General features: G+C 36.5%; 17 protein-coding genes and 1 pseudogene across 28 annotated transcripts; 10 read left to right on the top strand and 8 right to left on the bottom strand.

The window, feature by feature from the left end:
* Positions 1 to 2,034: 2,034 nt before the first annotated feature.
* LOC140013265 (subtilisin-like protease) lies at positions 2,035 to 4,434 on the bottom strand. Its single transcript, XM_072062470.1, has one exon. The coding sequence runs from the start codon at positions 4,430 to 4,432 to the stop codon at positions 2,090 to 2,092; it is 2,343 nt and encodes a 780-aa protein (XP_071918571.1). The 5' UTR covers positions 4,433 to 4,434; the 3' UTR covers positions 2,035 to 2,089.
* A 1,240-nt stretch (positions 4,435 to 5,674) lies between these two features.
* On the top strand, positions 5,675 to 9,147 carry LOC140013708 (autophagy-related protein 8f-like). 3 transcript variants are annotated; one of them, XM_072063604.1, is made up of 6 exons: positions 5,675 to 5,861; positions 6,278 to 6,349; positions 6,451 to 6,506; positions 7,455 to 7,507; positions 8,490 to 8,608; positions 8,759 to 9,147. In XM_072063604.1, the coding sequence occupies exons 2-6, from the start codon at positions 6,313 to 6,315 to the stop codon at positions 8,860 to 8,862; spliced, it is 369 nt and encodes a 122-aa protein (XP_071919705.1). In that variant the 5' UTR covers positions 5,675 to 5,861; positions 6,278 to 6,312; the 3' UTR covers positions 8,863 to 9,147. The 3 variants fall into 3 exon arrangements, with proteins under 3 accessions (XP_071919705.1, XP_071919707.1, XP_071919706.1); XM_072063606.1 differs by lacking the exon at positions 5,675 to 5,861 and adding an exon at positions 5,892 to 6,041; XM_072063605.1 differs by lacking the exon at positions 5,675 to 5,861 and adding an exon at positions 6,050 to 6,074.
* Positions 9,148 to 11,497: 2,350 nt separating this feature from the next.
* Positions 11,498 to 13,376, top strand: LOC140013861 (uncharacterized). The gene is made up of 4 exons (XM_072064060.1): positions 11,498 to 12,356; positions 12,455 to 12,608; positions 12,735 to 12,793; positions 12,961 to 13,376. Exons 1-4 carry the CDS (start codon positions 12,096 to 12,098, stop codon positions 13,114 to 13,116), a joined length of 630 nt encoding a protein of 209 aa, XP_071920161.1. The 5' UTR covers positions 11,498 to 12,095; the 3' UTR covers positions 13,117 to 13,376.
* Positions 13,377 to 14,461: 1,085 nt separating this feature from the next.
* On the bottom strand, positions 14,462 to 19,440 carry LOC140004119 (uncharacterized). Of its 2 annotated transcripts, XM_072064120.1 has the most exons (6): positions 19,071 to 19,440; positions 17,214 to 17,291; positions 17,024 to 17,108; positions 16,245 to 16,333; positions 14,648 to 14,828; positions 14,462 to 14,565 (listed from the first exon to the last, which is right to left on the bottom strand). In XM_072064120.1, the coding sequence occupies exons 1-5, from the start codon at positions 19,374 to 19,376 to the stop codon at positions 14,685 to 14,687; spliced, it is 702 nt and encodes a 233-aa protein (XP_071920221.1). In that variant the 5' UTR covers positions 19,377 to 19,440; the 3' UTR covers positions 14,462 to 14,565; positions 14,648 to 14,684. The 2 variants fall into 2 exon arrangements, with proteins under 2 accessions (XP_071920221.1, XP_071920220.1); XM_072064119.1 differs by having other exon boundaries at positions 14,462 to 14,828; positions 19,071 to 19,437.
* A 2,195-nt stretch (positions 19,441 to 21,635) lies between these two features.
* LOC113703786 (L-lactate dehydrogenase B) lies at positions 21,636 to 23,982 on the top strand. The gene is made up of 2 exons (XM_027225266.2): positions 21,636 to 22,452; positions 23,288 to 23,982. Exons 1-2 carry the CDS (start codon positions 21,844 to 21,846, stop codon positions 23,738 to 23,740), a joined length of 1,062 nt encoding a protein of 353 aa, XP_027081067.2. The 5' UTR covers positions 21,636 to 21,843; the 3' UTR covers positions 23,741 to 23,982.
* A 3,929-nt stretch (positions 23,983 to 27,911) lies between these two features.
* Positions 27,912 to 29,683, top strand: LOC140013278 (L-lactate dehydrogenase B-like). Its single transcript, XM_072062494.1, has 2 exons — positions 27,912 to 28,672; positions 28,929 to 29,683. Exons 1-2 carry the CDS (start codon positions 28,064 to 28,066, stop codon positions 29,379 to 29,381), a joined length of 1,062 nt encoding a protein of 353 aa, XP_071918595.1. The 5' UTR covers positions 27,912 to 28,063; the 3' UTR covers positions 29,382 to 29,683.
* Positions 29,684 to 32,335: 2,652 nt separating this feature from the next.
* Positions 32,336 to 35,201, top strand: LOC140013850 (NADH dehydrogenase [ubiquinone] 1 beta subcomplex subunit 8, mitochondrial). Its single transcript, XM_072064043.1, has 4 exons — positions 32,336 to 32,588; positions 32,680 to 32,766; positions 32,906 to 33,001; positions 34,985 to 35,201. Exons 1-4 carry the CDS (start codon positions 32,451 to 32,453, stop codon positions 35,039 to 35,041), a joined length of 378 nt encoding a protein of 125 aa, XP_071920144.1. The 5' UTR covers positions 32,336 to 32,450; the 3' UTR covers positions 35,042 to 35,201.
* Positions 35,202 to 37,762: 2,561 nt separating this feature from the next.
* Positions 37,763 to 41,982, bottom strand: LOC140013210 (cation/H(+) antiporter 15-like). The gene is made up of 3 exons (XM_072062355.1): positions 41,451 to 41,982; positions 39,808 to 40,803; positions 37,763 to 39,333 (listed from the first exon to the last, which is right to left on the bottom strand). The coding sequence occupies exons 1-3, from the start codon at positions 41,670 to 41,672 to the stop codon at positions 38,026 to 38,028; spliced, it is 2,526 nt and encodes an 841-aa protein (XP_071918456.1). The 5' UTR covers positions 41,673 to 41,982; the 3' UTR covers positions 37,763 to 38,025.
* A 1,622-nt stretch (positions 41,983 to 43,604) lies between these two features.
* Positions 43,605 to 45,194, top strand: LOC140013842 (uncharacterized). Its single transcript, XM_072064028.1, has one exon. It carries the CDS (start codon positions 44,134 to 44,136, stop codon positions 44,989 to 44,991), a length of 858 nt encoding a protein of 285 aa, XP_071920129.1. The 5' UTR covers positions 43,605 to 44,133; the 3' UTR covers positions 44,992 to 45,194.
* Positions 45,195 to 48,483: 3,289 nt separating this feature from the next.
* Positions 48,484 to 49,252, bottom strand: LOC113703837 (14 kDa proline-rich protein DC2.15-like). The gene has a single exon (XM_027225317.2). It carries the CDS (start codon positions 49,169 to 49,171, stop codon positions 48,728 to 48,730), a length of 444 nt encoding a protein of 147 aa, XP_027081118.2. The 5' UTR covers positions 49,172 to 49,252; the 3' UTR covers positions 48,484 to 48,727.
* A 4,149-nt stretch (positions 49,253 to 53,401) lies between these two features.
* On the bottom strand, positions 53,402 to 54,433 carry LOC113704977 (putative lipid-binding protein AIR1; annotated as a pseudogene).
* A 5,064-nt stretch (positions 54,434 to 59,497) lies between these two features.
* On the bottom strand, positions 59,498 to 60,239 carry LOC113703040 (putative lipid-binding protein AIR1). The gene has a single exon (XM_027224253.2). It carries the CDS (start codon positions 60,109 to 60,111, stop codon positions 59,722 to 59,724), a length of 390 nt encoding a protein of 129 aa, XP_027080054.2. The 5' UTR covers positions 60,112 to 60,239; the 3' UTR covers positions 59,498 to 59,721.
* Positions 60,240 to 64,236: 3,997 nt separating this feature from the next.
* LOC113702868 (pEARLI1-like lipid transfer protein 1) lies at positions 64,237 to 64,858 on the top strand. Its single transcript, XM_027224025.2, has one exon. The coding sequence runs from the start codon at positions 64,304 to 64,306 to the stop codon at positions 64,694 to 64,696; it is 393 nt and encodes a 130-aa protein (XP_027079826.2). The 5' UTR covers positions 64,237 to 64,303; the 3' UTR covers positions 64,697 to 64,858.
* Positions 64,859 to 78,491: 13,633 nt separating this feature from the next.
* Positions 78,492 to 82,846, top strand: LOC140013625 (protein NRT1/ PTR FAMILY 6.3-like). The gene is made up of 4 exons (XM_072063036.1): positions 78,492 to 78,773; positions 78,899 to 79,116; positions 79,585 to 80,150; positions 81,668 to 82,846. The coding sequence occupies exons 1-4, from the start codon at positions 78,656 to 78,658 to the stop codon at positions 82,521 to 82,523; spliced, it is 1,758 nt and encodes a 585-aa protein (XP_071919137.1). The 5' UTR covers positions 78,492 to 78,655; the 3' UTR covers positions 82,524 to 82,846.
* Positions 82,847 to 83,180: 334 nt separating this feature from the next.
* LOC140004507 (oxysterol-binding protein-related protein 2A-like) lies at positions 83,181 to 93,507 on the bottom strand. Of its 4 annotated transcripts, none has more exons than XM_072063033.1 (12): positions 93,371 to 93,507; positions 92,715 to 93,277; positions 90,741 to 91,097; positions 88,856 to 88,952; positions 87,905 to 88,344; positions 87,195 to 87,350; positions 85,915 to 86,082; positions 85,654 to 85,794; positions 85,309 to 85,530; positions 85,088 to 85,201; positions 83,864 to 84,053; positions 83,181 to 83,615 (listed from the first exon to the last, which is right to left on the bottom strand). In XM_072063033.1, exons 2-11 carry the CDS (start codon positions 93,117 to 93,119, stop codon positions 83,874 to 83,876), a joined length of 2,280 nt encoding a protein of 759 aa, XP_071919134.1. In that variant the 5' UTR covers positions 93,120 to 93,277; positions 93,371 to 93,507; the 3' UTR covers positions 83,181 to 83,615; positions 83,864 to 83,873. The 4 variants fall into 4 exon arrangements, 3 of the variants coding, with proteins under 3 accessions (XP_071919134.1, XP_071919135.1, XP_071919136.1); XM_072063034.1 differs by having other exon boundaries at positions 83,181 to 83,771; XM_072063035.1 differs by lacking the exons at positions 92,715 to 93,277; positions 93,371 to 93,507 and adding an exon at positions 91,216 to 91,434.
* Positions 93,508 to 114,888: 21,381 nt separating this feature from the next.
* LOC140013187 (probable lipid phosphate phosphatase beta) lies at positions 114,889 to 115,801 on the bottom strand. The gene has a single exon (XM_072062296.1). It carries the CDS (start codon positions 115,702 to 115,704, stop codon positions 115,057 to 115,059), a length of 648 nt encoding a protein of 215 aa, XP_071918397.1. The 5' UTR covers positions 115,705 to 115,801; the 3' UTR covers positions 114,889 to 115,056.
* A 3,421-nt stretch (positions 115,802 to 119,222) lies between these two features.
* Positions 119,223 to 123,601, top strand: LOC113719703 (uncharacterized). 6 transcript variants are annotated; one of them, XM_072064149.1, is made up of 9 exons: positions 119,230 to 119,589; positions 119,844 to 119,892; positions 120,315 to 120,742; positions 120,878 to 121,272; positions 121,357 to 122,325; positions 122,439 to 122,545; positions 122,641 to 122,932; positions 123,015 to 123,139; positions 123,246 to 123,601. In XM_072064149.1, the coding sequence occupies exons 5-9, from the start codon at positions 122,238 to 122,240 to the stop codon at positions 123,330 to 123,332; spliced, it is 699 nt and encodes a 232-aa protein (XP_071920250.1). In that variant the 5' UTR covers positions 119,230 to 119,589; positions 119,844 to 119,892; positions 120,315 to 120,742; positions 120,878 to 121,272; positions 121,357 to 122,237; the 3' UTR covers positions 123,333 to 123,601. The 6 variants fall into 6 exon arrangements, 5 of the variants coding, with proteins under 5 accessions (XP_071920250.1, XP_071920249.1, XP_071920252.1 ...); XM_072064148.1 differs by lacking the exon at positions 120,315 to 120,742; XM_072064151.1 differs by lacking the exon at positions 120,315 to 120,742 and having other exon boundaries at positions 120,909 to 121,272.
* A 7,762-nt stretch (positions 123,602 to 131,363) lies between these two features.
* LOC113703301 (uncharacterized) lies at positions 131,364 to 132,633 on the top strand. Its single transcript, XM_027224619.2, has one exon. The coding sequence runs from the start codon at positions 131,610 to 131,612 to the stop codon at positions 132,564 to 132,566; it is 957 nt and encodes a 318-aa protein (XP_027080420.2). The 5' UTR covers positions 131,364 to 131,609; the 3' UTR covers positions 132,567 to 132,633.
* Positions 132,634 to 136,336: the final 3,703 nt, after the last annotated feature.

Raw genomic sequence — 136,336 nt, forward strand, 5'->3', positions numbered from 1 at the left:
AGCTTGACCATCCCACTTAAATCCTTTTTACGGGGGTAAAAGTTGGAGTAGATCAGGTTGTGGTTCTTTACAGGTCGGATTGCTTAAAGCTTTACGTGATGGAGGCATGCATGGTATCCAATATTATACAACGATTTATTTGATTGGCCCTCCTCCAGATTGCAAATTCATCCTTCAAATGTCTGAATCTGACAAATATCATCTTGACAATAACTGCAGTACTTGACTCAAATAGTGAACTATTCAATACTCACTCATTTTGTGAACTTTATGAATGCTATCTATCTCAAGTCCCATTCACTTCGAAAATTTCCACAATGATTTTAAACCAAGCTTGTCTTTTTTTCTTTTTGTGGGCTTGAGAAAGGAGACTTTTAAGGCTAAATACATTCCTATAAGTTACACCCCTCGTGTCTTCAAGCAAGAAAGTTTTTACAACCTCAAGTGGAAATTTTTTTGGGGGGGGGGGGGGGGGAGTAATAACCAGTTGCAATTGGAAACTGATTTTAGCGAGTATTTGAATGTTTGCCTCTTCACCAAAAGTGGCTTAGTAGCTCTTTTATCATCCACATTAAATTAACTGATCTTTTCCAAAAAAAAAAAAAAAAAACTGTCTTCTTGCATTATATCAATTGTAAGATTGTATCAATTGTCTTCTTGCATTATATGGACCATTCGTGATTTTTTCGGTGTTTTTTTGGGGTAAGAGATGGGAATCCTTGATTTTTGTTGTCGCATTTGAGGATAAAAATTTGAAGTTAATTTTGCACCTAAATACAGTATTAGGATTTAGGATATATGACTGTGAGTAGTGATCTAGGGAAAATTGGCCAAGTAACAATTAATTTAATCGAACGTTCGTTTTCAATTTTTGACCAAAAAAGAAGAGAAGAAAAGGTATATATATTGGATACAACTTTCACATAGGTAGGATTTCATTCCCCCAAACAAATATCTCTGAGTAAACGGGATCATGGAGAGAGCCACTATTGGTCGGGGGTTCATTTCATGTTTCTCCAAACAAGTTTAAATTCTTTTTAAGCCCATTGAATTGAACCATTCCCGTTACATGAAACACGGCCACTTTCACATGGTTTTAGCCCATTCTTCAGAGGTGTGCTTGCTACAACAATTCGTGCGGGATTCCTTCAACTCGCCGAAGAGGGCAATTAAGGACACAAGGGACTAGGATCCAAGGAAGCAAATGCCACGAGTTGAGGATCTTGTTGCATGATTTTCATGTCCTTTTCCTTTAAAGTGATAGGCTCTTCTATCCCATCACTTCTTTGTCAGCATTGCAGTACCCCGATGCACGACCATCTTTGTTTGCTTTCTCCATCCAGAGCCAGACCACCATCAGAAGTTCCCAGCACTGCAACAACTGGTAACAGCAGCAAAATCCACCCTTGAACATAATTGACGCCATCATTGTTGCAATCAATGCGTAGATGATCCTTTGACATTCCTGGAAAATGCATAAAAAGTTTGATAATGTTTCTGATGGAGATTTCTTTAGTAGCGTGGTGGAGTTGTTTGACATAGATTATATCTATTTCCGCTTCCTTGCTTGCTTTCATGGGCCTTGTTCCTGTCATTTCTGCCGAGTAAAAACAGGACATTTTGGCTTGACAGTTTCGTGATATCTGGAGCTGAAATTGTCAAATACACACAATTCTCTTCGTTCCCTTTATCTCAGCCGAGGTGTGAGCATGAATACAGAGTAAAACACTCACATTTGGGCTTATAAATTGGCCCCCTAGCTATTCTTCTTACATCTTAGATCGATTTCTCTACTATATGATTTCCTTCAATGGAGTCAAATCACAAGATAACCTATGCATGATATTGATGTATGTTCTCGCACTGTATACTCTTACTTGTCGTCAAGCTAATTTTGGATACATGATTTGATATTCACGCTAAGTCTGTTGTTGAAAGTTGAAACTTGAGAGCGGAAAATATGATATACGCATTTTAGTTAATTACGTTATGTTAAGGAGCGGCAATTTCAGGTTCATGCATGCAAGCAATAAAGATTATTAACTTTTCAAGACAATCAATGTCATTCCAGTGATACATGGAAAACTAATTACACAGTATTGGTAACCTGCTCAGATTGTTCGAGAGCTATAAATTCTTTGTCATAACTCGTATCTGCCGCTAATAAGACAGCAATTGCGCTTCTAACCCTGTGCTCAGATATCCATGTAATTGCTCCCTGGACAAAAAAGGACTTGTTGGATGACGTGGTTGTTCTTCGAAAAGTTATTTGATAGGTCATCTGCTGATCCAACTCTGTGAAGTTAAGTACCTCAGGCTGAACAGATACTTCAACCCCTGGAATTTCCTCTATTTCAACATGATAAGAAGAAACGGCAATCCCAACATTTGTCACTATCCTTGAATACGTCTGAGTAGTATTCTGAGGAAGTTGAATCGCAAATGAAGGATAATTAAGCTGCGCTTCTGGTATACTGGAGACAGTGGAACATGTAACTGGCTTACCCACAATTGTCCTAACGTTCTGGTCTGAGTAGCCCAGGCCACATAGATAAGGAATATAATCATTAGGTTGGATGTCATATACTAGCCCAGGGTCAAGAGCTCTTGAAGCATTGACTTGGCCAGCGCCAATCATGAATATGTCAGCAGGCACCCTCCTCTCATCTATGATTGGGCTACTAGTGACATTGGTGAAGTTGGCTGTAGTCATGATAGCTGATTTAATAGCAGCTGGTGACCATCGTGGATGTGCATTTTTTATCAAGGCTGCAATGCCACTGAGATGGGGACATGCCATTGAGGTGCCAGAGATCACGTTGAAATTTGATTTTGTTGTTGTCTTGTCCTCGACAGATTCACTCCATGCCGCAAGAATGTTAACACCTGGGCCAATAATGTCAGGCTTCAAGATGCCAGGGCTTGCATGGTTAGGACCTCTTGAGGAGAATGCTGCTACTGCAGGAGCATCTTTTACTCCTATAATTGTCCCTTTGAATTGTATGGTTGCTTTAGGGGTGGATGTCGAATTTATGTAAGCTTTGATAGCTTGTCCATCAGCAAAACTCACTTGTGTTGCAGGAAGAACATGAACTTCAGCAGAAGTCGTATATCCTGAGCTTTGCTGGTTCATAAGAATCATTGCAGCGCCCCCAGCATCTCTCACTGTTTCTCCTGTTTCCACTCCAAAGCCATCACAAAGTACTATTTTCGCTTTAACATCAATATTGTCCAGTGATCCTTTTTCACATGTTGCAGCAAATTGGTCACCATTCATGCCTGGATAAACCAAGGGTAGCAATGTTGTTTGGAAATCCTTGGGTTGGAAAAAAGACTGTCCATCAAATTCCTGATTGTTCCCTAGTACGGCTGTAGCTCTTACATCCCTGTCCGTTGTGCTAGCACCAACTGTCAGGATCCAAGGTGCTCCATTTCTCAAGGACTGGTATAATGGACCATAGTTGCCTGCAGAACAGCTCACAAAAACTCTATTTCGAATTGCACCAAAAGCCCCAATAGCAATTTCGTCCTCGAATAATGAAATGGGGAAATCAAAACCAAGCGAAAGAGAGAGAACGTGAACGCCTTCCAACACAGCAGCATCAATTGCAGCTAAGACATCAGCTGAACGACATCCATGTCTGGAACAAGCACTGTAGATGGCCAAGTGAGCATGAGGGGCCATGCCAACAGCTGTACCATTGGCATTGTCATACACATTGGCATTTGCCACAAAATTTCCTGCTGCTGTGCTTGCAGTATGAGTGCCATGCCCAACCTCATCAAATGGCAGCCCAGGCCTGTCTCTAATGAAACTCCTCAGACCAATTAGCTTGTTATTACATGGCGGATTTCCATATTCGCATCGCCCTTTCCATTCAGGTGGCGGAGGTGGCATGTCCTCATCACTGAATGACGGATGGTCAGGTGTAATTCCTGTGTCTATGACACCTATAATGACACCTTTTCCCTGGTTTGCATCAGACCACCCGCCAACCTTCTTATGCAGTCCCAAGAAGTCAGGGCTGTGGGTTGTTTGGAGGGCCAAGAGCGCTTCAGGTCTGGCAGACAGAAATCCTTTTTTTTCCTCCATTTCTTTTACTTCTTCAGCTGATAATCTAGCTGCGAAACCACTAACAACTTTGCGATAGGAATAAACCATGCGCGATGCATCATTCAACCCCGTGGTAGGATTTACTGGCAAGAATGAATAGTACCAGCTTTCCAAGTCTTCTAACTTGGAAGAATAAGGATCAGCTGGCAAACTCACATGGACAATATACGTTTCTAAACTTTTCTGCCCAATTTTAGTAGCATTTATTGGTGTAGTTTGAAATGGTATGGCTTTTGTTTCCTGAAAAAAGTGTGAAAAGAAACTAAGCAGGAAAATAAAAGAGAACAGCAGAACACAAGCCATGGTTGTTTGGCTCATTACTGATGAAATAAAATGTTTATATATAGAGCGCGTTTCTCTGGGGTGGAAACTGCAGCAAGTAGCAAAGATTACAGAAGGAAGAAAGGAGGCGTAGCATAGCTGCTTCTTGCATAAGACGGCAATGTATTTTGCATATCTCGAATTGGGAATGGGAATCATCCCAAAGCAGCGTTGATAGAAATGTTACATCAGCAGTAATTGTTGAGTAAGTTAGTTAGAAGTAATCTTCTGGTTTCTTGTTTCGTCTATGAGTGGGATGGATTGGTGACAGTATCTGTCCAGGAGGCTGCCCTATTAGAGCACTCAAGTTCTCAGAGAAATTATGGTGGATGTCTAACCGAATATGAGAAACTGTTATGGCAACCGTTACTTAAATGCATCATCATGCATTTGTTTTCTTGCATTTTAACTGCAATAGTTGCACAAGTTATAAAGAGTTGTACCAGACTCTGAATATGTCCTAAATATGAGAGTTTTCTTCAAATTCAGAAGAAAGAAACAAAAAGAAGAGGGCATTTTGGGTGGATGGGACAGCAAACCAATTTCTCGATTGAAAGATTTCTTCAAGGATGAGTTGACGTGCGCATTCTCTCAAAAGATCCTACTTACCATTCATTATGGAGAGTTCACATTAGAGGTGATTATGTGAATGAAGAAACAAATTAGCACTTAGTTTAAAAGGGATGTATATCTAAACTGCTATAGATTATTGACGTACCAAAGTTAAGAATGAGGAAGACTTTAATTTGAAGCTTCAAAGGACGACAAAATTCGTTTACATCAACTATTACTTCTCTTCTGTACACACACACTACACACACTAGAGGATGTTGGTCTCTTGCTAGATGAAACCTAAAAGTCAATCCATTTACTATTTTAATTCCCTAGGCGCGAGCTTATTATTTTTATTTTCCATTGAGAATTTAGCCTCGATGAAGATTCCTCTTTTGTTTCGATTTTTTTTTGGGCTTCTGCTGGTTGTCTAATCAATTTGGTTGGAAATTGACTGGAGGCACTTAAGCTTTTTCTAATATCTTTAATCAGTTTCTATCGTCGTATTATAAATTGCAATGGCTGAGATTGAAAAATTAAAGAAAAGTTGAATATTGTAATGATATATTGGGCTGTCCAGCCCATTTGAAAGTCCAAGATGGCAGCGATCGCACGCAAACTACTTGGACTAAAGAGTTGGAAAACCAATAAAAAATTTGGGCTCCTCAATAGTTTATAGTTCTACAGTAGAATACTCCAATATGCTTTTGTGGAGTTCCAATAATAAAGCAAAAGCAAGCTCATCATTCACTCAATCTTAATCAGTTTCCTTATTTTCTTCCGCCAGAATTCTATCGTCTCTTCCCTTTCTTTCTATCTGTCTTCATCATCGTTTTTTCGGTAATATATCTTCATCATCGCTGTGCACAAAAAGGTACGTTCTTTGGAGCAGTGTTGCCTTACACGTGTTTGTCAAGAATTTTTCTTTTGCTATACACGTTGACTTTTTAGTGCTCGATCGTATTCTTGCTTTCTCAGTTTTGATGGTTTTCTTTGCTTGATTCTGTTTATTGTACTGAATTCTTGGCGGGCTTTTTCAAATCCAATTATCCATGTGGGTGGTTGCTGGAGTTGAATTTTATACGTTGTATGATTCCCTAATTTGTTACTTGAAACAGAGAATAAAAAGATGATATTTTTGTTTTAGCACGAAATTATGGCAGATGATAGGAATTCATGATAATCAAGATTCAGTATATTATTCGGAGATGGATTTTTTTTAGAATTTTTCTTATTTTTTTTTATCAAGAAACTGAAATTCATGCACCTGCTCATGTATAATAATGTCAGGATACTGGTTTAAGGACTTGTAAGTTCGGGTGGAAATGGCAAAGAGTTCATTCAAGCAAGAACATGATTTTGGTTTGTTCTGGCCTTTCTATATTCCTTGAGTTTTATTGGGAAGTTTCCATCATATTGAACTCTTTGAAATTTCTGAATCTGTTTACGTCTATTGTTTTCAGAGAAGAGGCGTGCTGAGGCTGCCAGGATTAGGGAGAAATATCCAGATAGAATACCGGTGAGGTTGAAGTAATTGTGTGGGGATGAATTGTAGTGGCTGGTTAACTACTGTTTGGACTCTTGACAATTGAAAATTCAGTTAGGAATATAGCGTCTCTAGATGATTTTTAATCTGATTATTGAGCTTTTGCTTCAGAACTAATGCTATTCATGTAGACTGAGAGAGGTCTTTAGCATGCTAATTTTCTATCAGACTGCCTGTCATTGTTCATCTTGTTCTCGACGACTGCATTTTTTCAATCTTAAAATGAAAGAAACGGGTTTCTTTACTCAAGGAAAAACTAGGAGAAACTAAAGTGGCGAAGCTTTGGGAGGACAAGTAGGTTTGAGGTTATTTGTTAGTGCTTGTTTCCTAGGCATAGATACAATTCAAATTAAGTAAGGAAGTGCTTTCTGTTAAACTTAGATGAAAGAATCTGACAACTTAATGTTTCCAAAATTATTTTCTACACACGTTGCCAGTCAAGTGGCAATTTAACTGGAGAAAGGTCATTTCATATGCACTTTGGTTCTATGAAAAGTGTTATTCGCTGCTTGTGCCTCTTCCTTCTCATGCCAGGCAATTCTCATCTGATGATTTGAGTTGCGTATGTTGCTTTCCCAATTAACATATAAGTAGACATCAACAATCAGGGGATTTAGTGGAATTAGGTCAGACTTTTAAGTCTAACACATTACTTTTTGAGGCTTGTAGTTATCTGTGAGTTGAGAATAGTTAACCAATCATTACATTTACTTTACTAAGTATCACACTTAAAAGATTAATGTCTTTGCCGAAAATAGTGGCTGTACAAGTTACGGATTGATCTTATAGGTGCTTTCATCTGAGTTCCTGCATAAGCCATGCGTATGTTTGATTTCTTTTTTCCAGGATGATGCTGCTGTCACCTGCATTGGTAGTATACAAATTTATAATTCTTTGTCAAACTCTTGTCTGTTTTTATAGGTCATTGTGGAAAAGGCAGAGAAAAGTGATATTCCCGGCATCGATAAGAAAAAGTATGTTCTTTCTCTGCATCTCTGCTTTCCCCGTGCCTTTACTGCATCTGTGTTATATATAGCATATTCTACTAGTGTTGATTGTAAGCCTGCTTTGATGCTTCCAATTAGATAAACTTTTTGAAATAGTTTGATACTTGATCCAGAATGGTTAGTAATATAGATAACCTTGATATACTTCAACCAAAACGATGAATGCTTGGTCAAGGAGTGATGAAAATTCCAAATAGGAAATATTCCAGTATGTTGCCTGTATTAAGTTTGACAGGTTTTGGCTCCTATCTCTACAATCATTCATTTTGGATGAGAAGGTGAAGGAACTTCTTAATGTTTTAAGAATGAATATTGTCGTCAAATACTAGCTCTGACAGGGAGTGGTGTTTGTCTTTACCTTCATCACTGTTGTGGCAAAAAATGTTGCCAGTTGACTTCTTTTTTGTTCTTTACCTTAGTATTTTTTATGTTGCCGGTCATCTCCACACCCCAACCCACCACTCCTTAAAAAAAAAAAAAAAAAAAAAAAAAGATAAGGAAAATTTTCTTGTGTGGTTAGTTGAAGATTTATCTTGATTTAAGCAATTTCTGTGCAAAGCTGAAGTTACTAATTAATTGTTGAAAACTGAACTTCAAGTCTTTTCTAAATTTGTTTAATATTTTTGGTGATTATTTTCATTTGATGTCATATACTCTTCATTGTGGAGTTTTTAATGATAGTGCAAACATTAGTTGCAGCAAGTATATGCATGTCTGTTTAGGGTGCTAACTTGATGCAATTAAAGTCCTTTCCTTTGTGAAATTCTGCAATGGACTTGAAATTATTTTAAAAAAGGCATTAATCTCAAAATTAATCTGTTATTATACTCTGAGTCTTGATTTTCCTTGTAGTTATTTTGTAAACTTACAAATATCTGTAGGTATAGAACTTGATTACCTTATTGGGAAAGAGATCCTACATTTCAGTTTTCTGATTGGATCACTGCAGGTACCTTGTTCCAGCTGACTTGACTGTAGGGCAGTTTGTCTATGTAATCCGCAAAAGGATCAAGCTGAGTGCAGAGAAAGCGATTTTCATCTTTGTCGACAATGTCCTGCCACCAACAGGTAGCTCTTAATCTCACGTGTTTGTTTTATCTTCCCCCACTCCAAAAAAAAAAAAAAAACAAAAAACACAAAAAAATCATAACTGATGATATGGTGATTTGGACTTGAAGCTGCTTGAAACATTTGCCCTTTGTATGATGCTTGTTGCAGGGGGAATTATGTCAGCCATATATGATGAGAAGAAGGATGAAGATGGCTTCCTCTATGTTACTTACAGTGGAGAGAATACATTTGGAAGCAAGATCCTGCCTTAGCCACCAACAGACGTTCTCTCATAATTTCTTAAACCATTCGCCATCTTGCTTCCACTATAATACTATGGCAATCACTTGATTATCGTGCCCATCGTTCGTTAAAGATGCAGCAACCATGTATCAGTGTATAGCTTTCTCTGTACAGTTCTTGAATGCTTCCAACAGCATCCCTGCCTGCCGGAACATAACTTGAAATCTTCAATAATTATTTGGATCGCGCACTCAATTTGACTGTGTGAGGAACTGGGAAGTATGATCAAGCTTATAGTCCTGATTTTAGCCTTATAGCTGGTTCTTGCCTCTTGGTTATGCTTTTGGGTCCCCAGTAATCGCTCCCTTCCCTTGTCTGCAGACCTCTTCTTTCCCCATCGGGGAGCCTCCGAAGCAATAATAATAATAATAATAATAATAATAGATCAATGGCACTGGCATTCCAAAATTAGGTTGTCTATAAATTTAACTGCCAAAACTATGTCGAATTAACCTTTATTTGCATTATGGTTCATAAGAAACATGTTCTCCCAAGTATCAGGTCCTTGAACCTACACATACATCATCCAAGTGCAGAAGAAATTCAAAAGCCAAAAGGAGTATGTCTCAGATTAGTAGAGTACTATGAGAATATTATTTGCATTGACTTAAAATTGTTCAGCATATTAGGCTTTTGCAGAGGTTAACAAAGCTTGCAATGAACGAATCTCTTTTCTTTATCAACTTACTAGTTATTATTACCCTAATGCGAGAAGCACCAGAGCAGTGTGGAATAAACTGAAGTAGACAGAAGAGGGATCACAGACAAAAGCTTCATTTCTTCTCTGTTGAGAATTTCCATTGTTTGCTAACATGCAGCCGTAGCAAGCCTACCGCTCTTGCAACAGGTAAGTCTATCCAAGGCTCCAAGCCAATTCATCTTCTGTCAGTTTTAAGAGTCAAAGCCTGACTATCTCAGACATTTAAATGAATTGAGGATTGATCCAAAAGCAAAGGCTACAGAGTTTCCTTAATATAAAAGATTGGAATGCAAAATGAGAGTTAATTAGTGAAGACATCAGGTATTATAGACTGACATTAAATAAATGATGCATTCTATAATGATCAAAATAGTTCCATTCTCCACCTAGCTCCAGTGATTAAAGAAAAAAAAATGATGAGATGAGATGAGATGAGATAAAAACCAAATTCAGTGTATGAAGCAAACTTTGATGAATAAACCGTACTAACATTGATGAATTCTGGCATCATTATCCCTTCTCCTTGCGAATGGGGGGACCTAAATCTGTTCCCTTCAGCTATAATAACCCTGCCTAAACATACAAATACAAACCAAAAACAGAAGAGGAAAAGAAGACAGAAAACTCAAATGGACCTGGATCATGAGTCATGACAAAGATTTTCTCTTGAAGAATAAGATGATGGTCAGCAGCAATGGTACCCCATTTTGGTTTTTATGTGGCAACATATATATTTTCACATGGGAGTGGCACATGGATCAACTGCCACTTGGCGTGCATCCTGAATACTTTGATTTGATGCATGTACGATGGGGTTTTGCTCGGCCCCCCTCTGACCTCTGTCTTGGCCTGATGGTGCAATTGCCGGTTTGGCCATGTAAACTTGTCTCCCATTTCTTTTTCTCTCTTTCCGGGCCCTTATTCCCTATTTTCCCATACCCATAGGTCCCCGCTGTTTGAAGCCTCCACGGCCGTATTGAGCACTACTTGCTCGTATCATTATGGTGAAGTATAAATTTGAGTACCACAATATTTGATTTGACAATACCTCATTTATGATTCACATGCTACATTAATCTAGTATTCCTCTTCGATTATCATCTCATCGGGTTCTTTTCTATGATCAAAATCATACCAGTGAAATATTTCAGAAGAATTAAGCTCCGCCCTTACTAAAGTTTATGCAGAGGCAACGGAACTTTAAGAATTCAAGCAGTATCTCTACTGTCAGCTGCTATTAGGCAACTGTAAATTTTGAAACTGTTTTGCCATTAGGATGCTGCTTATTTTGAGTTCTTCATCATTGTAACAAACAGAAATAATAAATGAAGATTATCTTTTTCCAAAATTTTTTTAAAAGTAAAGTAGCTTAGGAAGAGGGAACGGTTTTTGGATAAAAGGAAGGACTGAAAATTCTTGTGTTGGGCTTGTCATAAGAATTGGTTGTGGTCTTTGTTCTTTGTCAGGGCTTATCATAAGATTATCTTTTCCTGACAAAGAACTTCCCTCGAAACATTTTCATACTTGAACAACTAGATTCTGAATTTTAGAACCTTATTTTCTTCTGGAAAATGACAGAACCCTGAAAATTCTAGCAAACCAACACATATGCTTATCTTAAGAAGCTGCCTGCTCTACATTCTACAATTCTTCCTTCTTGTCAAGATTTTCGCTTTCTGTGGGCTAACACACGGTTTCCAAATGTGTTGGCATGAGTTCTTTACCAAATTGCAGTCTTTCTTGGAGAGAGCAGGATCATCAACATCGATCAAGGACATGCTGTTATGTCATTTCTCTATCCAAGTCTTCCAATTTGCACCTAATTCATTTAATGGATTCACCCACATTTGAGAGAATGATACGAAAACTAAGCTGGAGAAGCCAGAACGAGCAAGATGCCATATATCTAAATCATGCTTTAATACAAGGACACTAGGATAGGTCAGGATATCTGCAAAGACGCATGGAGAGTCCTAGCTCTGCTCTTTTTAACTGTTTACTGTTAGTAGTTCTTGCTGTTTTTCTAGTTTCTACCGTTTTAGCATAACAAAGCTGGTGGTACGAGGAGGATTATGCAGGAAAGCATCTGAACCCTAGCTCTGATACGATAGATTATCAATTTATACTTCTCTATCAGATGAAATCAACCATTTAAAGGTGTTCCACGGTTTTACCTCGAAAATAGTCTAAAAGGAAGGGGGGAAAAAAGAAAGAAAGAAAGTTCCATAAGTTGCATTGCATGGAGGGTTGTAAAAAAGAATTACATGAAGGAAAGAAGAGGCTCTTTCTCCCTCTGTGTGACCCGTTTTTATACTCTATACGCACCATGCATTTACGTCTCTCATTTTTCGTCTGTGATTGGGCCCGCATTTTGATTAAAGAGTGGAAGAGGGGACAATGGGAGGCTGCCAATAGCTTCAATTTGTTTTCCATGTTCAGCATCTTAAACACCTGCATGTTATCCTACAACAAACCCTTCATCTTTACCAGAACCTGCATTTAATGCTCCACTTCCTTCACTATACATATATAACTTGGAGTTGCAACATGGAAATCCCATATATCAAATTAAAATTTGCATCCGATAAACCTACTCCTCCTCTGTCTGATAAACCTTCAAAATATTGCATCTCTGATAATATGTCTCTATTCCTTCTTCTTCTTCTTCTTCTTCTTTGTCTTTCTCTGCAAGCATGCGGTGCCAGACCTTTTGGAGTTGTTGATATAGAAAGAATTGTTACAGGGCTTCAGCTTCCTCACAAGGTCAGTATCAGTTTTCTACTAGCTTGGACGCTTTTTATACACAGAATACATATCTTAGCTTTTACAGTTTTTAAGGAGACTTTTTCCTTTCTCCACAGAATATTGAGCCTTCGAGAGCTGAAGGTCTAAAAGTGCAAGAACCATCGGTGGCTAGAATTGACAAAAGAATGATTCTACCCGATTGGGGTGGTGCAAACACAATCCAGGAGAAGAATTCTCAGACAGCAGGGAAAGAAAATGAAGATGATAAAGGTTGGCTTTCATCCTTCTCCCCACGAGGAATATAATCTTCTATCTCTACAGTTTTTCAGGAGAAAGTTTAGTAATCTATTTTGCCAATGATACTGTGTTACTAACATGGGCAGGCATGATTTGCAGGATATAGTGTTCTGCTGCCATCACCTCAAATGGATCTCCATGAGACATCAGAATTGGAGGTAAACCTCTTAAGGTCTTTTATTGCATGCACTAGCCACTTATTTTTACGCTTGCACTTCTATGCATGCATGAAGCACGTGCAAGAATTGTGAAAGAAAAAACACGAAATGTTCAACTGCAATAGGTGCCCCATGAAAATAACCATCACCATGGATGCTGTTTGTAGGATCAGGAGAGGAGAGCTCGATCGATAATGGAATCACCAACAGCCAAAGCAGAGGAGACTGTGGATTCTATGGAAAATGACGAGGGGGAGGACATAGTGGTCATGGATTATGCACAGCCCCATCGCAAACCACCCATTCATAACAGAAGACCCTAAAACAAAATCAATCTCTCTTCACTTAATAATTTTCTTCTGTTTTGACCTTTCTTATTTTTCTTATTCCCTCTCCTCGGGGATAAAATATGTCGGTTGCACCCGAGGAAAAGTGGAGTAACTTACACTTAGAAGCCTCTCATGGTTTGCTGTGTAACCTACGAATATGGGTATAGTAAACATCAACTCAAATCGTCCGTATTTTAGTTTATATCTATGAGTCACTACAGAAATATACCTAATAGCAGGATGCTTCTTAAATATGTGCATACGTCCTTTTTGTCTTTTACATTTATCTGTTGGTTTCCCTCTTGAATAGGGGAAACAGTTTCTAAGTGTTAGTTTGTGCACATTCTGTTGATTGTCCGTCCCAATGATAGGAGCAACAGGTCATGCACTGCAGTACTCAATTGTTTATCCCATTCACAAACAGTAGTGAGGAGAAGACCAAATAATTGAAACAGCCAAGTTGATGAACAACCTATAATACATGCGGACACCCTTAGCAAATGTTCCTTGGAATAGGTTCAAACCAGCGTGAAGGCCATGGCAAAACAGATAACCTACTAGAAGTGGATCCAAAAAGATCTGCTGTCTCTGACACTGAATTCCTACTTGAAGAGAGGTGGATTAGTTCTACCAGTAAAATATAGGAATTTCCAACTCGATGAATAATTTGAGTTTGCGAATGAAAAAATCGTGTGGCTTTTACGGTATAGCTCCGTAGCTCCATACTCTTTGCCCTACCTTGGGCTTTGAGAAGCTTAATTCATTATAACCCAAAAATTCTCAAGGATTCTGAATGTTGGCCTAAATCATTAAACCCTCTCCATTTAGGGCGTGCAATCGGCTTAGGTTTGATGCTAAAACCGTATTAACAGCAGTTCTGCCATACTTCTTTCCTTGCGGGCAATGTACTACTCACACAGAAATTAAAAGACGAGAGAAAAAGAAGTTGTAGAATTGAATTGACGCATGCACTTGGTTAAAGAGAGGAAGATCGGAGTCTTGAGGCCCCTCTTCAGAGCGTCACCGCCATTTTCTCAAGAATTTCTTCACGAAAAACCCGCCAGGTTCTACAAGAGCATTCTGCCGATTCAGGCACAAATCAGCGAGGAAACAGTGACTGAAACTGCATGTTAATAGCTTGATTTGATGCCCCAATTTCACCAGTTACATGGAACTATGGAAGAAGGTCGTGCTAATTCTAGGCGCCATTGCCAAGTTTGCTTGCGAGCCTAATTGTTATTTGACCGACAATGTGGTCTACGCAAAATTTACACCGCAACTCATGTTCTTTTGACGGACAAGAAATCAACTCCAACAAGTACAAAGAGAGAGACAATAGTGACTGGCCTGGTGCCCAAGCTTACTTCTGGTCATTATTCTTAAATAAGATGAATGAGATGCATGAAGCAAGCAAACAGGTTTCTGACATCAAGCACCTGAAAACTGAGCAAGAGCAGCAGTCCATGATGTCAGCATGGGCAAGGGTACGGATATCAACTTGAGAAATGTCCCAGCAAAAAGCTACCTTTAGCCAAGTAGAAGAATTTAGCAAGTAAAACAATTTAAGTACTGCTACAGTTCACGATAAATGGCTTCACAAACTTGATGAATTCAGTGGTTCTCGCTCCAAGTTTTAGATCAACCTCACCGCCACCCAACCAGAAGAAATCAGGATTGAGCTTTACAATTGCTTCATCCAAAATCACCTGGGAAGATATTATGTTTTACCATCAGTGTGATACTGTCATGATACATAAAATAATAACATGTCTCTCGCACATACGGCAAGCAAACGTGATCATCATTGTACTTTTGCTCTGTGACCACATATAGCTTACACAAACGTGAAAGACGAATAAGGAGGTGCTCCATATTGGGGCCTCTGGTTCCTTTTGGGGGACTTAAACTTCACTAAATAGGGATAAGAACTTTATGGTAATGGACAATGTTAATCGTGATCTCAAATTTTAAAACCTATACATCTCTAAATAAGAATCCACCTGGCACAACAAGAGGATGAAAACTAGCGCAAAATTCAAAAGTATGTTCACTTAGGATCATGCAATCTCAATTATAGTTCTAGCCAAAAAAAAAAACCCTGTTTAGCTAAAAGAACATTGTTACAGACTCAGTCCGTCTATGAATCACCATATTTCACATTGAACTGTTAATTATACATTACACATCCCTACAAGAAGTTGTGCCACTAGAGAATCACATCCATCATTGGAGGATTCTGTTCAACATCTTCACAGTTCAAATGCTCCCGAAACAAACATGCTGAATTTAGATCCTAAACAACATAGACGGCGGCCCAAGAGTTGCACATTATTAACACTTAATTCATCTAATGCAACGATCAATTGAAGATGACTAGCATAAGACAACACACGAATTGAGAACCAAAACAAAAGAGCTGCAAAATAATAGGAATGCAACTGATTTATATGTGCATATCAGATCATAAGTAGCTGTATGTTTAAAGTTCCACTGCAATTTCTCCATAGCACAGAAGCATAACTAATGATTCACAGCAGATACAATTTCAAGCTGACCTTTGGGAGATAAAATTGTGACAGGTATGATATGTTAGGACAGCAAGCAACACAACAGCTGGCATAATGAATGGCAGAACTCAATTTATGACAAGAATAAAATTCACACCTAATATCGACATTTTCCATCTATAAGCAGGAGCATGGGGGACCTTTGTGCAAGTATCTTATACAGCCAATCATAGGCTATAACAGGATAGACAGAGGAACATGACCTCAATTGTCAAAGGTTAGGGCCCAATTTGTTCACGCTGCACCAAACAGCAAGAATACCGTGGTGCTTCCTATAGATTGATAATAAGCAAGTGGATGAATAAGAGGATAGCCACAAGCTGCGAAATGTTTTGCCACATTTATGACTACAACTTATTCTAACTAAATCATTCATAATTTTGATGTAAATGTTAATTTGTATTTTTTTCATGTTCTCTCATGAAAATAAAAAATACCTGCTTCTGGATATAATTGCAATTAATATAGACCAAGAAAATTTTCATGCCAGATTCGAGATAACACACCTAGAACTCATCAATAACAAGAATTTTGATTCACAAAATTTCTGATTACCGGGATGTCTGTTTTCATGCCAATACACGTCACGGCATTGTGTTCATAACCAGTCAACTTGACTGATGTCTCCTCAGGAGCAAGTCTCACTGCACAAGATATGCCAAACATTAACATCAGGAGGACTAATTTTCCCAATCTACACAATAGTCAGCTTAAGGACCAGTCTCAGCCACTGATTCCCCGACCAAAAAAAAAAAAGAAAAAAGAAAAGGACTGGAAACTAGCATTACCATTATGCATTTGAAAGATCTTTTAAGTCGTAGCACTTTCAGGTAGAAGCAAACATAATAGTCCAATTACGCAGCCCATGACAATCAACTAAATAGCTTAAAGCAAGGATACAAACTCATAAAATAACTATCTATGAAATGAATTAACAGTGATGATTTAGAAAACAAAGTAACTAACTCAAAAGGATGATACAAAGGAAAAGAATGTCACAACTCATTGTTATGACATGCATTCCAAGCACAAATCATAAATTCAATTGTAGGTCGTGTATGAATCAATATCAGTTGAATTATGACAATGCCTACAACTACTGTAACCAGGCTTGGAGTGAAACCTGCAGCTTCTCCTCGCAGCAAAACTCCAAAAAGTTCAATGAGCTTACTATAATTCTGACCAGTAGAAAGTTTAATTGCATCTCAACTTGAGACAAGCAAAAGTGTGCAGGCAATTCCAAGAAATATCATCAAAAACAGGTCTACACAATGATTATGAAATGTCAGTAACAAATACAGGAAGCTGCTTAAACTTGTCATCTGCCAACTTACTATTAAATTTCTTTTTGGCTATCTGACCATTGTTGAGTGCATATAGAAAATTCTTCACAGCCTCAGCACTAAACCGAGCAGTATACTGCAATCAAATGTGCAAAGTCACTCTTATCCATATTCAGCTGTCTTCTGCATTTGTGTGGCACAATATGATAATGGAGAAACTAGTAATAAGTTATAAAACTACCTGCACAACAACAACATAATACTTTGAATAGTTGCGATCACTACAGTCGGTCACATTTGATGGGGCTTGAGTGTTTACCTGTGCCATGTAGAAAGACTGTGTCAGAAAGAGACTTCAGGGCCTAATATCAAAAAATGCAGGTATATACGGGGAAAAAAAAAAGTTTGATGCTCCAATGGTCAAGCACATCGTCATGGTCATTATCAATCAGCAAACCCAGGAAGTGTTCTACTTAAATTGAATGCTCAACATACAAAGTGAGGCCTGGTGGAAAACTTTGTTGCTTTGGTACATCTAAGCTCAGACTCAGTAACATAAAGTACAACATTAAATTCTTTATCAGTGTATAAATACTGGTATGGATAGGGAAGCAGTTGTTTTTGAAGGACAGTCTTGAAATGGGAGGTTGAGATGACTGTCACCACTTTTTTGGGGTGTGATATTATCAGGTTTTACGCAATTCTTGCTTCTGGAGGGACTCCACTCTGCTCTTGGCACATTATTTGGAATACAGAAGGAGATGATAATTAACTTTCTGGTTGGTGTAGCATTGAAAATGACTAAATGTGAAAAAAGAGTCAGTCAGTAAACACAAGGAGATTTGATCAATAACTTATCTAACACATCATGGAGAGAGATGAACTGTTTGGAGTGTCAGAATTAACAGTGTAAAGATAGAAGGGACTCGAAAAAACTCAATCAACTAGACACCTTTATGCTTCATAACCTATATCTATCTTGAAATTCTTTTACTTCTGAATTGTCAGGAACACAATCACATATGACTCACAGAGAAGAGAAACAAAAGGAAAAGGATGAATGGGACTGAAGCTGAAGGCAGGCATGTGGCACTGATTTTAGTCCAACAGCAAGCCATCAAAAAAAAAAAAAAAATCGACAGACAACAAGATAATTACCAAAAACTCCAGAAAAATAACATGAAGCGAGAAGCTTCAGAAGAAGCTACAGAAGTTGAGTTTTATAGGAAACTAATTAGCGATGATTCTCAAATGTGATATTCTCCTATTGGAATAATGAGTTGTGCTTAGTTATCAACTAGAATATAATTAATTAGTTTCAAAACCGTTTTCTTTAGTCACTATGATATAGCAATACTTTCACAACTTCTAAAAGGATCACAATTTCTTAAAACCTATTATGAATAGTTTGCATTTGCCCAACATTTTTACACTTTTACATTTTTATCTGGTTCTTTTTTTTTTTAATAGTTATTTCAGTTAAACTGATCCTTGGGAATAAATTTGCCTCAAAGAGACATCTATCACACTCGTGGATGCCAGTTACCAACAATTTATTTGCCATGAAATGAGAGCCACTCTGTACTGAGGCATTCTTCTGTCATTCACTTAGGGTGAAAGATGAACAAGGCTACTTGTTACTTGAATCAAGCACGATTCAAGGAGCGAGCTTTCAAGATTGGTTCGTTAGCTAACCAAACCTCATCTCATGTTTGTTAACTTTTTAAGCACGCCTCTATAAGCATAAAACCTGAAATTAACATTTAAATTATCTATTCAAAGCTCGCTTTGATATGAAAGCTCACTTGAGCTCGAGTAGAATGACAATGATCCTAGCTCGAATACAACTTTAAGCTCTTTCTGAAGCTTTTGCCTCCATTGTCCTCGTTCACAAGCCTACAATTCCCTCGCCCTACAATCATTCATTTAAAAATTGAATCTTTCGGTTATTATTACTTCACCTAGTTACTTCAGCAAGGCCAGAACAAGCATAAATAATTATTATTAGACATAAAGGCAATGCAGCTAGCACGGAAGAGTAGAACAAAATAGGAAATTTGTAATTGAAAATCGAAGATGTGAAAGAACACCGTAATACCAAGACAATGCTTTTGCAGAGATGGTGAATAGAAGCGGCGCCAAGGACGTCGCGGCGGGCGTCGAAAGTCCAATCGTAGTAATCGGAGGAAACGCGTTTGAAAATGAAGTCATTAACGCCGTTAGAGCGAAGGATGGCGGAGAGTCGGGCTTCGGTGGCGGTGGCGACGGCGGAGCTGGCGTCTTCGGAAGCAGGGGAGAGTGAAGGGGAGTTGGACAAGTGGCCGTGCAGGAGAGAGAGTTCGAGGTTTGTTACTCGTTGGAGGATCCGGGTTTGGACTTTCTCTAGATCCGCTAACGCCTCCATGGGCCCGACTCAGCTGCTGTGTCCTTTGGTTGGTTCATATATTAGAGCGAATCGGGTGAGCTGCGAATTTTGGGAATAAGAATAAAAAAAGTGCGCATTATTGGAAAAGAATTTTGGGAATAAGAACAAAAAAATTTCCTCTTGTGTGCATTATTGGAAAAGTCTTTGGTGAGTATATAGATTTCAATTGCATCTCATTTTATGTTTTTCATTTTAGGAATTTAAAAAGAATATTGAATCATTTGGTATCTTTGATTTTTACAACTTGGTTATACTAACAATTAGTAGTATAAAGCAAAAAAAAAAAAAAAAAAGAACTACTATGTTTGAAGTCTGCTCCTATCAAGAAGGTGTAGTTTCTTTTTCTTTTTCCCTTTTTTTTATGCTATCAATTGATTTCTGGCCAATAGAGATGATTACCAAGAGACTAGGAAACCTTGTGTACAAACAAAATTTAAAGTAAAATAATTTATTTCACAAATTTCAATCACCTTTTTATCTTTTTAATTATTTTTTTATTTCACTTACATTACGTCACAAAAAGCGCTACATTAATTATTTTAAATAAATCATCCAAATAAACTCTTATCCAAACAAACTTGGCCAATTTCTACTTTCCGGAGAAGAAAATGAGGCATTGATAAAGCGGTTGCTGATAGAAAAGAAATTGCTGGAGTGGTTAAAAGTCATTGGTGAGCCTTTGAGCAATAGTCTAGGTGTTTCTCCTCCCCTTTCCTCAATCCCACATCGATTGTGAGTGATGTGTGTATTATTTAAAATTCTTGATGTGGCCTGAAAGTCAGCATGCCTTTTGAATTGGGTCGTAAATTCACCTTAGATAACATGTGCGTGTGTTGTTTGCGTTTGGTGAGGGATAAAGCAGGTAATCAGATCTAGAAGCATAAGAAAGTTACCGAATCGTCAAATGTTTGAATTCTGACGAGACGCGATGCATTAGTGTTGGTGGATTGCACCGCAGCTTATCCCATCTAGAAGCATAAGAAAACTACCAAAGCACTGTGGTTCCCCCGAATCGTCAAATGTTTGCGTTCCACGCAATGATTTTGTCGAATCTAGACCAAGGGGCTAGGAATAGAATCCAGGCTTTCGGGGATCATATAATTGGTTCTCATAGATAAAACATAAAATATAGTATTCTTTTTTTTTTTTTTTTGCCCTTTTGGGTTCAAAATATAAAATCTAGAATTCACCAACCAACATTTATTTCTTTGCCTTTTCGATTAGTTACCTCTCTATTTTGTTCAATTTGTGTGGACGCGTTGTGTAATTTCGCATGCTATGAATATGTTATTTTGATTGCATTTGTCTTAAAAAATGAACTGATGGTTGGAGCACTGTTGCCATCTTTGACAATGATATTACTTTTTGATTTTTTTTTTGAAAAAATCGTCCAAAACGTCCATCATATTTTGTAAAATAATTTTTTTCGTCCCTCACTTTTAAAAGTGTAATTTTATGTCCCTTACATATTCACATCGGTCAAATTTAGTTTCTAATTAGGTTTCCGATCATTTTTTGGTCGGAATCCATCATGTGCAAGGCACGTGATCATTTTTAAGGGTAAATTTGTCAAATTATATTTTACATAATCTGATCTATAGTCCTCCACATTTTATAAAATAAATTTTTTCGTCCCTCACATTTTATAAAATAATTTTTTTCATCCCTCACATTTCACAAAATAAATTTCTCCATCCCTCACATCTCAAAAAATGAATTTTTCATTTCTCACTAATTATACGTGTGAATATATTTTTTTTTAAACATATGTATATGTCTATTTGATTTTGCATTTGTTTTAGAAAATGAACTGATGGTTGGAGCACTGTTGCCCTCTTTGATGATGAGATTACTTTTTGGTTTTTTTTTTTTTTGCTTTTTTTATCAATGAAATTTCTTTTACTTTAAAAGTTTAATAAATATAAAAAGTTGAAAAAAAAAGACACTTCACTTTAAACTGAATTGGGTGAATTATGTTAAATTTTAAAATTAATTTCAAATGCAACTCACTCAAATTTTGTTTTGTTGAGAGACTTGTTTGAGACAATGCATTGTTGAGGGACTAAAATAGTGTAATGGAAATAGTTTAGGGGTCGGAGAATAGTTTCCCCAAACGAAAATGAACGTCAATGATGGGCTTCCAGCCTGCCACTAGTCTACCGCCAGGTGGCATAAATTTGCTTGGCCCTGTACGTGATCACTCCTCCCTCCAAATGTAAAGTCTCCAGGAAACCGTTGACCGTTGAAAAAGCCAGGATGCCCAAGTTTCCACTCTCCTCTCCTTCTCCACGGCCTCATTCCCCACTTTCCCATTTGTCCTCTGTCTTTTCCCCTTCTCCAATCCAGGCCTTGCCATAAATAACTGCAAAATCCGCCATTGCCACCACTACCAACATCTCCCCTCCCATCCCAAACAACCTTTGTATTTTCAATTCATAACACACCAATGAAAAAGATCGAGTCATCTTCCACACTAGGCCCGGGTGGCCTGGACATCTCCAGAGCCTTCTTCAAACCCATTCTCAACTCTGCCCCACCTTCACCCACCAAACGCCACACCAAAATCTCTGTTATTGGGGCTGGAAACGTTGGCATGGCCATTGCACAAACCATCCTCACCCAAGATCTTGTTGATGAGCTAGCCCTTGTCGACGCCAAGCCCGAAAAACTCCGCGGAGAAATGCTTGATCTCCAACACGCAGCTGCTTTCTTGCCAAGAACCAAAATCCACGCTTCCGTGGACTACTCAATAACTGCCGGGTCGGATCTTTGCATTGTCACAGCGGGTGCGCGGCAGATCCCCGGTGAGAGTAGGCTGAATCTTATACAGAGGAATTTAGCCCTCTTCAAGCTTATTATTCCTCCGTTAGCCAGGTATTCTCCGGATTGTATACTCTTGATCGTTTCAAATCCTGTGGATGTTTTGACCTACGTGGCTTGGAAGCTTTCTGGGTTTCCGCCTAATCGCGTTATTGGATCGGGTACGAACTTGGATTCGTCTAGGTTCCGATTTCTGCTGGCGGATCATCTCGATGTCAATGCTCAGGATGTGCAGGCAAGTTTAGTTGCGCTACTATTACTATTTAGTTCATTAACATCTGACGTCTTGTAAGTTTTTTTTTTTTTGGCCCCCGCTCCCGGGGAAGGGGGGGGGGGGTGGGGAGCTATTGGGAATTTGCTCTCAGCATTTTGCTTCTTTTGGTTTTACACTTTTTCATTGTTAAAACTTTGAATGATTAGGCTCGAGAAGAATTTGAACTTTACCTGATGACAGCTATATGATGATAATTGACGGTGGGGTCCTAACAAGAGTGTCATGTTAGAGTATTACTTAGTTCTAAATCGTGCTGCATTTGGCGGGGAAAATATAAGGCCTAATTATTCTGCACAACAAGTGTTTTATGGTCCATCATCTGTGATTAAGTCAAAGGATCACTGCCTGCCCTATCTATCGGCTATCGGGTAGCTTTAGCGCCTGATGGCTTGGAGAGAAGGCTGCTCATCTCAACTTTGTCCTCCAATAGCTTTAGCCTGACTGGAGGCGCAATTTCTAAAGCGACACTTTTGGACTATTTTAGTTCTTTCTTACCATTGGTGAAAGTTTTAGTATTGAAGTGGCAACTTGCAGATGGTGATTTTCATATGCGTAGGAGAAAGAAAAGACAATTGGTTGGGTAGATTTCAGTGCAATTCTTTTCTAATTAACCCCTAACATTGCAGGTTGGATACCAGATCTTGTATAGTTTTGGTTCTATAAAATTGCCAAGTTGATTTTAACCATTGTTCTCAAATTTTGATTGCAGTCCTTTTGCGTAACTTTCCATAACACTGTCATAAATTGCTAATATAAATGTATTTGATTTATCTTGTATGAAATCTACGGTCACTAGGCATACATGGTTGGGGAGCATGGAGACAGTTCAGTGGCGCTGTGGTCTAGCATTAGCGTGGGAGGAGTGCCAGTGCTTAGCTTTCTAGAAAGGCAGAAAATTGCATACGAGAAGGAAACTCTTGAGAACATTCGGAAAGAAGTTGTGGAGAGTGCCTATGAAGTAATAAATCTCAAGGGTTACACTTCTTGGGCAATTGGCTACTCAGCGGCTAACCTGGCTCGATCCCTCCTGAGGGATCAGAGAAAGATTCATCCTGTCTCTGTTCTTGCAACAGGCCTCTATGGAATTGATGGTGGAGATGTTTTTCTGAGCTTGCCTGCTCAACTTGGTCGGAGTGGCGTCATGGGTGTGGCAAATGTGGAGTTGACGGATTGGGAAGCACAGCAACTCAGGAATGCTGCTACTACTATTTTGGAGGTGCAGAGCCAATTGGAAATCGAGGACCATTGATTCAAACGCCTTGAGTCAATTGGCATTTGGTTTCTTGAGATCAGATTCTGTATGGGGAAATTTTTGGGCTTTTCAAGTTGCTTGCTAGGTTTCGTAACCTTCCTAGCTTCTAGGTTCTCTTTGAGGTACTTTCATGAGATAGTAGTATGTTGTAATATTTCTTCTTTTTGTTCTGTTAATGAATGTCAAACAGTTCGCGAAATTTATCTGAATTATCGCTACCAGCTGCAAATTTAGCATGATTCTCAGTGTTGATTATGAAACCAATTTAAAATTAATGCTTAAAGCGGGATAAATCTATATATATATATATATATATATATATATAAGAGACATGATTATTGCAGTATAATAACAAATAACTATGATTGTTTTCTTTCAAATTGAAACTGGAGACTTCTAAGGTTGCCTGTGTTTGTTTGTTTTTGGCTGAGACCCGACCTTACATTTATCTGTTGTCATTTAAGTAGTTAATAATAAAAAAATTTCTATGGTATATCTAATACACAGAAAAGTTCCTCGTAGTTTCAAAGCATACAAAATGATATCTCATGTTTTGAATTAAATTGTAAACTAATAGAATTCATTAAACTTAACGGAATCCGATAAATTTAAAGGAAAACTTAAAGAAATTCGATAAATTTAACAGTAAATTTAACGAAATTCGATAAGTTTAACGGCCAAAACAGTCGTTCTCGTTAAGTTTAACGAATTTTGTTAGTTTACAATTTAGTTCAAAATATGAGGTGCCATTTTGTATGTTTTGAAACCATGAAGGTTTTTTTGTGTATTAGGTGTACCACAGGGGGTTTTTTTATTTTTAACCCTTTAAGTAAAACAAGAGAAATCTGAAAATTTGACCCAATTAACAACGTGAGTAAAATGTGAGAATGCTGATGGAGGGCATTATTGTAAAATGGCCAAACCTCAAGGTTGAATTTATAATTTGGTCAAACATCAAGGAAGATAAATATAACTCATTCTTATACTTTTAAATTTTTTTAACAACAAAGAGATGGTAAGTTCCCAAATTCTAAACCAAATCAAAACAAGATTATTGCAACTTACCCAAAAAAAAAAGGGCACCATTATGAATTCGGAACTTTTTATACCCCATAAAATGACAAATTGAAAGGGAAAATACAATTTATTTTGGAAGAAGACATAGAATAATAACTTTTTAAGACTTGTAAAAAAATAAAATAGAAAAATGTAAATAATAAATTCAATAATAAAAAAAAAAGCAAATCATATATGATGTTCTAGTTATCTTAATTAAATGAATTGTATGTGCTTGGTTTACTAGGTTTATTTTTAGAAAAAAAAGGTTGTATATGTCATTTAGCATGTGATTCCCCTTAAACATAGCTTTTCAAAATATGAAATAATTAATGCATTTATTAAATAAGTTGTTTTTTGTCCATATTAATGGGTGCCCCAAAAATCCCTTTTATTATATATATGATTTATTTGAGGTCTAATGATTTCTTTTTATATATTTTCTTCATTTTATCACCTTTTGCATGCATATATTATTCGATTGTATTTTCTTTTTAGATATAATAAAAGAAAAATGAATCACTTGATGTCGTTGATTTTTAAGGTTTGATTATACCTCAATTTAATATAAAGCTGTACATTTCTATCCTGGAGGCTTAAACTTCATATGAATTAATAGAGTAGCACGTTACTTTGGATCGATTAATGCATTAATTTTTTTTAAAAAAATAATTTTTAGATTAAATTGCGCAATTTGTCACTGGAGTTTCTTGTTTTGGTGCACTAATTGAGTGACTACAAGTGTAAGTTTTTTAATAGTGATGTGACGTATATCTACTGTTTTGTTCGTAGAATGATCATTTTAGATGAATTAAAATTTCAAAGGGATTAAAGTGGAGAATTCTAAATAATATAATGACTATTTGTCATTTACTTTATTTTTTTTAATGAATATTACAATCATTTCCATCATTAAACTAGAATGCAAAATGAAATCTAAATTGACAAAGCAGAAAAGAGCAAGAACAGAGTTTCAAATGACATTATTATAACCTGATAACCCAGTTAAGATCCATCGACTTATAGCCTTTTTTGCATTCAACCACGTATACTTTACAATATTGTAGTGTTCGACTTTGAAAAGTTGACTTATCCCAAAAAAAAAAAAAAAAAAGACTTTGAAAAGTTGATATTGAGAAGCAACAAAAAAAACTTTAGACTTGGAAAGAAAACGGAAGCTACGTTCAAATCTTTCTGGTTCTGCGTTCAAATCTTTTACTTTTCACGAGAACGTCGAGAAGACGATGGGAAACCCAAGAGGTGGAAATTTTAAGTCCTTAAAACGAGGGCAATAGCTTACCGCGGCTGCTGTAACAATGGGCTGTCTTGACTCTGGAGTCTCCTAAGAAACAGCTGGAGTTTTTTATTCAATGCTTAATTAGCTCATGAAGAATGTTACCAAAATCTTTTTTTTTTTTAGGGAAAGTATGCTACCCAATTCGAGACATTCTGACTCAAAAGTTGCACGGGGAAAAAAAAATTGTTTCGTGGCCAACAGAAATGCTTACCAAGAAAAAGAAACTAGGGAAACTTCTTTGGTTTATGGTTTGCTTTTCGTGCATTGTACTTTCTAGACAAGAAAATTAGGGGGGGGGGGGGGGGCTAATAAAGCAAATTATCACATCCAGAAGCAGAAGAAAATATTAGAAATAGCCACAACGCGGTGGGAAATGGGGCAGGAACGATTGTCCGTCATGATTTGGCTAAAAAATTTTGTACAGTTCAGATCACATTTTGTAACTCGATTTTCACACTATTTGTGAGATCAATAAAAATTTGTTCTAAAGTTATTTCATGTGCAATCAAAGTTATACCGCGTGTAATTAAAATTACGCATAATAAAAAATGCACACAATTGACAAAAACGATTGCACCTGTAACCGTTTGTGCCCCTTGTCGAACGCGGTGGGTTGCCGGATTTGTCAATGCACGGCTGGTTTGCGTTCCACGCAATCGTTTTCTCGGATCCACACAAGAAACATGCAATGAGTAAGTCATTTTGGGTGCATTTTCCCTTAAAGAATGAGCTAAAAGTTGGGGGCTTTTTTTTTTTTTTTTGGGGATAACCCAAAACGTGGTCAATTCAAGCCATTTTGGATCGAGTCGACACACCAAATCTGAGGAATATGCCGTGATCTCACACAAACGCACCCCAAACAAGTTACGAGGGTTCAAATTCAGGATAAATTTCAAATTTAAGATTAACTGAGTCCTAAGAGTTCGCTTATTATTGAACTATCCTGTGGGGCAAAAATGTTTGATAATACAATCTCTTTTAGTCCAAAAATATAAGAAATAAAAAGTCCATAAAACAATATACTTACAATTAAAAGACTCAATGAGATATGTACATGTTGTCATCTACTTTTCACATGCATTGTTTAATTCAAGAATAAATACAAAAAACAATGTTTAGTTGCTAAAAAAACAATAGTGGTCACCCAGTTTATTTTCATGGTGATGAAATAGGGAAAAAGGATTGCACCTCGATTATGCTAGAAAAGTAAAGTGATAAGCATTTCCCTTAAACTCATTGGGATAGTTGAGATTTTATCATATATATATATATATATACACACACACACATTTTGTCAAAATGCAAAATTAATCTCAACCGTAATTCAGAAAAGATCTCATCAAATATCGAGTCGTTTACAAATTCTTTTTGAGATCCATGGAGCAAGACTTTAGTCTGTATCCTTTCCATTTGTACCTAATGAAGGGGAAAAAGAAGGGGCTTGGGGGGAGGGAAAATAAAAAGAAATTCATCAGCTAACGTTTCGAAATCTTTCTAGCTAAAATGTGATTAAATCCTACTTAAAAATCTTGGTAAAAGAGATCAGCGGGATCTTTCATGTCAAAATTCATCATTTCCTTTATGCAAAACCACGGGAAAAGGCAAAAAAGAAAAAAACTCCCCCCTAATGATCAATACTATTGCAATTTGATACAAGCTGCAGCTTATTGATGAGTTTTTTCATGCGCCCATAGGTGATCATTCACTCCCTCCAATCTTGTTTCCACGAAACCGTTGACCGTTGAAAATGCCAAAATACCAACTACCAACTACCAACGAATGAACGAACCTTCTTCCAGTTTCCTTTCTTCTTAGTCTTCTTCTCCACTCCCTCAATTTCCAGTTTCATCAGTCTTTTCCCCTCCTCCAATCCAACGCCTTCCTATAAATAACTGCAACACTGCCACCCCACCACCATCTAAACCCTCTCCTCCCTCGCAAACAAAAAACTCTTTACTTCACACACAATGAAAAAGGCTGAATCATCTTCCACATTAGGCCCGGGTGGCCTAGACATCTCCAAAGCCTTCTTCAAACCCATTCTCAATTCCGCTCCACCTTCACCCACAAAAAGGCACACCAAAATCTCGGTCATCGGTGCTGGAAACGTCGGCATGGCCATAGCTCAAACCATCCTCACCCAAGACCTTGCCGATGAGCTAGCCCTCGTTGACGCCCAGCCCGACAAGCTCCGCGGAGAAATGCTTGACCTCCAACACGCGGCAGCTTTCTTACCAAGGACCAAAATCCATGCTTCCCTGGACTACTCAATCACGGCAGGGTCGGATCTTTGCATTGTCACAGCAGGTGCCCGGCAGATCCCGGGCGAGAGTAGGCTGAATCTTATCCAGAGGAATCTGGTCTTGTTTAAAAATATCATTCCTCCGTTGGCCAAGTATTCTCCGGATTCTATACTCCTGATCGTGTCCAATCCCGTAGATGCTTTGACCTACGTGGCCTGGAAACTTTCCGGTTTTCATCCAAATCGAGTTATTGGATCTGGAACGAACTTGGATTCTTCTAGGTTCCGGTTTTTGCTTGCTGATCATCTCGACGTCAATGCTCAGGACGTGCAGGCAAGTTTAGTTACAGTACTAGTACTAAGTTGATTAAACCTGATAGTGCAGGAATATGTTCTTTAATTGTAGTTTGCTTCTTTAACTTTTACAGTTTTGTTTATAAATTGTCAATAATCTGGCTCGAGAACGAGATCACTTTTCGGTAATGCTGTTATAAATGGCTAATATATATATATATATATATATATATATATATATTGCATACGGTATTTGATTTACTTTTCCCTGTATATATGAAAATTATGATCACCAGGCATACATTGTTGGGGAGCATGGAGATAGTTCAGTGGCGCTTTGGTCAAGCATAACCGTGGGAGGAGTGCCGGTGCTTAGCTATTTAGACAGGCAGAAAATTGCGTACGAGAAAGAAACTCTCGAAAACATTCGGAAAGAAGTTGTGGAGAGTGCATATGAAGTAATTGATCTTAAGGGTTACACTTCTTGGGCAATTGGCTACTCAGTGGCTAACTTGGCTCGATCCCTCCTGAGGGATCAGAGAAGGATTCATCCTGTCTCGGTTCTTGCCACAGGCCTATATGGAATTGATGGTGGACATGTTTTTCTGAGCTTGCCTGCTCAACTTGGTCGGACTGGAGTCATGGGTGTGGCCAATGTGGAGTTGACGGACTATGAAGCACGGCAACTCAGGAACTCTGCTACTACGATTTTGGAGGCGCAGAGCCAATTGGATATCGAGGACCTTTAATTCAAACTTCCAAGTTAACTGGCATTTGGTTTCATGAGATCAGATTCTGCATGGGGAATTTTTTGGACTTTTCAAGTTGCTTTCTAGGTTCTCATACCGCTAATCTTTATTTTCGTAATTTTTTTAGTTTCTAGTTTCTCTTTTGCGGTTTCATGAGATAGTACTATTTGCCATATTTCTTCTTTTGGTGGTGTTGTTATTGTCAACTGTTCGGAAATTCATCCGAAATATCTCTATTCTCTAGTAATTGCAAATTCAGTGTTTATTATGAAACTAAGTTAAAATTGATGCTTAAAGCTGAAGATGAGAGGGACATGATTATTATGGTGTAATAGCTAAGAAATAGTATGGTTTTTTTTAAACAAAAAATCTTTTTTAAACTTGAGACTCCTAAGTCCTAAGCTTACCCGTGTTTATTTATTTTCGGATTAATTATATTTACCTCCCTTATAGTTTTACCAGATTACAAATTAAAGCTTAAGGTTTGGCCAAATAATAATTACGTACCCTCTTGTTAGTAACGACGTTTAAACTCATGGAATAGAATCCATGAAATGACGAAAAGGCTTCTGTACAAAATACTAAACTAATGTTCAATAACAAAGGGATGAAAGAGTGCCAAGTCTGAAATAGAATATCCATACGGACTAAGATTAAGAAAAGATGATGGAAAACTATTTTCCTCAGAAATATAAAAGTTGCTGAAATTTGTGGAGCCATCCCATTGTGGCTGATCTTTAGGGGGAAGAGGAAGATGAAGAAGTCACGTTAGAGCCCGGGGGTAATTTGGGGCTTTTGAAAATGTTTTAAGCTAACATCATTAGATGTTTAACAGTCAATGATTAAAGTAGTACCAGTAGGGGTGTACTTGTTATAAACTAATCAAAACAGAAGACATTATTGTAATACGGCCAAACCTCAAGGTATAGTTTCTAATTTTATCAAACCCCAAAGAAGGTAAATGTAATTAGGATTAATCTTTACTATACCATCAGTGTATACACTCATGAGATTGGTTAATGCCACGTTATCTGAATTTGAATTTAAACATAAAATTTTGTATATGTGACGTGCATCTAGATTTACTAGTGTATACACTGTCAGTATATAAAAGATTTATTCAATTAATTAATCCTTTATTTTTTGCCTAGACCCCACGTTGCATTAATCCTTTGTCATTTACGTAAAACGAAAGAAAGAAAATATATTTATAAACAACTCATACAATTGGTAATTTAGAAATTTAAAGACTGAAAAAGCTTGTGCTGTATGTGACGAGAGAAACCTGAAAATTTGAAACAATTAACAACCTGAGAAAAATGTGAGAATCCTGATGGGGAAATAAAGTATCAAATGATTTAACTATTTATAAACCCAAATCAAGGTTATTTGATCATTGTACAACCTTACACCATACTATAACTTCATATTTAAATAAAAAAAAACAGTCATCATTTCAAAGATTTGAAAAATTATATTAATGGTAGCACATTTATTCATCAGATACAACAAATGAAACATATCTACTTCCAAACAAAAGACCAATATAAGAAGGGATAATTCAGAAACCTCCCTTGAGGTTTTCAACTATATTGTAATATCTCGGTCCAACCAACAATTAAAAAGCAATATTAAGAGAGAGAAGATAATATGATTCCACTATGGCCCTTAATTTACTAAATTGTTTAATTAATTTAATACCCAACCAAACAGTAAAGAAAACACTATAATTTGCTGTTTATTATCAGGAATTAAATTGCATAGGGTATCAAAAATAGTATATTATTTTATATATTTTATTTAATGTAAGATCTAAATTACTCTTTTCAATTAGAAACCTATTATCAAACATGATCAATAACAAAAAATTAAAAATATGTGACCAAAACATTATAATGAGTGGATTTTAATACCATAAAAATCTCAACAACTAATCTTAATATGTTGACAAGAATATTTATGATATTAGAGCTTGTTCTCTGTAATATTTTGATTGCAAATTTTTGAATTATTTATTGTTGATCATGTTTAACATTAACTATGTAATTGAAAAGAGTAATTTAAATATTGTATTAAGTGAAAAATATATAATAATATATTATATTTTGGTGCTATATGTGATTTGATCCCCAATGATAAATAGCAAATTTTAGTGTTTTTCTTTAATGTGTGGATTTGTATTAAATTAATTAAATAATGTAGATTAGGAGAAATGATGGAATCATGTTATTTCCTCTCTCATAATATCACATTTTAATTATCAATTGGGTCTAAATGTTATAAGATAATTAACTTCAAGAGACGTTAGTGCAATTTTTAATACTTGAAGGGAGGTCAGTGAAATAGTTAGAAACTTCAGGGAAGGTTTTTTGAAATTATCCCATATAAGAAACCCTTAAAGCTTCAAAAATTTCTCTACTTTTTCATAAACTTAATTCAATATAATTGCCGAGTTCACAACTTTTTCACCTTTACTATTATTGGAAAATGTAAAAGGTAAAGGTGCAAAAGGTGCAAACTCAACAATTCTAGCATCAAAGTTTACTAAAAATCATTCTTTTCAATAATAAATGACGTAATGACTTCTTTTTCTTTTTTTTTTTCCTCCCAATAAAACATAATCAATTTAAAAGGTTGTACAAAAGAAATTTCGCAAATGTTCTACCTCGGAGGAAACTTTACTAGAGATCAACTCCTAGACTTCGGGGAGGGTTGGGCTGGGTTCAATGGTAAAATAGAAGGAATTGCAAATAACAGATTCTGCTTTCAACCTTCGACTTAAAAAAAAAAAAAAACCTTTAAAAAGAGAACTCCCATTACTCCCATGCATTTTTCATAATTCTGGGAAAAATTTGTGAACAATACCACACCTTTTTCATTTGTCCTTGACCAAACGACATCGTTTAGCGGTGTTGTCTTTGGCTTCACTGGCAAAAGTAGCAGCTCTAGCCTCGTTGCTCGACAGTCAACACTTCCAGTAATTTTCTCAAAATCCAAAAGCCTTTTTTTTTTGGGAGTTAATAATAGACTAGTGAAACTAGCAGTCGGAAAGACACCGATCCGGCGAAAATGGCTGGCAGACTGAGTCACATGGCATCCCGCATCATGGGCGGCAATGGCGTCGTAGCCCGCTCCGTTGGCTCATCCCTTCGCCTCCGCTCTGGCATGGGTCTCCCTGTTGGCAAACATATCGTCCCAGACAAACCTGTAATTAGCTTTCCCTTCTCAACTCTTCCTGATAGACCCTATCTTCCATTTTCCAATTGCTTAATTTTTACATTTCCGTTTCTTTTCTCAGCTTCCGGTGAATGATGAGCTGGTATGGGACAACGGAACTCCATTTCCGGAACCTTGTATTGATCGAATTGCTGAAACAGTTGGAAAGGTTAGATCGTTTCATTATTTTCTGTGGAAGTGTATGAGTCATATTTTGGGTTTTCTATTTTGGGAATTAAAGTTGGAAATTCTAGGGTTTTGAGATTTGTTGGTTATTCAATTGGGTGATCATAATTATTTTGTTTCAGTATGAAGCATTGGCTTGGATGTGTGGAGGATTAGGGTTTTTCGCGAGCCTTGGACTGTTAGCTGTTTGGAATGACAAAGCTTCAAAAATCCCATATGTAAGTCCACAACTTATGACCCCTCTTTAGCCGTTTTCGATTCTTATAAGCTGTGTTGCAATGTAAAATGCTGTGATGCTCCATTGCTGTTAGCCATTATACCGGTAGTTCAATATATCTATTCCATTCATTCAATATGTTTGTCCATTAGTTGAATTTAACTATGCAATTGGTTTAATAATGTTTATCTAACTGGTTAATACATTGAAGTAACAATGTGGTACCAGGTGGCACTGTAGAGTCTCCGATAATATAGTGTGCTGAAATGTTTCTCACGAAAGATACACTTTAATGTGCATCGTTTCCTCTTTCTTTTCTTTGACCGTGCATGTGTGGAATTGGATCTAATGATGACTGAGTTGAGTGTGATTTTCTTTTCGAAGAAGTTTTGAAGTCGGAATAGTTTTGGGTATTACATTATTCCTGTTTTTTTACTAACTTAAAGCGTGAGATTTTTGCAATTGGAAGCTGAGAATTTATTTTTTAAAATTCTTTTTCGGTGATAAGGTACTGGATGGGAGTCCAGGCATATGTGAGATATAATGTATGACATGGATGGATTGACAATATAAGTCAGGGTGATCTTCTAGAAAAGAGTGTGAGAGTTTTCAACTTGGAAAACCATCTTGGATTATAGTTTAGCACAAAGCAGGGTGTCCTGATTGCTAAAGGTGCCTGTACTAGGCTGTCTGCACTATCTTATGGTAGAAAAGCCTTGCATGACTGTCATTTTTTTGTATCTACATGGTATGAAATCACCTATTCAAGAAATGCTGAAAAACGCTACCTGTGGCAAAAGATGAATATGTCAAGGTGTCTAACTATTTAGATAACTTGTTAGATGAAGGACTGAAGGCTTCTGGCCTTCACTATTATAAGATTTCTTTTTTGGGGGCATGTTCTTCCTTTTATGCACATGGTTGTTACTATTATTATATGGAAGCCACCAACTCTGCACTTTCTGATGAATTAAATTTGTCGCATTTATACAAATGCCAGACTTTAGTTAATATTAATTGTTTGTAAGCTTAATCGTGGGATGGATCTTCACGTTCCTTTAACAAAATATTACTGTTTCACTCGCCCTCGTTTTCATGAAAGTAAAAACCCTGGTACCTGCAGTAATTTCTGGGTGACTTCTGTTGAATTGTTAGAAAATAAAAGTGGTTTACAATGGGGAAACTCACTTGTGAAAAGAATACTTTCTTTCAGTTCCCTCTCTTGATCTCTCTCTAATAGGGGAGGCGTCATTATTTTGTTCATCATTCCAGCAGTTGAAAGAACAAGTAAATCTTTGAATGAGACCTCGCTCTTTTCTCACTCAAAATGATGCCAGGATGTTCACATTCTTGGTGGGTGGTAAGCATGAGAATGTGACTTTTGGTGAGAAGCAAATTGTCAAGTAGATGAACATTGTTTTCTCTGAACTTGATGACCAAAAAAACTTTTCATTAGGTGTAAAATTTCTGATGGGTTCTGTCTGTCTAAAAGGGTGGGCGCTTAAAGAGGCCCAGTGTAACCTGTAACCTTTGTACAGATATTGTTAATGTGCTTAACCGCTCTAGATGACCATTCTTGATGTGTGGTAAGCACGAGAATGTCACTTTTGGTGAGATGCAAATCGTCAAGTAGATGACCATCTTTTTCTCTAAACTGATGAAGGGCGGTTGACAACCAAAAAATCTTTCGTTATGTGTAAAAATTATGATGGATCCGTCTGTCTAAGACAGGCAGCCACTTAAAGAGGCCCAGTGTAACCTGTAACCTTCAATATGGACATTGTTAAGTGCTTAATCTGTATTGCTTTACTTATTTATTTATTTATGTGTGTTTAAAGTGTGTAGAGAGGGTTGAGGGGGGAACTGTACCTTGATTGTATATGGTTTACACAAAGTTACTGAAGTGCAATTAATCCAATTGCACTCTTGACTAATCTGCGATTGGGCAATATTACTCATTTGGTGTTGTTTTTGTTTTGACCAGACGCCAAAGGTCTATCCATATGACAATCTCAGAGCGGAGCTTGGTGAAGAACCCTAGATAGCTTGTTGAACCTAAATGTGCAAATGCATTTCATGGGTGTTTTGTTTAATTGTCCCTTTTTAAGTCAATAGTATGAAATAATCCTGCTGTATCTAACGTTTTCTGGCAAACAGTTGAATACTGATTCTGTTTTAATCCATTTGTGGCTCCTTTCATATGTTCTGTGTCGTCTGGCTTGTGTGGACGATTTACTCCTTTCATATTTCTAATCTTTTACACAATGCTGCGTCATACTCCGAGATTCCGTCCAAACGAAACTTTTAAAGTGATGCTTTATCCCTTGAAGGCACATGTAAGATAATGCTCCTTCCACTCTACTTCTTATGCCAAGATTAATGAAGGCGTGAAAGGAGGCACTATAAACTTTACGCCTTTGGGTAGTATGAATTTGACGATAAACACATTGAACAGGACCAGATTTATGACGTCTTCGATATTGATACAAGTAAAGAAACCCTTCCTCGTATGTTTAGAACTTAGAAATGCTTTGCACTTCCAAAACGCGCATACCCTGGAATGGATAGTATAGAATCCCAAAATGCATACATACATTAAGAAGAAACTTCTGCTGTGATTAGAATCACTCTTGTATGTATGAAATATTAATTATTTGATCTTCTGGAGTTTTTGAATTATCATCATCATCATCATCATCATTTGTCAAAACCTTCCCCAAATAAATAAGTTTAGCTGTTGGACCTGCATGTATGCCCAAGCCCAGACCACGATTTTGCACGTATATTTTTTTTTGGTAATAATCTACACACACACACACACACACACACACATTTCATATATATATATATATATATATATATATATATATATATATATATATATATATATATATATATGTATGTAGCATGTGCGAGGAAGTCAAACAATTAGCCTTAAGATCCGCCGAATCGCAGACCGCGATACATATACACTATGCATAACTCTGAGAGCCCGTGCGTGTACATCTGAGTGAGCGAGTCTGCAAGAATTTTCAGCTCTGATTTGCTTACTGGCAAATAATAACCCACCGATTGAATGTACAATTCTTTACACTGTTCTTGAAGCTCAGCATCAAAAGGGCAAGATGTTGATCCATAAAATAGATATTATTATTGTTGACTCAACATGGTAAAACCTTTGCACGTTCATCTCAGATAGATCCTTGAGAAAAATCCGTTATCGCCCACTTGAGAAAAAGACGAATCAGTTTATGAAACATTAATTTTTGTTTGACAGAAAATAGGCAAGTAACGCAGATATCCAAAAACTCTAGAACAACTGGGCTATTAATGTTTAATTTGTAAACCCAACTTGTTCAAAATCCTATACGATTTCGTTTTGATCTTCCCACATGGAACTTGTTGTGCAGAAAGAAAAAAAAAATTTTGGAAAATGATGTAAGTTTCATCTATAATTCTTTGCCATTTTCCATCGGCATTCACCAATCTTCTCCAAAACTTGAGAATTTCCAAGTGTCTCCAATATGGCTTCAAAAACTCATGCAACGACTGCAATTGCTCTGATCACAATCAACCTCCTTTTCATCACTTTTGTAAGCTCTAATAACCTCCCATGCCCAACACCCCCACTCCCACCCCTTCCCCCTCCCCCACCAAAAGACTCTAGCTACACTAGTACCCCTCCGAAGCCTTATTATCCAGAAACTCCCCCACCTCCAAAAGACTATAGCTATAACCGTCCTCCCCCCAAGACTGATCACCCCAAATCGCCTCCACCACCAAAAGAATACAGCTACACTAGTCCTCCCAAGCCTTACAGCCCCATATCTCCTTCACCGCCAAAGGATTATAGCTACACTACCAGTCCTCCAAAGACTTACAACCCCCCTCAGGCTCCACCCCCAGAAGACTACAGATACACCAGTCCTCCCAAGCCTTACTACCCAAAACCATCTCCACCACCTCATTACTATTATCCCAAGGAAACTTGCTCGATTGACATTCTCCAGTTTGGAACATGTGCCAACCCGTTGGACTTTTTGGTAACCAATGGTAAAGTTGGAACACCACCAGAAGCTCCAACTTGCTGCAGCCTGGTTGAGGGTCTTGATGATTTTGAAGCCGCTCTATGCCTGTGCACTGCCCTCAAAGGAAATATCTTGGGATTTATATACGACATTTCTCTTAAGTTTAGCTTGCTCTGCAAGCACTGCCAAAGAGAGGTCCCATTTGGGTTCCAATGCGGATATTAAAACAAGCTCAATTACTTTTCTGCTGCTTCCTGTTTTCCAATTCTTTTAAGTTCTTCCCTTTATTTATTTCTGTTACCATTTTTTGGGGAAGACTATTGCTTCTTGCTTGTTGATTATTTGATTTGGAGGAAACATCTAAGTTCTAACCTTCCTTCTCATGATTTTTTTCTTTTGTTTTTCCATCTTAAAGGATGTTATGCTATTTTTGTCTTCCGCTATTGTTCTTGCTTTTGATTTATCCTTTTTTTAAATCCTCGAATAAACTAACTTAACATATCGAAAAATTGCGCTTGTCTTCAAAGTTATTCCCCTTTTTTAACCACGCCTCTCCCCAAGAGAATGGGTTTCTTTGGAGACGTGACTGTACTGCCTTTCTGGTCTCACGTCATTGAGAAAGGGCGAAGCAATAGTTTAATACTCTACTTTAGTTGGATGCGACACTTTCTCATCTTTCTTATGGGCCAGTATCCCAATTGTCAGACAAGTAAATACACTACTGCTTTTCCATCTTCAGATGAATAATTTGTGTTCCACAAAAAGTTATTTGAATTTCTGCTCCACATTCTTTAATCAGAATTATCATGTTCTGGTTTCTACCTTAGAGGAATTAGATTCCTGTCTTACAACATGGAATTAGCAGGAATCCCTGGACAAAATTTTGATCTACGTCACATACACTTTACGGGGGAAAAAGAAAAAAAAAACAAAAGAGAGGAATGTGCTGGTATGACATTATAAAGAATTGACATATGCACATCGCTTCTTATGGTCTTCAAGGTTGTGAATGGAACAACTCCGGCCCTCTTGGCAGTGGCGGCCGTCGACTGGTATGATTGTATATAAAATGCTCAGGCTGCTCATTTGGGCTATCTTGAACTCCAAGCATATCCCCATGTACACCCATCCCTACATATTGTTGCACCACCAGCACCGAAACCGTGGTAGCAAAATCTGATGACGCTAATAAATCCCCTATGGCACCAAGTTCGGGGCACTCACTCCAATCAGTAAGCCCCGCCGTTAATGGTGATACCGTGCCTTGTCCTCGTCCAACGATGAATAAATCATGAATGCTGTCTATAGATCTAATTGCTGCTACCGTTTCTTCACCATTTCTCACCACTCTTTCCGTGTAAACTATAGAATCATCATGCATTGTTCTGCTCCTGAACTGATTTATGTAATCCTCATCTAGTTGTTTTTCTCTATCATCATCTGTTACCACCGTTAATATTCCAGGAGCACTGGCTTCCGCTCTCCGCCCTGATGAGGATGACGGTTCAGCTGCTGCTTCCCCTGGAATAAACCGCATCACAGTTAGATTAATCCCTGGATGCTCACTCATCCTCCATGCATATGCCAAGGCTTCTCGATCATCCGGACCACCGAAGAATAGTATGGCAACATGGTGAGAAACCTGGCCTGCTGCTAACCTTGTGGAGCTGCTAAGGCCTCTGTCAACAAGAATACCAACTGAGCAAGGTGCATTGACTAAAACATTCTGATTGATAGTTCTAAAAGCTGGATTGGTTGATTCCATCCCTCCATCAACTGTTTGTTGCTTGTGAAAAGGGATTATAATGAATGCAGCCCTTTTATCCTCCGCTAAATTGCAGATGTCTTCATGCATCGTGGAGTAAGGAGAGATTGCTGTCAGAGGTTGGACTGAAACACAGCCAGCATGCTGCTCAAAATTTTCGAATGCGTTGATAATATGATCTGATTGTGCTTGAGCTCGATTGAGGGCTGGTCTGCCCGATTTTCGGCTGTTGTGGACAATTAGCATTGCTGATGCACGGCCTGAAAGTTCAACCAGGTGCAGGACATATATGCATATTGGAGATTTTTTGGTTGGGTGAGATGCCTCAAGGAGGTTGATTATTGTTGGGACATTTCTAGGAGTATGGACGCATACAAGTACTCGGAACTCACTGTCTGGTTTTGATCTCTGAACTGTTCTCTTCTTGTAGGGTGCAAACTTTCTTGCTGGCTTGTAAATTAGTGTAACAATTGGTATGATGATTGATGTCTTAACCACTGATATAATTACCATGATTGCAAAAGACTGGTCATCTAAGACCTGCACTCAGGTGTATGTAACCAGTTTAAGAAGCAATTTGCTACAAAAACATCGCAAATGACAGAAACAAGAAATTTTTTAATTTGGCTATTGAACTTTATCTTTTCTCATCCCTTGAATCCTAGATAAGTTTAAAATTACAGATATAAACTCTGGCGTCTTGGTCCAAGAACCTAATTGAACCGTTAAAAAAGGATAGAATGACTAACGCGATTGCTTCCGTGCTATAATTTCTCAGTTGTAGAAAGTGGCGACCATTTACTTTGCTTCTGCCAAGCAACGTGTTATGTTTTTCGCATCAGCTCATGAAGGAATAAGAACAGTTAACATTACTTCATTGGTACTTATATTAGAGGGGTTCCACGTGTTGATTCGCTAAGTTATGAAAGGCTTGAAACAATCAAGATGTAGGGATACGTATGCATGTAGATGCAAATTCAATCGATGTAGGTGGTAATCAGCTAGAGAGAGTACCTTTTGGTCTTTGCCAACATTGAGGATGATTATTTCCACGAGGCCCTTAGTGTTCATGAGAAAGCCAAGAGTTAGACCCTCATAAAATGGCATCTTGTAGTAGAGAGCGACGAGAAGTGTGCCAGCAATTTTCCCAGCACAAGAAAGAACTATGACCAGAAAGAGAATACTCCATGTTCCCACTCCTTTGATTGTACTAATTTCTGTCTTGAGCCCGCTAATAGCAAAGAAAAGAGGAAGCAGAAGTCCTGAAACGAAGTCCTCTAGCCTTTCTATAAGCGTTAAACCGATAGGTCCATTTGGGATAATTAGGCCAAACACAAATGCTCCAAAAACAGAATGTGTCCCAAGGGCATCAGTAATAAAACCACATATCATCACTCCAGTAAGAATTAGGCATATGTAGAAATCACTGATGGTTTCACCTTCTGGGGTTCGTCGTATCATCCATGAAATAAGAGGCCTAACTGCAAATATGCAGAAAAGCACAAAAGCAGAACTTGACAGGATCACCCAAACGGAAGCTAAGGACACGGATGCATTCTCTGCCAGGGCAATTGCAAAAGCTAATAAAATCCATGCACACATGTCGTTCACCAGGGCGGACGACATGGCGATTCTACCTATCTCCGTGTTAAGAAGTTTAAGCTCAGCAAGGACTCTCGCAAGCACTGGAAATGCAGTAACAGAAAGAGCAACTCCAAGAAATAGTATGAAAGTGCCCTGCTTCATGTACTGTGATTTCTGGTGCAACATAAGGGAGAATGAAGTACCAATAAGAAAAGGTATTATCATGCCAGCGACAGCAATTGCGAAGGCCTTTTTCCCAGTACGACGGATCACGGCAAGGTCCATTTCTACTCCAACTAGGAAAAGGAAATAAAGAAGACCTATATTTGCCATTGTCTCGAGCACCATCACACTTCTGAGGGGGAAAACTGCATTTGCGAATTTAGTGCTTTGTCCTAATACCGATGGACCCAATATTATTCCACCCTGAAAATTAATGAGCAAAAGATTACTAAGTAATCGAATTAATCAGTGTTAAATGGACGCAGCTGCTTAGTTGCCTATAGAAAATAGAGAAAGAGGTAGCTACTTGGGATTGCATGACTGTAAAGCTCTGTCTTATGATATTTACACATGAACAAAGTTGTAGTGGAAGCAGTCGATGGAAGTAGGACTAAGATTACGACAATAACGCAGTTGAACTGCGGAACAGCTGTTCAGTAGATTATAATCCTTTTCCTTACTTTGGCAGAAAGTGAAACATGTTAGAAAATTGGATTTATAAGTATCTTACTTTCAGTTCCATAAAAGTTTAACAGGTGGAAAGTGATGCATACGTTACAACTCTTTCGAATTTGCTATTGCTATGAGATATTATCTGATTGACGCATACGTTCAAATGGTACCCTTGATGGACCGAATACTTAGGTCTATGCAAACAGGTTTGGCTCGTTTTTGTTCGTTATCCAACAAGCTAATCAATCAACTGCCAATTCAGTAATTGATCAAATTTCAGATCCATGTCAATCATCTAGAGTATACTGCATTTCTAAGTTGATCCAAAATTTCATTAGAAACAAAATGATTTTGACCCAAAAAAAAATAAATTAAACAAATTAAAGAAGCTTACTTACAAGAATTTCAGAGATCACACGGGGCTGGCGAAGGGGTTTCAAGATGTAAACAAGAATACGAGTGACAACCACAACCAACGTTAATTGCAGTATAAAGAGTGGTAGGGAATAGTCCAGTGGATTGTCACCCTGCCAGATACCGTTTGTTGTTATCATGGTTGGTGCATAACAAACAATTGTCTCATCAGTTGAGTTTGCCGTTGTTGCTGCTTCGTCCGCCATTGTTCCCTTTGTTGTATCAAAACTATCAACCTATCCTTCTGAACAATCACAATTTCTTAAAAGGCAACTTTGTTGATTTGCATGGCTGCTACTACTTTCGTGGTTATGGATGTTACAACACCAAAAACATGTTGTTATTCAATTCAAATGATGAAAACATGCTCAGACACAAAAAATTTACATGAAAGAGAGTGATATAGAAGAGAAAATAATTAGTTTTTTTGGATGTTCTTTTGGTACTGGGGAGAGAAAGAGGGAGAGAGACAAAAAATTAGGTGTTTTCTTGTGGATACCCGGTCCATATGGCCGCTCTATCTTCTGCGGTCAAAACTTAATACTGTACTTCACTAAGAATGTAATGTGCCTATATTTAGAAAATTTGCTTTCTTGCAATTTCATGCTTTCTTCTTTGTCAGAAGAAGTAACCACATGATGCAAGTAGATAACACTCAAATTGACTAATCTCCACCACATTTTCAGGACATAGTTCCACGTATTTCAGGTCATTCTTCGTTTGAGAAAGAAGAAAACGCTGGGAAAGTCATTCATGTTTACAGTCCAAGACAATACATGGTCAAATAAAACGGTTGTTGCCCAGTCCTGAAAACATGATACATTTATCATCTTATGCGCACTAACCAGTAAACAGTAACTTTCACAAATATCCATATTGGCCCTATTTTTTTCCATTTCAATGTGAGCCCATTTCTATTTTGGAGTTCCACTACATTTTTTTAATATGTTTTTGCTAGCCATTCTATTTTGCTTGAGATAGTATTTTACGCACAATTTAGAATAAAAATTTCTCCTATATGTATCAGATAATTATTTAGAAAATTTGGTTTTCACCTGTTCAATGGTAAATTTAGTTGCGGATGCAGAATTTTTCTTCCTCTCTATTTGGGTGAGCAAAACACCGTTGGATTAAAGTGAGTCAGTGGAGCAACAAAGGATTTCTTAACGAACCTTAATTTTTAAATGAAACTTAAAAGTGACCTCCAAAGCCATACCAATATTCCTCTAAGGAAGAATAAGCATTTAATTTGTATGAAAAACTATTGTTCAATGTTAAGGGTGTGAACTATTTTAGTCATGGGGGGAAGAAAACACTTGCACTGCCAGTAGACTGCTATTTCATCAAATGGATCAAATTTCTCCCCCTAATGTTTCTGTTTCATGTAGAGACGAGCATAAGCGCATGATGAAGTAATGCATGAATCCGCAAACTAAGTTTTTGGTGATGTTTGTTTAATTGCTCGATCGATCTTTCTCTAAGATCAAAGAACCCTATTTTCTCTTCCTCTTATATTTTTCCTCATGTTCTTTAATAGAAGATCAATCATCACGCATGATGCCAATCCAACTGAAACACGACCGATTCAGCGGAAATCCTGTATACAGACGGTAGATATATAGATCATACATTGCATGATCCCTTTAAAATAGAAAGACATTTCATCTTTAAGGCAAATCATGGATTATAGAACTTAATCAATAATGTAATGCACAATTTTTGGTCAACAATATTATCAGAGACGCTATCAGTATCCCCCTTGCGCCTGACTTCAAAATTGAGATGATTTTTTTATATAGCTTTATTACCTTTTTTTTACATATGAGCAGCAGGCAGCGACCATGCAATTGAAACTCCATTTTCTGGTCGCAAGGGGACTAGAATCCTCAATTCTGCACTTAACGCCAACTGGCCAACTTGGTCTATTATAATGGAATGGAAATACAGGAGAACTCATGCTCTGATGTATACAAATTTCAGAAAGATAGCTCATACCCTCAATAATAATTTTCAAGGACACGATTTTTACCCAAAAAAAAAAAGAGGAATAGACCACGATCCCAGATAAATCCAACAATAGTCCTAAAAGCAGAACTTTGGTGAGAGGGGTCTATGATTTACTGAATTGGCCTCCACCATGAGAAATATGGTAAAGCAAATATAGTAGTAGCAGCAGTAGAGGGTAGAGGATGAAATGAAGCAAGAAACAAGAAAAGCAGAGTCAGGATAGGAGAGCATCCAGCCAGCCAGCGGGGCTGTCCTGAAAATCCGTGCAAAAACTGACTTATTCTGAAATAAGAGACTCCTCCACCTTCACGGATTCAATTCAGCCAGTCACGGATTAGCTATTGAAATTCGCGAACGCCCAGCAACCCTCCAAATTCTCTATTTCTATCATCAGAGTTCAGTCCATCTCTTTGGAATCCTCCATCATATAGTACTAGTACAACCCTTTCCAACCGTGGCTATGTGTTGTACGTACAAAAAAGCTGGAATGCACTCTCCTCCTCATCATTTCTGAGTCCACAGAACTATTCATGCATTCACGGGTTCGACAAAAATTTGCGCTATAAAATCTTAGGATCATCACAACTTATCCCAAGACAAAACGTTCAGCAAGGAAAGAAAGAAAGAAAGAATAAGGCGATCCTTTAGGAACCCGAAGCCATGGCTACGCCAAAGGTTTCAGCTATGTTCTTCATCTGCATGTTTTTCATGCTGATTGCATTGCCACCTGCTTATGCCTGGGAAGACTGCGACTGTCCACCTTCTCACCCGCCTTACACCCGCCCTAGTCCGCCTAAAACTCCGAGGCAGCCACACCCTCCCAAAAGGCCTCATCCTCCATCAACTCCGCGGCCACACCCTCCCAGAGCTCCTCCGCTCCGTCCACCACCTACCAGACCACCTCCAAAAGTTTTACCGCCCATAATTAACCCTCCAGTTGTTGTTCCACCTATCATTAGGCCTCCACCGATAATCTCACCGCCGATCAACAACCCTCCCGGTATTATTCCACCTATCATTAAGCCACCACCGATAATCTCACCGCCGATCACGCACCCTCCGGGTATCACTCCTCCTATTATAAGTCCTCCTATAATAAACCCTCCGGTGACTGTGCCACCGCCTCCCTCGGGAGGCGGCTACCCACCTTACACGCCTGCACCTCCTGGAGGAGGAGGTGGCGGTGGCGGAGGCGGAGGTGGAGGCGGAGGAAGAGGTGGTGGACCTCCAGGTGTGTCCCCACCAGGCAATGCTACTTGCCCTATTAATGCGCTGAAGCTAGGGCTTTGTTTGGATGTGCTTGGTGGATTAATCCATGTTGGGATTGGGAATCCCGTGGAGAACGTATGTTGTCCGGTGCTTCAAGGGTTGCTTGAGCTAGAAGCAGCTATTTGTCTGTGTACTACTATCAGACTTAAGCTCCTTAACCTCAACATTTTCCTTCCTCTGGCTCTTCAAGTCCTAATAACTTGTGGGCTGACCCCAACCCCCGGTTTTGTATGTCCTCCACTTCCTTAACTGATTGTTGTGTTTTCTTGCTAATAAGTCCTCTATTTCCTAATTAGTCTTTGTGTCTCTCTTTCTTTCTCTCTTTACTTCTCTTTTAATATTGGGCAAAAAGATTTTGTGTTGTTTCTATTTCTATTATCATTCTATGTAACTTGCTCGAGGAACCTCATTGTTTGTTTTGGTTTTTTAAGATTTCCTTCTGCATTATACTACTTTCCCTTTCCTGCACAATATTGTACTTGGAAGTTGATTGGAAAGGTAGCCTTAACATCAGAGCATACAATTGGGCTACAAAATATAGTTTGTTGTGAATCGGACATTCACTCAAGTCATGGTTCATATCAAAAACTGGGTTTAGTTCCAACATTCAGCATGTAGATAATGAAAGTAATGTAAGCGGGTAGTGTTTGATGATTGAACTTCCTTAACGTAATTTTCTCATGCATGCATAGACTGAGCTGCCACTGCAAATTTTCACTGATACTTCTCCCTAGCTAGATAATGTAGCTTTCCAATATGTCCATGCACCAAGTATAGTTTCCATAACATATCTCCGCACACACTTGTAAAATTCGTTCCCATTCATGTAGGAGCACAATTTTGATTCAGAAAGTAGCCAGACCCCCAAAAAAAAGAGAAAAAGACAAAGATCTGAGGTTATAATCAACCAACGATGAGTTGAAAATAACAGCTACAGAAGTTATTGAGAGAGTGACGCACGATCGGAATTAATGTGAATGGATTGAGCCAAAGATGGCTCACGGGATTTTTTTTGGTGATTATAATGGTAGCAATTACTATATTGGAATTACAGCAAGAGGGGACCGCAGATACTAGCGAAATCAGGAGACATCCAAGCCACAACTGTGTGGTATTTTGAAATCCGGTGGGTGGCTATAGTGATATTCCTGGGTGCTATGGTACACGAAAGTTAGTACGATGAGATTAGTTAAGGGCAATTAGTTTAGAATTGTCTTGACAAATGGAAAAGGAAAAAAGGATCAAGAAAAAGACAATCACCAAAGTAGTTTAATACTAGTGGGTTACAGGATCCCTATTGATTTGATTACTATGGAATGGCTATCAAGAGAGAAAATGACACCTAGCTAGCTTTTCTTCACTCATCATTAATTTAACTTCACTGCATGGCAAACATGACTATGGGATTAGTTTTGTCATTATGGGATTAGTCTTAATGAAATTAGAGTTTCGTGTCAGGTCTTCCTAATATTAAACATTAAAACAATAACAAAGCCTTTCCATATCAATCAAACTTATGTAATAGTAACAAAAACTTGCTCAATATACCGACTAGATATTTTCAAAGCCTTTCGATGTCAAGGAGACTGGAAAAGTAGTCAACGGATTCTGGACCTACATGATGATCAACTTTCTGAAGTTTTTATTCCCAAATACTGGGGCAGTCGATATCAAACAAACAAGGAGCTAAAGAATCTTGGCTTTTAAACAAACCAACCATACATACGTGAGATAGGCATTTTTCTTTGTCTGGCTATGAAGAGTTATGGATTTTTACCAACCCAGCCAGCATCACGGGCATTGCTAGCATCTACTGTTCAACAGGTCTCCAGATAACGTTCTTCTAAACTATGTCCTGCTCCGTGAACGCAATCATGTCATGTGGAACTAACTAATTCATACCTCTCTAAAGAATCTCAGTCCACATTTTATTTTATCTGGCCTGGAAATATTTCTATCTTCATTTTGCTTTCAGTCTACTGGTCACAGGTCAACATTATTAGTTTAGGCTGAGTCGTATTTCAGTGATTAGGAGGATAACTTTTCCGGTGATTGGGATCGGGGGACTAATAATATTTGATCAAGTTGCATGGAAAGGAAATACGTACATGATCAGGGGCAGTCTCACGGCCATCATCAAATTAAGGATAATAAACGTCAGGCACACAATCTTGTCAAAAAGGGATAAAAAAAAAAATGATGTCGGCACACACACACAAAAGAATGTAATATTGTATGCAGGATGGTTAACTGATAATGACTCGCATGTATGCGTCGGAGCTGATTATTGTGTTCCATTCCTGTCAAATTCACCTTCGAAAAGATCATTAGACTGCTTTGTCGAACTGTTTGTTTGGGCATGTTTAATTTGGAAATTTGCCTGATTTTGGGTCATTATATATGGAAAATCGCTGTTATGTTTTAACCTCACTCACCAGAGATAGTGTCAAATATTCGAAGGTTTAGACTGACAATACGTAAATATATGTTGGTTGGTTATTTTTAACGTACTTTCTGGCTTTATGCGGCTTTGCTCCAATCTTTAACGCAGAAAAAAGTCCTAGGGTTGCAATTACAATTATTTTTGGGATGAATGATTTTTTTTTTTTAAAAAAAACATTTCGAGGTAAACAAACTTTTGCAAAAGTAAATCAACAAAAATTATCAGTGGTTGCAAATAATTGGACAGTTGAGGAAAGAAGAACATGCAAAAGAACTAGTTAAGTACATGGATGAATTAGCTGCATGCACTACAAGCGTAATTTTTTTTTTTTTTTTTTGGTTATCTCCTAAGTAGAAAGAATATATTCTGCCTCTACAACGATAGTCCTGTGGATAGTCCTGTGGAAACTCCAACTCTACAAGGATGTGCTTAAAAGATATCCATCCATAAAACTCTACTTCCTGCTTTCTGGACTCATTCTAGGATTCATCCTCCTTGTATATACCATTTTGTCCCTCCTTATTTTAACATTTTAAAAGTTAATACTACTGTGACGAATTTCTCCAGCTATTGGCAATGGATAAAAGGATCAATTATTACTTTCAATAAATAAAATTTATCCCAAAACCGAAATAGCATCAGAGCAGCTTAATCACCACATATTTATCTTTTATGTATTCTCTTTCTCAGTCCCACCAACACAAAAAATAAAGGACGGATTAAAGATGTATTCTCTCTTTCTCACTCCCACCAACACAAAAAATAAAGGACAGATTTTTTTAGGACGTCGATATTTCACAGCCTAGGTAAAGCATTATGGACCCGACTTCTCTCGTCCATTTTCCATCATCAGGAGGACAGGGAAGTGCTGCGAAGCGTAGTTGGTACACGGAAGAGTGTACGTATCAACAGATATCAACATCGTATTGGGTACTGATGCGTAATTCCGTCCGCATCCCAAGTCCCATTAGATAAGAAAGAATCCCAACGCAGGTTCTTAGCTAATGGAATTGATTGATCGATGGAAAGTTGCAGACGCCATTTACCAAACATAAACGTACGAATTTGTAGATCAAGAAAGCAGTATATTAGACATCCATTTTTGTAAACATGTCTCCAATGCATGCTAGTAATAATTATCCAAGAATCGATTGATTGCTGCAGGTTGCAGATATCGTACTGCAGTAGAATCTTGGCTTTAGACCAACAACGAGAATATCCATGCATTAATCCAAAATTTATGCTTATAAAATTTGTAATCTTCCTTTACAGAATCAGAAAATGGCATATCATGAATGTAATAAAAAAGGCTTATTAACTTTTCATTGATCACGACATAGAAAGATACAAGCTTAGACCTGACAACTTACTTGTACACGAAAACCTTATGAGAAATCACAAACATCAAATCTGAGAAAACATTTAGACAAAAGTAACAAGAAGTTACCCTTACCACTGTCTAGGGGGAGGACTCTTTAGAAGTAAATTCATGGTTGAGCTACAAATGAAAAGCACATTAGAACAATAAACAAGCAAGTCTGTTTAGGCACATTGGAACCCGTTTGGAACCTTCTTGCCACAATCATTCAGAATCACGCTCAGGGAAACTGGGACATTAAGGTTGATGCCCAAAATATTGGCTTTGATGGCTGTGCAGAGGCAAAGAGCTGCCTCCAGGTCAGCAAGGCCTTGAAGGAGAGAGCAACATGGTTCTGTTGGAGGAGATCCGATGGAGATCCCAATTATATTCAGCAAATTAGCACATACACCCAGTTTGAGGGCATCTCTTGGGCAAGATTTTTGAGGAGGATTGGGAGTAGGAGAATATGGAGGAGGAGGGCACGGAACAGTAGGTGGTGGTGATGGCTTTGGTTTTGGCTTTGGTGGCTTTGGTTTTGGGCAATCACCACAAGCACTGACCAGAGTGAAAAAGATAAGGTTAAAGGCAAGAAAGAGAGCTAGGGTTGTAGTGGCCTTGGAACCCATATTCTCAAACCCCAATAGTAGCTAAGTATTGTTGGTATAGTAAAGAAAGAAGGGTTTTTGCCGTGCAATGTTTTGGAAGAAGTTGAGGGTTTTTATAGTGAGCAAGGAGTGAATTTTCTGATTTATGTTGAAGGTATATTATTAAAGAATTGCGTTGGACCCATGTGCCCTGGAGATTTTAGCTGGCAACACAAACATAGATTTGGCAAACCCATTGGATGCGTGCATGTGAGGTGGGGAAAATGCAAATTGCCATGTTCCTCGATAACTCAAGATCAAGTCTGGACAGGAATTAGAGTTTATCCCCACCCTAATATATGGTTGTTTCAGATTACAAACTATGCATATTCCACATGAAGTACATTTTTTCACCAAATCCTAGCTATGCTGTAAACTTTCTACTTTCTAGTGGGTTTATTTATTTCGTGTTTAATGTGTTTATTCCTTACAAGATAGCTTGGATGGAATGGCAAAAGTTTTTTGTTATTTATGCAGCTCTCTTGTTTCTACCGGGTCAAAAAAAGAAGGCTTGAGTGGCATAGAGATTCAAAAGCAACTTTATTAGCCTTTCTCGTAAAACTTAATTTATGCCTGACTCGTGTGCTCAATCATCATCCTAATAGCATCATTTCACAATAACAGGCAAAAAAAGCCACAAGTTGGGGCTAAACCTAGCAAATGAGAATAAAAGACAGTTGGTTTTTTTTTTTTTAGTAATAAAAACTTAAATTATAGATACAAAACAAAGGAAGCAAATTCTCTTAATATCTGCCTCTACAGTTCGTTAGCAGTGATGGAATTCAACCATCAGTACCTCCTAGTACATACATGGAGATTTCGAAGTTCACCCATCAATCTTTGTTGGCAGAATAAGAAATGGCAGCCATTTCGTTGCGAGACATGCTGGAATTTTTCGAACCTTAACCCTTCAATCCCTGTATCCGCGATGCGCGAAGGAACAAAAATCCCAAGTCATTCAAGGTCCCAATAGCCTAACAAGCCAAGTTATGAGGTCGAGGTCATTGCCGGGCCTAAAATTTTCCTGGCCATTCAATTTTATACCCCATGTAGAACGTAGGTTACGCGCAGCTATCTAGACAAGGTCGTGCCGCGTGTAGACTTCATGGCATCAACTTGACTTGAGTGATAATTTTCATCCCTGAAGTAAACGAGGGGAAAACCCGACTCGGTAAAAGCAACGTTCTTTTCCAGAAGTAGTCAAATGCATGACCAGTACATTTGATGTTAACCATACTTCTACCATATCATCCACTAATTGGCGCTGGGATTTGATTTAACTCCGATACAATTTGTGCTAGTCAATAGGAGCTTCATTTGTCCAGCCGACTCACCTAGAAATTTGTTCGCATATTAGACAAGAAAAGACTAAACTGGTGCGCATCTTGGAATTATGCGGTAGCAAGTTTCTTCATTGGCGTTTCTTGGCCACCGTTATGGAATGTACTACGGGCTCCACAGCCCCGACTACGTACAGAATGTTAACTAGCTTCCAGCCAAAATCAGATGTCCAACACCGTCATTAACAAATCTTTTATTCCATTCTCACCAACTAATCCCAGTTATTTATTGTTAATTATCGTGCCTGTGGATCACTTGAGAGTAGATTTGGACGTAATTAACGAAGAACGAATCCCTTATATGATGCAAAACCTGTGACACTTCGTCTAAGATTTCATATTCTGCGTGCAAAGAATCGCACAAAAGGTCGTTAGACAATAAAATGATTGAATCTTTTTCTTTCCTTGGAACTTACAATAAGAAATGAAATAATAATTTTGCAATTTTCGTTTCTTATTCTCGAGATATATATACTTGAAACTAATCGGGTCATATCAACATCCGTTTACTTAAATTTATTCTTGTATACCCATGCAGGAAGACTTGGTCTTATTTATATTTGTATCAATATTCAAACCCAATTGGTTCGCAAAGAGCCAAAAACCTATAAAGTATCCAGTTAAGCTAAGGCATTGTGGGCGATTAATTATCAGCTGATTCCCTTTCCTCTATTACTGTCTGGTTTCGTGTAGAAACTCTCGATTTTGATCTATTTTTTGTATTGTTTTGTTCGTGTAGGGATGAGCATGACCTGTCAGAATTATAACACGCGCTTTTGCACTGATGACCTGGTAGAAGGCAATTTGTGTTCGATCCATCGTTGTTAAGCGTAGGAGACGGGCCACCATGTATATCAATCAACTCTCTTCAAGTTACATCAGGCTACTCGAACAGGAGACCATGCGGCCCTCTTGGCCTTGAGCCCTTCAAAGAGAACCCGAGAAACGGAAATAAGGCTTTTTCTTTTCTTAAAGAATTAATTCGAAGTAACTAAAATAATTTGCCAAAGGTTACTTTGGAAGGAAATTAGACAATTGGATCACATATAAATATTGTGTGGAGTTAAAATGCTTTCAACAACTTGAAGCTAAGTTAAGTCAAAAGAAGGAATTAGGACTGTGTCCTTTAATTTTAAAGTTGACTTGGAGAAAAACTGTTAGGCAAAAAATGTATCATGCTAATCTGTGTAGCATGGTAAGTGTATTAAGGAAAAAATGTACATAACCATTAAATATTAGGGAGAAAATGTATATCACCATTAAATATAAGTTATCTACTGAGAGTATGTCTTACAATTAAAAAAAATATTATTTACACTTCATATTTTTTATTATATGCGCTCCCACTATTTATTATATCATGTAGTCTAATAAATGGAAACTATATAATAAAAATAATAGTAAGAGTGCAAATAACAAAAAGGAGAGGTGCAAATAACATTTCCCTTACAAAATACGAAGGTAGTGGCACAAGTTCCTGTGTTACGTGCATCTGTTTGAATTTTGTTGTATTTTAGTATAGCGTATTCAAATAAGCTTCATAAAAGACAAAGAAAATATTAGGTTGTACATGTTTAATTGAGCTATTATCATCTGGAAAAGGCTGAACATCACAAAGTGAAACTTTATCTGTGCTGGCTTGCATGTCATTCTTCTTAGCTTTTCCTTCTTATTTCTTAAACAAACATGAAGAAGTTATTGATGGTAGTGTAGTTGCATAGTATTTTCTTAGCAAACTATAACTATATGCTTCTCGCGTATACCTCTAATTTTTGAGTTTCTTACTTTTTCTCGCACCCTGAGCTATAAAAATGAGCACCTAAAAGTTGAGTTGGAGATTGGATAAAGATGAGCAAGAATTAAGCTTTTTCTCCATTTTATATCGAATTAAATAGAATTCTGACACATTCATCGGTGGTTCTACAAAAACTAGATTTTTTTTTTTAAATCTTTTTAAAGGAGGCTCTAAAACTTTATAAGAGAGAAAGAGAGAGACTTGAGAGTCTACAAAAACTAGGACTTTAAGCATCTAAAGTTGAAACTTTGCACTAGCTAGATTCTTTATATGTCATGGTTATCATAGACAATCCGTGGATAGTAAATGCTAATAATAAGGCCGATTGGCATAGCATAGTCCAAATTGTTTTTTTTTTTTTTCCTTTTTTCAAATTATGATTGCTTGAATGAGAAAACGAATTTTTGAGATCAATCAATATGTCCGTTTACTGAAAATTTACATATGACATTTTTTATGTCGAATTTATCGGTGGAAACTTACTTACAATAACTGCAACCGAATTGCATAGTTCTGAGTAAGGAAGTTGGAGATGGATCTTAGCCATTATTTCATATTGACTTTCTTTTTTTTTTTTAAGCTGTTGAAGATGTGCCGTCTGTCAATTTGTTTGTCCTTAGTTGTCAGTTACATGGTTTAGTAATTTACATGACAAAGTACTAAGTGAGAAAAAAAAAGATAAAAATGTTAAGGTCGTGACTCTATGGCACGAAAATGATATGTAGATTTTTCAATATTTGTATTTGGATTGCAATTTTCTGAGATTTTGTAGAAAAATGTACTATCGTAATTTGATATATTTAAAATAAAAATAAAATTAAAAAATATATTCACGAAAAGTATAAAAGCTTTTTGAAAAAAAATGGCTATCCAAACAAGAGTTCGAACACTTGCAGGTACATACACAGCATTTTGTAGATGTGACGAGACTCATCATGTGATTTTACAGTTGAAAATTTATTTAATGTCAAACAATCAAACTCACAAACACAAGTAAAAATGGAAACGAGAAGTTATCAAGTAAATACACATGCCAAACTATTTTCTGGTTCATCACACACAACAAGAATTTCAAAACTAAGAGAGGAAAAAACAAAACAGAAGGAAAGAAAAGTTCAATGAGGAAGTCCTCTTAGCTCTCTGGGCACATATGAAGTCCTTTGGGACCTTCTCGCTACAGACGTAAGTAGCAAGCTTAGGGAAAGTGGGACGTTAAGGTCTATGTTTTCAGAACCGGACCGGATAGTGACTCGGCCGAGGTCAGGGGTCAATGGGTTCGACCGGGGGGTCGATAGGGGTCGAATCGGATGACGTCATAAATAAAAATTATTTAAAAATTAAAATATTATATATATAATATCTAATAATATATTGATATTAATAAAGGTATATTCATATATATTTGATGTTTCAAATATATTTAACAAGAAAATACAAAGAAATTAGAACAATCAAGTAGCAATTTATATTATTTAATAAATATTAACAAGTTTAGAATTAAAATTATGAATTTAATTGAAAAATAACATCAAATTTTAGGACAATATTTATAAAGTATCAAATATTTGAGGTATATCAATAAGTTTTAACAATTTAGGGGGTCAAAACATAATATTAAAAAGTTTGAATTTTTTAAAAAAAAATTACTGTTGAACCGGAAAAATCGATTTTTTCCCGGTTAAACTTGATTTTTGACCGGCTTTGACCGGGTTTTAAATTTCTGATTTTTTAATATGACTTGGACCAGCTACCTGGCCGGTTCCCGGTTCGACCGGCCGGTCCCGTCCGAGTTTTAAAACAGAGGTTAAGGTTGATACCCAGAATGTTTGCTTTAATCGCGGTGCAAAGACAAACAGCAGCCTCGAGGTCAGCAAGACCTTGAATCCATGTGCAGCACGGTTTCTTTGGAGGGTTACCAATAGTAACATTAAGCAATCGGCTAAGGACATTTGCACATAGACCTAATTTTAGTGCATCCTTAGGGCATTTGCCTGGCTTTGGCTTTGGTTTTGGAGGACAACAGCCTCCGCAAGCACTAGCAAAAGTGAAAACGAGAACTTTGAAACAAAGAAAGAGAGCAATAGCCCTAGTAGTGTTCATGGAGGCCATATCCAAAACTTGAAACAATTACAAAGGAAATAGGTAAAAGATAGTAGGGTTTTATAAATTGACGTTGGAGAAGTTTTAGGTGAGTGGGGCTTCTTATAGCTTGCATGGACGACTATGTATATGTATATTGATCCTCCTGAATATGAGTTAAAATTGAAGCACATAAAGAAAATTGTGGTGGCCATGTGTCTCGTAGGTAGTTTAGCTGGCATGCCCGACCATATTGGCGCAAAAACTTGGGTAGGTTGAGGTGACTATTATTGCCGCGTCACCAGAACTCTTTCTAATTTCTTGTCTATATTTTGTAAATTTTGTGCCATTTCTTCATCTTCTAAAATTAATACCAGTATAAACCAAAATCCTGTTGTATCATGTTCCAGGTTAGTGTTTCATTTTTTTTTCTTCCCCAAAACTCCATCTTACCCTCCTTGAAAGATATTCAAATCCCCCCCTCCTCCATCCAGCGGCAATCTCCACTTTTTTGTTTTGGTTGAATCTTTGCTCAGATTTGGTTTGTGGGTTTTCTTCAATTAAAATTGATCAATGTAACAAAAAAAATGGTTAAAACCTTAGTTCCTATGCTGTGTGAGAAAGAGTGGAAGTAGGCATAAAAGGCATAGAGATGGAGAACATACACGGTAGCGAGACAGGGTTTGGTGAAAATCTGACCCACCGCCACTTGCACAAGAACACATCTATCTCAGTAGGAGGGAAAGGGAGGGAGGAATGAAGATTTTGGGGGGAGAGGGGAAGAGGGAGGAGACATGAGAGGAGTGTTGATAATGGTGGTGGCGAGGAGTGGCTTGTGGCAGAGGGTCGAAATGATCTACCGGAATTGAGGGCTGGGGCATCTGAAAAGCTCGAACGGTAAAATGATTTGCTAGAGAAGAGAACAAGCGTGGACTTTAGGAGCTTAGAGCAATTTGAATTGAAAGCAGCACCGACCGACGTGGCATAGTTTACATCAGTGGGCTCGTAGGTAAATCGGATCTACCTAAATTTTTGCGTTAGACAAATATTTGAGAGCTTGCATGTGAACCGAGGATACGAAAAGTCATAATTGCCTTTTTCACTTTAATCCAGATGCATGCTAAACTACAAATTTGTTGAATTATTTCATAGTGTACGAAACTGTTGAAATCCTTTTTGGGTTTGAGGATGCAAGTTCTATTGTATCTTATTCATAATTAATTGTACATTTTAGGCAACTTGTCTTCTTTTGGCTTTAGATTGAGGGATTTGACAAAGATTTGAAATTCTCTCAAATTCTTCTAGTTGTTTAAATTACTTAGAAGGTATTTGGAATTGAAATTATCAATTATTCTAATATTTAAAATGCATTTATATAATTAGAAAATTACAAATCTAAATACCTCTTAAGATATCTAAACAATTAGAGCAATTGGAATGGATTTCAAATCCTTAATTAAAATTTTCAATCCAAACGAATCCTACCAGTATTTTTCCCCTTAGTCCAAAAAGAGATCTTGAGTCAACCATAAAAAAAATAGATCTTGAATCAACCTTAGAAAGGTTGACGTGGAAAAGTTTAAGACAAAGAATATCTATTTTCGTTGTATTATTTATTCACCATTGAGAAATTGCAATGTGGAATATTAATAACTAAGTTCAAAAGTTCGTTAATGTATCAAGTGGAAGCCTTAATGTTTTGGATTTTAAATTTATTATATATTAAAGTTACAAAAATTAAAACAAGGTGTAATATTTAGATTTATTAATTTGAAACACGCATGTGTGATTAAATATGTAATAGCTAGAGTCGACTCAAGCCATGTTTTTTTTGAAAGATTATACGATTTAGGGTACGTTTGATAAAACTGAAATATGAAAACTGAAGTTTGAAATCTAAAATTTGAAATCTGAATTCATTAAATTATTAAATTGTTAAGTACTAAATTTGATACATTTGAGTGTATATTGTATTAAATGATAAGTAAATAGCTTATCACTTATTTTTTTAGAGCAAATTTTGCCTAAAAAATTTAATGTCACTTAATTAATTTAGATGTTCAAGTTTTTATCATTAAACGCATATTAATATATTAAAATCTGAATATATTAAATTCAAGTGCTGAATTGGGTAATCAAACAAAGCCTTAGTCAATCAAACCGCAGTTTATGTGAAACTATACAATCTTTTTACACTGCCAATCCAATTAAAGCAGTCTGGATTTTCTTGTCTAATTGATATATCATTTGGCATGCAATCTTACCAAAAAAGTATTTATAATTACGAGGTCTTCCCTCAACATCAAGGCACCTAGCGAAAAGTCATTGAACAGACAGATAACAAAAACCAGAATACTTAAAAATGTAACCTCTGTGCAATATCCCGCCAATTCAAGTATTAATTTCCCACATCTTATCTGCAAAGTCACCATAAAAGTTTGAATGATGTGGTTGCAAGTTTCTTGATTAGAGTTTTGCGGGCACCGTTATGGAATGTGCTGCGGGCTCCACAGCCCTCGACTACAGATTGATTAGTAGCTCCTACCCAAAATCACATGTCAAATGTCATCATTAACAAATCTTTTATTCCGTTCTCACTACCTAATCCCAGTTGTTTATTGTTAATCGTACTTGTGGGTCACTTGAGATTAGAGTTGAACGTAATTAACGAAGAACAAAGCCCCCGCATATTACGCAGAACCTGTGAAATTTGGAGTAAGATTTCATATATATATTCCGCATATATTCTACATGCAAAGAATAATTCTATGTCAATATTTTAGTACGTTCCCGCAGACAGTCATTGAAGGTCGTGAGACAATAAAATAGCTGAAATCTTTTTTTTTTTTCTTGGAATTATAGCGGTGAATGAAAAAATAATTTTTCAATTTTTGTTTCCTATTTTCATGGTACTTGAAACTAATCGGGTCAAATCAGCATCCCTTTACTTAAATTTATTCTTGCACATCCACACCTGATTTGCCCCATCAATGAGGTGAATGAATTTGGGTCATATTTGTATTTGCACCTATATTCATCAAATTCAATTGGTTCACAAAGCCAAAAAAAAAAGCCTATTGAATCCAGTTAACCTAAGCCATTGGGGTCAATTAATTATCCGACATTTCCCTTTATTATTGTTAGGCTTCGTGTAGACAATCTCGATTTTAATCTTCTTTTTTTTTTGTATATTTTGTTCGTATGCGGAAAATTACAATACACGATTTTGCGTTCATTACCCATTAGAAGGCAATTTGTGTTCGATCCGTCGCTGTTAAGCCTCGGAGATGGGCCGTTAAATCAATCAGCTCTCATCATGCCGCCTTGAGCCCTTCGAGAGAACCCAATAAACGGAAATTACCAAGGCACCGTCTTGTTCAGGTTACATACAAGGGAACAAAAAAGAAAACATTGAAAATATTATTTGGATTAGAGAAGGAAACGTAAGGAAAGAAAAACTATCATGAGTTATTTATTTTTTTATTCATTATTTAAAATTTTAATTTGTAAACACATGGACTTTTTAGAAAATTTTCATAATTTTGATTCCCTTACCCCCTGTTTCTACCCACTTTTAGATAGAAAATAGACTAATAAAAAATAACTATATCTCATCCCTCTCTATCCTTTCTTTTCCCTTCTTAAAAATCAATTCAAACATCAAAACTCTTATCCCTCCATTTTCTTTCTTTTCCTTTCCTTTCTATTCCCTCTAAACAAACACTGTCTAAAAGTTCTAAAAGATGAGCCTTCCCCCCCCCCCCCCCCCCCCACACCCCCACAAACAAAGTTTTTGCCTTTTCCAAAGTAGTAACTAAAGTAATTTACTAAAGGCTACTTTGGAGGGAGAGTAGCTAGACAATTGGATTACATAGAACATATTGCGAAAAGGTTAAAATGCTTTCAATAACTTGAAACTGAGCTATGTCCTTTATTTATGAAGCAGACTTTAAGAAAGACTGCTTAGGCAAGGATAGAAAAGATTTTAATGAAAAAAAAATTGTTATTTTAATCTGTATAGCGTAGTAAAAGTATCAAGGAGTAAATGCATATCACCATTAAATATAAGTTTACTGAAAATATGTGTTATACGTATAAAAAAACATATAGATATAGTGTTTGCTTCTCCATTTCATGGGACGTAACCACGCTTGTGTCATCAATATTCGGTTTGAATTTGGTTGTGTTATAGTAGAACCTATTCAAATAAACTTCTTAAAGACAAAGAAAATATTAGGTTGTATGTTTTTTATTGTGTTTTTTTTAAAAAAAAAAAATTCAGTTATTGTCATCTGAAACAGGCTGTACATTGGTAAGTGACACTTTGTCTTTGCAGGATTTCATGTCACTCCTCTTATCTTTTCCTTCTTATGTTCTTAAGAAAAGGTAAGGAAGTTGGAGACAGTAGTGTAGTTGCATAATCTTTTCTTGGCAAACTGTATAATTATATGCTTGTTGCATAATCCTCTATGTTTTGAGCTTATTAGTTTTCGTGCATCCTGAGATATGAAAGATCAGCACCTAAAACTTGGCATGAAGATTTGTAATTGTAAGTATGAGAAACATTCAAGCTTTTTCTCCATTTTATATTGAATTAAATAGAACTCTGACGTATAGTCGTCTATGTGCACGATTCTACTAAAACTTTACATATGACAATCTTATCTCAAAATTTGTCGGTAGAAACTTATCTACAGTAACTCCAACCAAATTGCATAACTTTTGCGCAAGCAAGTTGGACTTCGATCTTCTCCATTATTTCGTATTCCACTTTCTTTTTCCAACCCAAAAAAAAAAAAAAAAAAAAAAACTGTTGGACAAATGACATATTCATCAGTTTTTTTTAAAAAAAAAAGGAAAAAAAAATTTGAATATGCCATTTGTCCTTAATTGTCTCTTAAATGGTTTAACAATTTACACGACAAAGTACTAAGTGAGAAAAAGAATAAAAATGTTAAGATGGTGATTCTATGGCAACGTTTAACTTATAGCTCTTGTCCTTTTGAAGAAACCACATAAGAAAAGGAAAACAAAAGTGTAGAGTTTTTGTCAGGTACATACGAAGCATTTTGCACACCCAAGTGACAAGACTCATCATGTGAATTCACAGTAGAAAATTTATTTAATGTCAAGCCATCAAACAACACAACCATTAGTACAAATGGAAACAAGAAGTTACCAAGCAAATATACACACCAGATTGCTTTTCTGGTATCACACATAACAAGAATTTCGAAATCAAGAGAAAAAAAAAAAAAAGAACAGAAGTAAACAAAAGTTCAAAAGTACTTCAGTCTTCAGGAAGCCCTCTTCGCACTCTAGGCACATACGAAGCCCTTCGGGACATTCTTGCTGCAGACGTTAAGGAGCAGGCTTAGGGAAAGTGGGATGTTAAGGTTGATACCTAGAATGTTTGCTTTAATCGCGGTGCAAAGGCAAACAGCAGCCTCGAGGTCAGCAAGACCTTGAATCAATGTGCAGCATGGTTTCTTTGGAGGGTTACCAATAGTAATATTAAGCAATCCGCTAAGGACATTTGCACATACACCTAATTTTAGTGCATCCTTAGGGCATTTGCCTGGCTTTGGCTTTGGCTTTGGCTTTGGTTTTGGAGGACAACCGCCCCCACATGCACTAGCAAAAGTGAAAAAGAGAACGTTGAAACAAAGAAAGAGAGCAATAGCCCTAGTAGTGTTCATGGAGGCCATATCCAGAACTTGAAGCAATTACTAAGAAAATGGGTAAAAGAAAGAAGGGTTTCGTAATTTGATGGTGGAGAACTTTTAGGTGAGGTGGGCTTTTTATAGCTTGCATGGATATTGATCCCCAGGAATATGAGTTAAAATTGAAGCACATAAAGAAAATTGTGATGGCCATGTGTCTTATAGGTACTTTAGCTGGCATGCCCGACAACATTCGGCATTTGGAAGCTTGCATGTGAACCGAGAATCTGAGCGGTTATTGCCTTTCTTTTTGTTTTTGGGCATTAGTTCACCTATGTGCTAAACTACAAGTTTGATAGAATTATTTGATAGTGTACGTACCATTGAAATCTTTTTTCTGGTTTGAGAATGTACGTAAGTTCTGCTGTATTTGACTGTACATTTTGGCAACTTGTCTTCTTTATAGTTTCTTCTTTGGAGGTCCAAAAAGAGATCTTGAATCAACGATGGTTGATGTGGAAAATTTTACGACAAATTTTACGATGGTTTGACTGTACCATTTATTCACCATCATCGAGAAATTGCAAAGTGTAACATTACCTAATTAAGTTAAAAGTGTTTAGTTGATGTATCCAGGGCAAACTTCAATATTTTGGATTTTACAACTATTATCAGTGCTAAAAAGATGTAGTGTTTAGATACATTTGAAGACATGCATCTGTGATCAAATATGTGTTAGAATCGACTCAAGCCAAGTTTCTTTGAAACGGCCAGGTCGATCAAACCATGGATTATGTGAACCGACCGTATATATGTCCAGTGTTGTTACACTGCCAATTTATGTATAAAAAAAAAAAATCCTGGTTTTCTTGTATAATTGATACATCATTTGGTAATCGGTATACGAAAATCAACAATGCTGGCGAAACTGGAAGTCGAAAAAATTAGAGAAATACTCTAAAAACTGATAAAGGTAGTTCAGAACTCGTGAAATAGTTATACTAACAGACCTCCAAACATTCCAGCAATGTTGTGATCTTTTAATTGAATTTTGTTGTGTGTATTAGATTTCAACAATTGAATGATTACAGATTTGTTGTGTGTTTTAGATTTCAACAATTGAATGATTCTATGCGACATGTTCCCCATTAATATTTGTGGCTAGCATTCTTGCCATCCGTTGAGAATCAAGTAATATTATTCTCCATCGAAACATTTTCCTTTTCTTGTCTTTTGTCAAATTCAGTATATACATTTTTTTTTGGTAAATAAAGATGCATTAAAATAAAGTCAAGTCAACAGAATATGTTTCTCATGAACTTTCGCCTATTATTCTTGATTGCAGGGAGCTATTGACTACATTCCAGAAAGTATATTTTCACCATAATTATAGAGAAGCAAACAAATGTGCAGACATCCTTGCCAACCGGGGAAGAAGCAACACTCAAAACTCCACTTTTTTTGAATTATGTCCTAATTTTGTACATCCCTTACTTTTGCAAGATTTAAAGGGGGTTACCATCCCACAGATGACTGTACCTTAATTTGTACTCTGTTGACTTGAATTCAGTATATACATACCACACCTTATCTGCAAAGTCACCATCAAAGTTTGGATTACGCGTCGGTTTACCTTGACTTCAAATTAGTGCTGCTATAAACCTTCATAGCATCTTTCTGCAATAGGAGGAGATGCCATGAATCTCAAGTCTGGTTTGGATCACCATACAAAATTTGTTTTTGAAGCACCAAAAATAAAATGATGCTTTTCAATACACGTATACATATTTATACACACCCAAAAAAGAAAAACAAAAGAAACTAGTTAATATAGGTAAAATGTTCAATATTCTGGCAGCTTCCAGCCCTCAATGCAAATCCAATATTTGTTGCTTGGCGTCTTCACTCGTTAGTTCCTAGCTAGCGTCCTGGAGTGTCACGGGCTGTATAGGAAACTAACAAGGGCTCCACCAAAATTGCATGTCGACGAGAATTTTACATCATTTGATGCTGATCAATGAAGATTTGTCGTTTAACTGCATTGTTTTTCTTCGTTTCACACTAACATGGTGCATTAAGTAGGTTTCAAAAAATCTGATATGGGAGCCATGCCCGATTAGTCTATTGAAGAGTAAGCAAATTGGTAGGCCAATTTGATGATTGTTTGCGCTAATTAAATGAAAGACCTATTTAAATAAAAACTAATCTTTTATACACTGACAGTGTACACACTTTCATCTTTGGATATATGACACATAATCTGAATTTGAATTTAAAAATCAAATTTTGTATATGTGTCGTGCATCCAATTGTGATAGTGTATACACTGTCAGTATATATAAAATTTACTCTTTAAATAATGATGATGAATCAGTCCTTAAATGGTTAAACGAATCTTAGGTAATCAATTTTTGTTCATTGTACTTCATTCTTTCTGAAACGACATCATAAGGTCCTGATCCCTAACCAGAAAAATAAGTGGTCAGAGGACCAAGCCATTGATTAAAGATCCAAATTTGATTTACTATTTTTGAATGCAGCATCAAGTCAAAATTCAGGACTAGTTGAGTGTTGATCTCCATAAATCCGCGAGTTGGATCCTACTTCCATTTGTTTTTGAGGTTGTAGACAAGTATCTCTTTTCCGTAAATTGTGATTCTTGCTGCTTTTAGAGGAAAAGTCTACTCTAAATTAGGTTTCATGAAGCTTCTTTTATCCCGGCTAAACTTCGTTGCCGCGAAAATGGTAGCCTAGGGCCGTAGCAGCACAGCCTGTCGACAACAAAGAAAATCGCATGGTAATTCTTGACTGATACTGATTTTCTTAATCTTTACCTATTGCAATTAAGTTATGGTTGCTGTGCATGAACAGTGAACAGAAGAAATGGAATTATTTTTGACCGCCCAGACGCAGCCAATCGAAGTGGAGATGCTATCATTAAGTATTTAGCAGGCCCAAGAAAAGTTTTGGAGCTGGGCTGACATGGGTTTTATTCAAGAAATCTTACTAGCATCGGGCTCTCGCGCTTATGGCCAATTAGTCGCTGTGGACGCAATTATGTTGCCAGAGAGAGATGCTCTCTTCACCGCCCACAGTTGAAGAACAGAGGTGGTGCCGCCTAATTGCCTGCACGTGTTTGGTTGGCCGCTGATTTGCCTAAACTGGAAAAACAAAAGAAAAGGCTAGTGAATGAACCCAGGTCGACAGCGAGGAATTGTCGGTGGGTAAATCTGGTAGAACCATATTTTGATTGGCTGAAATGAATAATCCATCTGCCGACACAAGTTGGCTGAACTAGCAAATATGGATCACTTCTACGTAAAAGATCAAGTGTTGCATTCCGTTGTTGATATGAGGGTTACGTCGGTGCATGATTTGTAAGAACTCTTGTAAACGATATATAGTTTAGAGGCATATTCTAATCCGTGGTGATGATTAGGAATTCAAATGAGTCGAATCGAATTGATCCAAATCTCAACTTAAATTTATGAAACTCGAACTCTCAATGTAAATCTCGAGTTAAAAAAAATAATTTTTTTATTTTAAAAAAATGAATAAAAGAATAAATTTTCTTAACAAATAATAAATTATTAAGAATATATATAATTTTACTATTAAAATAAATATATATATATATATAACTGCATCGACTCACAAGCTAACGAACTAAGTATTTTTGAATTTGATCTCGAGTTCGAATTCTAGTTTGACTTGATCAACTTAAACTCGGCCCGAACTTGGACTCAAGTTGCTCGCGTACGTGCAGTTCGATTCGTTTGTAACCCTAGTGGTGATTGAATATAAATCCATCCAAGTATTTTTTTTTTTACTCAAAAGAAAATGAATAATCCATCCATTCTAAATAAGCAAAAGAATGGCACAGACTTCTATGAGAATGTTAGTCACGGGATTGCCTTGTGCATATGTGCTTAGTTGTTCTTTTTTTTTTGGGGAAAAGTTTATGGTCAGTCTTGTTTTGTGATACAAAAAAAAAAGGATGTACCTAACACAAAAAATAAAAATTGCATACATTTAGCAGATTCTCTCGCAATTAACGAAAAAGCATTACTGGGCAGCCAGCCTTGATTCACATGTCTGAGATGACTTGGAAACTTGCTGTATAAATACCAGGCTTATTAGCCAATCTTAACCATCACATCAAACACCTGGATAAGCTTAGCTTCGCAATTTAGTCACCGTATCTAGTTCCTATTATCAAAGTTTTGTGAGCAAAAAGATGGGTTCGAAAAGATCCAAATCAACTGTCATTTTCCTATCTATTAACATTTTCTTCTTTGTCCTCGTAAGTGCATGCAACACACCATCTCCACCAATGCCAAAGCCAATTCCAAACCCAACCCCTACCCCAACTAAGGGAAGTTGCCCAAGGGATGCCCTGAAGTTAGGGGTATGTGCCAAGTTGCTGAGCATTGGAACTGTTATTGGAAACCCTCCAGATACTCCATGCTGCTCCATACTTGGCGGCCTTCTTGACCTTGAAGCTGCAATTTGCCTTTGCACCGCTCTGAGAGCCAACATTCTTGGAATCAACCTTAACATCCCTATTTCACTCGGCTTGCTCGTCAACACTTGCGGGAAAAAACTCCCCTCAGACTTCATCTGTGCTTAGGCTCCGCTTAGCTGCATAACTTTTGAATTTTTCCGCTGTTTAACTTAATTACTTGATTTCCGGTTTCCCAAGTGCTCAATAACTCTTACATTGAGATTGTCATACTTCTGATCGTAATTCTCAAGTTCTCATTGTGTTATATTTATTTTCTATGTTTTTGGAGCTTGAACGCTTCATTGCTAGAGGTGTTAAGTAACGTTTATATTTCATTTTTCTTCATTTCGACTTTGCTTAGTCGATTCCTTGACTTTCTAGTGCTTAGCACTTTGGTCCTTCACTACTTTTGAATTTTTTTTCCTTTTCTTTTTTAAGCGAATTATGGGCTACTCTTTAAAAATATATACGTAAATAATATAGTATATTATTTTATAAATGATGAAAATTCTAAGATGTAGTTGGTAAGGTCGAAGCAAAACATCTTTGCATGCAAAATAAAATAGGAAAAAAAAAATCTTTGCATGCGTACTTATTTAAAACAAAACAAAAAAACTGAAGGCACGTGAATCATCTAGGCCAAGTTGGGTTCCTAGGACCATTATGCAGATTCTGCCCTGCCTAATGAAAGGACATAAGAGGCCAAGAGTTTTCTACCTGACTAGTGCATTTTCCGAACGGGCGATCTTCGACGCAAGGAAAGCGAGTACTCGAATGCGATAGCATGCGAATTCCTTGGACCAGGCCTGAAAATAACGAAAATATGAAGCATCAGTAGATTATTCTTTTCACGTACGTAGGAAGGCGGAGGAAAAAGAATCACGTACGTAGGAAGGCGGAGGAAAAAGAAAAGGGTTTTTGTATCATCAGAACTAATTTAGTACTATGAATTATGCTTTTAAGCTTGTTTTTTATCAATGCATGGAATCAGTTTGTGAGAGGGGAAGAATCAGACAGCAGCAGTAGTGCAATGCCAATAGATGTTGCAAAGATAAATTTCTCATAGACACAAACATAAGGGTTAATTACACTTTTCTCCTCTAAACTTGGCCCTTAATAACACTTTGTCCCCTGACCCCCAACACCCTCTCCTCCAGTGACAAACTCCAAATATGTACACTTTATCCCTTGTGGTTAACTTATTGATGGGATTAAAATAAAGTTATATTTTACACAACTACAACATCCCCAACTCATTCATAAACACATTTAACAATTGTAACATAATAAATATCCATTTTTTCATTGGGTGCTAAATCCATTTAAACACAATAACACAATGTATGTGCTCTTTCCGTAATAAAAAGAATTAGAAAATCTACAAAAAAGTAGTCTATATAGATCAGTATGTTTATGTCAATATTGATAGCAATGTTTATTTTAGATTAAATAAAATGAATTAGTGCATTTAGAATGAAAATTATTTGATAATTAATTTTTTAAATAGTGTAGACTCCAAATATATATATATATATATATATATATATATATATATATATATATATATATATATATAAAGGAGGGTTTGATTGTGGATCTTATTGACTCGTAAGAATGTTGTGAAAATTAAAAGGAAATCAAAAATTACGATGCCAATCCATTTATAATTTAGAGAAAAAAAAAAAAGAGAAGCAATGAAAAACTAGAGTAAAAAGTTTTGAAAATTTTAAATTCTTTTTTACTCCAAAACAAAATTTTCAATTCTTTAGTGTTTTACCATCTTTTATATATATATATATATATATATATATATACATCATGTGACTCCATATTTTTTCTAATAAGATGTTTCGTATTTCGACTAAAAGGATAGCATTATTCCACAATCATTATGCATGGATATTAACGTTATTTTGTCAAAATTTAGATTAAAAATTCATATTAACGTTTGACTAATCAATGAAGGGTGTAATGTGTATATATCTAAATTCATGGGGGTAAAGAAAGAGAGAGTGGAAGAGGAAAAGAGAAAGATGACTAGGTCTAGTCTTGCCTAAATCGGATAAGAAGTAGGAGGCAAGTAATAGGTAAGGGAAGAGAGAATAGCGAGGACAAGAAGAGAGAAAGAGGAAAAGAAAGAGAAGAATGGTGGCGAGGAAAAGGGAAAGAAGAAGGAGAAGAGGGTATGGTGGAAGTAAGAAGAAGAGTGGTGGAAAAGGTGGGGACGGCGGTGATGGGAGGATGTGAAATAGTAAGGGAGAATGGTTGTGCAAGAGGGGGAGGAACGTGTCTTTTTGAAGTATGTTTTTATAAAAAATTGAAGTGTTTTAATAAGATACCGTAACTAAGGGTGCGTTTGATTAAATTGAAGTTTAAAAACTGAAATCTGAAATCTAAATCCATTAAATTATTGAATTATTAAGTATTAAATCTAATACATTTGTATACATATCACATTCTGTGATAAGTAAATAGTTTATCACTTAATTTTGGAAGTAAGTTTTGTCTAAAAAATTCAGTATCACTTAATTAATTTAGATGTTCAAATTTGGGTTATCAAATAGTCTGAATATGTTAAGATCTGATTCCATTAAATTTAAGTATTGTATTGGATTACAAACGGGTCTAAATAAGACTTTGTCTATCAGAAATCAAATCAGATTTTCGATGCCACTTAACCGGTCGCAACTCGATGCCACTCATTTATTGGATGCCAAATGTCTAGTTAATCTAAATTTAAATTAGATATCACATGGTAATTTAAATTAATTGAATACTTGATATAATTTTAAAGGTGACACTGAATTATCACTGATAAAATAACACCGAGAAGCTATTGATCGAAAATAGGCTAAAATACACCTAACAATCGCACCCATTATTGCATGTTTGCCACAAACCCAAGTCCCAAGGAGAGAGAAAAAATATTTATTGGATGAGTCTTAGTGTAGATCCGTATTCCGTATAGACAAGACATGGCCCACTTGCTTTTCTAGGATTTTTCAGTTGGGCCTAAGTCTTAGATATTGGACATGAAAGTTGTTTCGAAATACATAAGCATCCTTCGTTCATTTTTTGAGCAGAAGAAACTAAAGGCCCGAATTGTACCTCTTTCTAAAAAAAAAAAAAAAAAAAAGAAAAAAAATGTTTTGTTTGCTTCTTGCATCCAAACTGGTCGTTAACACCAGTTGGACCATTTGGCTCACTAGGTTCTTTCTTTTTGTTTTAGGGTAAAAAACAAAAAAGTCTTGCATGGTAAATTTAATACACAGAAAAGTTTCGCATTATTTCAAAATATACAGCACGATCCCTCATGTTTTGAACTAAATTGTAAAGATAACGGAATCCGTTAAACTTAACGGAAATGAACGAAATGATCAAAATGCCCTGATATAATTAAGCAAAAGACAGCTCAAAAAAATCATTTGTTTTATTCTCTAAATAGAGAGAATTGAGGGTTAAGGGATAGAATAGGTATATTTGATAAAAATTAGGTATAAAATTTTTTTTTTAGGTTCCAATAAGTCATTTCCGTTAAGTTTAACGCATTCCGTCACCTTTACAATTTAGTCAAAGCATGAGCTATTGTATTGTATATTTTGAAACCATAGGGGACTTTTCTGTGTATTAGGCTTACCACAGGGGGCTTTATTATTTTTTACCCTTTGTTTTATTATCTTTCCCTCCTTTCTCCATTTTTTTTCCATCTTTGTTTCCCTACTTGTTTTTCCTTTTTAAGAAATTATCATTCATTTCAAACGTCAAAAAGATCTTATTTGCAATCATCATTCACTGGCGAGGACGGCAACACTAATTTGCTGATATTACTTCTAGGTAGCACCAATATCATGTTGGTATCCAAGCGCACAATACATGATTTTTGAAATGTCAAATATGCAATAATTTAATAACAAGAACACTGCAAGTATGAAAGATAAATGACATATAAAATTTAACGTGATTCGCCTCCATCATTGAGTTTACGTCTACGGAAAGAAAATTCAGTTTTTATTATGAGAAAAAAAATTCTATACAAGAATGCAACTTGAACTCAAACCTAACTCTTGTATACTGTCTCTTATTTTCCAAGAATCCTCTCTTATTTCATGTATAAGGTTACATATCACCCTTACAAACCACTTTATAGTATGCCAACTCCTACCTATTTATGAGATAGGTTACTTGGCCAGCACTCAAGTAATAATAGGAAATAATTTCTAATTTCTAAACTCATATAAATAGAAAAAAACTTGACAATTACTTCAATAACTAAACAATTAAAAAACTAGTCACTTACACACAAATTAAGAAATTCACTTAAAAGAAATAAGGCCAATTTTCTGACATATCACCTACCAGAACTTTATAAGCTTTGAGAATTCAGTTTCCTCAAGAATTGCTATTATCACACGTACGCATTTTGGGGGGTTCTAATGGTGCTAAAATCTTGATAGCTGTGGCAGATTTCATTATTGCGACCGATATGTTAAAGGTTTTAAAATTTTCAGTGATTTTTCTTGAAATTTGCGGACACAAGGAGAGTGAGTACTCCAAGGCAATACTATTTCTGTTTAGAAGTCGCTTCACCATAACCTCTTCTGAGCAATCAAAGTACAAAACAAATTCGGGTTCAGTCTTCATAATATTCTCAAATGCAATCCGGTTTTCTTCACTTGAAGGAAACCCGTCGATAAGAAACTTGCATGTTTTGTTGCGGCTTTCCTCCTCCATCGCCTGCTGTATGAGCTTAACTACCAACTCATCTGAAATGAGCTTCCTTCCGTCTTCAAAGCATAGGTATAATCATGGCTCCGTTTTCAGTTGCACATTGAACTTCCCTTTCAAGTTTCAAGTAGCTCACCGACGCTGAGATTGACAATTTTGGAGCATTGCGTACCTTTTCCAACGCCTGGTCCGCCCAGTAAAAAAACTAGTACTACTTTGTGCTCTTATCAATAATAATTGGACATAGGTTAGAGAATCGTTTTGAAAAATTGCTTCCTATTCAAAAATTTTCTCCATCAAAAAATTTTGAGGTCAATGAATCCAAAGCAGATAAAAGAACCGTGCACGAATAATGATATATGTGAACCCAAAGCCCAATTGGATTAGGAAGCATAATTGCAATTTGTGACAGCAGTATAATTGACGTACAAGAATCCTAATTGTAATGGTTATGCAGATGTTATATGGTGAATCGCCAAAAACTTAGAATAAGTAGAGTTCTATCAAAAACAAAGCTTCTGAATCCCAACAAAAATTGTTTGCTAGATGACTAATTAAGTAGAGTAATATAATTTTTAAAACCTAATTTTTTATATATATTTGTGTCTAACATTAACAATCTGCTCTACTCTTATACTATGAGGGAAGGGGAGCTCAATTGGACTTGTATCGACAGATGCACTACTGCATTCTTCAAAATTTTTTGTAAAACATAAATGATTTTTTTATTTTTGGTTTTGACACTCAAGTAGCAAGGGGGGGTTTTTTTTTTTTTTTTTTTTGTGGGGATTGTAAAAGTGAATTCGTGGTTGGCACATTCTAGTTTTAGCTGTTCCTCGTTTATTACCTAAAAGAAAAAAAGAAAAAGGCAAAAAAATTCGTGGTTGGAAACTAAATAGGAGTCACAAGTCGCTCGCTTATCACTCTAAGAAAAGAAATTAAATGCTCACATGAATCCATGACCTTATTTGTCCCTGCGTCTTCTCTTTTATTAACTGGCTTTTTTCTTCTTTTTGGCAAACTTTAGGCTAGTTGGCATACTCTAGAAAAGGCCAGTTGAGTTGAAATCCCGTTTTGGCCATCAAACGCGGGTTTGTAATTGTAGAGGAATTATTTTAGAGTTTTTTAGGCTCTGTTTGGATTGTAAATTATTTGAGATATTTTTACTGTAGCACTTTTTGTGATGTGATGTATGTGAGATAAAAAGGTAATTGGGAAGATAAAAAGGTGCGTTAGAAATTGTAATGATGATGTAAGCAAATAAATTTTGGCTAATAATTCTCTATCCAAACAAACCTTTAGCTTTCCTGCAGTTGAAAATTGAGATGCCTTCCTTTTCTTCTTTTTGGCCACCAAACGCGGGTTTGTAGAGGACTTGTTTTAGAGTATTTTAGTTTTCCTGCAGTTGAAAATTGAGATGCCTTTCCTTTTCTTCTTCCCAACTTCTTTCGACCATTGAAAATATTCCCCATTTCTCGACCAACATTTACTATTTACTACTACTCGTATGTCATCAACTGCCCCACCCCCCCCCCCCCCAAAACCTAAAAATATCCCCACCCCCACCATGTTGATAACCAAAAGAAAAGTTATTACGAATCCAGAACGCCACCTGATAAGTGATAGCAACTAATAGCAATAAAGAACCCTGAGAGTTGCATATAGAGCTGTTTTTTTTTATTTGTACGGCATTAGCGTGAACCCCCTCTAGTAAGTCAAAACAATTGCTTGCCATTGGTTCTGGATGAAAGGCCAAAACTAAACTTAAAATCATGGAATAAGTAACCCAAAAGCGTGAACCCCCTTTTTTTTGTTTGCTGGTCATTACTGACATTGTAGAGAAATATTCATTAAAATTGGACAAAAATTAGCAGTCCGCAAAACAGATACAGGTGAACAACGAAAACAAATAAGCATGGAACATGATAAGAATGTGGACGTGGAGTCGAGGTATCAGTGATGTCACCAGCTGTCCAATGTAAGACTTTCGTTTTCGATCTTTGTTTTCGCAACGTGGCCAAAGCTGACATCTTCTAGCATCCCAGACTCGTTAAACGGTAGATTGAGTAACCAACAAAACGACCCTTTGCAAAGTCTTTAATTAATTCTAACCATCTTCAAGAATTCCCTTTTTCTTTTTTCCCCTAATCTTGTTGGGCCAAGAATTCACTTGTTCATTCCATGCAAATGTATCGATCTTATCTTCCTGCATAATTGAGGAAAGAATTCAGCAGATAAAAACAAGGGTTGTGGCTCAATTAATTAAGTTGTTCTTTCCATAACAATACTATCACCCAAATAAGCCGTGCGTGCGTGCGTGCATGCTACCTGCGTATAAGGGAATAAAACCATGATCAACCAACCCTACATTTTTCGGAACTTAATTAGTTAATTGATACTGCATGGACGGTTCCCCCTCTCTCTTCTATTATAACGGTTTTATATTGTCAAAACTTGAACAATAGTCTTTGACCCTTGAATCGTACTATAAAAACCTTATTTAAGATACTACTGTATATTCGGTGATTTGTCAATTCATGATGTCTCGCCGACTGGCTTTTGGAGCTCCTGAAAGAATATCGCAGAATATTTTGCTTACACCGATAGATACTTCATTGTCGCAATGATGACATGAGTCGCAATATAGCAGTTGGCTGATCGCAAATGCCAGCGCCAACACAAATGTGGTATATAGGCTAAGGAGGCAGCATCACGCCTCTCTATTCAAGATTTTTATGAGGACACAAGATCAGATTTTGCTGAGATAAAACCTTGTTAACAAAAATTAAGGAAGCCTTGACTTGTGTGAATGAATATATGGCAGGAGGAAAAAGTATACACGACGAGGCAAAATGATCGAAAGAAACAAACGACGGACATTGTCGGATGCCAATGGACTTCCCCACGAATAAAGAACTTGCACGTATCGATTAACGTCCAATGCTATTGCTAGCTACGATGAAGAATCGGATGCATTCTCCCTTTCATATGCATTAATTAGTCCTGCAATTAGTAAGAGGTATGAACTCGTGACCTAGAAACGGTCAAATTATTGGCTTCCCAGTACGTCATGCTATATAATAGCAACTTGTTAGTTAAACTTTTGCTCAAGAAAAAGAAATATTTGTTGCGTAAACTCGTGTTACGCGTCTTTACAGTCTGCAGAAGAGGCACTTCTGCAGCTAATCTGTCGACTAAGTAAACAGGTCAGAAAGTTTTAGGCTGCCATTTGAGTTCTTTTTGTTGTTTATCTTGTTTGATTAGCTATGATTTTGTCATGTTTGCACCGTAAGCGTTGCAGAAACGGAATTAAATTATAAACATTTGTGGCTTGAAATTGCATCTAAACTATGTTAATGGTCCATTTTTAAGTTGTCCTTTCGCACTGGTTTACATCCTGCTGGCAAATACGTAATACAAATTTGTTACGCTTGGTCCAACCCACATAACGTCGAATTCGGATATACCTTCCATCGCGTCTCCTGTTTAAGATTAAGGCCCTGTTTGGTTCCGGGAAAATACTGAGGGAAATGGAGAGTGAATCCTTTTGAAAACCCCAACACTTTCTCTTGTTAGGTTGACTAAGAAAAGTAGTAGGGAAAGGGCAAAGAGTTCTAAAGAAAGGCCCCATTTATAATTTAATTCATCACTTAAATTTAATGGATTCAAATTCTTAACATATTCAAACGCGTTTGATAACCAACACTAAAACATCTAAATTCATTAAGTGACATTGCAAAATTTGTTTCAAAAAATAAGTGATAATTTATTCACTTATCACTTAATATGATATACACTCAAATGTATCAAACTTAGTACTTAAGAATTTACTAATTTAATGGATTCAAATTTCAGTTTTCAAGTTTCGGTTTTATCAAACACGCCCAATGTAATTCTTTGGTTTTGCATCACAGATTTTGTGAAAATATTGAAATGGAAAACTATAAATAAAGAAAAGAGTCTTCTTTTACCAATAGTGCACAAATTGCTAAACAAATAATCCTGTTTATTATATATAAAAAAAAAAGGTCTTCCGGAGGATAATCTATAGCTAATACAACAGTTGCGAGCCAATTCGGAAATTTTCGAACTGGGTTTGTTTGGATTGGGGTGATTTCAGATAAAATAATTTGTTTTACAAATTCGAATCACTTTTTTATCTTTCCAATTATCTTTTTATCTCACATAAATCACGTAACAAAAAATGCTATAATAATTATTTCAAATAAATCATCCAAATAAACTCCTATCCAAACAAACCTAAGTCTCCAATTTTTTAGCAAAACTGTAGCCCTAGGAAGCCTGACACCGCTGCCACTATTCTACTGATTTCAGTCGATGGTGGCGGCAGGAAAAGACTTTCTATCTCATTCAGCCCTTTTCTTTTCCAGCCACCAAAGAAAGGCGGTCTATTTCACTCAACAATTTTCTTTTCCTCTTTGTATATCACGGGGAGTCATGGTGAAAAAGTATATCTTGATCTTGATGGAGGATGTAAATACATATTCAAGGAAAGGGAGGATGGAGTTGCCATTTACAAAGGGAAAACATGGGAGTAGGTCTGATTTAAGTCATGGCTGAGCAGTGGAGGAGTTTTTGATTGTTCAACAGACAAAGCTTTATTTTTCAAAAAAAAAAAAAAGATTCTAATACTCTCTCAATCCATTGAAAGTGTCATACTTTTTTTTTTGGTTGTACCAAAATGTTTGTTATGTTTGATATTTTTAACTATTTTATACTCTCAAATTCCCTTATACTCTTCTTTAATGATGCATAAAGATAAATATGATGAGATTGCTTTCTAGTTTTTACTTTAACCAGCACATAATTAAGGGCAAAAGTAAAGCAAAAGAAAAAAAAATTTTGGTGGAGTGTACTATGCATAAAAATCACATGTCCCTAAACATGACTAAATATATAGGATGGAGGGAGTAACAAATTTTACCGGATATAGATCTGCGTGTTGACCCAGTTATCACTAGGAATGTAGGCGAGCCGAGCTACTCGCGAGGTCAATGGCTTGGCTTGAATTCGGTTTGACCGAGTTCAAGCCGAACCTCGAGCTACTCGATTGTTCTTCGAGTCGAGTTTCGAGCCAGTGTTTTAAGGCTTGTAGCTTGTCGAGCTACTCGTCGAGCCGGGGTATATTTAAATAATATATATAATTTAAATAATATATATGTATTATAATTATAAAATGACCATTTTGAGTATAATTTATACTGAATTTACAATATACTCTTCTTTATAATAAAATTCCATAATAGCAAAAAAGTAATAACATAATTGTAAAAAGACCTAAAAAGAAAAAATGTCTAGAAAAAAGAAATGTGTCGAGTCGAGTCAAAAAGCTTGATTAAATTCGATTTGATAAGGCTTGACTAAAGGTCGAGCCTTATTGAGTCGAGTCTCGAGTTTAAAGAAAGTTCCTCGAGTCGAGCTTCGAGTTACGATTTTTTGGACTCGATCAAGTTCAAGCCGAGTTCGAGCCTAGTTACATATGGGTCGAGTCGAACTCGAGTATAGCAATACTCGAGCTCGACTTGGCTCGATTACATTCCTAGTTATCACTACTTTCCTTTTGTTTCCTCAGACTTTTGTGAGGAAACGGATTTTAGTGAAAATGCATAGCAATTTTGATGAATTCTTCCCCACCCCAACCAAACGCAGGAATCATTTCTGGTGGAATTACTTTCACTTCCCTTAGTGGTCTTCTGGAACCAAACAGAGCAAGTGAAAATTATTGGTAATTATTGAGACTAGTTGACTATATGTTGAGTATTGTCTAATGAGATGAAATGAAGTACCCAGCTAATAAAGATACATCATGTTTGAAAAGCTACATAAGGGGTCGGTTTCATAGGGACCGTATAATCGGCCAACTCGTAAAGTGATTTGTGTTTGAATTTCACCGTCGATGTGAAAGTTATATTGATGAATGATTTTTAAGAAATTTTGTAAGTGACGTATACTATGACCTCTGGTGATAATCGGGATCAAACCCATCCAGACTTTTAATTACCAAAAAAAAAGGGGCCATATATTTGGGTTTTAATCCTAGATAGATATATGTACCTTTAGAATATTAGACATATGTATGGGTGCAAAAAGTTAAGAAGAGTGTGAAGAACAGTTTTTGGAGTGTCATTATTCTTTTCAGAGTTATAAAATTGAGTTTTTTTATTCAGTCCCTTTCGAGCCAAGCGTTAGTTGTCCGAAAAAGTTTTAAAAATTTTTTTTTGTTAAAGTTCTCTAAATTTAGAGAGCAGATGATAATATGTTTAAAATTTGAAGGGATACATCCCTTATACTTCACCGTGCTGATTCTGTCTCTGTGCTTAAATTTTCAAAAAAGTTCGGGACGCACTCATAGCTAGGAACGCGACACTTGGAAGCTATAGGCCTCACAATTTCTCCTGTCTAGGGCAGGTAGGCACATTCATTAACACTCAAAAGCAAGTTTGCAAGAAAAATATACGAGGTTTGTAAGAAAATGTCAGAAAGAAAAAAAAGAAAAATATACGAGGTTTTGACCCACAAAAAAAACAGAGAAAATATACGAGGTGTGGGATTTTTTAGAGATAATCTGCTGCCGGCCCTCGTACTTCTCGTGTTGTTTGATCAGACACGTCTTCGCAAAAGGAGCAATAATGCCACGACCCGTGAGTGTCACACATGTACAAGGATGACAGAACCCACTCATCTGATGCCTAATTTCTGGCCAATAATTCAAGTCTGTTAAACTACTGGCGGGAGATAAATACGGAATTGGATTACCATTTCTATTTAGTGCATTGACACTGGCTTCCGGTTGGCCGGAAGCAATAATGGTGAGAAAAGTGGAGCAAAAGATTTAAGAAAACAGACTATTTGTAGCTTATTTGTCTGATCTATATATTAGATTGAATTATTATGATGGTTGGTCTATGGCCCAGCAATGCATCCAGGTAGTAGGAGAATGAAGACGAAGACAGAGAGCGTTTGAAGAAAATAGCAGGAGACAGGCAGCTGTATTGAATACTGATGGCACGCTTAATTCGATCTTATGGTCAACTCTCGCAAATTATGATGGTCATCTTAGACGCTATAAGTTTGAAAGCTGCGGACGTATGTAGAGTTCTCTCAATTGTTACTTAGTATCTCGCTTTGAATGTTAAATATTTATAGAAGTGTACGTCTAAAATGCAGACCTTAAAATCCTGAGTAAGAAGAAAATTTCACTTGTTCCCTGCATCTAGACAACTATCTTCTTTGCTGCAAAAAATTGTAAAAACAAGGGATAATTTCGGAAACCTCCCTTGAAGGTTCATGAAATATCACCTAGCTCCCATGAGATTTTCAAAATCTCACTTAGCACCTTTCAAAATATAGGATTTAATCAATGAAATATTCAACGTATTTGGAGCAAAATAGCTGCAGATTCTTTTTTTTCCTTTTTACGTTTCACAACTATATTTATCTATTTATTTGTTCCTATTCATGTAGAGCGCGAGAAAAATGAAGTAATTGAAACTCCAGACACTGCAATTTTTCAAATTCTAACTTTTCTTTTTATAATAAAAATTTCATATTTCACACCCATAAAAAAGTCAGTTGATTTTGAGTGAATTCTTTGTATGATAAAAATTTCATCTTAACCTTTGTAATATAGTCTCTCTCCTCAAACATGAATTTTTTAATATTACTTTTCGTTGTAAGGGTTAACAATGTTACCAAAATGTCAATTTGAGGGGCGCTAAGTGAAATTTTAAAAAAGTTAAGTGATATTTCATGAAACCTTAAAAGGATTGTTTCTGAAATTATCCCTAAAAACAAAATCATCCTTTTCCCATGTTCACGTACTGGTGCTTGTAAGTTGTAACTTGCAGGACACGGGCGGGTGATTCCCGATTATGTTTTCTCGGCCGCAATCGACTTTTCGAAGAACTTTACCGCACGAAAGCGATTTTCCTAAGGCCCCAAAAATGTTCTATTATGTCTTACCATTTTGATTTTAAGCTACAGGTTGAATTCCACTCGCATATGCTAAGCTCTTCCTGTCCCCACTTGCCCATCGAAATGAAAATGAAAATGAAAATGAAATTGAGGGCGGTTGCATTAGAGTCTATCGAAAGAGTGATGGCGATCTAAGGATGTCAATCTGCCACCAATCTCAGTTCAATGTAACAAAATTACAGATATTTGATAGATTGAAAAGTATAAGTCATGTGCCCCAAGTGGCCAGCTCGATTGGTTCCGGTCGTCTGTCTTTATAGCAAGATGCAGATTCGATATCTACTTGTTATCATTGCTGGACATCTTTAGGGCGAGCTCTACCCAACCTGAGAGTAGGGCTGTCAACGGGTCGGGTTCGAGTCGGAATTTATTATGCCGGGCCCGAACTCGAATTACTATACCGGAATCGGATCCGACCTGTTTACCCGACGGGTCTTTTATTCTATGTTCCGGATCCGGATCCTGCGGGTCCCGGATCCGGGTCGGGTCTACCCGAACAAATTTAGCAAAATTTATAATTTCTAATAAAAATGAGAAAAAAATATATTTGTAAACAAATTTCTAACTAATGCAAAGAAAAAATCAAATAAGAAAAGAAATCAAATTGACTTTACTCAAATACATCACCCTAATCAAATTGTATTGATAAATATATATTTTTTAAATTATTAATTCATTTATATCCGGATCCGGGTCTAATACGGGTCGGAATACTATATTCCGTATCCGACCCGTTTTTTTGTTTGACAAAACGGATCCTGATCCGGATCCGGAAAACGGAATTAAATTCCTACCCATACCCGCAATAATTTCACGGATCCGGGTCTATACCCGACCCGTTGACAGGCCTACCTGAGAGGATTAGTTCGGGTGATTTCGGGATACCCCTCAAGACAGTAAAAAAAAAAAAAGTATACAAAATATTTTATCTCATTCTTTAAAATATACTAATAATATTTTTGAAGTTTTACGGTGTAAGTTTTATCTGTTTTTCAAATTTGTAATATCCATTCTTCATATTCATTCTTTAATATCTATATATGTATGTTTAATGATGCAACTTTTGCTATTAATGTAAATTTTAATGAAATTATGATGTTTTATCAAAAACAAAAAAAAAAATTCTTTTCTGGCATTTGCAGAAAGACAAGGGAGGCAGGGTGGTCGGAGCCTCCGCTATAAAAGGACACAAATGGGCTCGTTTTAAACACCCCACGGCGTACGCCTGATCGCGTCTCAACTCCTAACGTGTCTATAAATAAACAACTTAGTTTCCTATCATCTGTTGATTAAAGCTCTCATTTAATGCTTCCACTCCAATAATCCAATACTCCTTGCACAACAGATTACATCAAAGTAAGAGAAATGGCACTCCCACAATCGTACGAAGAAGCTAAGACTATCCCAGATGCCTGGGACTACAAAGGCGGCCAAGCCCAAAGATCCACCACCGGTGGTTGGGCGGCTGCGGCCATGATTTTAGGTCCTTTAATGCTCTCCTTAACTTTATCTTCAGCCAATAATTTTCTTTACCGTGTTCGATTCCCTCAACCTTCCTTTTTATTTTGTTTTAATCAGTTTTTCGGTTTTCTTTTTTTGTGGACGTAGGAGTTGAGGCTTGTGAGAGGCTGACAACTCTTGGTATTGCTGTTAATCTTGTTACCTACTTGACTGGAACAATGCATCTGGGAAATGCTACCTCAGCTAATACTGTCACTAATTTTCTTGGAACCTCCTTCATGCTCTGCTTGCTTGGTGGTTTCATTGCTGATACATACTTGGGAAGATATCTCACCATTGCCATATTTGCTGCTGTTCAAGCAACGGTAAGTAACCCATGATTTGGTGGTGATTTTGGCTCCCCCTTTCTTTTACACTAACTTTTGATAAGAAATATGGAACAAATAACGAAAGTGATTCAGTCATTTGAAACTTGCAAGGTGGAAGACACTCATTAATTACAATTTCCTGACTCATATTTTGTGTTATACTATTATCCAACAATGAGGAGGAAGATTGAAAATGTAACACGGGATCATTCTTTAATGTTTTAATACCAATTAGTACTCCATCATCTGTTATGAGGAAGCTCGAAAAAGCGAAAGTCTGTTTCACATACGCACTATGATTATATAATGATTCGAAAGTTGTGCATAATAGATAAGGTTTTACATGGTCAAGCTGCAAATGGGATCCTAAATTCATTTTGTTTTCGAGAGGAGGAAAATCGAGAAAGTAAAACAATGACTTGGAATCACAAATTTTTGCACTTATTTTTTCTTGTTGATCATCAGGGCGTGGCACTCTTGACCATCTCAACCACAATACCAAGCCTGCGACCTCCAAAATGTGCCCAGGGCAGTCGCTCGTGTGTCCAAGCTAGTGGCAATCAGCTTCTAGTCCTCTATGCAGCACTCTATCTCACAGCATTGGGAACCGGTGGCCTGAAATCAAGTGTTTCCGGTTTTGGGTCCGATCAATTTGACGACTCTGACGAGAAAGAAAGGAAAAAAATGATAAAATTCTTCAATTGGTTCTTTTTCTTTATTAGTGTGGGATCCCTTTGTGCTGTGACAATTCTTGTGTACATTCAAGACAACGTTGGAAGGCGATGGGGTTATGGAATATGTGCTTGTGCAATTGTGGTCGGTTTGCTCGTGTTCTTAGCTGGTACACGGCGATATCGATTCAAGAAACTTGTCGGTAGTCCATTAACACAGATTGCTTCTGTCATTGTGGCGGCTTGGAGGAAGAGGCATTTAGATTTACCATCTGATTCGTCCCTTCTCTTTAACGTTGATGACATTCCTATAGAAGGACGCAAAAAGAAGCAAAGGTTGCCTCATAGCAAGCAATTCCGGTTAGTATTACATGCTTCAGTAATTTTGAAAATATATGACATTGATCATGACTCCAACGCCGCCAGGTTCAGGATTCGAATCTACACTTAGGAGTTCCAATTATGTTGATCCTCTTAAAAAGTAAAACACACAATCTATCTACAATCTCTTAGGTGGTGTGAATATCACCTACCTCTTCCTCAACTTAAGGGTTTCATCATATGTTAAAATTTTCAACTGGCGTTAAACAATATTTAGCATCACCTTTTTCCTTTTTTTTTTTTTTTTTTTTTTTCAAACCCAAAATTCTTGTCAAATGCTATATGTCTTTCAGCTTGACGTTAGAAATCATCTGTGGCTTTATTATTGGTTAACACTTCCCTTATCACACCAAAAAATCTGGATGCATGAGCCAGTTTACCTTTGCTGCAGTCTGGTGGGGTTGGTCTCAAGACTCACTGAGTGAACTCTGTAACTGTAAAGGTCTTTGGCGAACTATTCTTGAATATTCACGGTATCAATCAAATTAGATCCCAGAATAAAGACCATATATTTTAGCCTATTATTAGGTAAACAATTTTCGGACGCTAGAATAATTGACTTGCCATTCATCATATGCCGACCAAGGAAGTGGGGCCGGAATGGGCCACCACAAATCAAGTTATTATTGTTGATAATTGGGTATTTGTCTAAATTATTTAATAAGAACAATAGGAAGTACCGGTGCAGGCCAGTTCTGGATCAGCCATGATTTATACTAAGAGTCTTATCGGAAATGGAAAGGAATCCAAGATTACGATACCCTCTTCCTGTGCCAAAATATCTACCACCTTGCTTCCCCGCATAACTCGCCCGACCATGTCTTGTTCAATGATTATTTCTCTCCTACTTTATATTTCCTCCTAGGTTAATGCATATTCATCAACAGAGTGACTAGAACCTTTCTTTCAGCGGGCGCGGTTGATCTGCCTGATACCCACTACCTTTATAGCCCAGTGATGGGATTGTGAAATCTTGTGAATGACAGCGTAAAGAAATTGGATGTCCTTCTTTCCAGATCAAAAGATGATGGAAAGCAGTATCTATTTTGTCCAACACAAATTGATCTGGGGTTATTCTAATATATCTCTTTTAGTGTTTTGGAAAAGCAATATGAACTGTTTTCCTTTAGCACAACCCTAGGAGTCAACGTTTGTCACTTCCCCGAATACTACCCCGTTTTCCTTTACCAAATAGTTCACGCATTACTCTAAATAGACCATCTGAAATCAGGTCCACAATGCGGCACTAATTGCTGTCATGCATTAAGATATTTGAATGCATTGACGATTGGTTCGGATTAACAGGTAGGAGGAGGACAACGCATCAGTATGACAGGACACTAGCGTATTATCTATTGGTTCCGATTAGCAATCATTAGACTTTTTCATTTTCTAATTTGATCACGAGTGTATTATCAATTGGTTCCAATTAGCCTTTTTTCTTTCTAATTTGATCACGAGTGTAAATTTTTTTTTGCTTTGTCTTTTCCTGGTAGTTTCTTGGACAAGGCCGCAATCAAGGACCATGAGATGACCATGAACAAGTGGTGCCTTTCTACTTTAACTGACGTTGAAGAAGTAAAATTAGTGATCAGAATGCTACCCATTTGGGCCACAACAATAATGTTTTGGAGTGTTCATGCCCAGATGACCACATTTTCAGTCTCTCAAGCCTCAACGATGCACCGGAAAATCAACAACTTCGAAATCCCTTCTGCAGCAATGACCGGATTCTTCGTCGGAAGCACTCTCTTGACCGTCGTGATTTACGACAGAATTATCATGCCAATATGTAAAAGACTGCTCAAGAATCCATACGGGCTAACTCCTCTCCAAAGAATTGGCATTGGCCTGTTTTTGTCAATCGTGGGAATGGTAGCCGCTGCGGCTGTTGAAATCAAGCGTTTGCATGTTGCAAAATCTCATGGCCTAGCAAATAATCCCGTCACCCCAGTGCCAATGACTGTATTTTATTTGATCCCACAATTTGCCATTGTTGGAGCTGGTGAAGCATTCATATACGTTGGACAGCTTGATTTTTTCTTGAGGGAGTGTCCAAAAGGGATGAAGACCATTAGCACGGGTTTGTTCTTGAGCACGCTTTCCCTGGGGTTCTTCTTTAGCTCAGTTTTGGTCACCATAGTGCACAAGGTGACAGGAAACAGGAAGCCGTGGTTAGCTGATAATCTTAATCAAGGGAAGCTTAACGATTTCTACTGGCTTTTGGGGATTTTGAGCGCATTGAACTTGATGTTCTTCTTGATTTGTGCTAAATGGTATGTTTACAAGGAGAGGCGGCTGGCGGATGTGGGGATTGAGTTGGAGGAGTCCGTGGGACCTGCTTGCCATTGAAGATTGCAAAGGAGATGAATCTTCTTTTTTTGGCTTTTTGGGGAAAATCTACTTCGTTTTCTGTTTTGAGTTCAACAAATAAATCCTCTTTGAAGATTACGAAATAATGGAGGATTAATGGGCTGGCTCATATGTATACAGTTTTTTTTTTTTTTTTTTGCCTTGCAAAATCTCAAAAGAATGTAAAAGGACCACACCTAGTTGTACTTTCATCAAAAGTTGAGTAAACTGAGGAACTCGTATGAAGTTTCTGTAGTAATCGCAAACAAACCACTGCTAAGTTAAAGAGAAGCATTTGCTGGGTGCACGTGGACTTCTTTTCATTTTTGTTCTTTCTCGTTTCTTTGTGGTACAACCTTATCCATTCATCTCAACTGATTGCCCCATCAAACATGTTCATTAGGTTCTCTTTTGGCAAATCTGAATCCTCGTTGGTGAAATTTCACTACCTAAAAGAAAATGGGGGAAAAAACAGGTTTCTCTAATTATAAGAAGGTTTTGTAATGGTTTCCACGAGTTTAGCTCCCAACCCTTTCCAAAATTTACTCCCGAGCTTCAGTTCTGCTTTGGGTCCTATTCAAAACAACATGAATGCCCAGCATCAAAACATTACATTGCTTGCATATGATGTGGAGCGGCATCAAAACAACATGGATGTCCAGCAGTAAATTATTTTTGGCCTTTACAACAATGATAATGATATTTTGCTTCGCTGATTCCTGTAATACATTGCTTTTTCATATTTATTTTGGCACAGAAAATACAATCGTAACCTAGACACTGCTTGCCTGGAATGCAAGCAATGAAAAAGGTGACCCTGATGATCAATGAATGGAGAGAGGTTGTGGAGAGACTACAAAAGCTACAGGCCCCCAGAAGAAAGAAAAGGGTTCTCTACTATGGTCTAACTGTCAATGTCACCAAAAAGATTTGATCCCTCATTTTTCTTTTAAGATTTGACTCCGCGTCAACCCCGGGGTGATAATCTCCTGAAGACCAACTCAAGCAAGGGGCTGCCAGCCATGACCTACCAAGCACTCCCAGAGAGTATTCTTCACAGTCCATGAGCTTCAATGCTAAGCAGCCAAGCATCTGTCAAAGAAGAATCTAATATACGTCATTTCAGTGCCTCGTACACAACAAGCGGTCTAGTATTTATCGTAAGATCAGTGCTTCGTCAAATGCGATTTTATTGAACTGATAGTTTTGCTCCATGGCCATTTTGAGATGGCTCACCATTTCCAGTACCTGATCAACGACTGAGTTGGCAAAAACTGAAATATTTGCGGACATGCAAAGGTATCCAGACTAGAGAAGTTTCTAATGTTTGAGTAGTATACCTCCTTGAAGTCAGCAGTCCTTGAAAGAATCCAGAAGATCTTCACTAATTTCACCAAATATACTTTGGCATCCGTTCCAGTTTCTCTGCTCCCGTGCTTCCCAGTATCCGCCAGTGTACCGAAAGGTTCCATTTTCACCATCCCTTTGGAACCATCTGGGCTTCCATCCATGTTCTTGTAATTTTCTAGACTGCAGGCAACAAAAATTGAACTATTAGAAAGATAGCTCTAAGATTAGAGGCAATGCAATCATCAAGTAGGCATTGTTTAATGAGAATTTGCTGTTATAGTTTCAGCAATACAAACATACTTAAAAAGTGTTACCGGAGCATACACAGTCAATACCGAAAGAAAGATGTGGGAACAAGAACCAGAAAAAGGGAAAGTACCCAAATAAAAGAGCAAGACAGAGAATTAGTATGATAGCTTTTGGTACCAAAAGAGATTACTGTTGTCGATTAAAAAATATTCGATGAGTATTTAGGACAGTTAAAGGAGAAAAGATGTGTGAATAAAAATCAGAAACCAGGAAAATAGCACCACAAAAAAATAACAACTGAAATCAAGTAAATATGATAGCTTTCATTTCTAATACAGATTCTTGTAGTTAGCAGAGCAAAATAAACAAACAAAGATTTATGCAGTCAATGCAACCTTTTATGCTACCTCTTATCTAGATTCAATCATACTCATATCTTAAATTCGGTATGCCATCAAAGAGATGTATGTAAAAAACTTCAGCAATAGAAAACTTAATTCCATCTTGTGATTCTTGTGCATTTGGCTATGCTATTCCAGTTATTCTTTGTTTAGTGCTGTAGCACAACGCATGCATTTGTATATTTCATCACAAAACTTAACCAGGTTCCATAAAATTCACATTCAAATTATAGGCAAGACAAATCTTTAGAACTGAACGCCAACATAGACAACCACAGAAATATATTATCAATTCCTAGCTCAATATTGCATAAAAGAAATGGGCATAAGTAGGTGTTCTTGGGAACTGGTCAAGCTAGATGGCTGCCAAGGGGAACACTAAAGGTAGTTTTCAAAATCCGTGTAATAATAATTTGGACACTACTTCAAAGTTAAAGCAAGGCAATTATCATAAAACTTGAATTCAATTTTAAAAAATGAGAAAAAGACTAGCTAAAATATACCAGTAGCAGCTAGTGAACATAGACCTACTTAGACCAATGATTTAAAAGTTGTTGCAAGTACCATTCTCTGCCGCATCTCCAATCGTAGTTTCTCTGCATTCGCTTTGTCATACTCTCCATTCTCCAAATGCCGCTGGTCTGGTCTAAGTCTTGAATCAGTAGGTGGAAGCTTCTCCTTTATCCGTCACCAAACACCCGGATCAGACAAAGCTATAAAACACAATTAGATATACATAAGAAGAACCGAAAATGCATATATGAGATTTGTGTAACCACATATACCTTCAATCCAGGTGTCAACTCATTCAATGTAATAGCAAAAGAAGTTAAGTTGTAGCGGGTGAGATTTGCAGGAGGCATATTTTTTTTCCACAATAAAGATGCATTATACATATCTTTAGGCTTGCTATTCCCCTCTCCATTCACAAAGTACATGCTTTCATCCCATTTTCCAAACAAAGTAGCAACCTTTTTACCCTTGCTGTCCTCCACAAATCCATGAACCTGTTCAGTAGTATGACTTTAATGCTATCAAACCATGGATGAAATAGCTCACGGAATTAAACTGTAAATAGATCCATTTACAAACAGGGAACTTGAGAAAAACAAATTGACTTTTGGCTTTACCTGGTGAGGATTACGTTCAAGGATAGACTGCTCCTTGAACTTCAGCTTGCATGAATACTGGTGATTACCACGTATGTGCATTATCCCATGGTGGTCACAGTATATTTTACCGAGGATAAGATTATAAATGCTTGTGGTAACCTGAAGGCAACACAAAGGTGTACAATAGGTTCCAAACATTGTTAATGAAAAGGAAAATGATCATACCAAACAATCATTGCAATGTTAAACCAATCGCCATGAGAGTGAGGCTTTTCTAACCTTGCTCCACTGGAATATCTCCCCATCGTCAAATTCAACGGTCAGAGTTCCTACAGGATCTAGCTGAATAGATCTCCCCCAGAATTTTGACTTCAGGTTACTATCACCCCAGAATTTCCAGCCTCGGCCTTCACAGTGACAGGCAATAAGTGTTGGGTGGTGACTAACCTGTTTCAACCAGTAAAACTATAAGAGAACACAGTAAACTTACTTAAATATAAATACAAGATCAGAACAGTTTAAGAACACAAACAGAGTTGGAGGATCTAGATGTGAAGTCTTTCAAATACAGAGATCTAGTTAGTTGCCCATGACAGTATTCAACCAATGCCTCAGGTACCAATTAACTGGCAAACACTGAATGCTCTTTAAGTCCTGGAAACTTTTACACTACTGCAGCTCATGTTGAGGGGCAAGAACAAGATGCTATGACATCTTTGTGATGCTGTTAATACATTTGAGTTGTATCCAAGTTCCTATTTGATTGACTTATTTTAGAGTAGAAAAAATCTTACCATCTGAATAGAGGTGTGCGATCAGTGGCAGTAAAGATGTCATTTGTCCATATTACTTACACAAATTGAAGATGATTTTATCATTTGAAATATCACAAGGCACTGGTTCTTTCAACAATTCACTGAAGGCTTCAACTATCTACAGCCGGATAAGGTTTCTTCAACAATGTTGAAGAACAATCAGTATACTCGCTCCCAATGTGAAATGAGAATGGAGAAACATGCACAAATAACCAACATAAACAATCAGGAAAGTCAGGTGATGTGAACTATCGTTACATTTAAGCTTCATTGTCACTTTTTAGTACTCCGAATTTCTATTTGATGGTCCTTGGATTACTTGCTGTACTGTTTACTTAAACCCTCAAAATTTATTTACCAGAAAAGAACAAGTTGTAACTTGTAGCCATCATAGCACAACAGGATCCTACTATATTTTTCAAAAACTCAATCAATTTTAAGCAGTTTCTCTCCTTTAAAATAGAAACTTAGTTTGAATTCAACAATTCAATCACTTACTCTCAGACCAAGTACTCCGAGTCTACTGTTTGTTGAACTAAAGTTTGGCAATAAATAAAAGATGGAACTGTACCTAATAACTTCGATTTCTTCAATTCTCTTTCAATACAAACTTCAAGAATCCAGATTAGGGCATTAATTGATGTTATGTTAGCAAGAAATCATAAGCATGTCAAATGATGATGCCATAAGACATGCATATTACATGACTTGAATCAACATGGCAACCCGTATTTCATTTTGTACCTTTTCAGAGAAGAACCGGACTCCTAATTCTGGATAATCAGCTTCATAAGTTTCACCCAACAATGGATTGAAAGGTTTGCAATGACGGCCTTCAGATGAAGAATATCCAGAAACAGCAAATGCAGCAACATTCAAAATCCTCTGGAGACTATTCCCCTAAAGCAAAACAATAGTTTATCAGATGAATGTCAAACTCTTGGGCATTAACAATCTTAGCTCTCAAGGAGATAATTTTTGAAACTACAGAAGAAGATTGGGTAAATTATAGATGTAAAACCATTGTATCAGTTACTAAGTAAACAAGATAAAATATCAATTTAAATGGCAGCTAACAATGACTAAAAGATATACATAATTGACTCCATCCAGAGGGCAACAGATTATCATTCTTGCATTAAGTGATCATAATTGACACAAGGAATAGGGGACGCTCAAATGAAGTGCAAGTTAGAAGACACAGAAAAATGATGACAAAAATGCAAAAGAACAAAACAAAACAAGATGCAAAAATTCCAAGTCAAACAGAAATGAACTATGTCCAAACTGTCATGGATAGTGCGGATAATCAATCCACCAGTTCTCAAAAAATTACTCCATAGCAGTGACACTTAACAAGTGTAATGTGAGGAAAGTAATTAATTTCAAGAAACAATAACCCTTTTAAATTGTAACTTTAGGAGACAAATAGCTGAAAATTATATAGGTCATACCGCTTTCCCATGTTGATATGCACGATCTAAAAGATACGAGTATTCCAAGTCTTCAAAACATTTTTGCAAGGAGGATAGTGGCTCATTAAAATACACTGGGAGACATACTCGTGTGAGATCCTTTCCAACATTGTCCTTGATCATGGACCAAAGGCTAACTGCTTTCTCTTTCTCAATTGGATCTGGTAGCTTCTTGCGCCTTTCAATTGTTAAGCATCTGGATTCATGTTCTTCCTTCTCGGCATCCAACTTCTCCATGCCATTAATATGATTTTCCAATTTGATACCTTTATCCATGACCTCTTCTCTTATTGATCCAAAACTACTAGTTGGTTCAGAAAAGTATTCATTAGTATCAAAGAAATTGGTTTCCTCTTCATCTGAAACCTCTTCAAGCTCTTGTTTCTCCACGTCATCAGATGATTCAGTAGTGCTCCATTCTGAACACCAAATACCATATCAAGAGGTCAAGAGCCACATAATTACTCAAAGAAGAGTATATCTGACAAATTAAATCATCTACAAATTGAGCAATTTATCTACTCTCAGGTTCCATTGATCTAGAATAGCAAAGCTTACTATGCTCAGAGATGAAACCAAATTCTCTTTAACATTGAACATGAAAATAGAAGCCCCACAAGATGACAATGTCTACAATCATGCAGAATAAGGCATAGAGGCCACATCAGTCAAAATCCCTTGGCATAGAGGGCAATGATGAGTTAACATATGGAAGAGGAAAAACCACAGAGAGAGAGAGAGAAGCAGTCCATCAAGTAATTTATCTGAAGAATCCTAAGCTTAGGAACAAAAACAATTGGATAGACAATTTTTTCACAAAATTTAGCTTGCTTTTTATTTTTCTCCATTGAGTTCTCTATTTTGAGATTTTACTTCTTTTTAGGGGGTGGCAGTGGGGGAGGGATATGGAGCATCAAATATAAAGATTACCACTGTATTTTCCACGCCCTAAATTTGAGTACTCATGCTTCATCATGTGGTATTCAGCATCTTGAACTCCACTGGCATCAGCTTCAACATTAGCTGCCTACAAAAGCCAATAAAAAATAAATAGTGGTTACTCTTCAGAGGATCACTTAATGTAATATCTGGCAAATCTTAGGTGCCAATATCCATTAGGCAGATTATCAATTGGAATATGGAAAAACAAGGGATTACTGTGACACCCAACTCCAATCAAGGGCAATGTATGATATGTACCTGCACTCGAGGGGTTTAGTGACGAAACAAACTACAAAATGAATTTAAAAAACTTAAAAGACAATAATGTCAGACAACTAAGTGATCTTTTCAAATAATGCATAAACAACACCATTTTGAGTTGCACAATAATGTGAACAAAACAACTACGTAGAGTTTAAATAGATTGACCTTAGTGGTATTTATGTACTTGGCTACCTATATATTAGTCATGCTTCTTTTTAGCCAAGATATGGCTCATGCAAGCATCTTTCAGAACTAACTGAGAGAATTACTATAATCTGTTAGCGGTCATAGCTAGAGAAGGAATAAAATGCATTTAAGAGATGAGTTTCCTATATGTGGTTTCCAGTCCAACATCATCACTTCACATGAAAGCAGCTTAAGATAGAGTGACATATTTAAGTTTGTTCAGAAGTTCTGCAAAATTTTGCCGGTTATAGTGAAACAATATAGTCTGACCTATGTTCCAAATGTTTATATCAGAAAGAATATGAAGGATGAACATATGAATCCAGAAGAGACTTACTACAAGACACAGTCGAAGTGTTTCGCACATTGCCAAAAATAAGACCTATAACAGGTTCACTAGAAAGTGCTTTTAACTGATGAAAATACTAGTGTAGAAAGAAAAACTGAAAATGATTCGACAAGAAAGACAACTTTGAAATGTATACGATCACATCATAAAAGGAAATTTAAGAACTGAGAGTACAATGATTTTGATCTACCACAATCATCAGTATAGTAGGGAAAGAAAATCACAAATGCGTGTAATGGGATATGTGGATTTGGATAGTAAAGAAGAGTTACATAAAACTACAACAACTGGCAATAGGAAGATGCAACTAATTAAATAAAAAACAACTTATACAGCAGCAATCTCAGGGAGTACTAAAATAAAAAGCAAAGTTAACGTGTTTTGCACATTAGCAGTACCTTCCTCGAAAAAAGCAATTACATTGGCTATTAAAGCATGAATAAGCTGTATCCAACTGTTAGCAACACACATTAGATTAGCACTATTGTAAAGATTAACCAGGGGAAGGAGATAAAAGTATATAACCAAATACAAGTTAGCAACAAGCTAAGTCTTCATTGGATAATAAGAAAAGATGAGCTATGAATAAGAATTTTGTTCTATCAGCGGGAAGCGGAATATGTGCAAATTGGACAGAGTGGCGAGTTTGGTGTACACTTAGATCAGCATAGTCATTCAACAAAAATTCTTAAGAAATTATTTTTCAGCATAGCCATCTACAAAATATTTGTAAAAAGTTAGTTTAACCACATTTTCAGTAATTTAAAACTTAAATATGAAATTGGATTCCAGCACACCTGTAAAGGGAGGTAACATTTGCTATTCTTAGTTACTGAATAAACATGGAATTCTGAACCCCATGGTTCACTAGAATAACAAGAACCCTTATATCAGACCCGAGGAAAAGCTCTAAGAAATTACTTTCAGTAACTGACCAAAAGAAGAGGACCCTTGCATCACAATGTGATGAGCTGAAGTGCAAGGAGCATATTTTGGTATCTAATTATCAATTCACTAAAACAAGAACTTTTAGGAATTACTGGGGTGGTTTCCCATGTGGGGAGTCAATCTTACCTCAGATTGCCGTAATGTGTCCAGCAAATTTGAACGTTCCTCACAAAGAAACTTCAGTTGTCCTTGTACATCAGAAAATTCGGAAAGCATGATCTGCTCACAGTCATTGACAAGTGCTTCACTGATCCCTTCATCTAGCAAGCGTTTCTTTAGCCTCTCAGTTGAGATTGATATATCCGATAAAAGTGAAAGATTATCATTCAATGGCCTCAATGAAAAGAGATTTCTACTGGAACTCAAAGCTTCTATCCAGGCTGCTCTTTCTTTCTTCAAATTCGTCCTCAAATGAAGAGTCTTGGTAGCTGTAAATATGTAAAACCGTCTGTCATCTGACTTGCTCTCACGAAATGATGAGATCTGCGAAGAAAATTTAAACCAATGGCAAATGGTGGGCTCAGCTCCTAAGGCCAAATTAATAATGATGAAGAAAAGAAATCAATTAGACGATCAAAATACAGAAGTTATAGGCAATTACGCGATCAAGAGAGGCGAGTGATTGAAATGACAAGCACTGTCATCAGACAACTAGGGAACCTAAGAGAAACAAGAAAGAAAAGCAGCACGACATGCTGCTGGATAAATCAAGAAAAGCATGAATACAACAGAAATTAAGGTGAATTCAGCCCATCACTGAAAACATCTCAGATAACTACGAACCCTCCACTCAAAATCTAACAGAGTCATTAAAGTCCATTAAATTTTAAGTAGATCAAAATGGTTTTATATGGAATATCGGGCAAAGGCTTGATTACTTTGACCAAGTTTAAGACTTTCAGGACCCACCAGAAAAGGCACCTCAAGTGCAAGAATATCCTTTCCAGGATAACTCCATTTAGCATTTGTTATTTGTTTGCCCACATTACACTCAAACTGCGAAGCAAGAATAACCTCCTCAGGAGTCTAGACTGCTAGACTGTCTACTCCTCCTACATTCATCTTTTACAGCCTAAAGAAGTTACAGGCCAAAACCTCGAAAACTTCCAAGTTCAACAGCCCGTCCCAGAGCCACTGTAGGAAGTCGAGATAAAAAACAAAAACACAAAAATCTGCACAGGAAGAGAAGCTAAAAGCACCTTCTGTTTACCCTTTTCGTCTCTTTTTGGCCACTTACACTACAGTTGTCTGTATCCCAACACCAAAAACAAACGGCTAGACTTCTTTCAGTTCTCACAAATGGAAACTTTCACCAATTCTGTCTTTTTTTTTTGTTTAACTGGCAGAAGGGTGCTCATTGCTATCAGCTCCCTGACCATCCCGACCTTTCATAAACCAAGAAACAAGTAGAGGCCCTAGAGGGTCTACTCCTTATCCAAAACCCCACAAAGCAGAAATTGGCCAAAAGATCAAGACACTGGAACGCACCCCAGAAAAAAAAAACAACAAAAGAAAAAAAAAAGCAAGAAAATTGATGTGACCCATCAGTTAAAACACAGAGATAAACCTAGAAGCAGAAGCCATACGCATGTTAAACCCTTAATTTGGCCTTCCAATGTATTCACCTGCTGATGTGACCCACTGCAGCTTCACAATCAGTTAAAATCACTCTCACATAACAAATCGCCCAATCTTAGAGACCGGTAACAACACTAAACAGCCACTTAGTGTAATTATCAATCCTACATTGATATATCCGTCGGTCAATGACTGAAAAAGTAACCATCAGAAATCAGGCTCAGATACCAAAGCCCTCCTGGATTTTGCTTGTCCCTTGACATAAATATGGTAAAATGACGAAATAAATTTCCCATTTGAACTATTTTTCCTGTATTGGAAACTTTTCCTTCTGTAGTCGATTGGAGACCCCTAATAAATACGTCCACCGCACTCTATCATTCCCTCCCTTCCGTATTGTACAGAAATCATATGTTTGATAATACTACTAATTCTCTCTCTCTCTCTCTCTCTCTCTCTCACGCACTTCACACACTAGGTCTATGATTTTACACCGCCGTTATTCATTTAGTACTTCTATACCTTGAGATGAACAATGCCAGCGGATTTGTTCCCATGCTTACGTCTTCCGCTGCCGGAGGAGTGGCGTTTATTGAAGTCGCCGCCGATTAGGATTAAATCATCGGCGGCAGCGGAGGCGGAGGAGAGATTCTCTGGCCGGGTTCTGCTTTTGGTGTAGGAAAGAACACCATTTCGCAGAGTGAACCAGCGGGATCTCCAGCCCTTATGATAATTAGTCCACTTATATAGAAGACCCGCGACGCTGACCGCGGAGTCGGATCCTCTGGCATTGGCATCAGATCCATTAATCACGGCTGACCCTGTTCGCAAAAGGGTCGGCTCCACCGGACCCTCGTCGATCGCAGATGGGCTATTGCTCTCCAATGGGATGCAACAGAGAGGGTACATTTCTTTGATCACCCGCATTTTCTCTTTTGCTCTTCAAAATTCTTATCCGGAATCGATGAAGGGATCAAGATGGATGTAAATTTTTACGTGATACTATAGCAGAAATTTTGGATTGACATGCTATGATGCTGTGGTAGGATAGCCTCGGCTGCCCACCTTCGCACTTCTTGAATTATCTGTGGAGAGAACAAAGAAGAAAAAGATTGAATTGTTAGAGAAGAATCAAACGTTTGATGGGAAAATGAAGGGAAGGGGGGGAGGAAGGGAACCTGAGAAAAGCGCTGAAACTGAGGGCAGGGTAGAGAGAGAGAGAGAGAGAGTTGTTGTTAGTATCTCAAAGTTTAAAATGTAAAGAAATGTTTAATTACTATTTCGGGTTTTGATAATCTACAACGAGTAGGGAGGGAAGGAGTGGACTAAGGAAGGTGGGAGGGAGAAGAAAATTTTTGGGATTATTTATAGTAGTAATCTTTCACCTATAATAAGAGCACTAAGAAGGGAAAAAAAAAAAAAGACCAAGTTTCTCTTTGGTCGCAAATAAGTCGGGAATTCGAATCTTATCTTTAGTAAAAAAAATTCAAAAGAGATATCAGAACGTTCATCTGATCTAGTCTCTTTAGGCTCTCTTTTTTTGTATACCTGTCCCTTATACCAGTCTTTTTGAGTGTTTTTCAAAAATTAATTTTTTAAATATAATAAAAATTTTTAAAAAGTATTCTAAAAGATAATCTAAAAATTAGTTTAAATTTTTTTTAAATTTTAAAAAATATTTTAAAATATATTCTAAAAACTCTTCTACTCTTAAATATCTCAAAATAATATTTTAAAATATAATTTAAAAACTCTACTACAATAAAATTTTTTAAAAATACTTTCAAAAATAACTAATTCAAACGAGCATGATAAATTAGGTCAATAAAAAAGGATGGAAGTATAAGGTTTGGTGATGGTACAAGATGGTAATTTCACTTGTGTCATGGATCGGATGCAAAAGTTCTACTCACCTCCTTAACTAAAACAAACATACACATTAATTAGTTGGAAGTTGTCACAATTATTACTACTTAGTAGAGTTAATTTTTTATATACGGACGAAGAAACTAATTAAATTTTAAATTTAAATTTTAAAGTTTTCATATATGCCATGCATACGAAAATGATGATAACCCACGTTTCATCATTGTATATATAATTAACTCTTATTCGTTACTATTTCTTTAGCTTTTTATACTGCAACACCTAAGACTTTACCATTTTCCCATTTACAAACAACTAGAGGAGATGAGAGTGTTCATGTGCGTGAAGATATCTCCTTGGTAGGACTTGTTGCTTCTTTCTTGGAACAAGAAGGCCTTCCAAGAAAGGCTGAGGGAGAGGGTTGGTTTGTTTAAGATTGGGGTCCTACTTTAGGGTAGTAATAAAAATTTGGAGGATGGGAAGGGAACGGGTGGGAGGGCGCCGGGGGGGGGGGGGGGTTGGGAGAGTTGGGTTGGTGTTGGAATTTACTGCATAATAATCATCATCATCAGTCTGTCCGGCACTAAGATTGCACTCCAAAACTAAAATAAAACAAAATTAATATTTTTAGCAAAGTAGAGCGGTATTTCATTCCCTCTCTCCTATTTGTACTTTTTGCCTGGCATTTCCATTTTTTAGTGGAGAATACTGAAATAAATAAATTATAAAAAAACATATTTTTACTCCACTATTTGATTAACTTGCTCAGGGGTAATATTATAATAATTTTTATGATGTGAATGTACAAAAAATATAAATATGTAAATGGAAAATTTTAAAAAATATATATATTTAATAATGTGTTTATCATATAATCATTGTAATTTTTGATGGGATGGGATCACTGGAAAGGCCTCCAGCTGCCTACATGCTTGACTTGACCTATTCAAAAGTCATTCTTTTTGGTTTTTGTGACTTTATGTGAACCTTGTATAGGCAACAGAAAATGTATCAATTTGGTTAAATGCATTACTCTACATGTCATATACAGATTACAAAAATAACCAATCGAATCTTTGCAAAAAAAAAAAAAAAAGTTAAGCTACTTCGTAGTAATTTATTTACGTCAGTCAATTTGTTATGTAATCATGAACATATGACCCCATTCTGATTTGATTAGTTTGTAGATCTTGACTAGAATTCAATCTTGTCTAATCTTTGCGTAGTTCCATCTGACGATTTCCGCTTCTAGCATTTGTAGCACAATTTGGACGAAATCAGCCGTTCGAGCAGAGTCAACACAATCCCCAATTTATTTTCAGCTCTTGATTACATCAAATGATACGCTATACTTTTACCCAACCATCCCAATAATGTGAAATAATTGAGTCTGACGTAAGGTTGCACTTGAATCCAAGAATTTGGCGGAAGATTTAAAATCCTTTCAAATCACTCTAATTGTTTAGATTATTAAAAGAGGTATTTGAATTTATATATCACAAATTATTGCAATATTTAAAATATATATTTTTGATAAATTTAAAATATTTAAAATATATTTAAAAGACCTCGTTCGTAAAGCTGTAAACGAATCGAATCGATCTTTTCATAGTTTGAGTTCGATTTGATTTAATATTCAATAGATTCCTCGATTTAATTTATTCAACTCTTCAATTTTAATATTAAATTACTACTAATACATGTATAATATCACAAAAGTATAACAATAATTATTTCAAATAATACTCCTTTCAAACACACTACTATTATCAAGCCTGATGCATGACAATTAATCTCATTTTAATTTGAAATTCAAGTCTTGCAAAGTATGCATCTAAAGTTGACAGTGTATTGTCACTCCATATAAAATTAATGCAACCTTTTTTCTTTTCTTTTTTTTTTGGGTACGTGTTGACCGAACTTGAAATGAATGAGGTAGCATTACTTCATAGTAAACATTTAGTCTTAGGAAGTGTACAGCGGTATTAGAAATAAATTTAAACTCCATTTTTCGTAGCTAAGAAATAAAACATGCGTGGTCGTCCTAAAACTAGCTGCTTCTGGAGTATACTTGTTTGGCCGTTGAAGTTACCGGCAACGGCAAGCAGGAAAACGACCAACCTGCTATTATTTCTCCTTTGGTTTTGATCCACCAACCAACTCCTCTGGTCAATGTCCAGAAAAGAAAAGAATATATATATATATATATATATATATATATATATAATATGCATGATTTAGCTCTTAAACGAAATTGAAAAAGCAAGAGGGAAAAATTGAAGAGTATATATACATATAAAAAAAAAACTATTTTGTGAGTCGATACATACATATATGTATGTATATGTTTTGAATGTAGATGAGTTCTTGAATCATGAAGAATACATAAGATATGTACCAAAACGCTATTAAAGCTTCATTCGACAATCAAAACAAAAACATCAAAGAAACATAAGAACACACTTCCTACAGATTAATTATGATCTTTCCTAAGTCAAGTGCACGCATATGTCTCCTTTGCTACATGAGAAGTCACGTAGAAAATCTAACTCGAACGTAGTACTTTTCGTTTGTTTTCTGATCTTTTCTTTTTTCCATGTTTCCTATTGTTGATGACATGCATCTTCACGTGTTTATGTCAAAGCGCCAGACAGCCGTTACATGCATTTTGTGCAAAGATCAATAACCAACTAGATGCTGCCACATGACGAATCAGAATTCGTAGAGAATATTCAGAAGGTAATTGTTAATGATACTCTTTTTTTTTTTTTAATAATCATTTGTATCACATTTTGCAAAATTTAATTACAAGAAGTGACTACAGAAAAAAATTCAGAATTAGCTGAAGATACTCCTGATTTAGATTTTAGATTCTAGTTCTTTGTTTTTTTCAAGTATTAAAACAAATGCGAAAGCAAATGAAAACATTGAAAAAATTGATTTTCCAAAATTAGGAGACTTAATCAAACAAGAACATCCCTATAACATCATCCTATAAATAATAAGTTAGTGGCACTGCAATTATACAAAACTAGAGTACCATTAATATTTCTCTCATCAAGGCTGCCTTTGAAATGGGAACTTTATAGATTTAGACCCTATTTTACTCTTCTGTGGTTTAAAAACATTAATTCCTAAGATTTAACCTAGCTAGCAGGAATTATAATTGCATGATCAAGGAATTTTTAGTTCACCTCTCAAGTCCTCTCTATTCCCTTTCTTTTCAATCTTGTAACAGTCAAGAGTCTCCCTTGAACCAATAATAATAATAATAAAAACATCATAGCTAAATTTGGTGATCCCTTTAGTCCAAAACCTGCTTGAGCTATTATAATTGAACCAAAAAAAAAGTCAATTTTGCCGGTATTAATCCTGATTTGTCATGGTCTGTTAGTTGGATAGCAAAATTAATTTCTTGATCAGAATAAGGGTAAAATTATCCTTAAACTTGCAGGTCATAGTTTTACAAGGAGGAAGTCGGGAGAGGAGGTGGTGATGAGAGAGGAAAGAAAAGGAAGAGGATAGAGGAGACAGCAAGGAGAGGTGGCCGGAGTACTAGTGGTGGTGGAAAGAAATGGTTTAAAAAAAAGGTATTTTAAAAGGGAAAAATGTAGTGAAGGAAAACATACGTTTGGATTTTTTGATTTTTCAAAAACAAAATTTTCAAATATAATATTACAGTAATATACAAACACAACTAAAAAAAATATAGTATAAAAGTTTTTCATATACACTACTACAGTAAAGTTTTTCAAAAATACATCCAAAAATAACTAATCCAAATAGATCATAGTTATTTGAATAAGAAAAGGATAAAAAAGGAAATAAAATTTAAGGAATAAAGTAAAATATAATATAGTTATTAAAAGAAAGATATTTTATTTGTTATCAGCATGTCAAAAATCAACTTGTCACATTAGTTTTAAATTCGGAGAATCAGCTTTTCACATTTCACATCAGTTTTTAATTTTAACGTGAAAAGTTACGTGAATATTTCGAAATTACAGTGCGCGTCGATTAACCATCCATGAAACTAGAGGTAGGTTTTCTGTATTTTATCTTAGTTTTACATGGATTCGGGGCTGGAACGGTTGCCAGTATAACTGTTTCGAAAGCTTATGTATATTTTACATATGATGTAATATTATTTATACACGATATAATATTAGAACAACAACGAATAATATTAATATAATATTTTATGTGTCTCACACATGTTAAAAATTGAACCTTACAAATTTTATTGGCCAAATCTTGGCCATTTTAACTGGCAGGGGCATGTACTCTCCCGTTTTACATGGAAGGGACAGCTTCGCTACTCAGGAACGTGCGTGTACCATTTCCATTCAACTCACTTGTGGCACCGTAAACCGGCCACGCTTCTGAGATCCGGTAATCTCATCTCTCAAGCAATTACATACTTTTCTTCAGCGTGGCGCTTAGAACAGTCAGATTCAATTCATTTTACTGATGCGCGTACCATTCACGAAAGAAACGACAGTGTCAGGCGTACTTTTTATTTAATTTACTGCCTCCTTTTTTTTTTTTTTTTTTTTGGCAACACGGGGAGCACAAGACTTCTCCTGCTACATTATACAGCGCAACGGACCTCGTAGTAGACGAAAATGCAGGTTCCAATTCTCTTGACGAAAAACAACAGAGAGAATTTACTTGTATCTTTGAAGTCCACGCTTCTTATGCTTCGTAAGTATTGTTGTTAAATTTTGAAGCAAAAAATAATATGATCTTCTTGTTGTACGATTGTGAACAAATTGTAAGCATTAAATCAAACGAACAAAGTGTAAGAATGATCATACAAAATGCAAGATATATAAACCGATGAACAAAGTGAAATAACTATGCAGTTCGATAGCAAATTATTTACATAAATTTAACTGTTTGTATCATAAGTATAATTTTTAATTATCTTTTTATGACACAAATAACACATCAAAAATGTACTATAATATTTTTTTCTCAAAAATTATATCAAATGATCTCCTATCTAAACATACTATTTTAATTAGAATGGATCATTTTGGAAAAATAGAATCCGGTATGTCTCGTCCTCCTGTATCCCATCCAAGAACCAAACTATAGTGTATAAGAATTCGGACTACGATGTGATACAGGACAGTGCCAGGTAAATTGGCCATGAACGTAATGTTGAAATTACATAATGATATCTTTACCGGGGAAAAATGTACAGGCTTTAAAATCCTTGGGGAATGAGCCCGCGTCCGTAGTTATTTGTGGAAGCTATTGTGAAGTTTCCCCTTCGCCAACGAATTGAGCTGCATGAATTGTTTTTCCTCTTCAATATGAACCCTTATCTTCTATAATGGCTGAGCAAGCTAAAGATTCTGTAGATATATCAGAACCCTTATCTTCTCTAAACGAATTGAGGTCCGCACTGATTCAAAACTTGCTGCAGATATCTTAAATAGCAAAATTGACTATTCTTGGAGGGCTCTAGTTGCATATTCTAATATAAAGGATTTAATCTCATTCTTCAAGGAGTTGAGTACATATTGTGTATATCGCTGATGTAATCAAGCTGCTGATTTTATGGTTAGTTATCTCAATAGGGTGGATAAAATTATTTTCTAGTCAAATTTCTCCCCTGATCTTCTCAGAATTGTAGAGGAAGATAAGAGGAGAAAGTTGACGGTTAGAACGTAAATTTTTATTTTATTATATAAAGCTCGCCAATTCTAAAAAAAAGTTAAAGTTTCTGTAATGGCTAACTCACCTAAATGAGTTGATTATATAAGTGATTTTATTCACATCTTGTTATAAATTTGAAGAAAGAGTGAGGCCCAAAATTTGTTGGAGATTTTCATAGAAGAGGTTAAAGATAGAGCATTTACCAATCAATATGATATAAACTCATATGGCTCATATGAGGCACCATTTTAGAGGAAACATCGCTAGTTTTTTTTTTTACTGTCATAAGCGTACATGATAAAATACAAATGAGCTTAGGGGGTGCTGGGTTCATGCTTTGGAATTGGTATTAGAGATGGAATCATGTACAAAAAATTAGTATGGGTTTGAACCCCTGGTATCATTCTACAGACTGGTGCTTGGTGGGGTGAGAGGGGAGTGGTCGGTAGTGGGAGAAGAAGAGTGATTTGTCAGATGCCATGGAAAAGGAAGAAATTGAAATCAAAGGAGGAAGAGGTGTTGTTAGATGCCGATAAAAAGGGAAAAGTGGTCAGAGATAAGGAAAGAGGGAGGAGTTGTCAGATGCCATGAGGGAGAGAGGAGTGTTGAAGACGGGAGGAAGGGGAGGGTCGATGGTGGGAGCATGGGAGAGGGAGAAATGAAGTATTTTAACAAAATATTTTATCTTTTATTTATTCACTGTTGGAAATGAGTTGAGGATTTTGAGCGATTCCTTCCAATTTAGTCAGGAATCATAAATTGGACATAATTCCATTATTTCAATTGCCATTCCAGTGTACTAAGCACTAAATTGGAATTATTATTCCACATGCCCAAACCCCTCAAACCAAGCGGCCCCTTAGCATTCTAAGTTTTGGTATTACCATCCATCATTAAATTGTGTATCTATATATATATATATATATATATATATATATATAGATGGGGACAAACATCTTATTGTGTGTTTTTGAAGCATTAAATAGACAAATTCAGATCTTAATTAAGGTAAGGCATATAGTGTAGACTCCAGGTCAAGGGTTCAAACTTTTGCACCTATGGTAAAATATAAAAAACGTGCAATAACGCAACCCTTTAGTTTAGACGTAGGATCTTCTCCCACCAGTCTTATTGTCCTCGTTGAGCCCTTTACTAGTGCACGCGCGCGCGCGTGTATATATATATATATATATATAAAAGAGTAAATCCATATCGGACGTAATTCTGGTGTCAGCAAGTGCAATAAATCTGGACTAACGTGCATACCCTCCTTCCTTACATATCACATGCATAACAAAACCTTGAGACTCTCAATAACTGATAGACCAAATATCCTTAAGCCCACAATAGTGACAGGTAACTACAAGGAAAAACAAACATACAACTTGTGTTTGTGCGCGTACATTTTCGACTCCTACGTTGTGCATTTCTTTTTGTACATGTTATGTCTGGAACTGTGAAGTCAGAACATTATGTTGCTGCATTAACCTTGGGTAAATTTGAAGCTCCAATTAGCTGTATCTGCCCGGGCGTTTGTGAAGAAACATTTATGCTGTGCGCCGAGAGGAGGCGATGGTTAGAAGGTTCAAGGCAACCAAACAAGGAACCAGTTGGAACCAAGGAAGGAGTAAGGACCACCAACCATAATTCAGAAAGCCATGGACCGTTGCCATATAAATGCAGGCGTGACCCGTGGACTGTTTGACCGAGAACTGGGATTCTTGCTACCGTGTATCGGCATTCTGCTGGAGTCTGGACCACCAGCCTTTTGATTTTTCTAATTCACGAGTACGATGATGTATAAAAAGAAAATGCTGCCACAGATTGCTAAGTCGAAATTGAGACCTCTAAATTCAGCTTTCTTTCTTCTTAGATGAAGGGTTTTTTTTATTCTTAGAAGAAGGAAAAAAAAAATGCAAGGTTGTCTTTGTGAACTCTGGGACTTCAATTAATTAATGAGCCATTTACGTTGGCGAATGCTTCTCAGAAAATTGTGGTACAACCGGGAAATAAATGTAGACAACTCATTTGCTGTTGCGGGTTATAAGTTGCTTTCTGGTGATGCCATTTTTGTTGATGTGGAGGAACACACTGCCGGATTTCCATGACACTTGAGTTTAAAGCGCATTTCTGTGGTATAGATCAATTTTGGTAGCTTTAACAAAAAAAGAAAAAGAAAAAGATTAATCACCTTGTTTATTAGTTTGCTTAGGCTACATATATATGTTCTCTTTTTGAATACCTTGCTTAAGAAACTACCTACAACTTATTTTGATACCTTCTCTAAGGGTGTGTTTGATAAAAATTGAAGTTTGAGAACTGAAATTCGAAATCTAAATTCGTTAAATTACCAAATTGTTAAGTACTAAATTTAATACATTTAAATGTGTATTACATTAAATTATAAGTGAATAACTTATCACTTAATTTTTGGAGTAAATTTTATTTAGAAAATTCAGTGTCATTTAATTAATTCAAATGTTCTATTTTTTTGTTGTCAAACGCAATATTAACATATTAAAATCCAAATTTATTAAATTTAAATACTGAATTATATTATCAAACGGACCTAAGCTATGACTTACATGTGTGAAAGGATTTTCAATTTTGCATTTTCTTTGTCCTTTGGATTTTCTACCGCATTGATATCTAGTCTAGAAGTACAATTGTGATCACTAGTAACGATAAATTGAGTAGCCAATTTTTGTTTTCAATTCGCAAAGGATAGTAACAACCTCAAACTCTATATTTAATCATCGACTTCTAAAAGATGTTTAGAAGTCGACGATGACTTGAGAATGTAATGTTCCACTCTAAAGTTCCTATATATATATATGAAGAAAATGCAACAACTCAATGAGGAAAAATAGAGACTGTTTCGACAAATGGAAATGTAGATAAAGATCCCGTTTTAAGTTCACACTTCACGATTCTGTATATGTGACTGCATCTGTCTAAGTTTATTATGTAGGTTTCTGCGACTGAGTGAGTGACAGAATGTTTTATATATGTTTGTAGTACATACCCTTCATTTTGTCCACTCAGGAAAGAAAGGAAAGAAAATAACTTTTTGAAGACTTATACGAACATGTTTCACCTTCTTTCGTTGTCTACAGAAATGATATGGAATAGTACCCAATTACCGAAAGTGTAAGTTATTTAAAAGAAAACCAAAAGAATCTTTACGCTTTTTTTTTTTTTTTTTTGAAATCTATGTTTATATTTTGCAGAAAGTAAGAAATATTTTCGTTACAAACGCTTGCTAACAAGATAAAACTCAAGCCCTGTATTCTTTTCTTTGGGATAATGTATTATGAAGGGGCGGACAACGTAGTATGAAGGGCCTAAAGATTCAAAAAAACAAAGCATAACAGTCTCGCATACAATTTGTAACACCTCACAAGGTTTTATAAGATTTTCTAGGAGGCAAATTGATGAATTAACCATGGCTGAAACAATTCGGAGGGCTTCTTTTTCTGCCCTTTTTTTTTTGGGGGGGAGGGGAGGGGGACAAAAGGGCATGCATGCTGTTGGAAGGAGAGAAAGAATTAGCTACAAGAGAGATACCAATTCATCTTTCAATGTGGTAACTATAAATGTTTTCCCTAGCTGGCTGAGGAATGCAGAATATAATAGAAATCAGATTTTCAAATGTCAAGATATCTAATAAGTTTTGTACAAGATTTTGTTGTCTATTGGTGGCTGCAACCATCACTTTTGAATCGTGATGGGCAAATTGTTTGCACAGTGCCAAAGTACCACCTCCATCGTGTCTTCACAGTGAGTTTGGAGAATTTTGCGTTCGTTGGCCCTCCCTTTGTCCCCAAAAGTGAACGAGATTTGTCTTTAAGAATCTCTAATCCATGAAGTTTCGAAAATTGTCAAGCTAAGCTAAGGCTTTTTACACTTTAGTCTTCTTTTTTTTTTTTTTTTTATCAAAGAGAGATAGGATAAGATAAGTAACAAGTTGAAGCAGATGATTTCCCTTCCGAGGTCCATTGTGATTGAGATATTTTTGAGTTCTCGGTACTTTTCGCTAGTGAAATTGGCTTTCAAACTCCAAATATCACTTCAAAATCTGCTCCTAATTGGCTCCAGCCAAGGAAATCAAATCATTAAGTAGAGTCACTTCCTCCGATAATGGTGCCTACTGCCTAAACTTTGCGAGACCAAATGACCAATTTCACTGTTGTGTTATCTCCAGCCCGTGTGTCCTTATAATTGCGGGTTAAAACCCTACTAATTTTGGGTCCAGCCACAAGCTTAACTTAGTCCCAATCACAAGTCTCTTCCGAGACATCAACTTAAAAGCCAAAACCCACGTCTAAATGTCACATAAGGAACACAAAATCCTGGAGTTCGCAACCGCATATATGTATCAAACAAAAGCAAATCTTTTCGTATCACTTAATTGCTTTACACAAATTAAACCCTATTATTGTTTATTCGTCTCTTTCATTCTTTTCAGTCCAATCGTTCGGATCTGGACTAGTAGAATAGTAGTTCTTGACGCGTACGACAACAAGGATAATGTATAATAATAGTAGTAATTAACAGGCCATGCATATTTTTTTGAAGTAAAAGTGAAGCTTATATATATATATATATATATATATATATATATATATATATATATATATATATATATATATATATATATATGTTATTGTCAAAGTTCAACTTCTATAGTGAAGCTTATATATGCTTGATGGCCTTTTGAGGGTGCCGTAGCAGTGGTGGGGATCCATATAGTACGCCTTAATACAAGCCCTCGTGATTTGATGTCACCACATCTCTATCTCTCTCTCACTCTCTCTCTTTCTACACACTCATTATTTCAATGGCAATCAATACTATACTAGTGTTTGTGTATCCTTTACTGAGAATTAATACGAGATCCACAAATATCCATGAGTATCTCTGATAAAAGATTAAATAAACTTCTGGCATTGTTGGAGATGAGAGACAAGATAAACCCCTAAAGTGTGACAGAAACGTGATTGGCCGGCCATGAAAATGATCTAATGTGAGGCCTATTTTCTCTTAAAAAAAAGGACCAATCTGTTCTATATATATATATATATATATATAAAGCCTGGGAGGGTCATATGATGTAAAATTTTTTATCATCTTTTAAAGGAAAATTTGCCAAATTGGTTCCTAACATTTTTCAAAAAAATATTTTTAGTCCCTAACATTTAAAATCAGTTATAATTGTCCTTAACATTTAAATTTTGATTCATTCTGGTCCTAATGCTTATATTTGCTCATTTCTCCGACCAAAAATAGCACGCCTCTCTCACGTGGACATTTTTTCAAGGGTAAAACTAGAAACACACTTCATTTCCAGTTGAAAGTAAAAGTACATAGGACCACCTCTCCCTTTTCACCTATCTTTGTCCTAATTACAATATCAAGAAACCCTAGATCCTTGCATCCCCTAATTAATAAGCATAACATGAGGAATTAGGCTGACGATGATAACAACGAGAAAGTTGTAGACAAATGATTGAGGAATGATTGAAGAAAATCTTCAAAAAGATGCAGAAGGAATCGGGAAAATGGAACTTCACAAGTGATCCTGAGAGTTGTTCAAAAACCAAGGATATAGTCTCAAGTGATCACTTAGTTTTTGAACAACTCTTGGGATCACTTGTGAAGTTCCATTTTCCCGATTCCTTCTGCATCTTTTTGAAGATTTTCTTCACAATTTTCTGGCCAAAACTTCGATCATTCCTCGATTACATGCCTACAGCTTTCTTGTTGTCGTCATCGCCACCATAATTCCTCAGGTTATGCCTGTTAATTAGGGGATGCAAGGAACTAGGGTTTCTTGAGACTGTAATTAGGACACAGATAGGTGAAAAGGGGGTGGTGGTCTTATGTACTTTTACTTTTAATCGAAAATGAAGTGTGTTTTCAATTTTGCCCTTGAAAATATGTCCACGTGAGAGAGACGTGCTATTTTTGGTCGGAAAAATGAGCAAATACGAGCATTAAGACCAACATGGATCATAATTTAAATGTTAGGGATAATTTTGGCTGATTTTAAATGTTAGGGACTAAAAATTTTTTTTGAAAAATGTTAGGGACCAATTTGGCAAATTTTCCTCTTTTAAATTACTAAATACATTATTCTGTTCGTATTTTTTGATATTGTAGAATAAAAGATTGACCTGCTTAAAGTTTTAGCTTTCTACTTTTTCTGTTGCTATACAAATCTTTGAGCTCCAGTAATTATTTGAGATACACACGTAGAGTGTCCATTAAGCGATAGTAGTGTAATAATTGGTTTGCAGTTTAATGTCTTAAATCAGGGAGTTTAAATAGGAAAAGTGCATATAACGCTAATGTTTTCCTTTGTTCAAGAAATTTTGAGTTTGTCTATGTGGGGCAAAAAGAAAAAGAAAAAGAAAAAGATACTCATCAAAATGTCGTTAGAATAAAAAAGAAAGTGAACAGAATATAGGCATTCATGGTTTTAGTTCCATATTATAACTTTTTTGTGACCTATAATACATGTAATTCATGCATGGCGGCATGTCAATGGCTTCATTATTTGTAGTTGGAAGAGGTAACAACAAGAGACAGAATAATTTAGGAGGGCAAAATGTGTTTTACAAATGCATTTATAATCACAGCAACGAAGAGATCATTCATGAAAAGGGAATCAATAAAGACCCTAATGTCCCGTGATAGGAAGTAAGGAGACTGGCAGGAAGACAATGAAGCAAATGGCCTTGTCTCCCATAATATTACACCCCTTGTTTCTCTTTTGATCGTTTGCATAGCGCACTTCTTTTGGAAGGGCAGTTCTTCATACCAAATATACATTTCATATAGTAAAATTTGGCAAAGCGATGGGCAGGAGGTTTTGGGGTGGACAGCTGCATAATGCAATATTTTAAAGGACAAATCCAAAAGAAGCAGAACGATCAAGAAATTGAGGACAGGCATTGTAGAACGGTTAGGGAACACGAGTACAAAACTTTATGGTCTAATTATTTAAAAAGAAAAAGTTTTGTTTTTCTCTTTTCTTTGGGTAAAGAAGCTACTCATAGAATAGCTAGCATGCATTTTGGTAGGATGAGTTGTATTTTATACAACTCGACATTCTAGATTTCATTTCAGCCAGTTTTTTGCCAGATGGTTTTTGTGAAAAGGTATACTTAATCAGCTGGGAGAAGATTTTGGTGCACTAAACATCTCATATGTATTGGAGTAATTTTGAAGACAGATCCCGGTGGATGCAATGAGTAGTACGCAAAGCTTGTGAAGAAGGGGGAAAAAAAAAGTCTTTGAGCAGGATTTATTACTCAATCTAATGAGATAACTGATCACACAATCATAGAGCTGCTGCATTGTACAATTATTGAGAAATGATGTTCCACCTCTCCTCGTTGAGAGGAAGAGTACTTTTATTTTTCATGCCTTCTAGCAGATGCCCTGGCCATATTCTCTTCCCAACCCGTGTGAGCTAAATTCCTTAAATTTTGTTGAAGTTAACATCCTCACTTACATAACTAGCCAGAAACATCCTAAGCAATAACAAATCAGATACTAGTATTGATTTTGATGGACTTTGTTAGTTCATACAGTTCTAAAGTAAACATCGTTTTTCACCTCCCCACTTCTATATATATGTAAACATCGTTTTTCACAAATTGGTGATCCATCCATGCAATTAGGTTGTGACATGTGGAATATGTACCAGTACATACGGACAATTAAGCTGATTGACATTGCACTCCTAAAAAAGAAAAAGAAAAAAGGGAAACCATTCAATCACCGATTTTCTATTAACCATACCCAAAGAAGGGCAGACAGCAGGGAAGTCTACTCCTATTATTGGTGGTTCTTCTATTAACGAAAGATCAAGATCACCAATTTTCAGAACTTGTGTTCCAAGCAATTTTGAACATTTATTGTACTAGAAACTAATAAATTAATTTGCTCATGTGAAACTCAAATTCGTGCATTGATGATAGTCAGTCAAGTATTGCTCGACTTGCGCCTAGGGAAGAACTAGAACTTTCAATTTTTCATATACACAACTGACTGATGAAATTTTTTAATCTTTAATTGAGTCAATTAGCATGAGCAAGCAATGACTTAAGCAATGACTTAGGTTGGGAAAGAGTAAGGGTCGAAGAATATTACAACTGGCCATGAAAATTCATGTTTCAAGAATGCTTGACATTGAAGCTATTTTCCATAAAAAAGTCTTTTGAGGAACGATTCCAGAGAGGCATGAATGAATGACCATTCACCAAATCCCAGTTGAGAAACAACCCTATGGAAGACCAACAACAACAGGCCCCCCTCCCCAACTGCTTTTAATGTCTTTTGTAATTTATCAAACATTTTTCAATGCTTTTCTATCATTTCAAGTAGGTGTGCCTCCAGCAAGACATGTGCTTGCCCATGCATGCCTTTTGATGCTCTTCTTTGAAAGGAAATATCAAGCATTGCTGTTCCCAGACACCATAATTCCATCTTTCACATTCACACATGATTCACACTCCTTGAAGCTGATCTAATATTTCTTGTCCCTTTTTCTTGTTTTCTATTTCATTTTTTGGACACGTACGTACCATCCTAACATAATGCGTTAATTTTTGGAAGAATCCCGGGTAGGCACGAATACTATCTAAAGGGACATTGAGGGCTTGTTGGTATACCGACCTAAATAATTATTGAAGTAGTGATGATTACTTTGCTTGATCCATCACTTTCTGATGGAGATTTGGAGGGCTAATGAAAATGACTAACTGAACAAGAACATAAAAAGATGTCATCTTGTTCTCGAATCACTTTTCACCCCTGCAACTTGGCTCCAGTTACTGCAGCAAAACCATGATTGTGCTTCACTTGGTTCCAGTTACGCCACTTTATTAGTACTATAAACATTTTTACCTTCCCAATTCAACCCCACTAACTCTTGCCCGCCAAAATGCCAAAAATAAAGAAAAAGCACGTTTGTGGCTAGCATGTTTGCTTCTACCACCATGTAAGAAAGCATGGGATTATGGTAAATTCTGGTGCTTACAACATTTAACCAGATTGAAGCTTCGAATGTCTTCGTAAAAGGTTGGAGAAAGTTTTTTAATCCACTTAATTATTGCCCTACACATGCAGGGCTACACAGATATGACGTCCTTTCCAGGTAGTTTGTCTCCTTTGTCTAATCAAGACCAGGTTCTTGATCTTTATGCTTCGGTTTGTGCGGTTCACTTTTCACCCTTCTCCCAATCCCACCCGACATCTACAAAACAGAAGGGTGGAAAGGTGCTAGAAGTTAAAGATATCAAGCCATCTTCCCTCCCATCTCTGTGGATATGGCAACTATTTTTCAGTAACTATTTTAAAACACTTCATCATCGGATTAAAAAGGTTTGATCTTGTTTGCGAACTTCTGAATTGGCAATTTAATTCTTATGGCATCTAATTGGATTTTAAACAGCTTTTTATTGGTTTTGCCACAAGATTAAACAGTTAATCTTCCTGAACCGTGTGAAAATTATTTGTGTTAATCTTTTCTCTAAATTCATGCGTTAAAATATAACCTGCGTAGAACTCACATGTAATTGGAAACCTCTGAATACTTAGCATTTAGAAGCAAATTTGATGGTTAAGTCGCCACAAAATAGAGATTTAGGATTCAACTTTCACTAAATCCAAGTTTAATTTGTTTAGCTTTATGTTAGTGTTTATCTCGTCATTTGAGGTTAATTAATTGTAATGCTGCTTAACTATCATGCATAGTGATTATAATTTGTATTGAGCGTACCGATATAGTTTGTTGTAATCTTATATACCTAAAAAAAAAAGGCTAATTTGATAGTTAATAAATGACTACCAACTTTTAGGTTTGAGCCCAAAATACACTCTTAGCAAAAGCTCAAAAAATTAAGGGAAGCTCTGCAACCGTCATAAAAAAAATATTCTATTAGGCACCATATCCTGTCGGCGAAATATAAAGGAAAAGGAAAAGAGAGCAGAGAAAATTGGTTTTCTTCCACCTTCTTTGGATTAGACTATGAAGGCAAAAAGCAAGGAAACATCAATACGTTGTTTGGGGAGGGGACGGAAAAGGAAGGAAAGAACAAGGCTTTACTCCCATTGTTCCTTGTTCAATGCAGCCGGCTGAACATATTTGGGAAACTTCGTTAGTGCTAATTAAAGAAAGAAATCGGTTAGACTAATTCTTTAGCTCACATGCATGCAGGGCAGAGCCCGCCTCACTCTAGAAAACCTAATTCTTGCTGCTAGAGTACTACGACCAAATTATCAAGATTCCGTAAATTAAGCCCGTATAAGTTTCAGTCTTCAATCTAGCCTAGGTTTAACAAAGGCACGAATTATCTGCCCTGAATATGCATGCCCTTAAGCAAAAATTAATATGGGGTCATAGAATTTTAAGCAACTTTATACATTTATTGTAAATCCTAATCCAATGCAAAAGCATAAGTAAAGCAGGGATTATGAGTAATAGAATCGAGTACAATTTTAGTACTCCTTTAGCAAAAATCCTTCAACATTGAGAAAGCACACAACCAAGTAAAGAAAACATCTGTAGTTAGAAAGAAACCCAAGAAAAAAAAAATCATAAAGGGGAATTACACCCAGAAAGAGGAAGGAAGAATGATGAACAAAAGCAGACCCAGAACAAAAGAGAAAAGGACCTGGGCCAAGCTTTTTGTGCATCATAATTGGTGGGGTAAAGTGGGCAGACGGTGTAGTGGTACTCTGACTACGTTTTTGCAGGTTCGTCCAATGTGAATCCCTTTCAATGATGTCAGTCTAGCTTTCTCTACTGGATCTTTTTACTGCCTACATGTTAATTACTTTACTAGAGCCTGTGCAGCAATGACGACGAACTCCAAGTCTTTCAAGTATTGGTAGTGGAGAGAGCGGGGCAAAGGGCAACCACTGGTAGTGATGAGTGATGATAATCCTGGTGTTGCCCAGGTGGTCCTGCTTTCCAAATCAATCACTCCATCGATGATCGATCCCTTGTTATTGACAGTGGCTCAAAATATCCAAATGTGGAGCTAATAGCTTCACGTGTTTGCAGCACAATCAGGGCTTGCAATCAATATTGGATTCAGATGGATCAGCACAATTTTTTCTCAGATTTCTCTGACTAAATGTTATCCGAAGTACGGTGATGACATTGTAAGCCATAAATTTTGACCAGGACCAAAAATTCAGCAGCTCAGTCTTTGAGGCTTGTCTGAGCCCAGAACACCAGCAATGCAGTAACAAGTCTATTTCTAGCTTGGCTGTTAGGCACTAATAATGCTAATGCCAGCCATTTTTTTCATTTTCTCTAAAGAGAATGCTAATGGCGGTTTATCTCCAATTTTTTCTTTTTTGTTTTTGCCAATGGTTTCTGGAAATTAAAGAATCACGTTCCATAAAAGACTTTGTTAAGAAAGCTAGCCATTTTGCCAGACCCTCAGAAAGTTAAAACAAGGTTTGGCTCCCATTTCTTCAAAATACCAAACCAGCTGTATTTTTATGGTCAGTTTACGAATTTATATGGACTTTCAGGTACCCGTAGCATTCCCATTGGGCAGGCCATGACAAAGTTCCGCAGAAGAATCATTCAGAGATTGTCTGGAACTTGACCTACTACACAGGGAAGAATGAAAAATCATAAAATCACCCAAGTTACGAACAATAACAGGCAATGCCTTTATAGGACCGAACGTGTGGTTCAAAATCTCAAAGTTAGGTTTCAGAGGCAAAAAATGGTAAATAGGACAATATCCTAAGAAAACTAGGAAGAAATCCGACCTCCTCCTGCAAGATTCTGCGTAGGACATCACACATGCATTCGTGATCTGATTGAACATAGTTGCTGCTTTTGCAAACGTTTATTCAAAGCTAAAACAGTGCAAATAATTGACAGATAGTAGCGATGCAATTTTTATCTACAGCAAAAGTGCATAGACCTGGACCAACCACAAGGATATCAGCACAACAGATTGAAGAAAGACCACACCGCTTCAAGTGTTATTGTCCTCATGGTTGACCCATAAAACAGCGGTTCTAGCTCATCCAGAAACTTATCACCGACTGAAGTTAGGGACAGGGCCACCAAGGCATCCGCCTAATAAGGCGACAGCAAAGCAAGTGTACAGTAAAATACATTAGAAATCTCAAGGCATGCATCTTTCTTTTTTGGGTACTCAACAGTAGAACTAGACCGAAAAAAAAAACATAGTACTGAGTTTGTTTGGACAACTTGGTTTTGGAAACAAAATTTCAGATTTTGTTTTGCTTACATCGTACACACAATTCCCAATCACCTTTTTATCTCACATACATCACATCACAAAAAGTGCTACTGAATCAAATAAATCATCCAAATAAATTCTTATCCAAACAAACTCAGTAACATCTTAAAGGCATAGGTCCTGCAAATCAACACTAAGTTTCAGTTTCCTTTGATCCAACGAGTGGTATATGGATATCAAGACCCTTTTAGTCCCCTCCTCCAAGCAGAGGGTAAATGCCGACTTCTCATCTCGCAAGATTAAAGGAAAAGGAAAAGAGCATCTTTTCGGTCAAGCAGTGCGGTCTTCCTTTCGAGTATCAAATTTCAAAGCAAACCTATCAAAAGAAGGTCATGATAATTGAATCAATCACACGGTTTCCGTGACTGTGTTACAAGTAAATTAGAAAGAATCTAACCGAGGACAATCAAACAGAGTTGTGAATAATTAAATGTAAAAGGAATGGTTTTTTTTTTTAAATAGAAGATTTTGGATCAGGACTTTCTTTTACAATTTCTGCCATCAAATCACTCAATCCAACCCTAAAGATAAACAAAAATTGTAGAAGGACTTGTTAACGGGTAAAGATTATGGATCAATCAAAGGGCTGTTCGATTCAAAGTCTGTACGTGACACAGCAGATCTTGGGCGTTGCCTATCTTTTTGCTCACTGTCAAGCAAGGTGGCTGGACCAAAAGGAATCCACAGGTTGCTGCCTCGAACCCAAGACAATATGACTAAACCGTCAATCAGAATACTTTAATGGGTAACAGGTATGGCCCAAGTTTGGATGCTCTAAGTGTTTTTGGTAAGAGGATCGGAAACTGCAGATCAAGAAACTGTATCAAAAAATGTCATACCTATTAGGTAATTCCAACTGAAACCAAAATCATTCCAGATTCGAAAATAAGTTATCTTCTATGTGTTTGTTTGGATACGAATTTATTTGAAGTATTATTATTTGGAATAATTATTATGACACTTTTTAGATATGATATATATAAGATAAAAAGATAATTATAAAGATAAAAAAAATCGGTTGAAAATTGTATCCGTAATACAAATAAATAATTTTTATGCAAATATTACCTATCCAAGAAGACACACGGAAAAAGAACTTTCTTGGATTAAACTGTAGAAGCGCAGATAACTTCTTGAATGATACTTACCAAGTTTCCCCATATAAAAAGGGTAAGGAAGGAAATTCAATGGAGAAAAATCGCTTATAAAAAATTAACTAGCTCAAGGATCCATTTTCGTTGTAAAAGAAATGAGAGAGATTGAATCTTTGCTGCTGTTTGAATGCACACGACAACCTGAACAATCTATGGAAGCAAGCACGAAGACTAGAATCAGAGACCGTGCTTTTCTGGAATCAACCAGCAAATCCACCAACCAAAGCAATCTGATCATTACTCGTAAAGATTTGGTATAAGATCTTATGGCATAATCTGTCGCTCGTCTGTCTCATTTCAACCATATTTGACTAAAAAACCGCACTTGATGAAAGCATAATACATACAAATCAGAATCATGCACGGTTTAATTTAACCTTAAACCAAATCTAAACGCCAAATGAAATACAAACAACAGAGTTCTGCTGTCAAGAAATAAATCTGCAATGCCACCTTTTACTCTACATGCCAAAGTAACATAAAATGTATCAATCTTGAAGTCATATTACTCGTACATCTCTTGCAAGGACATTTCCTTGATAATGAAAAGCTAATAATTCCACTCTTCAGATTTATCACCCGATGAATATGATTTCAATTTACTTGCATATTATATAAATTCTATAAGCAAATGTTTTGCTCCCTCGTACTTTTGGGTAGTGACACATCTTACATCTACCCTTTTTAGGAGGACATTGGCAGCAAAACAAACACACAAACAGTTCCTCCATCTTCTTAAAGTAACCCAAGATGACCAATTCTCACAAGCCATGCTAGGATCTTTATGAAACAGAACAAAATACACGACCCGGTAGAAGGCTCGAAAAATGGCCAATTTTCCACAAAACCCATAAAGCACACAACCAAAAGCCCGTGGTGCTTCAAGTTTTGAAACAGTGTAAAACAAGGACATGGAAGTATGGAACCAACCACAGAGCCACACTTATCATTACACAATCATGTGATATACGTATGATTAATTAAATCGACATTTGTAGAATCAGCAACTTTTCAGAGTATCAAACCTCGGATGGTCAGATATAAACAGAAGGCAAATGAATTTGATGAGAGTCTCCAACTAATCTACAGATACAGGTACAAGTACAAGAAGATGTAAAAAAGCTCTTCCAGACCATCTTGCTGAGATTTTGGGAAGCAAAACACACTTATTAAACTGGGAAGCAAAGCACTATTAAACCGACATAAATGCTAAACCTACAACACATACTAGGCATCCTTTGGGAATCAAAGCACTCTTAAACTGAGTTAAATGCTAAGCTTACAACACATTTCAGAGCTTTAAAAAACAGATGCTCTCTTGACACAATCGCTAATAGCTTCCTAAATGTAAAACAATCTTCGGTCATCCAAAACTGTACACCAAAGTTTTAACTTCAGCTGAAACTATACCAAATTGACTAAAATACTACACATTCCAAACAAACTTCCAATAGCAAATGTCAGTAGAAATCTTTATATATCCTTCATAACTACACGAGGGTTTCATTCCTTGAACTGTCATGGAACAAAACATTCAGACACTCCCTCATCATCCACATTCAATTAACTATTTCACTTATGCAAAACAACTTTTAAGAGACGCAACATTTCTTCCAAGTTCAAAACCTAGACAAAGGTAAATTTAACGGTGCAAAACTGTCATAATTACAATAGCCAGATTTAAGCAAATTTTACCAAATGGGATACAATATCAACATCAGTTGTTACTGCAATAATTACTATCCAAAAGCGGGAAAATATGAAACCAATAACTATAGAAGATTTTTCTCGTAACTATTCAATATTTATCTCAATCACATGTCCAACAAAATACCCACCAGATCACTACAAAAAAAGGTCTTACATCCATTGCTATCTAAGAAATGAGCTGAGATTCTCACAATTGAAAACCCGAAAAACAAAAAATCCTTCAAGAACTCCCAGAAACATCCCTGCGAAAACATCAAGGACAAAATGCCTTCCAAGTAGAACCCGAGAAACCGAAGTAATTACAGCCCAGGAGGCGACGATCAAAACAATGTTTTCCACCACGAATTGATTAAGTCTTGAATTAATCAAAAGATTGCGGACCCAATTGGAGTAAAAGTAAAATAAAGTGGCAATGAAGGAAACTCGAGAGCTATGGCCAGAAGGGAAAGACCAGTGGTCGACGGCGAAAGACACAAACATGTTTTTGTTGTAGACGGGTCGGGGGCGGCGGATGAGATGTTTGAGGAGGCCAATGAGGAGGAGGTCCAGAAGTGCTCCTAAAAACAGGTCGAGGAGAAAAGGGTTGGTGGTGGCGGCGGTGGTGGTCGAGAGAGGGTAGAGGAGGAGGGAGAGGATTAGAGGGAAGAAGAGGCGACCGTCCCCTGAGAATTCGAGGGATTTGAGGAGACTGTAAGGGAGGATGGGCTGCGTTATGGTGTAGAGGCGGAGGGAAAGGGCAGTGTCGAATTTGATGAGGTGGCGGAGGCCGGAGGAGGGCGGTGGTGGAATAGTTGGGGACGTTGAGCCCATGTTTTGAGGGTTTGAACGGGTGGATTTTGGGGAGATTTTAGGAAATTGGGATTTTAACAAACGGCTTGGATGTTATACTTAGTTGGTCGTTGGTGGCGTTGTCATCGAAACTAGATTCCGTTAACCATCACCAAAAAAAAAAAAAAAAAATCTTATTCACATATTACTAGTAAAATTGACCCCCCCCCCCCCGCCCCAAAAAATCACACACGCACCAAAAATAAAAAATGAAAGTATAGTAATGAGATAGAAAATCGATTTTAATTCTTTCTGTTCAGCTTCTCATTCTCTTTACAAAATTTCACCCCCAAATTCAAGTACGGTGAACAAACTAAAGCTGCATATTGATTTCAAAAAAAAAAAAAGCCACATATTGTAAGAGAAACATTTGTGATCCTTGACAACTTTTTCTCGCCTTATTAGTCCTGGAAACAGGAAATCATGCGTGGAAGTCAAGTGAACTTCAATGACTATTTGTTGCAAAATCTAAGAAGTTAGCCAGCAAGACTTTGTTGTCAAGTCAACAAATTTGTTGTGAAGCCCATGATCCAAACACCTTGGTCAGTTCCAAGTTCTATGCAGGCGGCCACCAGTATGGCTTTCTAGAGCAGCCCCATTAACAATTAACCCAACCAGACAGAGGAAAACACTTAAAACTTATTTGTAAGCGCTGCTCTATAAAACTAGATGTCCGTCAGAACCACCAGCCCGCCTTTGGGCTGGTGGCCATCGCCAAGTCCTTAAGTCTTGATGGGGTGGGGTGGGAGCCAAGTCCACCACCAAGTGTCACCAATTATCATATTTTGTGGTTCTCTAAAAAATTCAGACGGGTGTGTAGTGCATCCATCTTCAGGAGGAGTAGGTATAGAGCAGATTATTATCGACTGTCGAAAATAAATAAATAAATAAATGCCTGTCAGGGAATCATTTGCTAAAATTTTCGGTTGGACTTGCCCTGATGGTGTTGCGGGAGTCGTGAAGCGCCGGGCCGTCATGGAACTGATGAGTACCACACTTTTTTGTCAGTTCAATAGTCCACAACCTTTCTAACTGGGCCGTAATACAGAAGTGGCCACATTCGACGTGTGGAACTCCGCCACCACTGTGGTCACGCAGCATCAGCAGAATCAATTATCAATGCCGCCTGAATAACGAAAGAGATGAAGCTCTCACGGAACTAAATTCCATGGAAGGAAGGAGGGTTTATTTCACTTTGCACCCCAAGCATTCCCACGTTCATTTCAAAAGTCTGAATTTTTTTTTTTTTTTTTTTAGCACTTTGCACCTTAAAGTTTTAGCGGAAGAAATCCCTAAGAAGGATATCTATAAGGGCCAAAAGAGGCAAAAAAGGAAGGAGCAGCAAAAACTTCCTCGAAACAAATTAATGATCATTGCATGTGGAATACATGAGAAGAATGTACTGCTAAAAAAAGAAGAATGTACTGATAGATCCACCTCCTGGAAGAAGTGGATGATTACTAAAAGCATTCAATAGTTTTGTTGGATAAACGTATGGTAATGATGTGTTTGTTGAACACTATCTATCAAGCTCAGTGGAGCTGATTGTGTGGAACAACGCATGACATGGGCTCAATGATGTTTTGATCTTTAGGAAGGAAAACGTACTCGAAACATTTGTTATTCAACATTTCATCTAATCTCCCATAGTATCAATTTATTTTGCTTGAACTAACGAGTAAAACCATCTCCGTTCAAGGCCACAGAAAAACGACATTTACTTGGCAGTACGTAATTTTTAATACCGATTATTAAAAATTGTACGCACTGCCCCAAGCATTCTTTAACATATCTAGTCTATTGGGGAATGCCCTTGTTTTCAATTGGACTTCAATTGCTGACGTGGCTGGCTTCCATTGGATGATTGGTGGTCATCCGGCCCGTGATTCTTTCCTCTGGATGGTCGTCCAGCCCGTTTGACAATTGAATGCCTAGCAATTGCTTTTATTTCTTTGTTCGTTGATTGCTCGGGAGTGTTCCGCCAGCATTTGGCCCCACGTTGCCGGCTAAATCGCAAATATTAATTCTTATCTTTTATTGTAATTATTGCTTTAACTGTATTGATTATTATTAGTTACTAATTAATTGTTAGTGGCTAATTAATGATGCCGTTTTTTTATTGTCATTTTTTGAACCCAATAAGTCGTATTTAATTCGTAACTTCTTGCAATTATTAACAAAAAAAAATATTTTGGCTGTCCAAAAAAACTTGCTTTGTTACCTTTTTTTCCGCATTCTTTTAAGAAAATGCCCTCTTTTTTTTTTTGGGTTGCCCAACAAATCAGGTTTGGTCATCAACTTTTTTTCAATCCATTTTTTATTAATTAAGCTCTGGTTTCGCGATGTTTAGTCAGAAAATTGCATTTAATTACCAACTTTATAATTATTATTATGTTTTTTAACCTGACAAATCGCATTAAATTATCAGTTGTATGTAATAATTAGCCAAAAATTAGTCACTTTTTTTTGGTTGCCAATCAAATCATATTTGGCTGCCCTTTTTAACAATTAGTAATTGCTAATTAATTAATTAGTATTGTTACTTTTTTGTTGCATAGAGAATCGCGATTAATTACCAAATTGTTGCTGTTACTTGTTACTCAATTATATGTCAACATTGCTCCGCCTTGAGAAAAACGTTTCTTGTTGGTCTTTTCTTCTTTGCTCTTGGCCATCTTAATAATTAATTGATTCATAATTAGCTAATCTTATAAATTAATAACTAATTAAGCATGTCTTTTTTTATTGGCATTTTTTTTACCCAACAAATCGTATTTACTTCATAACTTTTTTGCAATTATTAACCAAAAAAAACTTTTTTTCCAAAAAAAAACACATTAATCCCTTTTTCCCAAATTTCTTTAAGAAAATGCCCTTTTATTTTTTGGGTTGCCCCGCAAATTAGGTTTAGTTATCGACTTTTTTCCAGCTCATTTTATGTTAATTAAGTTCTGATTTCGCGGTTTTATTGCTAGACAAATTGCATTTAATTACCAGTTGTATGTAGTTATTAGCCAAAAAATAGTTTTTTTTCCTGGTCAGATTATACTTTGGTTGCCCTTTTTTGCAATTAACTGCTAATTAATTAAGTAATATTGTTACTTTTCTTGCCTAACGAATCGTAGTTAATTACCAAATTGTTGCTATTAATTGTTAGTCAATTAATATGTCGACATTGCTCCACCTTGAAAAAACCGCTTCTCATGAGTCTTTTCTTGTTTGCTTTTGACCATCTTAATGATTAATTGATTCATAATTAGCTCATTTTATAAATTAACATATCTAATTACCAATTCTTTGCAATTAACTATGGACGCATTTTATTTGTTTAGTTTCGATGCATGCTTTCTCGATTTCTTCATCGACCGTTTCACATTAATTGTCATCAGCCCCCTTTTGTTGACAAGTGATTGTACTTGGCTGAATAATGCTGCCTTATTTTATTATATTACCCATATCTTCTGGCTGCATTTACGCTTCCTCATACGAGCCCTTGTAGTCTTTTTGTCCTTTGCTTGGGGTTATGTCTGTAAATCTGCAAGATACCGTCACTTCTTCTCCTGGTCGCCCATCAGCTCTTTTGCTTCCATTGATTGATGTTGTTTTCTGCTTTCCCTTTGCACAATGGTTATACCGTTTCTCTGGTTTCCCACAGCAGATTTTCTACTGATCATCATCATGATCGGTGGTAATTGTGCATCTGCTGCATTCTTTTCCCTACTCTATTGCTCTTGTTTCTTTGCTAAGCAGAAAGAGCTACATCATAAGCATTGTTCTTCATTTTTCTTTAGCTATTTTGAACCTCCCTTTTCCCCCGTTTGTTGGTTTGGTTTTAATTTGCACTGCTGCTGTTGTTGCTGCTTCCTGGTAAGCATATTCATTTTACAGTTTTTTTTCCTTTTGTTTTTCCTCTAATTGTTCGTATATTTGAGAATTGCTGTCATGCTGGTGTGTTTCTTTTTTCTTCCTTACTTCTCTACTTTCCTGCGCACTGGTTCGTCCATTTATATTTTTTCCCTCATCCTTGCTTAATTCTTATCACCAAACCAGCTTATTTTTCCCCCTTCATTTTTTCCCACATTTTCTTATGACCTCTTGCGTTCTCGTGGTTTCTTTGATAGTTTTTGCTGTTATTCACTTCTGCGGTGTTGAACTTCTTCATACAAGCAGGTTAGTTATTCTCATTTTGTTCTGTTTTTCTTTTACTCTTTTCTCTGTATTGTACCCTTTAATTTTTTTACTCTTTGACATGCATTTTCTGATTAATTGTTTGTTGAATTTTGCTCCAGTTTTACCTTTTTTTAGTTTGGATCTTTTTGATTTTTTTTTGCCTTTTGTGATCCTTACACATTCCATGTACATGTTATTCTATTGTTTCTGATGCTGTTCTATTTCCAGCAAGAAAATGTATATTTCCTGCACTATCATCTGCCTGGTCTTTTGTTTTCGTCACATATTTGCTTTTTGCTAAGCTGTTACCTATTAACTCCTTTACCTCTCTACTATTTATTTCATTTTTACTCGCTCTATTTTCTGGAGGTTTTTAGTTTACATTCTTTTTTGCTGAGTTGGATGTTCCTTTCTTTATATAGTCCTTCGCCATTTTAGTACTCTTAGTGAAATCAAATGGATAGAAATGCTACTCGCCGAAAAAAGTATGCAGAAATGCCACTGTTGAAAAAAAAAGAACTTCTGCAACGTCGAAGAGAAAAGAGATCTGCACAGAAAAAAGATACACATTTGCTCCCACGTACTCGCAAGGTTCCACTTGGTTATATAGAATCAGGTGTTTCTTTCCCTGATTCGCATCATGAAAATCTTGATAGTGCGAATCACCCTTCCATGCATAGTGAACTATTAGGAGGCGAAGCATTGAAGAGCGGTCATGACAGCACCGATGTTATTACTGAGTCATTACAATATATATCCTCTCGCGCATATGCTTCTTTTGTTCCCCGTGTTGATTTTGCTTCCTCTGTTGAAATTACAAGTGACATTCCAAATGCAAGTAATCTTGCAGGTATAGTTGGTGATGTCCTTATTTCTTCTTATTCAATGGGTGGTTTTTAACACACCTTCACTTCCCTAGCTATTCGTTGTTGGTTTTACTTTCCAATTCTTTGTAAATGGATACATCTTTATTTACAATCTGCAGAATTTTCACTTGCTGCTAATGCTGATCTTAGGAGTTGCAGAGGAAAATTCCTTCCCGAAAAAAGAAAAAATTTGAACATCTCTTCTTCCGCTTTTGAACCTGATTTTTGTCTGCCTAGGAGAAAAATTAGGAGCTCAATTGAATGATAACTTTCGTCCTTCTTCCAGAATCTTGAGTTGCCGCTCGAGTTTGTTCATACACACCTTAAAACAAAACATTTCTGGTTCACATTAAACCAGTCCAAACGCAGCTTGCTGATGCCAGACAGCGTTATACCATTTTATATTGCTCTAAAGTTGAACCAGAATTCGGTTGTCCTCAGTTAACACATGAACCAGAATCTGTCTCTCTTTCAGCTGATCAACAGATAGAAAATGAGCAGCTACTGACACCAGGTTGATAAATATGCCTAGAGTTGTAATGCATAATTATGTTTTCTCTCGATCAACTATTAACTTAACTAAGCATTGTGCTTACAGGACATGGTGGTTCTAGCTCAAAAAGTGCGTCTTCGACTCAGCCAAAAGTTTGACCAAACAGAAACTGTCGACAGCAATGACTTTGACAGTCCAGATGCTGACTCCAAAAAGAAAGCAAAATTAGGCTGAATTACCTTCACTATCTTTTGGATTGCTCAGACATTAATATTTTTTTGCTTCTGTTATCTGCACTTCTATGCTTAGGCAGATTGTTAGTTGCTTTTGGAAATACTACTCATCCTGGCTTTTGTACGTGGTTATCTACTAAACAGCTTTTGTCATGACCATTGAACTTCGATAATGGCACCTGTATCAAAGTTCTTGTCCGGCTTCCAAAGATTAACTGAAATCCTCCATCTTAGGAAGCATAAGGATTTTTACAGATATTTTTAGATACCTGACGATGAACTCTCTTTCTGTGGAACTGACAGCTTTATAATCTATATAATTTGGGATTCCTTTCCATTTGTTTATATTTTTTTCAATACAGTTGCTGCTATCAGTTTCGTACATCCAGTTTTGTATGCATGCTTATTCATTTATTACACAAGGCTGCATTTTTTCAAATCAAACTTATATATTCAGTTCTTGCTACTTACATGTCAGACTATCTGCTCCATTTAACATACCAAGTACACGTTAAAAATAACAACAGTTTTACTTTCAAACCATTAAAGCACTACAGATGCATTACTTTACATGCTGTCAATTGACAGTTCGCACTTAATGTTTAGCATTCAATTGTCTTTTCTATTCATTGTTCCTTACCTTTCTCTACTGCAACTAATAAATCTTTTCAATGGTGGTAGGAAAGAGCTTGCACTCAGCATTAAAATCAATCAAAAATATATTCTTTTTACATTCATCTTTTCTTTATATATATGTTCTTTATCTCTTACAAGATCATACATAAAAACTGTCCACCATACAGATGCACCACACAGTTTTTGCATAAGAACTTGTCAACAGGTAAATTGCTCTGCGATCTATTCCTAGCACTCATAAGATAATACAGACTTGTGCTTGCAATTTCTGTTAACAAGCCATTTTTCTGATTTTTTGATTCTTCAACTTTCTTCTAGATAGATCAATGGCAGAAACAATGTCTGTATCTCCGACGAATTTTCCTCTCACAAATAGCTGTTTACCAGCTTGCTGTTTTCTACTCAAATGCATCCACAGAGGACAGGTTAACTTTTAATTCATCTTCACTTATATTTGCAGCATTTACAGTTGAATAGCTTGGTATTGTTTGATGTTGTTTTTCTGCCTCATTTTTTCAAGGTATTACTTGGTCAGTTTGAACTGTTACTTCATCAGCATCATTGCAATAGAATCGTTCTAAGGTTTGGACTGCGGCAATGGATTATCATAGTTACTGATCATGCATTCCAGGAAGGATGGGATGCTTTTTGTAAACACAACATTATTAAAAGACATGACACGTTGTTACTTCGACATAGCGGAAACCTGATATTTGATGTCATTTACTTTTGTGAACTACAAAAACAAGTTTTATTGCCCTGGACAGTTCCCCTACCAGACCTGTTACACATGAATGTCATTGTATCACAAGGTCAAAATATCACTATATTTATCTCATATCCTCATCCATATCATATATATTTTTAAATTTATCACATAATTACTGATTGCAGATGATATCCATACACCTACTACACAGCGGCAAGTTGCTTCATCACTGAGGCCAAATTTCTGCCAAGATCTATCTGATTCGATTTGCTTTTATCAAATATTTAACTCTGCAACTCCAAACAGTTTGGTGAGCTATTCCATGTTTACCTGCATTCTATTTGTCATCTAAACTTTCTTTGAATCAATTTCCTTTTGTTTCTGCATATCTTCTGATATACACCTCTTCATGACAGAAAATTCCACGATTTATTGATCACTTCATCAATGGTACCAAGACTCCCATGTTGCTTATCAATACTGGAACAAAAGTGCTCAAATAGGTGTAAAACATAAACGCCTTCACCAAAACTGGAGAGATTTCGTTCTTGAGCATCAACTGTAGCACAACGAAACTCTTGTTTTTGTTCCGGAATCTGAAAATATATTTACAGTTTTAGTTTTCGACGATACCGGAGTTGAAAAGATTTTTCCTTGGTATCACACATTCAATATTTATTCGAATGCCTAACAAATTTAGCTGGACTATGCTGTGTAATCTACCTATGAATTAAATACATTAGTGATAATTTTTTGCTTCTTCTTAGCTAAACTATGCAGCCACTAGCCGACAATCCTTGATACATTACTTCTTGTTTGAATTAATTAATATTATAAAATTAATTACTCAACTGGGCATTACTGGGTATCATTACATTCCCACACCGCGCATCGCGCGGTGATACCCTCCTAGTACTAGGTTAAAGACAGAACTAAGATAAGATGTTAATGGTAGTAATGCAGTGAAACCACCTCGAAGTCTGGTTCCTCAGGCTGTCACATTGCCGCTGAAATTTTCCCTAAAACCAGCATTAAATTCAAAGTTTAATGAATTGAAGTGGAGATGAAACTCACATTATCTTATACAGTACTAGCTGGTCATGTTAAAAATGATCAGAGCATTTAATAGCCGAAGGTTGAATATATACCAGTCACGACTCCGTGTCTCGAAGGTTGTCGTCTAACATATGAATATTTTAGCGTTCCAACTGTCTCGTTGAACTTAAGCAGTGAAGAAATATTCTAGGCATCAACATGTGTATATTATTATTTTAAAAAAAAAAAGAGATTGAATAAATTAAATTGTATATAAAGAAGAACCAATTTCTGCATACGAAGCTATAAAGCTTTCCCTTTCAGGCCAGCTAGACAAAAGATTTGCCAATTGCTCATGACATATGAAAAACTAATTATTCAAGTTTCTTTTTTTTTTTTTTTGCATCCCAATAATCGTTTTGTGAATTGACATCTTTTAATCGATGGTAAAAATTACTACAGCTAGCAATGATTGGAGTGTTCGAACAGAACAAAGAAAATGAAATGAAAAGGGATATATATATATATATATAGAGAGAGAGAGAGAGTGCTTGAGGATCTGAGAGATTTTAGTGAAATAACACCCAAACTGGTAGGGGTGTGAATCGAAATCGAAATCGGTAATTTGAAACTTTAAAATCGAAATTTTTTGAAATTTTGATATCAGAATTTTCGATCGATTTCGATTTCGAATTCACCAATTCCGAATTCAATTCGGAATTCAGTAAATTCCGATTTCACCGAATTCATGAATATAAAAATTATTATTATAACACCTAATTCATGAATATAAAAATTATTATTATAATATAAATGTTATATTATATATATATATATAATAGATTTGAAATCGAAATAGGAATTCCGAATTTCGATTTTGAATTGTGAATTCGAAATCGAAATTTTCGATTTGAAAAATCTCATTACCGAATTCGACCAATTCGAAATCGGATATTCCGATTTCCATTCCGAATTACCGAATTCAAAATTTCAAATTCAATTCGAATTCGATCAGTAAATCGAAATTTTTCGATTTTCCTCGCCCCTACAAACTGGGGCCATAAAATGATGAAGGTTTAACATTTTATACAATGCTGCCAGCGGACTTGACTCGCACCTGCCTGTTTTCAAGATAAAAACAAGCGAAAGAGCACAAAACTATTTAGTGAATAGATAGTACACGGATAGTATCGAAACACTCATACAAAAAACTGTGAGTTATGAAAGGGAATAGATAGTACACGGTAGAGTTTACCCTGTCTAGGGTTGGGAAAATAACAAATGAAAGTAAATGCTTTCATTTCCTGTCGTACGTTGAAGTTGCTCCATCAATTCTTCTCTTTGATATTTCTTTTTTGTTTAAAAAAGATCAGGGAATTCTTCTATTACAAGCGGCTTAACCTCATTAAGTCACATGATATTATAACTACTCTCCTGCCAATCCTCCACTTTTTGCCATGATAACATATGTTGGCAATACTGCAAGGGGAAGAAACGAAACTCATAATAATATTTATTGGACCATAATCGCATCTAGTGACTAGTGTGCACTGTTTAAGTATCAACATACTCTCTAACATAATACTTTTTTTTTTCTCTTTTTTGTTGGCCAGGAAGGACTAATAACCAAATGCAAGATTCAACAAAGAATATATATATATATATATATATATATATATATATATATATATATATATATATATATATATATATATCCATCATTAAGCTTTATTTGGGTTTCTAGCATCAACAAAGATTCGTTCAAAAAAAAAAAAAACAAGGACAAAACAAAACAAAAAAGGGGGAAAAGGTAAGTAGCAGCGTGCATGTTACACCACCAACCAACTCGATTTCTTTAGTACATAATATACTTACAGAGGTATACTTCTTAGTTTATACCTTCTCCTGCAAACTACACTACAGTGCTTCGTCCTTATTTCTCAAGCACACGACACGTTAGCACTCTATTAGCTTATCACTTAATCCGATACCAGCGACAAATCTTGTTGGCTGTTTTGACGCAGAAAATTCCGTCTATCATCATTATTAAGGCAATGCATTTCCGGCCGGCATCTACCTCAGCAGTCAGCACCATCCAAAATGATGAACCAAACTAGCATGCATGTAATTGCTTTCCAGGTTAAGTTGCATTCTTGGCCACCAACACCTCTCACTATGTGTGTAAGTTCCGAAATACTTATAGTCCTCAACTCCTAACCCCAACCGAGAGGGAAAATTAAGAAATGTTTTGAAAGTGGACTGGCTTTCTTTTTTTTTTTCTTTTTTTTTTTCTAAGGGGTTGAGGGCAAAATAATTTTGAACACATGAACGTACGAATTTTGTCACAATTTTATGAAATATTGCTGTGCACCTAGAGTATATTATAGTGGTTCTAAGAAAATTAATGTACAAGTTTTTCACAAAAAATCTCAACCATTTGAATCATTTTTGAAGATATATAGGACTACATGATCATCACCAAAATCACCTCCCCAAAGTAGTTGCACAACATTAATCTCTCCTAGTTGCATTGCATTTCTAATTAAATAGCATACGATTTGGGAAAGGGTTATTTTAAGTGCTAATGCGGCAACCTTAAAGGTAATCTCGATTCAATTAGATTTCATCAAATAATTCAATTAGATAAGGTAACGTGTTTTATTCGAAAAAGTTAAAAGATCGACTATAATGGCCTGCGATTAATTTTCAAATATTGCTGCACTTGTACAGCCTGCACCTTAATTAGAACTCGAATGGAGGTTGCAAGCTCAAACTTCAGCTGGTAACTTTTTTTTTTTTTTAAGGTGACAGTGTGCCAAATCATTTTTCTTGGATAAACTACTTCTTCGGTTACTGGTGTATTAGAAATTAAATATAGTATACTTCAGTCACTTTTCACTTTCAAAGGGATATTCCGCAAAGCCAAAAAGAACTGTTTTCAACTTCTTTCTTTTTTGGGGGGAATACGTAGCAGTACATGCAAGTGATAGTTGTTGCAGAACTCCTTTAACCTACACTAGGACATGCCCATAATTTGAGTTCCCCCAGCCGAGTTCTGGGGCTTCGAAAAACATGTTTGGAGACGCATTGGTTGTTGGTATAGGATTCAGATATTTGAGCAATACCAAAAGAGGTGAAATGAAAGGCTAGAAAAGGTGAAAAGTATGAATGTGGGAGGTCGAAAAATGGAGCACGCCAAGATACATTTTAACACCATTCCCGGGACTCCGATATATTCTGCAGGCGTGAGGCCAAAGGCTGGCAAAATTCCTCGGCCCACCTTCACCAACTAAACAGTAAACACTTATTCTCATTTTTACAGCACAAATTTTGTGATGAGCCAAGTCATAGAAGAAGATGAAGAAGCAGGTGATGTAATTATCCAAAGCAAATGCTACTAGAGCTCTTTCTCTGATAAGTGTTCGAAAGGGTTCAAAATTCTAAATATTTAATGTCTGAGATGTGGTCCTAATTGGTTGCCATTCTAATTTTTTTTTAAAAAAATTTATCCAGGAATAATTTTTTTCATTCTAATTGATTATTTTGTCATGCTTCAAAAATAATTGTTCATATGGATTATTTCCACATAACAAATTTAGGACGTATTTGGATTGTAGTTTTTGGGAGTTTTTATAGAAAATTTTACTATAATAATATGGTATATTTGAGATAAAAAGATATTTAAAAAATATGTCAAAAGAATACTTTAAAAATTTTTGTAGAAATTAAAGAAGCTATCCAAACGGCCTTTTTAAAAAAAAAAAAAATTTGTTAAGCTTAATGTGGATTGAGACCCGACTGCCAGATGATAGTATCCCTAAGGCCCCCAACGAATTTGAATTTCTCAAATGCCTTAATGAAAAGAGTCTCCACAGCCTATATTAATCACGAATTTTTATGCTATCTAGCCCTAAGGAATGATGCTTAATTCAGTGCTTTGTTAGCTGTTCGATGGTAGTGTTTGAATTTTGATGAAAGTTCAAAAAAAAAAAAAAAAAGGTTTAGAGCTTGATAGGCGTTTCACATCTCAAGGTTGTCTCCTTAGTCCGAAAATAAAGGGTTTTGTCCCAACAATGAATAGTAAACACCAAACTTAATTTGCGATTTAGGACATTTCACCTTGAGTGTTGGTGGTAGTTAGAGGTCTACCCTCTTACCAAGATGAGATTAAACTTTAAAAATTGCAGAAAAAGATGTCCTTTTACTACCTGTTGTGCTAGTAAAAGTAATTGTTTAAATTTCAGTGGTTTTTTTTTTAAAAAAAATTTTTTGGTTGGATGCTCTTTAGCCAGCTTCCATTCTCATTCTTCTATTCTTCTATTCTGTATTCTCCCACCTGTTTCATTTCAAACTCCCATGTAAGATTCCACCCTGATTCCTCCGTCACCTTTTTGAAGGTCGATTATTTGGTAACCGTGCTGTGATCATGTGCACACACTCTCAATTCTTTTTGGTCCAAAAGAAAAAGATAAGGGACAATTCCCAGCCCCATGAAAATGCCAGAACTACCCATCTTTTACATGCATATATGGCCAAAGTTTACAACCATTTATGGCTTTTGTACTTACTCTTTTTCTACGGCTTCTGCAGGAAAGGACGAGTATGATACCCTCTCGTGCGTACATGTTTAATACTATACGGGTCATAACGCTTCTAACCTTAGACAACCAAAAATAATCGTTGATTCCATTTTGATTTGATTGACCACGACGACGCTTACAACTCACAGGAGTTTTGCATGAACCAATTTCAATTAATTCATTTCTGAGGCCATAAAGTCACTCTCGTGTGATTGTTGCAGGTGGAACAAGTTAGGAACAAGGGGTGGCAACAAGAGAGCCCTATGGGTATGGGGTCGTGGTCCAACTCCAGAAAGAAAGAACTGGCCAAGAAATTCAGGACTCTTGCATGCAAGATCTTGGTAAAAGCCGAAAGGCAACAAAAGCCTTTATTACAAGATTCTTTTGCGAGAAACATTTAGAAATTAATCAAACCAGTGAAAAGTGCTTGCATGCAGAATATATATGTTGTAGGATTTTTGGCTGCTGGTATCAAACCTCACCAAGGTTCCTGGAGCAAGCAGAATGTGTTGCTTTTGGGTTAAGGAAAGGAAACATGGCATTTAAAGGTTTGTTAGAACGAACTAGACTTCATTGCCATACCAATGTGACTTGAATATGCGTCCACCAACCAAACTTAGGGAAGTTTTAATGTCCCTATAGATCTTTTATCCATTTGTTTGAGAAAATGTGGCTGATAAGAAATGAGCTACAGTCCTAAACTCGTTCTTTTTTTTTTTGCTGCTTACTAATTTGATGCAGTAATTTCGATGATCTCAAAGTCAATACTTGGCACGCATTAATTAAATGCAGAGGAATAGGCTACTCATGTGATTTTGCGTCTGACGTTTCAAAGAATATAAAACTGCTTCAAGCAGCAGCAATTTTGACCGACTTTAAATGCACTTTTAACCTTGATGAAAACATTAACGTCTTATATATAACAGTTTCCATTTTTTTTTTTAAATTCTCTTTTCAGTTTATAAATAATACTAATAAACTCGAAGCCAAGAATAATGAGACTAAAATTTTGCATATACAATAATGCCATTTCTACCTTGTGAATAATTTGTAGGCTAGCTGGTTGAGGGATAATGTACTGAAAAAAAGTTTATGGGAGGATATGGGCATACATCTGAAATGGTCCAAACTTGTACTCTTGCCCTAATTTTCTTTCAAGTCTTAACAACTTTTTATTATCTTATGAACAAATAATTAAAGACCAATAGGCTCGGGGGACCACCGATACACTCGTCTCTCGCCTTAATGTTCTTTCTTCTGCCTTTGTTTCCAAGGCAAAGTTTAACCAAATTAGGCAGCAGATGGCAATAATTTGCATAAATAGATTGTCGACCAAAGGTCCCAATACACTTGTAAGGCTCTCGAGTATATATGGCATTCGTCTCTCACCTTAATTTTCTTTCTTCTGTCTTTGTTTCCAAGGCAAAGTTTAATCAAATCGGACAGCATGCAGCTTGTCATGTTTACTACCGGAACCTTTAGAATGGGAAGTTTTTAGGTTCGCAGTTCATTTTGTTTCAATCTTTTCTTTTTTTTGCGGATTTGCCTAAGTCTATTAAGGGCATTTGTAATGTTGATTGGGTAGGAATTAGATGATTCAGATATGGCAGAAGGTAGGTGAGTTCAATAATATGTAAGGAGGTAAGGTCCAATGTCTATTTTCCGTTTCACTGTACTTTGTTTAATATTATTAAATATTAATTAAAGGGGTAATTAAGAGAGCACAAAATTAACCAAAAAAAAAAGAGTTGAGCCCAGAATGCTATTTTGTCTGGATGGGGATTTATGGCCATCAGTTTCAATATATCAACAACCATTAACTAAAATTTAGTCTTTGGAGCGTGAGGATTTAATTTATCTTTTTTTTTTAACGAAAACTAGACATATAAATCTAATCCCAGAAGAAACTTCAAAAGCGGGCAACTTAAGGATTTAATTTATCATTAAGGATATTCTTCATGACCCACTAAGACCTTAGTTTCTGTTCTTTAGGGGTAGGCAAGCATGATGACGATTTCGGGAATATGACAAAAGAGTATTATACTCTCAGTCAAATCATTTTAATTTTCTCAGCCTGCCTTCAGCATTCTTGATTAGGGGCAGTTTGAGTGGGAAATTTATATATCAAGTAGGATTGAAGACTAAATTTATAGTATCTAATAACTAATTAGGTAGGAGGACATATATATATTAAAAGATTGATTGCAATGTTGTTAGCAAAAACGATATGGAAAAGAATAAGCAGTAACTTGAGCATGAATGCAAGCAATGCTAAAAGAGTAAAACATGCATCTTCTTATTTGAGATGGATATTGATTTACCAACAAGTTAAACCCGAAACATATTCCATAAAACTATTCTCTTCAAATCCACCATTTTAACAACCTTAAAGTTCTATCAACCGTTGTACACTACTATTCCTCGAACAAAAAAGGTAAATCCGGAGACTTGATCCACAATAATCAATTATGGTCAACCAATGCCAATCTTACACAAGTGAGATTACTCCTCGTATAGATATACATACATATATATATATATATATATATACATACATATGTATATGTTGATGATCCCTCTGGTTCTATTGATGTACCAATATCATGATACGCACCAGACGGTAGGACCAAAAACATTTGTCTCATCAAAAATCTTCTAATCTCCTTTCTCTTTCACCCTGTGCAGAGCCATTGATGAACTCTTGTATGGCTTCCTACGGTCAATTAATGAATTTTGTTCTTTCATGATTTCAATTGTTTCTCTTACACACGTACTAGAAGTCCACATGGGCATACTATTCCCACCCACTCCAAGGCCATTTATGTCATTTCACCTCCCCCGAGAAAATTTTTTTTTTTTCTTTCCCCCACACACACACCATACTAATACTTTCTTTCTGATCCTCCCTCCCATATTAAATCCCGCCATGTCTCTTCCATTCCATTCCTTCCAGCTCAAAACCTAATACTCTACTGTTAACCCCTTCCTCCCCACTTGGCTCTCCTGAATTATTCTTCTTCTGAAAGAGAAAAAAAAAAAAAACTTACATGAACACCATTATATGATTTGCATGTATGAATGTGCAGTTATATCAGTAGAGTTTAACTAGGGAAAGAGATTGTTTGAAAGCCTGAAGGGCGACATCTCATTTTATTCTAGCCTTGGATGGCCACGGCGTGGATGAAGTCGTTACAATGCAAGTCAAGAGCAGTAGACGACGTCGTCCACCACAAACACAAGGTCCTAACTACCACCACTACCCCCCATTCGAACCCCAAGAACCACCACCACCACCACCATCTCATTCCCAACTCCGGCGGCTGCAGAAATAGCGTTCAAAGTCTGAAGGACGTGGTGGAAATGACTAAACAAGCAAAACCCAGAAAGCTAAAGTCCCCGCCGCCGGAATCACCGCAAACCCCACCGGCTAAAGATGCAAAAAGATCGCTTCCAAGAAAGCCCGAACCCGTTTCACACCAACCTGCCACGAGGGGTCGTCCTAGTAGTTCCCGAATCTCACGCTCCGCTGAGTCGTTCTTCCCCGCTTTGACTGAGCTTCCTGAGGGCCATCCCTCCCGTAATGTGGTGGAGATTATCTTTCACACAAGTTGGTCGCCCAAGGCATTTTCGGGTCGGATCGAGATGGTGTTCAAGGTCCAGAATTTGCCCCGGACGGTGACCCGTTTTGAGGAGTATAGGGAAGTAGCGAAGTCCAGAGCGGGTGCTGCTGGTGGGCTGGGCGTGAATGGTGGCGGTGAAGATCACGCTCGGTGTGTTGCGGACGGGAACGAGGTGATGAGGTTTTACTGCTTGGGACCCACAAGTAGCAGCGGCGGGTATGATGCTGGTGGTTGCGCGTGGGCTTTCAGCGGCGTTAAAGGGGCGGCGATTTGCACCTTTTCGGGGAGTGGTGGGGCGCATGAGAGTGCCGGCGGTGGGAGGGGTAGGAGGGCAATGCTGGTCTGCCGGGTCATAGCTGGTCGGATCTGTAAGCAACTCGGATTTGACTCGTTGGTGGAAGGGCGAGGTGGGTATGAGTCGGTGAGTGGGGATAACGGCGAGTTGCTCGTTTTTGATTCGCGTGCGGTATTGCCCTGTTTTCTTATCATCTACAAATTGTAAAATAACACGAGAAAGAAGTAAGACCACTTTTGCAATTTTCACGTCCAATTTAGTTGTTTGTTTCTTATATATTTGGATTTTTTTTTTTTTTATAATCCCCGTTCCCCTTTGTTTGCCCTATTTTTTGCGCTGCAATTTTTGGACATGTAATTATTGGGAAAAAAAATGAGGTTATTAAAAATTTTCATCAGCATCATCATGTCTCGATAATAAATGAAATTAGGGCCTTATGTGCTTGAAAATTGAACTAATTTACCATGGAAGTCATGATCTGCAGTTGGAACATTACCATCAAAAGTTGATCACAAGTTTGATTGCCTAAATCTGACATTTTTATATTTGAGATAGGCCCACCATTTGTTTCGACCTCATCATAATTAAGGTATGATTCAAAGTTTGATTATTTGTCACACAAACAAAAGGGATATAAATTTAAAAAAAAAAAAGTTTTTTGTTTTGTTGAGAGCCCTTCAACTGTTTTCCTTTTCGTCAAATACGAGTAAGTAGGTAATAAAAGTGTGGAAAATGATCATATTAATTTTAGCGGTTCGTTGAATTTGTGATTTCTCCTCCATAAAAGTAAATTATTAATTGTACCGATTCTCATGTACAACAGCTGTTGCTGATATTCGAAAGTATTTGCTTCCTCGATCATGTCTGGTCTTGTCACCATTGTTAATACCTAATATGATAGTGGTTATCGAATCCAGCTGCATGGTGTTGATATAACATAAATGTACATTAATTTGTTAGTACAGGGCAGCCCCAAAAAAAGAGAAAAGCAAGAATGGTTTGAAGGAAAAGAAAGAGGAGTACATTACATACACCCCAGAATTTTCAGCTCCTCTTAAAATTTATTTAGAAAAAAGAAAAAAAAAGGAAAAGGGGTGTAAGAAGATGATTCAGAAGAAATAGACATCTGATCTTTTTTCAGGAACACCATCATAATCTGAGTTGTTGTGCATGTTTAAAGCGGAGTAATTCTCATGATATATATTTGACATTGCTTCTTGCTAAAGAGCTAAACCTTTAAGTTGAACTAATTGCTTTGCTTTTCCCGTGTGGAGCATAAAAGCTTCTTCTGCACCCCAAATTTTTTGTTTTAAAGTTTTGACATCCCACCCCACTTTTGCCAGCTTTGCTTTGTCCAAAACCTTTCATCTTTATTTGTTGTTAATTAGACACGTCCCATGAACTTATTACAGTCCCTAATGCCAACACCCCATGACTAAATGTTATGATGACATTGGCCGAAGTTGAATGCCTTTTTAATCAAATTTTTTCAAGACCCTCCATTTTGATCCTTCCTATGGTACGTAGCTTTTGGAGGAAATTAATTCGATTTGGAATAATTGAACCATACCTTTACTCTTTTCAATCAACCTGATGTAGTTGAAAAGACTAGAAAAACATACATTTCTTTAAGGGAAAGAAGAAAAAAAAACAAAGAAAGATAGAGAGTCTCTGATCAATCCATTAACGTTTAATGGAACTGAAACGTGCGTGCGCATTGATAATTCATAGTAGTAAGTAAGATCGTAACTGTTGAGGTTCATCTTCTGGGGGGGGGGGGGGGAAATCTGCATTAATTTATGATGATGAATTACCTTGAAGAACCACCATATATGAATGTCATTTGCACAAATAATGAATGTATAGTCTAATAGTCATAGACTAATAGCCAGGGGCTTTGGTTTCGTATGATTGTGAAACAAGTAATCTCCTGCATGGACAGATTGTGGAGGTCATCCCCATTAATCTTCTCATTCTTCTTCTCCACCCCTCTCCTGCTAAAAAGATTTGTTTCTTCAAAGGGGAAAAAAAAGGGTATAATTTTATATGGTTGAACACTTGATCATAGTTTAGAAAGACAGAGAGAGTTCTTTAGTTTGATTTATTCATTGTGCTCAACCACCTCAGTACACTAACAGACTCTTTTGACGTGGTAGAATTTGGGAAACTATCTCACCAAACAATTTGCTGAAGTATCAATTACCATCCCAAAAGGTTGAAACTTAATTCTGTTGCAATAAATTTGGCATCTCTTGGAAGTAACCTCTAAGCTACTCTTTTTAGTGTCACTTTCGTCCTAAAGTTTCAACTTTCAAAGCGGTGCATAAACCTTCATCTTCTTTTGTCAAACTATATATATATATATTTTTTTTTTTAAAAAAAAAATTCAACTTCCATTTTCTTCACACAATATTATTGAGTTATTAAAAAATGGAAATAATTTACCAAGTGATTAGAAACTCGTTTTACTGCTGTCTATTTCAACAACTCAGTGAGGTCTTGGACGAAATTGTCACTGGAATGGCAGTTTTATCTAAAAAAAAAAAAAAAACCCGAAACTGGACTAGCAACAAAAGACAGGCTGAAGAAATGCGATGCAATGCTTTTTCAAGGTGTGGAATTAGGGCTTCGGAGTTTACTTCCAACCGAACACAGTTATTGCACATGTATGTTAAGGTGGTGGATCCATCAAATACTGTACATTGCGTAGATATACACTCAAACATTTGAGCTATTAAATTTAGAAAGTTCATCATTGTATTCATACCACTTTCAAGGCGACCTGATTATTATATACGGCTCGAAAGAGTGCACAACGTGGCAAAAACATACTTATAACATACATTGGCTTTTTGATTGTCTTCTCCATGCTTCGGTGTATCTAACTTTTCATTTCTAATTCATACAAAATCAAGTACTTAAGATCAGCAGAATGGGAGGAGGAGGGACTGTAAGTGAGAAGTATTGAGTTCAAAACCTCTCACTTACAAAAAAAAAACAGAAAAAAGATCAATAAGATAATAGTAACCGATATAATGGTAAACTTTCTAAATAAACATAAGGGCCAAAGGCACCACATTGAGTATCATTTGCACTTTCTTTCTTAACGTTATTTTTTTTACACTCCATCCCCCCTCCCTCCCCAAAACACACATTTATGCCACGCCAGTTTTACCATTAAAAACTGTTAAAACCTTCAATTTTGTCCTTATTTCTATTTTTCTCTATTCTTCTTTTCTTTGCCCAACCTCTTTTGTTCTAGCAATAATTTTTTTTTGGAAAATCAAGAAGTAAATTCTCAAAATACTCCACTTCTATTATTTTAAAATGAAATCTAAACACATTAAATAAAGAGCGAGTTTTTTATACACGGTCAGTGCATATATATATATATATATATTTTACACTTGTAGATTAAAAATATTCCTCCTCAAAATTCTAGTCAACGTAGTAAACTGAAATATCTTGACTAGGTTGTTGGTCTGAAAAATCGTAATCTTGGGATCCAACTGAAGACCGGAACTGTTTTGACCAAAAAGCGAGCAGGGAAGTCTCTGCCCTGCATTAACTGGAAACGTCATCCTCTTATAACCGCTCCGTTGTTGGTACTTGGTACAGGTCATTATAGTTCATATTCAGATATACTAGTAGGACCTTTGACCCGATTTCTCTCCAATTACAGGGCAAAGCGAGGCGCGACTGCCGCAGCTGTAAAAGGATGTTAAAAGGGCTGTGGCTAGCGAATTGTCACCATCTTTTGTGCTTATGCTTGCCAGACTGCCGCTTAAACACATCACAGCCTTTGACTTTCTGTATAATGCTTGTAGTATCATAACGTTGATGTGATTATACAGAATGTTGAACTCAAGATCATGTCATCAGCAAAGTAGGTTTTAGCATGTTATGTTAGCCACCGAATCCCATTTTATTGGACAACAGCCAAAAGTAAAAGTTCCAGAAATCCGGCAGAATTTGCT

This window comes from Coffea arabica, chromosome 8c (assembly GCF_036785885.1).
Source record: "Coffea arabica cultivar ET-39 chromosome 8c, Coffea Arabica ET-39 HiFi, whole genome shotgun sequence".
NCBI lineage: Eukaryota > Viridiplantae > Streptophyta > Magnoliopsida > Gentianales > Rubiaceae > Coffea > Coffea arabica.

What these genes read in the sequence shown, in the direction of transcription:
- LOC140013708 (XM_072063604.1), top strand. Translation starts at nt 6,313, where the DNA reads ATGGCAAAGAGTTCATTCAAGCAAGAACATGATTTTG. An exon ending in CAAGCAAGAACATGATTTTG is followed by an intron (nt 6,350 to 6,450) that starts GTTTGTTCTGGC and finishes TATTGTTTTCAG; the next exon opens with AGAAGAGGCGTGCTGAGGCT. An exon ending in CCCGGCATCGATAAGAAAAA is followed by an intron (nt 7,508 to 8,489) that starts GTATGTTCTTTC and finishes GGATCACTGCAG; the next exon opens with GTACCTTGTTCCAGCTGACT.
- LOC113703837 (XM_027225317.2), bottom strand. Translation starts at nt 49,171, where the DNA reads ATGGGTTCCAAGGCCACTACAACCCTAGCTCTCTTTCTTGCCTTTAAC.
- LOC140013210 (XM_072062355.1), bottom strand. Translation starts at nt 41,672, where the DNA reads ATGGCGGACGAAGCAGCAACAACGGCAAACTCAACTGATGAGACAATT. An exon ending in GTGTGATCTCTGAAATTCTT is followed by an intron (nt 40,804 to 41,450) that starts GTAAGTAAGCTT and finishes ATTAATTTTCAG; the next exon opens with GGTGGAATAATATTGGGTCC. An exon ending in ATGTTGGCAAAGACCAAAAG is followed by an intron (nt 39,334 to 39,807) that starts GTACTCTCTCTA and finishes ACCTGAGTGCAG; the next exon opens with GTCTTAGATGACCAGTCTTT.
- LOC113703786 (XM_027225266.2), top strand. Translation starts at nt 21,844, where the DNA reads ATGAAAAAGATCGAGTCATCTTCCACACTAGGCCCGGGTGGCCTGGAC. An exon ending in TCAATGCTCAGGATGTGCAG is followed by an intron (nt 22,453 to 23,287) that starts GCAAGTTTAGTT and finishes TACGGTCACTAG; the next exon opens with GCATACATGGTTGGGGAGCA.
- LOC140013842 (XM_072064028.1), top strand. Translation starts at nt 44,134, where the DNA reads ATGGCTACGCCAAAGGTTTCAGCTATGTTCTTCATCTGCATGTTTTTC.
- LOC113702868 (XM_027224025.2), top strand. Translation starts at nt 64,304, where the DNA reads ATGGGTTCGAAAAGATCCAAATCAACTGTCATTTTCCTATCTATTAAC.
- LOC140013278 (XM_072062494.1), top strand. Translation starts at nt 28,064, where the DNA reads ATGAAAAAGGCTGAATCATCTTCCACATTAGGCCCGGGTGGCCTAGAC. An exon ending in TCAATGCTCAGGACGTGCAG is followed by an intron (nt 28,673 to 28,928) that starts GCAAGTTTAGTT and finishes TATGATCACCAG; the next exon opens with GCATACATTGTTGGGGAGCA.
- LOC113703040 (XM_027224253.2), bottom strand. Translation starts at nt 60,111, where the DNA reads ATGGCCTCCATGAACACTACTAGGGCTATTGCTCTCTTTCTTTGTTTC.
- LOC140013625 (XM_072063036.1), top strand. Translation starts at nt 78,656, where the DNA reads ATGGCACTCCCACAATCGTACGAAGAAGCTAAGACTATCCCAGATGCC. An exon ending in TTGCTGCTGTTCAAGCAACG is followed by an intron (nt 79,117 to 79,584) that starts GTAAGTAACCCA and finishes GTTGATCATCAG; the next exon opens with GGCGTGGCACTCTTGACCAT. An exon ending in CCTCATAGCAAGCAATTCCG is followed by an intron (nt 80,151 to 81,667) that starts GTTAGTATTACA and finishes TTTTCCTGGTAG; the next exon opens with TTTCTTGGACAAGGCCGCAA.
- LOC113703301 (XM_027224619.2), top strand. Translation starts at nt 131,610, where the DNA reads ATGGCCACGGCGTGGATGAAGTCGTTACAATGCAAGTCAAGAGCAGTA.
- LOC140013187 (XM_072062296.1), bottom strand. Translation starts at nt 115,704, where the DNA reads ATGGGCTCAACGTCCCCAACTATTCCACCACCGCCCTCCTCCGGCCTC.
- LOC140013850 (XM_072064043.1), top strand. Translation starts at nt 32,451, where the DNA reads ATGGCTGGCAGACTGAGTCACATGGCATCCCGCATCATGGGCGGCAAT. An exon ending in TTGCTGAAACAGTTGGAAAG is followed by an intron (nt 32,767 to 32,905) that starts GTTAGATCGTTT and finishes ATTTTGTTTCAG; the next exon opens with TATGAAGCATTGGCTTGGAT. An exon ending in AAGCTTCAAAAATCCCATAT is followed by an intron (nt 33,002 to 34,984) that starts GTAAGTCCACAA and finishes TGTTTTGACCAG; the next exon opens with ACGCCAAAGGTCTATCCATA.
- LOC140004119 (XM_072064120.1), bottom strand. Translation starts at nt 19,376, where the DNA reads ATGGAGGCGTTAGCGGATCTAGAGAAAGTCCAAACCCGGATCCTCCAA. An exon ending in TCTGCAAAAGCATTGTCTTG is followed by an intron (nt 17,292 to 19,070) that starts GTATTACGGTGT and finishes TACATGGCACAG; the next exon opens with GTAAACACTCAAGCCCCATC. An exon ending in GCATGAAAACAGACATCCCG is followed by an intron (nt 14,829 to 16,244) that starts GTAATCAGAAAT and finishes ATATCTTCCCAG; the next exon opens with GTGATTTTGGATGAAGCAAT.
- LOC113719703 (XM_072064149.1), top strand. Translation starts at nt 122,238, where the DNA reads ATGTTCTTTATCTCTTACAAGATCATACATAAAAACTGTCCACCATAC. An exon ending in GAATGTCATTGTATCACAAG is followed by an intron (nt 122,933 to 123,014) that starts GTCAAAATATCA and finishes TACTGATTGCAG; the next exon opens with ATGATATCCATACACCTACT. An exon ending in CTGCAACTCCAAACAGTTTG is followed by an intron (nt 123,140 to 123,245) that starts GTGAGCTATTCC and finishes TCTTCATGACAG; the next exon opens with AAAATTCCACGATTTATTGA.
- LOC140013265 (XM_072062470.1), bottom strand. Translation starts at nt 4,432, where the DNA reads ATGAGCCAAACAACCATGGCTTGTGTTCTGCTGTTCTCTTTTATTTTC.
- LOC140004507 (XM_072063033.1), bottom strand. Translation starts at nt 93,119, where the DNA reads ATGCGGGTGATCAAAGAAATGTACCCTCTCTGTTGCATCCCATTGGAG. An exon ending in CTGGCATTGTTCATCTCAAG is followed by an intron (nt 91,098 to 92,714) that starts GTATAGAAGTAC and finishes TTTTCTTCGCAG; the next exon opens with ATCTCATCATTTCGTGAGAG. An exon ending in ACACATTACGGCAATCTGAG is followed by an intron (nt 88,953 to 90,740) that starts GTAAGATTGACT and finishes TGGCTTTTGTAG; the next exon opens with GCAGCTAATGTTGAAGCTGA.
- LOC140013861 (XM_072064060.1), top strand. Translation starts at nt 12,096, where the DNA reads ATGCTCCACTTCCTTCACTATACATATATAACTTGGAGTTGCAACATG. An exon ending in GGCTTCAGCTTCCTCACAAG is followed by an intron (nt 12,357 to 12,454) that starts GTCAGTATCAGT and finishes CTTTCTCCACAG; the next exon opens with AATATTGAGCCTTCGAGAGC. An exon ending in AGAAAATGAAGATGATAAAG is followed by an intron (nt 12,609 to 12,734) that starts GTTGGCTTTCAT and finishes CATGATTTGCAG; the next exon opens with GATATAGTGTTCTGCTGCCA.